Source organism: Berghia stephanieae, chromosome 5 (assembly GCF_034508935.2).
Source record: "Berghia stephanieae isolate SIO BIC M18660-M18661 chromosome 5, UCSD_Bste_1.3, whole genome shotgun sequence".
Taxonomy (NCBI): Eukaryota; Metazoa; Mollusca; class Gastropoda; order Nudibranchia; family Aeolidiidae; genus Berghia; species Berghia stephanieae.
This window is the reverse complement of record NC_088364.1, coordinates 48,825,617-48,958,116: the sequence shown is the minus strand read 5'-3', so window position 1 is coordinate 48,958,116 and position 132,500 is coordinate 48,825,617. Positions and strand designations below refer to the sequence as shown.

General features: G+C 35.7%; 5 protein-coding genes and 3 long non-coding RNA genes across 22 annotated transcripts in view; 4 read left to right on the top strand and 4 right to left on the bottom strand.

Moving 5' to 3' along the window:
* LOC144973096 (chitinase-3-like protein 1) overlaps positions 1 to 1,479 on the top strand; it is a 28,255-nt gene extending 26,776 nt beyond the window's left edge. The window contains exon 11 of the mRNA XM_078915126.1: positions 681 to 1,479. Coding sequence (XP_078771252.1) covers positions 681 to 847 — 167 coding nt within the window. The 3' untranslated portion in view covers positions 848 to 1,479. The remainder of the gene's footprint in view (positions 1 to 680) is intronic.
* Positions 1,480 to 8,944: 7,465 nt separating this feature from the next.
* On the top strand, positions 8,945 to 9,677 carry LOC144973095 (uncharacterized). Its single transcript, XR_013645488.1, has 2 exons — positions 8,945 to 8,975; positions 9,533 to 9,677. It is a non-coding gene; the product is annotated as an uncharacterized LOC144973095 (long non-coding RNA).
* Positions 9,678 to 17,541: 7,864 nt separating this feature from the next.
* Positions 17,542 to 42,806, bottom strand: LOC144973094 (cyclin-F-like). Of its 3 annotated transcripts, none has more exons than XM_078915123.1 (14): positions 42,692 to 42,806; positions 37,879 to 38,078; positions 37,002 to 37,111; positions 36,143 to 36,210; positions 35,441 to 35,619; positions 29,701 to 29,868; positions 28,856 to 29,076; positions 27,859 to 28,026; positions 26,437 to 26,560; positions 25,946 to 26,126; positions 25,346 to 25,433; positions 24,297 to 24,396; positions 22,153 to 22,429; positions 17,542 to 19,397 (listed from the first exon to the last, which is right to left on the bottom strand). In XM_078915123.1, exons 1-14 carry the CDS (start codon positions 42,696 to 42,698, stop codon positions 18,022 to 18,024), a joined length of 3,267 nt encoding a protein of 1,088 aa, XP_078771249.1. In that variant the 5' UTR covers positions 42,699 to 42,806; the 3' UTR covers positions 17,542 to 18,021. The 3 variants fall into 3 exon arrangements, with proteins under 3 accessions (XP_078771249.1, XP_078771248.1, XP_078771250.1); XM_078915122.1 differs by lacking the exon at positions 42,692 to 42,806 and adding an exon at positions 39,019 to 39,182; XM_078915124.1 differs by lacking the exon at positions 42,692 to 42,806 and adding an exon at positions 39,019 to 39,170 and having other exon boundaries at positions 19,291 to 19,416.
* Positions 42,807 to 49,392: 6,586 nt separating this feature from the next.
* Positions 49,393 to 76,112, top strand: LOC144973091 (L-threonine 3-dehydrogenase-like). The gene is given in 9 exon segments (XM_078915121.1): positions 49,393 to 49,528; positions 49,751 to 49,780; positions 64,359 to 64,584; positions 66,204 to 66,400; positions 66,403 to 66,471; positions 68,679 to 68,829; positions 69,486 to 69,582; positions 72,367 to 72,535; positions 75,485 to 76,112. Coding segments are annotated over 7 exon segments (1,062 nt in total). The 5' UTR covers positions 49,393 to 49,528; positions 49,751 to 49,780; positions 64,359 to 64,408; the 3' UTR covers positions 75,688 to 76,112.
* Positions 56,506 to 62,930, bottom strand: LOC144973092 (uncharacterized). Of its 4 annotated transcripts, none has more exons than XR_013645487.1 (4): positions 62,666 to 62,930; positions 59,852 to 59,964; positions 59,245 to 59,321; positions 56,506 to 57,924 (listed from the first exon to the last, which is right to left on the bottom strand). It is a non-coding gene; the product is annotated as an uncharacterized LOC144973092 (long non-coding RNA). The 4 variants fall into 4 exon arrangements; XR_013645485.1 differs by lacking the exon at positions 62,666 to 62,930 and adding an exon at positions 61,101 to 62,046; XR_013645486.1 differs by lacking the exon at positions 62,666 to 62,930 and adding an exon at positions 61,212 to 62,046.
* A 14,328-nt stretch (positions 76,113 to 90,440) lies between the features above and the next one.
* LOC144973089 (uncharacterized) lies at positions 90,441 to 94,169 on the bottom strand. Of its 4 annotated transcripts, none has more exons than XR_013645479.1 (3): positions 94,047 to 94,169; positions 91,414 to 91,520; positions 90,441 to 90,562 (listed from the first exon to the last, which is right to left on the bottom strand). It is a non-coding gene; the product is annotated as an uncharacterized LOC144973089 (long non-coding RNA). The 4 variants fall into 4 exon arrangements; XR_013645481.1 differs by lacking the exon at positions 94,047 to 94,169 and adding an exon at positions 93,765 to 93,995; XR_013645482.1 differs by lacking the exon at positions 94,047 to 94,169 and adding an exon at positions 93,186 to 93,327.
* A 1,450-nt stretch (positions 94,170 to 95,619) lies between these two features.
* Positions 95,620 to 108,009, top strand: LOC144973090 (L-threonine 3-dehydrogenase-like). Of its 3 annotated transcripts, none has more exons than XM_078915119.1 (7): positions 95,620 to 95,689; positions 98,372 to 98,617; positions 100,286 to 100,554; positions 104,671 to 104,821; positions 105,648 to 105,744; positions 106,347 to 106,515; positions 107,129 to 108,009. In XM_078915119.1, the coding sequence occupies exons 2-7, from the start codon at positions 98,442 to 98,444 to the stop codon at positions 107,329 to 107,331; spliced, it is 1,065 nt and encodes a 354-aa protein (XP_078771245.1). In that variant the 5' UTR covers positions 95,620 to 95,689; positions 98,372 to 98,441; the 3' UTR covers positions 107,332 to 108,009. The 3 variants fall into 3 exon arrangements, with proteins under 3 accessions (XP_078771245.1, XP_078771244.1, XP_078771246.1); XM_078915118.1 differs by lacking the exon at positions 95,620 to 95,689 and adding an exon at positions 95,797 to 95,970; XM_078915120.1 differs by lacking the exon at positions 95,620 to 95,689 and adding an exon at positions 99,297 to 99,480 and having other exon boundaries at positions 98,502 to 98,617.
* A 14,321-nt stretch (positions 108,010 to 122,330) lies between these two features.
* The window catches only part of LOC144973088 (uncharacterized), a 21,730-nt gene continuing 11,560 nt past the window's right edge, over positions 122,331 to 132,500 (bottom strand). The window contains exons 2-4 of one of the 5 annotated variants that reach the window (XM_078915115.1): positions 126,053 to 126,319; positions 125,201 to 125,658; positions 122,331 to 122,774 (exon numbers count right to left, since the gene is read on the bottom strand). In XM_078915115.1, coding sequence (XP_078771241.1) covers positions 122,601 to 122,774; positions 125,201 to 125,614 — 588 coding nt within the window. In that variant the 5' untranslated portion in view covers positions 125,615 to 125,658; positions 126,053 to 126,319 and the 3' untranslated portion in view covers positions 122,331 to 122,600. Of the gene's footprint in view, positions 122,775 to 125,200; positions 126,320 to 126,488; positions 126,648 to 129,538; positions 129,595 to 132,500 lie in introns of those variants that run through there. The other 4 variants (XM_078915116.1, XM_078915117.1, XM_078915113.1 and 1 more) reach the window with 4 other exon arrangements.

The following is a 132,500-nucleotide window of genomic DNA, read 5'->3' as shown; positions in this document are numbered from 1 at the left end:
ATGGAAAGTTCAGCTTTTTGAGCTTCTATATTGAGCTCTTTTATAGCATAATATCCACTAAACGTGCTCAAAGCGCTTTACAAGGGATCCATGACCAACAGCACCATTTAATATTTAGGACGGGACATGACGCCTGTTAGGAGACATTACAATTTTTGTTCAGACAGAGACAACGCTGTTAACGGCCAGGTACTCATTTTACACCTGAGTAGGTCCTGGGTTCGAGCCTCGCTCGGCGCATAGTTGAGTCCTTGGAGAAGGCTCTTGACTCACATTCTCTCACCGTAATCATGTGTAAAATTCTTATTCTTCTTCTTCTTCTTCTTCTTCTTCTTCTTCTTCTTCTTCTTCTTCTTCTTCTTATTATTATTATTATTATTATTATTATTATTATTATTATTATTATTATTATTATTATTATTATTTCATTATTATTATTATTATTATTATTATTATTATCATCATCATCAGTATTATTATTATCATCATCATCATCATCATCATTATTGTTATTGTTATTATTATTGTTGTTATTATTATTATCATCATCATCATCATCATCATCATCATCATCATCATCACTATTCTAATATTATAATTATCATTACTGGTTCATTTATTATTTTGTTCGTTGGGTTCTTTTTATTTATTTATGTATTTTTTTTCTGTCTCTTCAATAGAATGCCCTCCAGATGGCGGACGATTCCCCTACCCGGGATCATGTGTGAGGTACTACGTGTGTCTACGAGGTTTTCGTATATCTTCATCCTGCCGGGACGGTGTATTCAATCCCAATACGCACAGGTGTGAATCACGAGCCACCAGCACATATGTCTGTAATTCGTAGATGGTCCTCGTTTTCTCTCTAGTTGTTGTACGTTTGTCATTCACATATTATGTGACCCATCCACCAAACCGGTATTTTGACGCAGCGGTTCAGGTCGTCACCTTCGTAAACTTAAGGGGCAAAAGGGTTTTAATAGCAGAAAATGCGTTTCTATGTCAGGTCGGTAAACATCTTCCCACTCATATAATATGTAATACAATTGAAATTTGGCACGGGTTTTCGCAGTTTTATATTTTCAGTTGGGTGATTTCTTCATCTTATCTCTCAGGTATAAAATTTGTTATTGTACAATGATAAATATTGCAGAGCGTTACTCAGCCGTTATTTTTTTGCATCGGTTTGTGGTGTTTCACAACTGTATAACCAGACTTAAAGTTCTGTCACAGAGTTTCGTTAATTCGATGTGCAATGTTGTGAACAACCGCATTCTATCTATAGCGGTAGAAATGGTGTGTATTTATTGAAAACACATACTATCAATTCTCAAATGTCATGTTTGCCGACTTGACATTGAGCATCCACACACGGAAGGAGCCCCAACGTTTCATGTCTCGATATTTTCATTTTAGTATCCGATTTAGGCCTGATACATACCCCCCCCCCCCCCCCCCCCCCACAAAAAAAAAAAAAAATTACGTCACAAAAGAAGACGATAGTCACCTAACGAAAGTAAAAAGTGAATTGTTGTCGTAAGTGATCAAAGAAATGAATGATTCCATTGATTGAGTTATTGATTACAACTCACGATAGTTATTTTTTTTCTTTTCCTGTGGTCTTCGTCTTGTTTTCTGACGAATTGTTTTGTTTGGTATCAGGTCATGAGTTTATGAATGCTATGTTTTGATGCTAAAAAAATTATTTAAAAAAAAATGCGATGCACGTTGTTGGAAATTGAATTAAAAGCCTCATATATGAAATATGGGACACATTTCTCTTCTCTGTGGTCTTCGTCTTGTTTTATGACCATTTTTTTTTTGGTTCGTATCTCGCCGCGAGTTTTAGAAGGCTACGTTTAGATGCTAAAAAATGATTTTTTTATGTGATGCGCTGTCCCAACGCGTTGTTATGTAGGGATGGACTAAGTGTTTGAAATTGAATATAATATATCCTCATATATGAATCATGGGACAAATTGTTCTCCTCTATAGTGGATAATAAATACAATTTCTTACACATTGCAAAAACTGGAAGATCATACGTATTTATCATCAATTTCATTCGTTATTTAGTCTTTTGGGATCTCATCCATCCCGACTTAATACTGTTTTGAGACGTTGGGTTACAAATATGAGTTTGGGTCAAGTTTATTAGTCTTATTGAGGATGATGAATGTTGTTCATTAACCAGTTAACTGTCGTATTCCACGTATTTAATCATTTGGCCAGAAAACTCGTCCTTCAAATATCTATTGATTTAAATGACCCTCATCTTGGCAAAATCTTTCAAACCTGAGACTTCACGAAATCCCAGGTTTGTGAGTTTCTGGCAAGATGAGGGTCATTTAAATCGATGGATATTTAAAGGGCGAGTTTTCTGGCCAAAATTATTAACTCCACGGTTTTCCAGAGTACTGCAGTAATTTGGTTAAAGTGACAAAAACAAAGAAAACAAAAATATTTCTGGGCATTTTAATTTTAAAATGTACATTTTTGCTACAGTAGTAACATGTCGAAATAATACCATATTGAGACTATGGGTCACAAATGTGATAAATCGTCTCAAAACGGTATTATGTCGGGATGGACCTTATCCCATGATGTAATTTGTATTCTTATGTTAACTTGTAAAATTCTAGTTAAAATAAACGCGATCAATGTAACGAGTTGAGTTTTCATTCTTGAGCGTTAACACACTTACTCTTGCATTTTCTATTTCTCTTCATTTTCAACTTTAATTCAATTTTCTTTTATCGACCCATTTCAACAGTACCATATTGACACGATGGGTCATACCCCTATTATTATATATTATTATTATTATATTATTATTATTTATTATTATTATTATTATTATTATTATTATTATTATTATTATTTATTATTATTATTATTATTATTATTATTTTTATTATTATTATTATCATCATCATCACCATATTTTGAAATTTGCTGATATTTGTATGCACAATGAAACCATTTGAAAATTAAATTGAGCTTTTATGTAGCGCAATATCCACTAAATGTGCTCAATGCGCTTTACAAGGGGTCCCTGGTGAACAGCAACATTTAACATGTAGGACGAGACTTGACGCCTGTTAGGCGATATTACAATTTTTCGGACAAAGACAACGCTGTTAACGGCCAGGTACTCTTTTTACACCTGAGTATGGTGAGAGAATGTGAGCAAAGAGCCTTTTCCAAGTACTCAACTATGCGCCGAGCGAGGCTCGAACCCAGGACCTTTCGATCCGAAAGCGAGTTTCAAGACAAGATTGTACTTGAGAGTGAAATTAAAGAAAAGGGTGGATATCTATCTATCTGTAATGCATGGAAATGAATATTTTTATACGGAAATGAAGAGAGAAAAAATCACTATAACATCTAATGTTTTTCCTTTTTAGTTTCTCTTATGTTTGTTTTATACTTAATTAAGCCTTTGGGCTCCCCATGGAGTATAGGCTGACAACTGTCTTCCTTCATCTCACTGTGCTCTGAGATGTCTTCTCCATTTGACTCCAGCCCATTCCAACCTTCTTCGGCTCTTCTGTTGTTGACCTCCTCCATGTGTTTCTGGGCCTTCCCCGTCTTCTCTTTCCTTGCGGATTACATGTAAGGGCCTGCCAGTCGATGTTGTTCGGTGGCTTTCTTAGCGTGTGCCCAATCCATCCCGATTTCCTACACTGGATTACCACACTGACAGGCTCCTGCTTTGCTTTCTTATCATCATTGCTAATTTTTTTTTTCTGGTCATCTAATTCTGTATATTTGTCGCAGACAAGAATTCAGGAATGTCTGTATCTTCTGATGTAGTGCTGTGGTAATTCGCCATTTTTCTGAGCCGAATAAAAGTGTAGCCATCACATTCGAATTGAAGATGCGTAATTTTGTGGTGATGTTGATTTCTTTGGAATTCCAGACCTTCTTTAGAATGACAAAAGAAATTCTAGCCTTTTTAATGCCTATGTTTGTTTTATGCTAGTGGCAATTTGTGCTTGTTGTCGCTTAAAAAAAAATATCCTGCTAACACCAATTTCATTATCATAATATATAAAGCGCAAATAAAACGACTAGACAAAATTTAAAGAAAGAAAGAATAGTTCTTTTGGAGGTCTCAGACCATCCAAATTCCATATGACAGGGGCCGCAATCCTTGTTCCTTGGGAAAAAGAAAAGAGATATATTTTGATTATGTCCCTTAGACTTTCATCGACAGGCACACGAATTTGTAGACAATGTGTGTACATCCAATCACGAGATCAACAACGCCCGACTTTTCATGGGCTGATCAGCTGATTTCACTGTGTCACAGGAAGTAACAAATAATCGAAATTCTGTGTTACATTTTTATTTTCCCTCGTCTCGAATCAGTATTAAACGACATTTTTATCAAATATTTCGCAAAGAACTGGTAATACCAATAGTTGTAGTTTAGGCTTCATTTCAGGACAATTCAGCTTCTAGTCGTTGGATCTTTAAAATTATTTATTTGTTCAGATCCCAGACAATGCAACTGTACTAACTCTAAACTAGATCTCAACAGAGACAAGGCAATTGACTAAATCACAAATTCTGCTCACTATTGTATCAGAAAACAGCAAGAATAACACGCCATTTATCGATACAAACAATCCAGAAATGCCAGTCATTGTATTAACAAAATGAGGTATTTAAAAGCTGCGGACCTCCCCTCCCCCCCCCCCCCTACCCCTCAACGCCCCCCCCCCCTTACACACACACACACACACACACACACACACAAAACCACAAAACGTCCCTGGCAGTATCCCAACGCGACTACTTCAAGAAATTGCGCCATCCGTTACTAAATTTAAATTTACATTTTATTTCATTCTTCATTCTATCTCTTACGTGATTTTCTTTCTTCCTGAAATAACACTGCGTAGACCACACTGCATCGCTGTCAAGGGCGTAAGTAGGGATTAACTCTCTCCTTGACACACATTTTCAAGATTTTCCCCAAAACCTCACGCCCAACTAACACAAAAATAGATTTTTATCACTGAAACACAATTGCAGTAAAGTTCTTCCGATGCATAACTTCTTTAGCAAAATATGCTCTACAAGACACTGTTCATTTTCTTTAAATTTTATGATGTACAAAAGAAATTTGAATGAGAAAAATGTTGGTTGTATCGTAACGAATGTGACGATTTTCTTATAGTTGGTAAGGAGAGGGTTAAGTTTCTTGTCCAAGAAAAATAAAGAAGATATGCTGCTATCCGGGACCGAACCCTAGAATTTCTCTAGACAAAAAGTGCTTGTCGTCTCGGCCATTTCTCCGCATTATGGCCTTATAGATAGTATGCGCTTGGCTAAGAAGCTCATAACATTGCCATCCGGAAGTATAACGGACCAACACACAAAACTGTGTGTATCCAAGAACGTTTATAGTCAGGTTAATTCAGTTCAGTGAGCATTACTCATAAACGCGGATGGCAAAAAACAATAACAAAGACCTGAGTGACGTCATTCTAGTCAGGTTATGTGGTCTTGTGGTATGATACCTCAAGTCATCCGGAGACCCTCAGAGCTGTACGAAGCTTTCCAGAAGTCATGCGAAATGGAGGCCTTCCGAAAGCTCCTCGTGCTGGCATTTCTTTCAATTTGTATTTTCACCCTGGAGCTCAATTTAACAAGCTACAGAAAGATTTTTATCGATGGAAAAAAAAAGTTCTCTCTTTCAAAAAATAGTAAAAGCAGGTCGGGGGCAAAACCAAATGAAATGGTTTCATGGGAATCACGAATTGTCAGTTCGGGGGACAGCTAGGATCTTTTTGACCCACAAGCAATACCTAAAGGTTGAGAGATAATGAATGTAAAGAAGTTTTTGTCCATGGCGCTTGCGACACATTAAAGTCATTTCAGCACCAGAAAAAAGGAAGAAAATGGTAGAGTCAATTTTTTAAAAAGATTTACAACTAATTAAAAAAACACACAAGAAAAAGACAAGGGGCAAATGGTTCATATATGGAACAGGTGTAGAGTCCAAGAGCATACAGTCAATGCACTTCGACGATTAATATGGAAAAAAAATTCTTGCAAATCAAAACCAATGGTATACAGAGACGCCAATTTTAAATTTGGCTCACAGGAATTTCAGACACCACTCGTAGGAATTTCAATGTGAAAGAGGAATTTCCGCACACAAGAAAAGGGAATTGGAATGGTTTTTGGCATTGTGTTTACATATTGTATAGTTCTAAATAGATAACCGATTAGAATTATATTATGTTATTATATAAACACATTGCCAAATACAATCCCAAAGTTTCCTTTTTTCAAATGAAGTAAAGCTCCAAAAGCTAATGGTAGTGATTGTAGTCCTGGTGAAAGTGAGGATGGTGTGGTGTTGGCGGTTGTAGTAGTGATGATGATGATGATGATGATGATGATGATGATGATGATGTGATAGTGGTTGTTGTTGTAGTTGTAGTGGTAGTGATGATGTGGTGGGGGGGGGGGGGGGTTGTAGTAGTAGTGGTAGTGATGATGATATGGTGGTGGTTGTAGTAGTTGTGGTGGTGATGATGGCGATGTGGTGGTGGAGGTTGTAGTAGCAGTGGTAGTGATGATGATGTGGTGGTGGTGGTTGTATTGGTAGTAGTGGCAGTGATGATGATGAGGTGGTGGTGGTGCTTGTAGTAGTAGTAGTAGTAGTAGTAGTAGTAGTAGTAGTAGTAGTAGTAGTAGTAGTAGTAGTAGTAGTTTGTTAGTAGTAGTAGTAGTAGTAGTAGAAGTAGTAGTAGTAGTAGTAGTAGTAGTAGTAGTAGTAGTAGTAGTAGTAGTAGTAGTAGTAGTAGTAGTAGTTGTTTGTTTTTAAGAGTTTTACGGCGCTTGCAACACATTTAGATTATATCAGCGACAGTAAAAAGGAAGAAAATGGGATAGTAAAAAGTTCCAAAATTACAATTAAAGCACCCAAGAAAAGGTAAGTCAAAGGGGAACTGGGAACAAATAGTAATAGGGATCAAATGTAGATTCCAAGAGCATACCACCAATGTACTAGTTTGAGATCACCTATAACACAAGCACAAAATCCAACAGAGAGGAATACACTCAAATGCTTACATTATACTATACACTAAAAATAACAAATTAATATAATAATACATAACAGAGAGATGATTTACAAGGAAAAAAATATCATCTCCCAAAACAATAACTATGCATTTGACTGTTTCCCTCCCAGCCAAGACTCCAACTAGGGCCAGAACAAAACCAAGTTACCTCATTCCAAGACAAAGACAGAAAGCATGTTGGAAAACAGATATAAGGGGATAGAAGACACAGTATGGACCTCCCTGCCCGCTATGAGAGGTCAGGATCCCCACCCAGGCCTAGAAGTCTCATCCGGACACAAGCACAAAATCCAACAAAGAGGAATACACTCAAATGCGCACATTATACATTCAATATAACAAATATAATAATACATAACAGAGAGATGATTTACAAGGAAAAAAATATCATCTCCCAAAACAATAACTATGCATTTGACTGTTTCCCTCCCAGCCAGGACAAAACCGAGTAATCTCATTCCAAGAGAAAGTCAGAAAGCATGTTGGAAAACAGACATAAGGAGATAGAAGACACAGTATGTAACCTCTCTGCCCACTACGGGAGGTAGTAGTGGTAGATATGATGTGATGGTGGTGGTTGTAGTAGTAGTGGTAGTGATGATGATGTGATAGTGGCTGTTGTAATAATAGTGATGATGATGTGGTTGTGGTGCTGGTGGTTGTAGTAGTAGTGGTAGTTATGATGATATTGTGGTGGTGATCGTTGAAGTAGTATTGGTAGTGATGATGACGATGTGGTGGTGGTTGTAGTGTTTGTGGTCGTGATGATGATGATGATGAGGTATTGGGTGTAGTAGTGGTCGAGATGATGTGGTGGTGGTGGTTGTAGTAGTAGTAGTGGTGGTAGTGATGATGATGGTGGTGGTAGTGGTAGTGATGATAAAGTTGAGTTGGTGGTGGGTGTAGTGGTAGTGATGATGATGGTGGTGGTAGTGGTAGTAGTGTTAGTGATGATGATGTAGTGGTGGTGGCTGTGGTAGTGATGATGTGGCGGTGGTGGTTTTAGTAGTAGTAGTAGTGATGATGATGGTGGTTGTAGTAGTAGTGGTAGTGATGATGTGGTGGTGATGGCTGAAGTAGTAGTGGCAGTGATGATGATGTGGTGGTTGGGGGGGGGGGGGTATCCTTGGAACAAATTGACCTCACCGGAATTTGCCGGAAGTTGCCCGGAACCCAGAATTTTTTGCTCAGACCGGAGTTTTGGCATCACTGGGTATACTATACATTTAATTTGACTGTTTCTGTTTGCCCCTCAGGCAATGACTGTAACCAGGGCCAGGACAAAACAAAATGAAGTCTCATTCCAAGACAATGACAAAAAGCAACCTGAAAAATAAAACGTAAGCGATAGAAGACACAGCATATGACCTCCACGCATACCATGAGAGGTCAAAAAGACCTTACCTAGTGGCAGACCTAAGAGGAATTCCAACCACTTCACGACCAGCACGCGCGCGCACGCACACACACACACACACACACACACACACACACACACAAATATTAAGATGAAACGAAGTTTATGATTTTGAAATAAAATTTATTAATTTTGCACTGTTCACACAAACCAACATAATATGTAAAATAGTTCAACCAAAATCGCCATTTAAAAACTATACAACACAATAAACTCTTTCACAATCATAATCATATGACTGATATGTGACAAAGCTCATTATAAAATACAATTCACATGTTCATCAATACACATTAGTTTTTTTGCTGTACTATAATGGGGTTTGGGTTTTTTTAATGGCTTTAGGGCGCTTGCAACAACACATTTATGTCATTTCAGCGCCAGTAAAAAGGAAGAAAATGGGATAGTCAAAAAAATGTATAGATTTACAACTGAAAGCACACAAGAAAGAGGTTGTTTTGTTTTTATTTTTAAGGGTTTTACGGCGCTTGCAACACATTTAGGTTATATCAGCGCCAGTAAAAAGGAAGAAAATGGGATAGTAAAAAGTTCTAGAATTACAATTAAAGTACAAAAGTAAAGGTAAGACAAAGGGGAACTGGTTCAAATAGGGAATAGATGTAGATTCCAAGAGCACACCGCCAAAGTATTTAGTTTGAGATCACCTAAAAGTCTCATCCAGACACGACACAAGCACAGGTCCAACTAAGAGGAATACACTCAAATGTTTACAATCATATAATATAATATGTAAACTAAACATAATACAATGCATAACAGAGAGATGATTTACAAGGAAAAAAATATCATCTCCCAAAACTATAACTATACATTCGACTGTTTCCCTCCCAGCGAAGGAACTCCGGCAAGGATCAGGACAAAACTAAGTAATCTCATTCCAAGACAATGACAGGAAACAATTGGAAAACGGGTTGGGGGTATAGAAGACACAGTATGTACCTCCCTGCCCGCTATGGGAGGTCAGGATCCCCACCCAGACAAGAAAGAGGAATTGTTTAAATAGGGAACTGATGTAGATTTGATTCCAAGAGCACACTATCAGTGTACTTAGTCTGATAGCACCTAAAAGTCTAGTCCAGACAAGCACAGGATCCCACTAAAAGGAACACACTCAAATGTTTACAAAATAGATTTGTTTTTGTTTTTAAGGGTTTTACGGCGCTTGCAACACATTAAGGTCATATCAGCGCCAGTAAAAAGGAAGAAAATGGAATAGTAAAAAGTTCTAGAATTACAATTAAAGCACAAAAGAAAAGGTGAGACAAAGGGGAATTGGTTCAAATAGGGAACAGATGTAGATTCCAAGAGCACACCGCCAAAGTACTTAGTTTGAGATCACCTAAAAGTCTCATCCAGACACGACACAAGCACAGGTTCCAACTAAGAGGAATTCACTCAAATGTTTACCAATCATATAATATAATATGTAAACTAAACATAATACAATGCATAACAGAGAGATGATTTACAAGGAAAAAAATATCATCTCCCAAAACAATAACTATGCATTTGACTGTTTCCCTCCAAGCCAAGGAACTCCAGCAAGGTTCAGGACAAAACTAAGAAATCTCATTCCAAGACAATGACAGGAAACAATTGGAAAACGGGTATGGGGGGATAGAAGACACAGCATGTACCTCCCTGCCCACTATGGGAGGTCAGGATCCCCACCCAGACAAAATAGATTAAAAACCGATCAGTACATAACAGAGAAATGATTTACAAGGAAAAGAAATATCACCTCCCAAACTAAAACTATACATTTGACAGTTTCCCTCTCATCCAAGGACTCCTGCCATGACAAAACCATGTATTCTCACTCCAACACAAAGCAAGTTGGAAAATAGATATAGGGTGGGGTGTGTGGATATAAGACACAGTAAGTGCCGCCCTGCCCACTATGGGAGGACAAAAGACACCACCCAGCTGTACCCAAGATCCAATAATAACAACAACAACAACAACAACAACAACAACAACAACAACAACAACAATAATAATAATAATAATAATAATAATAATAATAACCTCCTTCAAATACACAAAATACCAAGGCTCCCCAGCTTAAGAAAGCACAATACACAAACACGCTCATGAAATGCCGATGGCGATGCTTAATACTGCCCAAATATCAGCAACTGTAATTATCATGAAATCGTCCCAAGACAAGTATAATTAAGAATTTTTCCATAATTATATGGTCTGTGACTGTGCTGTGCTACTGGATGGATTGGACAAACAAATGAGAAAACATGTTATTAATCCTGTCACATTGTTTGTATTTGGTTTAATATTTAAAAAATAATAAATTAAACAGCGATTGGAAAACACGAGTCTTTTAAATGCCAAGAAAAGAATGACGACAGGCTTAGTTAAAAGGGGAAATGTTTGTTTTGTTTTTAAGGGTTTTACGGCGCTTGCAACACATTAAGGTCATATCAGCGCCAGTAAAAAGGAAGAAAATGGGATAGTAAAAAGTTCTAGAATTACAATAAAAGCACCCAAGAAAAAGTAAGACATAGGGGAACTGGGAACAAATAGGGATCAGATGTAGATTCCAAGAGCATACCACCAATGCACTTAGTTTGAGATCACCTATAAGTCTCATCCAGACACAAGCACAAAATCCAACAAAGAGGAATACACTCAAATGCTTGCATTATACATTTAAAATAACAAATATAATAACACATAACAGAGAGATGATTTACAAGGAAAAAAATATCATCTCCCACAACAATAACTATGCATTTGACTGTTTCCCTCCCAGTCAAGGACTCCGGCCAGGGTTGGGACAAAACCGAGCAATCTCACACCAAGACAAAGACAGAAAGCATGTTGGAAAACAGATATAAGGGGATAGAAGACGCGGTAAGTACCTCCCTGCCCACTGTGGAGGTAGGGAACCCCACCCAGTAAAAGGGGAAAAGAAGTAGATGAAAAGAAATACATCACAGTATCTAATCTGAAACAAAAATCACTGCCTCATCTCGATCTTTGACAAAAAAGAAAATATGTGTACTATATTACTGGTGACATAATGCATCAAAAATGAAAATATATGTGCACTATATTACTGGTGACTTAATGCATATATAATATTCGCCGAAAATTCATGTTTGTACACATACTAGCAATATCTGATGCATAAATTATATTAACAAACACACACAATATATCTGATTTCATACATAATATGAATCAGCATTTTGACACACACAAATAATTGAGTGATGATTTACAAGGAAATTTTTTAAAAAACAAAAAACACACCTCTCATAAAAAAAAATAAAACATAAATATTGATAAAAACTTTAGTCCAATGACATGCTGTAATTTCCAAACCTAGGATTTACTGCCGCCCTTGGATGCAACATTACTCAGTCCAGATAGGAAAGGACACTGATAGTTTTGTACCACAGGAGATGGTCACTGTCATCTTGTTTCAATTTCGGCAGAAATAAATTCAAAGCAAAACTTAGTATTAAATCTAATTATAGATGGTTACAGAGTGTATAATGTTGCCTCAGCATAGGAACTCTGTTGATTTATAAAAGGGCAAAAAAAAGTTTGTGTCATTGCATCACCAGAGACGTATTATCACATAGTTGTAGCGATATGCAGTAAAGGAAATGGTAATACTAGCACTAATACTAATATAAATAATATAAATTTTTTAAAAAACATATTTTCTTACAATGTTCAAACCCTTATTAATCAAGTTCCTGAGTAATGTACAATAAACGTATGATAAAATTGAGCAGATGATGTAAATAAAGTTTATCATATGTAAGATGCTCTAAGGTCGTCTTCGTGTTGCATTTTATGGAAATGTATTTATTATTTTGGTGTAAAAAGAGTAGGTGGATAATTCTCTACATTTGTCGTTAATTTCATGAACAAATTTACGACTATTTGAATCTGACAATCTGTAGAAAACTGGTTTTGAGAAAAACAGCTCCAAAGTTTACTGAATGCGTAATGTTTCCCATTAAAACATATTAAAGTTACTTTAAAGGTTCTTTCAGCACTCAAGACAATATTAGGTCATTTCAACACCAGTAAAAAGGAAGGTGTTTTGTTTTGTTGGAAGGTGGAAGGGGAATGTTTTGCTTTGTTTTTGTTTTTGAGGCTTGCAACACATGTCATATCAGCGCCAGTAAAAAGGAAGAAAATGGGATAGTAAAAAGTTCTAGAATTACAATTAAAGCATCCAAGAAAAGGTAAGACAAAGGGGAATTTGTTCAAATAGGGAACAGATGTAGATTCCAAGAGCACACTATCAAAGTACTTAGTTTGAGATCACCTAAAGGTTTCGTCCAGAACACAAGCACAGGTCCCTACTAAGAGGAATACACCCAAATGTTTACAAATCATATATAATACATAGAACAAAACATAATACAGTGCATAACAGAGAGATGATTTACAAGGAAAAAAATATCATCTCTCATAACTAACTATACATTTGACTGTTTTCCTCCCAGCCAGGGTATCGGGCAAGGGCCAGGACAAAACCAAGTAATCTCATTCCAAGTCAGACAGAAAGCATGTTGGAAAACAGACATAGGGGATAGAAGACAGTATGTACCTCCCTGCCCACTAGAGGGAGGGGAATGTTGTGGATCAGAAAAAAGCACCAAAGAAAAAGGAATACAAAGGGGATTTGTTCTAAAAGTGAATAGAAGAGTCCATGAGCCATCTTCTGATGTGCCTAATTTGACATGAGCTAAAAGTCCCATTCGGGCACAAGCAAAGATCCCCACTATGAAGGATACACTCAAATGTTTACAAAGTACAAGAGAGATATTTAACAAGGAAAATAAATATCATCTCCTTAAAAAAAGATACTATTCATTTGACTGTCTCCCTCCTATCTAATCTGGCAGGACCAGGTGGAAAAAAAAATCCCAAGCAATTTCAATTTAGAACAAAGACAGAGCAACAATATGAGGGATAGAAGACAGAGCAAGTGACCTATTTCCCCACCATAGAAGGTCAGATGACCTTATCCATTTCAACGTATAAAATAAACTGAAAATGTTACTTTTTATTAGCCATAACTCAAAAGTATTTCCAACAACGTGGACCAGTTCTCTAAAACATATCACACAGTAAGCCTGAGGTATCATTGACCTTTTATATGCAGGCTTTGAAATTACTTGACACAAATTCTTAGCGCTTCCACCAGGAGAACAATAGCAGAGATGCAACTCAGATGCTTCAATTAATAATAATTGTAGTAGTACTGGGTGTTGGTTGTAGTAGTAGTAGTAGTAGTAGTAGTAGTAGTAGTAGTAGTAGTAGTAGTAGTAGTAGTAGTAGTAGTAGTAGTAGTAGTAGTAGTAGTAGTAGTAGTAGTAGTAGTAGTAGTGTATTAGTAGTAGTAGTCTTTTAGTAGCAGTAGTGTATTAGTAGCAGTAGTAAAAATAATAATAATAATAATAATAATAATAATAATAATAATAATAATAATAATAATAATAATAATAATAATAAAAACGGCAATAACAAAGATGACAACAAAAATTACCATTAATATACATTGAGGTGGTGGTGGAGGAGGGGGATTACAACCAGCGATAACATGACATTTCATACGTACCCAAACAAACACATCCAAAGTATAAAGTATACTAAATTTAATTGCACATAGTCAAATAAATTATGAATATCATAATCCTCAAAACATTACAATGAATAAACACAGGGCAATGCAATGCAAGGCTATTATTTCAGTGCCAGGGAAAGGAAGAAGATGGAAGATCTGCAGTTTAAAAAAAAACAAAAATAACACCCAAAAGAACGTAAGAAGACTAAATTAAGCTTTACCTTGGCACAGCACACTATTAGTCAGAAGAGCATTAAGAGATTAATCATCTCAAAACAGTTAAATTTTCCTAATCTGATTACTCTGATTTTACACTCAATTTTCATTCTGACCTCACACCAAAATGACACAGTGGGTCACATATTTCCATTCATCACATCATTTTCTTGGATTAGATATACTGTACTTGATATCCCTCTATCACTGCCGTCATAGAACAAAGGGGTCACATATTAGTAATTGGGTAAACCCTTAGTCATTGACACTTGTCACATTCTTGAATGTGCGTTTTTCTATCTGGGTTTTGTGACTTTAAGTCAATAAATAAATATTGCATTTAAAAAAAAAAAGATATATAAGACTGGATAGATGAAAAAAAGATAGTAACAAACAGGGTTTTATTTGGCTCTCCTGTAAAATTTGTTTTTGCGATATGCAACCCTTTGTCTTAAGACGGCAGATCAGAAAATGAAAAGGAAAACAAAATTATATTTTTCTTAAAAATTCACACCCACTTATTTGTTTTGTTTTTAAGGGTTTTACGGCGCTTGCAATAAATTTAGGTCATATCAGCGCCAGTAAACAGGAAGAAATGGGATAGTAAAAAGTTCTACAATTACAATTAAAGCACAAAAGAAAAGGTAAGACAAAGGGGAATTGGTTGTTTTTGTTTTTGTTTTTAAGGGTTTTACGGCGCTTGCAACACATTTAGGTTATATCAGCGCCAGTAAAAAGGAAGAAAATGGGACAGTAAAGAGTTATAGAATTACAATTAAAGCACCCAAGAAAAAGTAAGACATAGGGGAACTGAGAACAAATAGGGATCAGATGTAGATTCCAAGAGCATACCATCAATGTACTTAGTTTGAGATCACCTAAAAGTCTCATCCAGACACAAGCACAGGTCCCAACTAAGAGGAATACACTCAAATGTTTACCAATTATATAATATAATATGTAAACTAAACATTATACAATGTATAACAGAGAGATGATTTACAAGGAAAAAAATATCATCTCCCAAAACTATAACTATACATTCGACTGTTTCCCTCCCAGCCAAGGAGCTCCGGCAAGGATCAGGACAAAACTAAGTAATCTCATTCCAAGACAATGACAGGAAACAATTGGGAAACGGGTATGGGGGGATAGAAGACAGAGCATGTACCTCCCTGCCCACAATGGGAGGTCAGGATCCCCACCCAGGGGGAATTGGTTCAAATAGGGAACAGATGTAGATTACAAGAGCATTCTATCAAAGTACTTAGTTTGAGATCATCTAAAAGTCTCATCCAGATACAAGCACAGGTCCCAACTAAGAGGAATACACTCAAATGTTTACCAATCATAATATAATATGTAAACTAAACATAATACAATGCATAACAGAGAGATGATTTACAAGGGGAAAAAATATCTCCCAAAACTATAACTACACATTCGACTGTTTCCCTCCCAGTCAAGGAACTCCGGCAAGGATCAGGACAAAACTAAGTAATCTCATTCCAAGACAATGACAGGAAACAATTGGAAAACGGGTATGGGGGGGATAGAAGACACAGCATGTACCTCCCTGCCCACTATGGGAGGTTGGGATCCCCACCCAGACACCCACTTAGATAGTGTCCTTGTAAGCATTGAATAATAAAATATAAATTACATGAACATGTACTTGCTACTGTGGAAATGAATTTTAAAAAGTTTTTTAAACTTTACAGTTGTAGAACAAAACTATCTTCTACAAACATTTTCTTTTCTTCAATTAGCACCAAACTGAAAATAAAATCAAATAATAAAAAAAATGATTTGTATATATAGTTACTTTGGTAAGGTAGGGAAAAGTATTGGGTCATATTATTTGCAATTCATTTTGGTAAGAGATGAAAGATGAGATGGTACTAAGAACTTAACTAACACACTAAGAATTCAGTGCCTGCAACACTATTTTGAGTGACAAGGTGACGAAGATGACAACAAAATTTCAGCACCTTATGACTTAAATTGGAAGGAGGTATGTATGAAACATGCAAGACAAAAGAAAGAAAAATGCAAGAACCATTTTTTTTTTTTACTCAAATGGGGAAGCTCGTTTTTTTCTGTTTTGTCTGGAATGTTTTATACACACCTCTAATCTTAAACCAGCAGTTGCTCCCAAAATTTTTCAGCAATTCAAATCCTGCGCCATGAGAACAACAAAAAATTAACAGGTACCATGGTGGGATCCCTATTGAAATGGAGACACTCAGATTCTTATACAATCTCATTCATTCAGAGAGCTGATTAATGAGAAGAGAGAAAGAAAAAAAAGGGGAGGGAGGTAAAATGTCTCAATAACCCCTTGTCAAAATGGCATGAGTACATATCTCAATGTTCCATTTGCCAAAATAAAAAAAAAGGGAAAAAAATACAAGAAGCTGTGTTCCATTTTAAACATGTTTTATACTGAGAACAAGTAGTCACACATAGTAATAATAAATTATATATAAAAACAAATTCTCTAAAACAGTGTGGAAACTTCATTTAAAAAAGAAACCTAGAACAAATATTTTTTCGATAAATATAAAGAGAAAAGAGAAAAATGGTACATAACGTAAAAAAAAAAAAGAAAAAAAAATACTGGCAAATTTCAAATTGATCCAATTGTTAGAAATTTGAATGAATAAATATTCCAGGCAAATATAACAACAAAGTTTAAGAAATTGCAGCGCTTGCATCATGATGATGATGAAGGAAGAACGTGGTGATATTATTGGTACAGTGGAACTCAGATACAGCGGGGATAGTGGGACTGACAAAAAATCCCTGTTGAAGCTGAGTCCCGTTAAACCCATGCATACAGAATTTGAAAGGGAAGCAATACTAAGGGAAGTAAAAAATACAGACAAGGAACACATTTCAAGTTACCTCCCCAAGTAAATATCGAGTTTCCTGATGTGACTGTGACCTCCATTCCTGTACCCCCCACCCCAATTCGCCCACTCCCACCTCATTTCCACTCCCTATAAGTTATGTCTGTCATGTGTGCCTTCCTCTTTTCTTCTTGAGTACGTAGTTTTTCTCAACTGAGTGCTAAACATTCACTCACACCCCGTTGTAGCTGTGTCCCAAGAAATATTTCCCCATTATAACCATGCATGATTAATAATTTCTTTCCATTTTTCAAAATCTTTTTAGATTTATTATTTCAGTTAGGGAAAAGGAGGGAAGTGTTGGTTTAGATGTATGGAAGCTATTCCAGTTTGTTTTACTTTAAAGTTTTAAAAAGTAGTCCTTCAGAGCCATTCAGCCCATGGAGCTGGAGTTTATCCCAGTTTCTATAGTGTGAAACGAACTATATAGGCCGAAGAACGGGGATTTTAAAAATTCCTGTTGTAGCCGAGCTCCTGTTGCAACCAAGGCCATTGTATGCGAGCTGTACCGTATTGATTGTCACAACCATTGAACCGCTAATGAAGTGATCAAGGTTGACCAGTTGAAATGACACCTAAAGTTTACCACCCTTTAATTTTAACTCATTGTTTGCTGAAACATTACAAAAACATTCAAGCTATGACATCATAGTCAATCATTATTAATTCATCTCTCTTAAAATCAAAGCATTAAAAAAAAAAAAATTGAAGAAAGAAAGAAGACTGGGTCAAGTAGCATCACTGACAACTCGCCTTCTTTCTCTTTAGTCTAGATGGTAAATCAAAGTACTGGCCACAGTCCCCTGGTGACAAAGGAGATATGGTTTGTCCTAACAAATCAGTGAAAGTATTACAACACGTCCTCTTTTGTACAACTCTACAATGAGACAAAGGTGACAGTACAGATTGTGATAACGAAGAGTCGAGTCTGACTCTCTTTGCTGACATAAAATTATTACTAGGAGTTTCAGAGAATCCTTCAGAAGATGATGCGCTTGGCAGATCAGTATAAATCCTGAAACCAGGTGAATAAGCTGAATTGGTAAAATACTTTTGGACACTACATCTATCAAGACTAGAAGTAGGGGTTGGCGATATCTCATTCATGCAGTCAGCTTTGGAACAACATGGGATTTCATTGACATTGTAAAAGCATGAAGAGGACGATGGCTTAATACTACCATTATCAAAATGAAGTGAAAGGTTATTTTTTAGCAAGCTTGGGGTTACGCTCTTATTTGAAATAGCAAATGCTCCCCCAAGACTTGCATTCAGCTCACTTGGTGATGAAGAAGAACATGAAATTTCAATGAAAGTAGATGAATTTGAAGTGCAGTTTTTAAATATGTTTAGTTTCTGTAATGCACTATATTTTTGGGCACGAGCACAACTTTTCTGTAAACAAGACTTCACTGTGGCAGGTTCTGGAACTAGATTATCATTTACATTTAAACATGAGTATTTGCTTGAAGATACACCACTGGACACAAATGATTGAGGATAATTGCCATTTTCATCACAGTTCTTGAGGGTTTGAGTATCACACATTGATGATGATGATGACGATGAACGACGAGATCTTGTAATAATCTTATTGTTCTCCTGGTTGGGTAATTGATCAATCGTATTTTGTGAGGATGCTGCTGATTTCTCTTCATGTGATATATTTTTAGATACAGCAGATGAAGTTACAGGGGATGATAGTGACCATGATGATGATGACGATGGTGAACTTCTGGCACATTGGAAGGAATGAGATGACGGCACACCAGAAACCGGTCTCCTTTTGGAATTGAGGCCAGCAAATGTAAAGGTCTGCTGACAAGAACAGTTGGATATGCAGCATGAAGGGGAGGTAGTTGATGCTTGACAGTTAACATTATTTCCCGAGTGACACATACTAGACAGACACTCTAACTTGCCAGTGCCACTCACACTCCCAGATCTATTCCACAAGCTTGAATTATTCTCTGTATCTGATGGCTCATCATCCATTATGGAAACTTCACTATCCCAGTCATGACTTTCATCAAAATGTTCGAAAGTTGTGGAATGATCCAGTTCAGAATCACCGGTCAGTTCATACAGCATGTCAGACGTTTCACTCATGCATTCTGCAATAAGAATATAATACTTAAAGAATTAATAAGTTTTATAGTAAAAATCATTCAAGATCATTATGAAACCACTTCTCAGTTTTTGAGAAAGAGAAATGGGATGAGAAAAAAAGTTAACCCTTAAGACAAGAGCCATCAGATCTGTGGAGTCAATCTTATTCCTGTCTCTAGAGCTATAAACTGGCTGTTACTAACTGTAGCAACTCTTAAACCCCAAGTAGAATATTGGCCTACGAATGACAAAAATAAAAATTTTGGCCACATTTCCATTTATGAGCATATAAATATGTCTATCTGATCCACAAGTCAAATCTGATTTACACGGCAACTCAGTTAACTCTGAGCCCAGTCTCGAATCGTCTCACTTATATCACTAGTTTTTGTACTAGAAATGCAGCGTTTAAGGTGAGAAGCTGAGATCCGGAACATAATTTGTAAAGAACAAGTGAGGTGGAATAGGATTTATTTTCTATATGAATGTATATTTTAGTTTAAAAAGGACTAAGATAACAAATAGTATATACGTAATAAGCAGGCTGAATTATGGAAAATAAAAGGGGTGTTTCCAGAGCAAACTGTGGTATAAGAATATTTCTGAGTTCCATTATCTCAGTTACCTATACATTAGACACCAAGAGATTCCCAGGATGTTGTGATGGCTCATAAGCAAGAGAAATTATTAAATATTATGTAAAAGGACTCAGAATCTAAGATATAATTTGGAAATCAGAGGTGGAGTAACTGCCTTGGAATGAAATGATGGCACATATATTTGTTTTCAGGAATTTCATAGTATTTAGTATAGTGCTTGTGACACCCTTCAGGACATTTCACATGGAAAAGGAAGATTGTGGGTTGGTCAAAATATATATATAAAAGAGCCTAGTTCATGAAAAACACATACATTGATCCAAGTGTTCCTTGTAAACACTTCTTCAAACAGGCCTGTAAATGGTTGGTGAAAAAATTGTCGGAACATTTTGAACACGCGAAAATAGGCACAACAGGACAAAAATATGAATTACACAACACAGATAATTCACATCAATTGACTAGTCAAATCATGTCACTTTTCCCAAATTATTTATAATGAGGTCCTTATTTTATGGTACCAAAAAAAAAATCCCAATTATTTGAGGGCCCTGGTCTCAGTTAGTGAGAGAACAATTCCTACCCTTTTGAAGGATGTGTATCTCGTGCTTAACACGGGAAGCTGCGTATCTTCGCTCCTGTTTCTTTGTGTTAAATGTTTACGCTGATTCTTTCGTTTATTTGGATTAGTTCTTATAAAAGAAGAAGAAGAAGAAGAAGAAGAAGAAGAAGAAGAAGAAGAAGAAGAAGAAGAAGAAGAAGAAGAAGAAGAAGAAGAAGAAGAAGAAGAAGAAGAAGAAGAAGAAGAAGAAGAAGAAGAAGAAAAAAAAGAAGAAGAAGAAGGGGGAGGAGGTGGTGCTGTCGTGTGAGAGCTTTCAAAGAAGAATATATATTTCGAAGAAAAATAATTATTTCGCATTATTTTTTTTCCATCTCACATCCGGACTGAACCAATAAAATATAGAGAAAAAGATATGAGAACCGGAGAAATGCATGTGTGTCTGTAGCAAAATAGAGAGAAACCTTCCGGTCTGGTTCGACACACTTATGTGCGTGCGTTATTTACTGACTAGGTGTGTGTTCGACGACTCCCGCGAACTTCGCGACATAGATAATCTGTGCTTCGCGACCCTCTCTCTCGTTGGCTGTGGCACAGTAGCCAGGCAGTGAATACATCCACGTCTAGTGGAGTGTGTAGGTGGCTGATAATATTATATCTAACTGATAGACGTTTTGTTTTGTCTTCGATGCAACAAATAAAAAGTTGGTTTGTTTTTGTTTTTTTTAAGTTGGCATTTGAAACAAAATAAAATCTGATTTTTTCGAGGAATGAAATAAGTCTTTTATTTTCGTTTTTATTGGTTCTGTTCTTTGACGTTACGAATTTTATTTTTACTATTAATCTTTTTTTTTCAATATTAGCACTTATAAGAGCAAAATCGTACTGGCGGAAATCAGACAATAGACGGAAGATTTACAGGCCTGTTCAAAAGTCCCACCAAATCAGAAAGGAAGATTCTCAAAAGCTTACATAATACTAATGATCAACAAATTAATAGGTATTAAGATTTTTCATTGAGATTATTTTTAAAAAGTATATCCAACAAAAATGTGAACCAAACTACCTAACAATGGGAAGTCAAAGGTCCCAAACTATGAGAAGACGTTTAATACAATACAGTTGCAGCTATTCCGATACACAACATGTACAGGTCACTTGAGTTTTTGATAGCAGTAAAGTAAAACAAGGGGGTCCAGATAGCTCAGTTGGTAGAGTACTCACTTCACATGCAAAGGGACTGAGATCGATCCTGGGTGCAGTCGAGATTTTTTCTGTCCACCCAGCAGTGAATTGGTAGCCGAGTCTGTTAGATTTGTCAGAAAGTACTTTGCGATAGACTAGCGTCCTGTCCAAAGGTAGCAAGCAATTGCTATCATTCATTTCACGCTATAGAAACTGGGATAAACTCCAGCTCCATGGGCTGAATGGCTCTGAAGGACTACTTTTTAAAACTTTAAAGTAAAATAAACTGGAATAGCTTCCATACATCTAAACCAACACTTCCCTCCTTTTCCCTAACTGAAATAATAAATCTAAAAAGGTTTTGAAAAATGGAAAGAAATTATCAATCAGTGTTCTAGAAGGCAAATATTTTCTTACCATCTGAGTCCTCTTCAAAATCTCCATCATATCCACTAACACTATCTTCAAATACACTGGAAGGTTTGATAGGAGGAGTTGCTGCATTGGTGCGATCGACTGAATCCTCATCAAATGATTGGCTGAGGCTTCGAAGGAAGTCAGGACAATTTGCCCCCCTTCGAGGAGACACTATGAGTTCATCTGTGTTTCGAAAACGTATTGATTTGGTATCTTTACCGTGGCTGACCAAACGTGTCACACCAAGCCTACGACAGAGTTCTCTATGACCAATCACCTATCAGGGGAGAGAAAAAAAATATGTGCAAATTAGACCTGTAAATGAGCTCTATAAAAATTGACTGAAACTCTACGACAAACTGAAGATTCAATTATTTTTTAAAAAATAAGAGCATCATTGGAGAGGAGAGTGATAAATACAATACATTAAAATAGCGGGTGTTATTACTTACTGAAAGTATGACTGCCATAATTTGATGTAAAAGGAATGCTAAATAAGCATGTCATTCATATAGGTAAAGATGACTTCATCAAAATCATATTCCTGCCTCAGGAATTTTTTTGACATAGTCAGAAAAATAATCACCATTATCATCTTTAACTTCTAGCCATGACCTATTGAATTTATTCATCACATCTTTATCGATGCTCGACAAGTCTGAATTGCAATCCACGAACAGCTAAGCCATTGTGAGAACATTAGAATAATGTAGCAATGAGCAAACTTGATTTTCAATCAGTAAATGACCGAAAAAAAAAAATTAAATAAATATGACTTCTGGCCAATACACTGAATTATTAAGTAGAAGTGAATTATCAAGAAGATAACTTCGGCAGGCGTAGCGGAAAAATTCAAAGAATCGAAATGAAGGTAAATCGCCACAAAACAGCAAGCTCACTTGGGCTTGAGAAAAACAATGGCAGAAAAGTCCTGATTTGCACGGGAATTAATTAGGCTACTTACCATTGTTCCTTATAATCAGGTACTCAATCAGTGAAGAAACGGTCAACCAGTTTGTTTACAACGTGAGGCAATCGAAATGTGCTTGTAGCAATCTATCCTAACTTTCGATTTGAAGGTGTCTACATAACATTCGCAATTTACTTTATCATAGTTTTGAGACTCGCCAGGTAAATGTGGTCAATTTTGGCTTAGATGAAACAGTGAAATTTATCGCTTGGTGGCTCAGTTAAAATTGGCTACAGTTGGGATCACGACGGGTTTGGAAAGTGAAAAAATAATTTAACGAAAGATGTGTGAAAATACCCAGGGATGTGTTCAGACAAGCCTTTTATAAAAAGCGTCGCTTAGTCTTGGCAATATATACATCGTTAATATAAACAGTGCCCATGCGCTATGCGTAGCGCTGTGGAACACTCCTAATTACTTTACGGTCATTCGACTACGATTTGTGAATTCTTTCTTTTTTTTATTTATTTCTTTCTTTCTTTCCTTTTTTTAAATATTTGAATTTGACAAATTGACTGATTTCAGTTAATTGACTGAGAATTTACAGGTCTAGCAAATGAAGTGATTAAAAAACAAAATATTTTTGTTTATTGTCATCATTACGATTTTTTTTTTTTTTTGAAACATTTATCTTACATTGAGTTGGTGCACACTTGTAATGACACTGCATTTCTATCCTATCCAATTTTAGCAGACTTGTAAACCCAGCAGTTAAAAAACTAATTTTTAAAACGACGCCATATCGCACGACATCGGTAGATGCCATTGCCCAGGCATTCCATTAAGGTTAAGGAATATAGATAATCCATCAAACAAACAGGAATCACCCATGTTGTCCAAAATGAGAAAATTGGGGTTAGCAACCTTGCCCAAGGAAAAGAACAAAAGCAGGACACAAGCCCAAAGTGCAATGCCTTATCCCCCCCCCCCCCCCCCCCCCCCCCCCAAAAAAAAAAAAACGAAAGAAAAACAACTAAAAATAAAACTAATAGTTTTAATGTTTAAGTAAGAACGATAAAATAGGTAAGCAATATAATTTTTTTAAAAGAAATTTTTGCCTCTGGGGGGGAGGAGGCAGCAATTTGATGACAGATGTCTTGACAATAAATTCATAAACAAATTCCTACCAGAACTGGCATCAAATATCTAAAACCTTCCAACACATACAACTTACCTCAATATTACTGACAGAACATCGATTGCCATCTGCATACCGAAGTTTCACTGATCGCAATTTTGTATCTCTGTAATCCACTTCTGAACCTTCTTGTAAACTGAGGACATAGAAAAATAAGCATAACCAAGATGGTGATGACGAAATTCCAATAATAATACTAATTGTGTGTTCTAGAATTACAATTAAAGTAAACCCAAGAAAAGGTAAGACAAAGGGGAATTGGTTCAAATAGGGAACAGATGTAGATTCCAAGAGCACACTATCAATGTACTTAGATTGAGATCACTTAAATCATCCCGACGTTAAGCACAGGTCCCCACTAAGAGGAACACACTCAAATGTTTACAAATCATATATATGTAAACAAAACATAATACAGTGCGTAACAGAGAGATGATTTACAAAGAAAAAAATATCATCTCCCAAAACTAACAACACATTTGACTGTTTCCCTCTCAGCCAGGGTATCCCACCAGGAGACCATGACAAAATCCAAGTCATCCCCTTCCAAGACAAAGACAGAAAACAAGTTTGAAAACAGATAGAGGGGAATAGAAGACACAGCAAGTACTCCCTGCCCACTATGGGAGGTCAGGAACCCCCCACCCAGGTAGTCTGTTTAATGCATACCATACATGATAATCGTTTATTGCAATAAATATATAATGAAAAAATAATGCAACAACTTAAGAATATAACGTAACCATATTCCTCTCTTATTCAGACTGTGTGTTTTGCCTATCATCTTTGAAATCCTGTTACATTTTATAAAACCATTCCCTTCTTGCTTTTTGATCAAAGTTTTTAAAAAAATAAAGAATAAGAAAAAAAAAAGTTAATAAATAAAAAAGAAATTGAAAAAGATGTAACAATTCTGATAAAATATCATTTTTTAAACATTTAAATATTAGTACTTAAAATGATTCAACTTGCCATTTTGATTGTTAAAATAATGAAACATTAAGATTTGAAATTCTGAATATCCCTGGAAAAAGTACCGAGTTTAAAGCTCTGTAATAAATATCTGGATTATGATCAAAACTCACCACTTTTTATGAATGTGAAAGGTACAAAGATTAAGATAATCTTTTGTATATCCTGTCCACTCTTTAAGACAGTCTGGCCATGGATCTTCTGGTGAAAAAACGTAAGTGGGAACTGAACATGAATGGTTTCGATTGAAAAATAAAGTGAAAGGATATCTTCTAGATAGAGATGGTAGGGGAAAGGATGGATTTCTGGTTGATTAACTAAACATCGACTTCAAAGGGGAATAAAAATTGAAAGGGCATTATCTAGGTTAAAGATAGGAGGGGAAAGGACGGATTTCCGGTTGATTTAATTAAACATCAAAGTCAAAGGTTTCTACAGAGAACAAAAAGTGGAAGGGCAGTGCATCATCTAGGTTACAGATGAGAGGGGAAAGGACGGATTTGTAGTTGGATTATTTAAACATTGACAGTTTCAACAAATCTAAAAGTGAAAGGGTATTATCTAAGTACAGATGGGAGGGGAAAGAACATGTTTCTGGTTGGCATATTTTTAACATCTGATGCAAATACTTGTTATACATGCTGTAAATATAAGATATTAACATTGTCTAATCATAAAATCGATTCAATGTGAAAAGAAAGGTTTATTTCTACCTTTGTTGAGGAGCAGCCTTGATAATAAAACGCATGATGCTGCCACCTCAGCAGGACTATACTGTCCCATTTCAGACTGAAGAAGACATAACATTGCAATGTATTCCACTAGCATGGACATATAGCCACCCTCTCTTGTCACCACTAAAAGTATCTTGACAAAGTCTTGAATCGTAATCACCTGAAAATATATAAGGAAAATAAAAATCAAAGCACAGGAAACTTGTAAAAATTAAAATCTTAAATCATTTGATTCTCTAAAAAAGAACAACAACAAAAAAAAAAAAAGAAAGAAAAAACAAACCCCAACTTAACAGCACTTGCTGAGACTTTTGTCATGCCAGAATCTATAATTTGAAACTAATTTAATCACACTATAATTCAAATTAAATTAAGAGCTTTTTATCATTAAAAAAAAAAATGGTCCATGTTTTTTTGAAGCAGTCAAAGTAATTTTGTTATCATCAATGCACAGTAGTGTCATTCCTTACCCGAATGTTTCCTTTGAGTGTAGCTACCAACTCTCCCATCATCCTCACAACATCATGGTAGGTATAGCTGTTGTCAGTAAGCCATGCTGCCTCTCTGATTGTTAAAATGTCAAAGCCAAGGAATCTGTAAAAACAAAAGGAAAAAAAAATCCTTTACCATGAAAGATATAGAGGAACAATATCCTTTCACCATAGTAAATAGTATCAATAGCAAAGCATGAATATGTGATAATATATTTTTATTTATTTTAAATTATCAAATAGACATAACTGCATAAACATACATAAAGCAGCAATTGAATGTAACTAACACAAAGTCAATAAACCAGTAACAGCTATATTTTTTTTTTTTTTTTTTTGTGAAGGTGAGTGTTCATCTGATCTAATTTTCTATCAATTCAAAATGGATATAAAATGAGATGTCAACAAAATTGGGGAAAACATTTTTCCCAGGATATCTGAAATATTAATTTCATATCACAATGCAGAACTTGTTAAATAAACAATTGTGTGAAGTTAATAAATTTCACCAATACTTAGTTTTGAATTTCTCTTAAATTAATTAATCCTTTAAACCCATGAATCCAGGGGGTTATCTCAGTTTTTGTAGCTTTAAATGACAGTAGTAGCAGTAAACAGAGAGTAAAAAAAGTATCCTTTGAATTAGATGTTAAGCTATCGCAAAATGCTTTCCACCAGATCTAACAAAACCAACCACTCAAAGCTGGGTGGAAAGAGGTCAGAAAGAGTTGCCTGCACCTGGGAATGTCAGACCCTTCGCTTGTGAGGTCATTGGTCTACCAACTGAGCTGCCAGCACCCTATCTCTCTTAGAGAGAAAATATTAATTGAGACATTGACTTGGAAATGTTCAATGCTATAGAAACAATAAATTGATCATCGAATTATTTCTTTGTAAATTGGGAGAAATTATTCAACAGAGGCAGGCAATGATTTTCTTTTAAAAAAGGCTGGAAATGTTAAAAAAAAAAAAAAAAAACAATTACTGGTGGAAAAAATATATGAAATCTGGAATATTCCGGTCCGATCTCTGGCACCCATGAAAATGCCAAACCTCTGTCTAAAAGTGACTTTTAAAAAATCATGACTTAACAATTAAAAATCACTTTTGCTTTCTGCAGTACATCTATTCAAATGTTTTGATTTTCAAAACATGTCCCCTCAACGGTATCCTTCACTTAAAAATCAAACTTTGAGACTGATTCATTCTTACAAATTATTTCCTGTATCACTAGTATATTTCATGGTCACTCTTTACTGAGATTATATAATCATATTGAATAATCTAACTGTACTCTTTTCTCTCAAATATTTGATAATCATGTCCACTAGTTCATGTGAATATTGTTTTGCAACAGTAAAAAGGGGACTCACGATTCCCATATTTTTCTCTAACACATACCTGGAACTAACAACCATAGCTGCAACTCCTAAAAGTTGAACTTTGCTCCTTTGCACACTCCTAATCTTCAGGAAGCGATCAAACAAACTAACAGCCAGGTACAACGTATGGGCAGAGAAATCTTTCATACCAACAACCTCAACCAGCCAATCCACCAAGATATAGCGACTAGAATAGTGAAAGGTAAGAAACATGAATTAAGTTTTCTTAAAATGTGAGGTTGACGTTGGTTTCAAGTATAGATTCTATACTGAACCTAATAACTTCAGCAGTACAAAAAATGCAATATCTATGAGCATGTGTCACTCTGAATAAAACATTTATAATATATGCCTTCTTCATAATTCTAAAATGTGGCCCATCGTCTCAAAATGGTATTATGTGAGGATGAACAAGTTGCTTGAAATTCAATTTATAGTCACAAACATGAAACTTGGGGCTAGTTTTTCTTCATTGTAATAATAATAAGCACATTTCTATAGCGCCTTTCGTCTAAACCTCAAGGCACTTAAAAAAACAAGACATTGATTACCCAGAATACCATAACACTTCGAGACCAAATCAACCAATATCAAAACAATAAGAGCATGTGGTGAATTAATACTATTTCTTGCATTGCCTAACATCCAAAGCTAACATTTCGCATTATATTGTTTCTAATTCACTTTCCTGGGACTTATTCATCCTGACATAATACAGTTTTGAGACAACGGGTCAAAATTGAGAACAATAAAAATTTGATAATTTACATATCATAAGTATAGAGTATTATCCACATACCCTATAGAAATAATAGAAATCCTGAGATATATATATATATATATATATCAAAATAGATAAGAAAAATAAACATTTTTTCTTTAAATCTATCCCAGATTTAAAATTCTCCAAATTATTCTCAAAGTTTTGCAAGAGAAAGAAATGCAAAAAGTTAAATAAAATTTTTTCAAATTAAAATGATGATACCCAATGAACTAACATTAGACTATAAATATACCTAATATCAGATGTAGGGCCTTGTGAAAATATAAAGTGAATTCCTGATGGCTTTGAGGATCTGAAGAATTTCTGTGAATAATCCTTGGCCATGGCCTCTGTGACACCCCCATAACGACCCAAGATATAACTCCTGACAAGATTGATCTTGGCTTCCAGGATATTTGCTGATGACAACTGGCGGAGTATTCGAACACTCTCATAGTCATGGCTTTCCTCTTCCTAAAATTTGGATGAAGATTCTGGCATGAGTCAATAGTGTGCAAAAGTGAAAGGAAAATAAGAGGAAGGCATTATACATAAGTCACTGCTGTTCTTCACAAATCCAATGTGATACAGAATTGTGTGAAATGCAAACAAATAGTCCCAAAGCCTCAACCTGCATTGTTTTAACTCACTCAATCCTAGAGATATTTGCTACTTTTCAAAATTGGAAAAAAAAAAAAAAAGTATAAAAAATAAGCATGTGCACAGATGGCTTTTATTCAACTACCACTAACATGTAGTAGAAATTAAAAACATTAACTTTGATACTACGCCTATAATTTGTCTAATAAAAATGTAATGTAATAAACAGGCATGGGGTAAAAGTAACCTGGGTAAACTACGGATATAGCCGGTGTGAGGGTTGAGAGAGTTAATAGCACCCCCTTGGTATTCATTATTCTCTGTCAAGATTATCACAATTTTGCATTGATAAAATATTATTTTCTTTAAAAAAGACGGCAACAACAATGAAAAATGGAATGGGAGCTTCAATTTAATATATAAAAACAAATGTGGAAAAATTCTGTTTGTGTTTCCCATTTGTCATTAAATGCAATATAAATGAGTCTTTTGAATTACCTCGCCAGGGATGATATCCAAAAGAGTAAAGAAAATGGCAGCAGAAGAGCTTTGCTTAGCAGCCAGTTCAAAGTATTTTCGTTCTTCATCTTTAGATACCCCTTGTACACTAAGACGTTGAAGCTTCAGAGTTAACGCTATTCCAAATGCCAAGTCTCTATCTTTTTCCTGCGATGAAGGAAAAAATATGTTGAGTAAACAAAGAAATTAATAAAATAGTTTTCGGCAAACCAATTAAACGAAAAAATAAAAACATACAAAAAGTAAGTTTTTACATATTTCAAAATCCATGAAATATGCTCTAAGCAATTTACAAGGGGCCCCAGACACTACTTAGTATGAAGGAAAAGACAGGACACCTGTAAGGCACTATTACAATTTCATCTTCCCTGACAGAAACAATACGGTTACCAGTCAGGTACTCATTTTACATATGAGAATGGTGCAAGGATGTGAGAAAATAACCTTTTTCAAGGACTCAACTTTACACCATTTACAGCTGGACTCAAACCAAGAAACTATAAATTGGCTAGTGTTATACAACAAAACCTGCCTACTATTATAAATATTTCGTAATACTGCAAAATCTTAGGCTCCAACTGAAGAACAATACTATGAAGGTTTTTAACTCAATAAAATTTCTTGAAAATGAAGTTCTGGTGCTAGCAGAGCCATTATATGAAGGCTAGCACTATTCAGTATCTGATACTGAATAGTGGTTTTGCACTATTCAGTATCTGATACTGAATAGTGGTTTTGCACTATTCAGTATATGATACTGAATAGTGGTTTTGTACTATTCAATATCTGATACTGAATAGTGGTTTTGCAGTATTCAGTATCTGACACTGAATAGTGGTTTTGCACTATAATACGGTGTTATTTTTCCGAAACCCGACAAAGTTATGGGAAGAGGGCAGCTGTGGGAGTGAATCTCGGACTCAGGGAAGTGTACAACAGTGGGGAGTGAACCTGGGACTGGGTTTCAGCGGGTTTCGTAATAAAAAGCCGGACGACACAAGGCAATATCCGACAAAGTTATGGGACGTAGGCAGCAGCGTGTGTGCGTGTGTGTGTGTAGAGGCTGAGGGGGGGGGGGTGAACCTGAGATTCAGGGAAGTGTACACCAGTGGGGAGTGAACCTGGGACTCTGGGTTTTATAAAAAAGCAATAACAAATTGGGGGGGGGGGGGATTACTTTTGTACGAAACCCGACAATATGCGGCAAAGAAGTGGAAAGTAGGCAACGCGTGGGGAGTGAACCTGGGACTCAGTGAAGTGTACACCAGTGGGGAGTGAACCTGAGACTATGGTTTTCGGCGAGCTTCAGCTAGTTTCATATAAAATCAATTACTTTTTTACAAAACCCGACGAAACCTTGCAATATCCAAGAAAGTTATGGGTAGTAGGTTAACAGTGGGGAGTGAACCGGAGATTCAGGGAAGTGTACATCAGTGGGGAGTGAACCTGGGACTGGGTTTCGGCGGATTTTGTTATTTTAAAAAAGCAATTACTTTTTGTTTACGAAATGCGCCAAATGCCAACAAATTGGGGCAAAGTTATGTTATGGAAAGTAGGCAAATAATGGGGACTGAACCTGAGACTCAGGGAAGTGTACACCAGTAGGGAGTGAACCTGAGACTCTGGGTTTAGGCGAATTTCAGCGAGTTTCATATATAAGCAATTACTTTTTTATGAAACCCGACGAAACCTGGCAATATCCGACAAAGTTATTGAAGTAGGCAATAGTGGGGGGTGAACCTGAGATTTATGGAAGTATACACATGTGGGGAGTGAACCTGAGACTATGGTTTTCGGCGGGTTTCAGCGAGTTTCATATAAATGCAATTACTTTTATACAAAACCCGGCAATATCCGAAAGTTACTGAAAGTAGGAAAACAGTGGGGAGTGAACCTGAGACTCAGAGAAATGTACACCAGTGGGGAGTGAACCTGAGACTATGGTATTTGGCGGGTTTCAGCGAGTTTCACATAAAAGCAATTACTTTTTTACGAAACCCGACGAAACCTGGCAATATCCGACAAAGTTATTGAAGTAGGCAACAGTGGGGGGTGAACCTGAGATTCAGGGAAGTGTACACTTGTGGGGAGTGAACCTGGGACTCTGGATATTGTAAAAAGACAATACCAAGGGGAGGGGGAATTACTGTTTTACGAAACCCGCCAAAACCCGACAAAGTTATGGGAAGCAGGCAGCAGTGGGGAGTGAATCTGGGATTCGGACACAGATGAGGATTGAACCTGGGACTGCGAGAGGCTGATACCAGTGGACAGTGAGCTCAGAATGTACTTTTATTTCGAAACCTACCGAAATTATCAAAAGTTATGGGAAGTGGGCACCATTGGGCAATGAACCGGGACTCGGGAAGTGCACACTGGTTGAGAGTGAACCTGGGACTGTGAGAAGAGGATATCAGTGGAAATGAACCTGGGACTATGGGAGTTGGGTACCAGACGAGAATGAAGCAATTACTTTTTTACGAAACCCGCCAAAACCCACCGAAAAACCATAGACTTAGGTTTACTCCCCAATAGTGTACACTTCCCTGAGTCTCAGGTTCACTCCCCCACTATTGCCTACTTTCTTTCCATAACTTTGTTGGATATTGTTGGGTTTCGTAAAAAAGTAATTGCTTTTTTTTACGAAACCCAGTCCCAGGTTCATTCCCCAATGGTGTACACTTCCACTCCCCACGGTTGCCTGCTTCCCCTAACTTTGTCAGGTTTCGGCGTGTTTCGGCAGGTTTCAGGTTTCGTAAAAAAAGAAACACCCCTAAAAATACCACATGTATTCAGTAAATAGATGTCAATTGCAGTCTAATATTCAGTATCTGTTTAAATTATTATTATTATTATTATTATTATTATTATTATTATATTATTATTATTATTATTATTATTATTATATTATTAGACGTCTATTATTATTATTATTATTATTATTATTATTATTATTATTATTATTATTATTATTATTACTATTATTATTATTATTTTTATTATTATTATTATTATTATTATTATTATTATTATTATTATTAGACGTCTATTATTATTATTATTATTATTATTATTATTATTATTATTATTATTATTATTATTATCACGTAAATTTTAATATAATACTGCAATTAATTCACGGAAGTACATCATTCAATTAAAAATGGCAGAAAGTCTGGCCACATATTTATAATGAATCGGGATTGTCTTAGATGATTGTTTGTTTTGTTTTTAAGAGTTTTACGGCGCTTGCAACACATTAAGGTCATATCAGCGCCAGTAAAAAGGAAGAAAATGGGATAGTAAAAAGTTCTAGAATTACAATAAAGCATCCAAGAAAAGGGAAGACAAACGGGAATTGATTCAAATATGAAACAGGTGTAGATTCCAAAAGCACTCTATCAAAGTACTAGTTTGAGATCACTAAAAGTCTCATCCAGACACAAGCACAGATCCCTGCTAAGAGGAACACACTCGAATGTTTTACAAATCATATATAATATAAAGAAAGCATAATACAGTGCATAACAGAGAGATGATTTACAAGGAAAAAAATATCATCTCCTAAAACAATAACTATGCATTCGACTGTTTTCCCTCCCAGCCAGGACTCCGAGCAGGGCCAGGAAAAAACCAAGTAATCTCATTCCAAGACAAAGACAGAAAGCATGTTGGAAAACAGATGTAAGGGGATAGAAGACACAGTATGTACCTCCCTGCCCGCTATGGGAGGTCAGGATCCCCACCCAGTGTCTTAGATGACAAAACAAACAAACAAACAAAAACAACAAGAACAACAACAACAACAAATGTGACAAACAGAAAAAAAGCAAGATTTTAAAAAGTAATGAACAATAGAAGAGCACATCAATGAAAAACAACAACGAGATTATAACACATAAAAGATATTCGTAATAAATCGATAACTGATTAAATAACTCCTACTACTTGATTTAAAAATCATAATCATAATAATGATGATGATGACGATTACAACAACAACAATAATAATAATAGTAAGTAGAAATAATAATAATAATAATAATAATAATAATAATAATAATAATAATAATAATAATAATAGTATAATATAAACATTAAAATATATTACAAGTAAATAAAATGATTAAAACAAAAATATTGGGGAAAAATAAAAGTTAACCCTGCCGGGATTTGAACTCTCGAACCTTAAGTTCAGAGTCAAACAGCTTATCCACCAAGCCATGGTGTCACTGAACTTTTAGTGACATTTAATCATGTCTATTTAGACATTAAAAAATGTATTTGAATGCCACTCTTCTTTTGATATTTTGAACTATGTTAATTGCACAATAGCAGAAATTTAAAATTAACGATCAAAATATTTCTACAACTTTGAATCGGGCTGTCAGTTACTGCACGTGTTCAATCTGGTAGTAGGTCAGCAGTTTATTTACATTCAACTGAGATTGTCGCACTTTTCACTCTCTCTATAATAAAAGAGTTCCTTATGGATACTGAATAGTGGCAAAGCACTATTCAGTATCTGATACTGAATAACCACTCCCTTATATGAAGGAGTTTAAAGCATTATTTTAACTTATAAAGACAAATTGATCATTGTTAAAGGTAGACATTATGTCAATTATTTTTTTACCCCTGGAAATCAACAATTTATTCTAATCCCAAGTACATGTTTCGGCATGCTGAAAAACTTTTGGAAATCAAAGCAAATAATGAGAAAGACAAAGCTGAAAATATACAAGAGCAATGTTTTAAGTGTACTGCTTTATGGAAGTGAAAGCTGGAAAATGACATCCTCCTTAATACAGAAACTAGAAGCCTTTCAGAACAAGTGTTTAAAAAGAATTTTTAATTTATTTTGGCCTACAAAAATAAGAACAGTGGATCTATTAAAGAAAGCTGACTGCACTAGCATTGATAGCCAAATAAAAAGAAGAAGATGGCGTTGGCTGGGTCATGTGGCCAGAATGGAAAAAGGGTCACTTCCTAAGACAGCCTTGTACTGGACAGCAGATGGGAAGAGAAAGCGGGGAAGACCCAAAGAAACCTGGCGAAGGACGATGGAGAAAGAAATAAAGGAAGCAGGCCTGTCCTGGAATACAGCCACCGCAAAAGCAGCCGATCGCAAAAAATGGAGATGTCTGGTGGATGCCCTATGTGCCTCAAGGCCCGAAGAGGATTAAGTAAGTAGCAAGTACATGTTTGAAGACCCATAAAAGGTTTACAAATGGGACAAAGTTGTTTCAGAGTATGGGTTTTTTTTTAAAGTTATTCCTAAATGGGAATAAATAATCTATATTGTATAAGTTTACACAAAATATTGAAAGAAATTTTCTTCAGACCATGTCAAAAACAATAAACAGTATATTGCAGGCAAATGAGAAATTACATATCTAATGATCGCAAATTTTGTTAATAAGATGGATATATCTAGGATATATTTTTTCTTCTTGAGTTTAACCAGAAAAAAAGAAAATTTACAGGTATCACAAGGAGGAACAAAAGACTGGCTCTTGCTAACCAATGAGAAGAATACATAATATATACCACTCATACACATTTTTGCTACATTGCAAGTGATATTCATCTAGAGCCAAAAGAAATACTCAGCATTGGGTCTTAATGATTAGGCATCTCAATATATTATAGTAAAAAAAATTGACAGGAGTAAAAGAGAAGACTTCTGTTAAATGTAAAAATAATACAAATGTCTCACCTTATCTACAATACATTTTAGATGGTTGAAAGCCTGAACTTTACTACAAGAGCCATCAGGTGCCCAAGGTGGACGGATGAAGATCCAGTAAAAGGGAAAAGTTTCAGGTGTCAAGGATTCAGCTAACCTAAGGTACTTTGCAGCTTCACTAGCAATTTTAGAGATATCATCTCTTGTTACTGTCGATTATAAATAAGACAAAAATTACACAAATTAGCCACAACCAAAGCTAAATATACATCATCTAAAACTCAGTTCCTGTACCAGCATACTTTTCAAAATTGTATGGTATAACGATCAAAATGAAAGATTTGGGATGAGAGTGAAACGTATGTCTGTTGTTTTGGGGTTTTTTTGTACGTTTTAAAAAAATAGTTATAGAGAAATAAAAGAATAAAAATGTTGATTGAAGATGACGATGGTAGTAGTTATTATAATTATAATAGTAAAAATTACAACACAGTAATAATATGATAATAATAATAATAATAATAATAATAATAATAATAATAATAATAATAATAATAATAATAATAATAATAATAATAATAATAATAATAATAGTTAATTGTTATAGTAATAATAACTAACTTTCAAATATTGTCACCACATAAACATTCTAACCACAGGGGGCAATCACACAAATATGAATTGTATTAAAACAGCGAAGTACTGAACTGAACAGAAATATTGTATACTTACATCCTTCTTTATACAAGAAAGCAACAGCTAATTTGATTGTTGCTTCAATATTGCCAAAATCAGAAGCCCTGAAATTAGAAAAATTAAATTAGTTTGAACCTTTCTTGACAGCAACCCTCCTCTTAGATAAAAATAAGTAATTAAATTGCAGAATGCCCCTCACTCATATTTCAGCCCAGAGCATATTATTTATTTATTAATGAAAAAATAAATAAATATATTAATTAATCTAAAATAAACCATGTTCTCATATCAGAAGCATGATGTTGCATATTATTTAAAAATTAATTTTATTTTAGAACTTGATCAGGTTGACAAAGACAAAAAGGATAGAAACCATGATTGTTAAGAGCACACAAGCTGTCCTGCTACTCAAAATGCATCACTTTTCATCTTAAACGAGTCAACATAAAAATAACCAATATTCCAATATAACATACCATTATTTGCTCAATTTCACATATTCCTCTTCATTATCTCATTTTTTGTAATATGACCAGAACTGCGTTTCAAAAGAAACAAGTACATAATAAATATTAAACTAATTTAGTCACACAACAACCCAAAAAAAAATGCTTGGTTTTATCAATTAAACTTTCAGCAGAGAGAGAGAGAGAGAGAGAGAGAGAGAGAGAGAGAGAGAGAGAGAGAGAGAGAGGGGGGGGGGCAAGAGTAAGAAAGATTTACATTACATTGAAAAGGAGCCCTTTTTTAAACTAACTAAAATGATCAATCCTTTAATCTAATTTTTTTAAAAAAGAACAATGAAAGAAAGAAAGACGCAAAATAGAGAAAATGCAAGCAAGAGAAAAATAAAAAGAAGGTGACAATTTCCAAATAATCACTTATTGAGGTTTACTTGATGAAATGGTGAAGATTGGCCTCTTCAGGCCAACAGTCGTAGAAAGATACAGACTTCCACAATGAGTTCTGGTTGCTGTCTATGATATCACACAAACGGGAGTGTACCTATCCAAAAAAAAAAAATAAATAAATAAATAAAAATAATGAATAAACAAAGTAAAAAATCATGGGTGAGAATGGCTGATCCAAAAAAAAAGCATCATTTTTTCCCTCTTTTTCTTGAAACCAGGATGACAGATGAGAACCTAGAAAATTTAAGCGTTTAACATCATGACCCATTCCTGCCTGTAGTGAGGTGGGATTGATGATGACGTGGCTGTGGCATTCATGTGGTGGTTGTAGTTGTATAGAAGGGATGATGATGATGTTGATGATGATCAAGTAGTTGATGATCATGATGAGATGATGTAGCAGTGGACAAAGGGATGATGATGTGGTGGTGGTTGCAGTAGTGATGGTAGTGACTTGTAATAAATGAAAACTTTTAAAAAGGCAAAAACATGTTAAGTGATGGGAGAAGATGAGGCGGCAGACTCTCAGCCTTGAAAATTCACTAAATTACTTCATGCATTTGTAGAAAAAGAGGTGAATTGCGTGTGTGTGTGTGTGTGTCAAGGGAGGGAGGGAGGGAGGGGGTTTGCAGGTTATTTTACTATGAAATAGTCTTGTATTTCATGAATTTAATATAATGGCAACACTTACATTAACCCAACAGCACAACAGCAAAAAAAAAGCAGTAAAACAATTTAAGAAACAAACATAATAGACAAATATTCTTTTTTAATGAAAACGATTCTCTTGGAAAAGTACTAAAGGCAATGAATAAGTTGCATTAAGTGAGGATAATCATAAAATTCTTTCTGCACACCCACCGATCTAATGGACAATAAATCCTTGATGTGTACACATTTGAGAATGGAAACAATCACACAGTCAGGCAAATTCCAGATGGTAGTGCTACTCCTAGTGCGAGGCCTGCCACTCTTTGGAGAAGAATTGATATACAACTGCACAGTGCCACTCTGCTCATGTACATTACAACCTTTGCCATTCAAACCCAGATATCCTAAGGCTGAAAATAATGGTAGGAGAGAAAAAAAAAAAGTAATGATTAGAAGTTTCCATGAGTCATTACGTGAGAATTGAAAACCGTAAAGTCTCAGAGAAAATCGTGGAGAAGTTCTCGGGCGTTGGGGAAGGGCAGAGGGAGGCAAGTAAGCAAGAGAGAAATGGAGAGGAAAAACTCATTCCCCCCCCCCCCCGCCCAGTCATTTAAATGCATATCTTAAAATCCTTTTGACCTAATAAATACATTTTGCTAACACCTGACAAATATCTAAATATTGGGAGAATCTAAAGACACTTCAGCAGCATGGAGATTGACGAACATCAGTACTCATGCGTTTGCCTGAACGTATTGATTAAAAATTTGAGATTGTGCAGTCTACCATAATTTTTTTTATTTAGGATTAAAATTATTTACACAAAAGACAGCATCTGATGTTGAAATTCAGTCTGGCTTATCAATCTGCATTTCAGATCTGTCACTACTGTTACAATTCACCATGATAGTAACAACTTGAAGAGAAAGGTGAAAACCAAGCTTTTTAAAAGAGGATTGTAATTTGCTTATCTTTACTTTCGTTCACCCCCCCCCCCCCCCCCCCCCGCCCCCAATTTAAAGTACACTTCTTAGGATTATTTTTTTAAAAAGATGTCAAAAATCTGTAACTGTAACTGTAGCGCGCGCATGTTCATATAAGAAAATTTGCAAATCGGAACAATTCTCAAAACTTTATAGCAACACATTGATTTGTTACACTGCCAGAACTAATGGTAACATTTTGCATATAATATCGTAATAAAAATGACACTTAGAAACATCGCTGTGCTAACAAGGATTAAAATTTAAAATGAAGCAGTGTAGTTGTAGTGACGCTTCTTTCTTTCTTTTTTACGCAGCGCTTTTTTTTTTAACCAATAAACTAAAAAAATAAATGATAATTTCAAACCTGATAAATAACAAGATAACGTATTTAAATCCATTTGTCGTAGAATAGTTCACCAATCTAGAACTAATATGATGTAGGACAATAACATAATTGCATCTAAATTATTATAATATTCTTCTAATCTAGCTCGTCCTAGACGTATCCGACTCAACATGAAAAGAAACGATCCAGCACGTGAAATGCTATTTTTGTCGTAGCAAGCGTCCGTGTTACATGGCAACGGCCTCTGACCTTTCAGCGTACTTTTTTGGAACGGACCAATCAAAACGCACTGTCGACACCGGAACTCATGTCTGGTCTTGTTTACGTTTGTGAAAGTGGGCGGTACCTTGCAATGGCGCACAGGTGTGCTGTTGAAACATGCTCCGATCAGCTGTGTTATCGATCACATTTCTGTACTTGAAATGATCAGCAGGTACAGAGCGGGATAATAGGTCGTGATGTCATGCTCACTGATCACTTAAGCCAACATAGTTTTAACAAAGACTTGCTAAAATTGGGTCCATCCAATCCTCTCTCAAATTTGGTCTCCGCGTTTTACGGGACCGTTTTTCTTTCTTCTTTTGCATTTGGGCCTTTCAAAGAAAGATTTTTTTTCTCTTGTTTGTAAAATTTTTTTGTTTGTTTTTTTTATCTCTTCTTTTCTCTTTAAAAAAAAAAAAGAGGGAAAGGGGGATGGTGCCGATGTGCAATTATTTGCAGGTCTGATACTGATAACCCAATTCATTATGGGCTTTGATGTAATTTCAAAAAAATGATGCAAAAAAACTAGGCCCATAAGCGGGTTCGGATATTTTCGGATCTGCATATTATATGTACACGTCGGTTGGTGTCCCTGAACATTATGTAAAGCTAAAAATTAGCCACAACCCACAAGCAATTTATTTAAAACATTTTTATAAAAAAAAAGGGGGGGGGGGGGGGGGGGGGAGTGAAAGGATCGGCGTGGATTATCGGTGGGTTGAAGAAGAGATGAGTAAGTAGCAAAATGACAAAGGGACCAGTAATGCGTGTTTTAAAGAAAAGCGTATGTAAAGGAGAAAAAAGGAAAATCAAGGGGAGGGGATCAACCACGAGTGTAATCCAGGAATCCACCGAAAAAGAAATCCTGAGTCTTATTTCCATAAAAATAAATTAGGATAACCATCACACGAGGAGGGGATGGGAATGAAGCACTTAACAACTAAAACTATTATTGAAAAGTAAAAAAGAAATCAATTGATTATATTAAAATTATCATTGATTACAACAAGGGAATACTGACAAAGAAAAAAATTATTAAAAAAAAAAACATTTACCGGATGAAAATCTGAAATGTGTCAGAAACATTGTCAAAGGAGAAATATTTATTTTAATAATGAGAAGGGCTGATTACCCCCCCCCCCCCCCCCCCCCCCCATTATAACAGTGAATTTTACTCTTGTCACAAAGAACTATAGATTGTAATGAATTTTAAATAATTAAGACTAATCAATGAGTTGAGGATCAATAATGTTGGCAGTAAATAAGCGCCTAGATTGCCTAGTCTAGTGAGGTTTAACTATTTTTTGTTGTTGTCTAGTTGTTACATCAAAGACAAAGGCACAGAGGTCGTGGTCAATTGTAACAAGCTTGCAGCTTGCTCTTCTCTCTCTTTCTTTTTTTTTTATCACTATCACTCTTAACTTACACTTCTAAAACATTGCGTATTGTAATTTTGGACCGAACCTAGATGTCTCACTGGTTGTTGACTTCAACTTCAGTATTGGCATTATGACAGTGCCCAGTCCACACTGCCACAGCTTCATTACTAAAGATAAATGCAAGATTTAGTGTGGTAAGGTATGGTGTAGAGCTATGGTTCTATATATCAAAATGATCATGTCCTCTTTACTTCTGTGACAGAAATGTTCTCTACTAATAGGCAAGTAAAATTTTCATAACTGTCAGTGTCAAGGTGAGAATTCAATTTCCAATTTCCTACCACTACCATCTGTTTACTTTAAATGTACTACACTTTAGGTAGATTTTAGATTGATCCTTTTCAATTTTAAAATAGATGGAACTGGACTGTTTTTAAACAAACATGAACATTTAAACAGTTGCATTTCTACAGATTCACCATGATAAGGCTCAATGAATGCAGTTTTCTTTTTCTTAAGCAAGGCACTGAAACAAAATGTTCGTCATTACCAATTGCATGTCAATGGGTCCTTTATGTATTGGCAGTCTGACAACAATTCCCGTCATGGGAGGACTTCTGTAGTTTCACAGCACTATTATTATTATATAACTTAATCTTTTAGCCAGTATGGACTTTCAATTAGTTGCAATGTCCAATAAATATTAGTTTAATATAAGTTTCATTTTATAATTATGACTTTTCTAATTTCAAAAACGATTTGTCGGTCGATTGTCCATTATTGCTTAGGCCTACTGATTCCCATCAGTCATCAGATTCAATATTACAAGCGATGACAAGCACTATATTTCATGGGTTTCCCCATGATAAAAATGGGAACTCCCCCCAATAATAATAATAAAAAGAAAATCCCCTCTTTAGATTAGGCGTGCTGTGAAACCACGAATGAAGGCCCCTCCAGGTACACATTCTTAACTGAGTCATGAGTCAAATGTACTTTACTCATTGCCATTAACTTTAACCATGTTTACCTAAGTCCAAGGAGGAAACAACGCCAGGCCAGGGCCAAAGTCTAGCAATCATTAATTGTCACCCATCCTGTTACTGGACACACTCAGCATGACTGTACCTACCTGCCTGAAGTTAATAAAGCCAATGACTATGACTGTACTAAGACATACCTAACTCCCTATACTTTATACTAATACTACTATACCTAGAAGATCTATTAATTATTAATATAATAACAGCAGTGGCAGAAGTAAAACTACAACAAAGGCGAAAATAGCACATATTGATATACGGCAATGGTGGTAGTGGCAGTGGTAGGATGGTAGAGACAGCAGAGAGTAGAAAAATACCACCATTAATCATTAATATCTCCAGTTGTTGAAGTAAGAAGAGTAAGAAGTGAAGAAGACGGTCTACTCTAACTCAACTACGAGATACTAAGACTAAGACTCAAACTCAAACTCTAAGTCTACGAAGACGGTCTCTACTCTACTAAAGTCTACAGATCTATTTGGCTCCCGATCTATTTAGTTTTAATTGATGAGTGACTCACCCTCTACCATCTCAACTCTACTGACTTCTTTTGACAAAAATGACAAAATTGTTGACTTGTCTTGACTTTCACTGGCCTAGACTGGATGATGATAGATGCTGAGACTGAGACTGAGATAGAGTAGCGGCAGCGGATAAGGCTACGGCTAAGTGTGTAAGGCTAAAGAAATTTGAATTCGGTGTAAAGAAGAAATATCCTCGATCCCCATTCAAAATTGAAAGGGGAAAAGATACCAAGCTAAGAAGAAAACAAAGAAGACGACAATAATTAAAAGGTCAACACCGTATATTTTCCCTAAATGAAAATGATAAACACTGTAGATTTGAAAATTGAAAAATGACCATACTACCATACGCCCACTCTTCACGAAAATCAACAAAATATCCAAAAAAGCCGCACACATATGGTGCTATAATGCTTCGATAAAATCCCATTTTCAAATTATGAAAATTATTTAGATGTTTAAAAGAGAGAAAAAAATATCTTACCTCTCATATCCTACACAATTTCAAATTTGCGCCTATTATCCACAACTCATTCACACAAACACTCACAGAAACCTCCCCGGTGTCTGCTCGCCAGAAGATAAACAGACACAGCAACAGCAAGCAAATTCGAAAGTTGAACCAAATCCAAAACTTCCGATTGAGAGCCAAATAACTTACGTTCCTGCGATTGGCCAGACTTTGCGTGACGCTGAAAATATAAATATGAAGGCGGGATTTCCCCTAAAAGTAACCTTTCAACTCTGTATTGTTTGTAACGTTGCCAGGCACTTGAACATCCCGCTCCAGTTTTTAAAAAAATGCTAATGTCTAAAGAGATATATTTGAAGGATAAATTGACAAAGCAATAATAATGAAGGTTAGAAGAGATGTTTAGATAGAAAGATAGATAGATGGAAAAATTAAGAACGAATAAAACGAAGTATGAGAGAGAGAGAGAGAGAGAGAGAGAGAGAGAGAGTTGGGGGGGGGGGGGGGGGGGTTGATAGAAAGAGAAAGAGAAATTGTGAGAGAAATAGACAAATAGATAGTTATATGAATAGAAAGATGGAGGGAGCGGGGGGGGGGGGGGGGGAGAGAAATAAAGTACAAATGATGAAAGGAAGAGAGAGAGGGGATGGAGGTGTTGAGAGTAAGTGTATGTGTGAATGTATATTTGTGTGTGTGTGAGAGAGAGAGAGAGAGAGAGAGAGAGAGAGAGAGAGAGAGAGAGAGATCGAAATATGTAGGCAGAAAGTGCAATTCACACGTTGGAGATAATTGAAAACTAGGAGATTGCATGTGTGGAGAAAAAAGAATGTCCTCCTCCTCCTCCTCCTCCTCCTCCTCCTCCTCCTCCTCCTCCTCCTCCTCCTCCTTCTCCTCCTCACTTTTCTCCTCTTTCTTCTCCTCTTCCTCCTCCTCCTCCTCCTCCTCACTCTTCTCATCCTTCTCCTCCTCCTCCTCCTCCTCCTCCTCCTCCTCCTCCTCCTCCTCCTCCTCCTCCTCCTCCTTCTTCTTCTTCTTCTTCTTCCCCCTTATGATGTCTTTATGGCTGAAGGTCAACAAAATGCAGGTTTCGACTTTCGTGTAGTCTTCTCAAGCCAATCGGCCGGCCTTTGCTCATTGTACTTTATACTATACAGTCCTTCAAATCATGTGTGCCATCCTGCTTCCCCTCTCCACATTCACAAATGTCTGTTTCTCCAATCTTATATGCTTTGAGCATATATATATATATGTGTGTGTGTGTGTGTGTGTGTGTGTGTGTGTGTGTGTGTCTCTCCATCAACTGACATAGTCATTATATATTAATACTAATGGAGTTATAATAATATGTACATTGTCTACGCCTCATGGGCAGGTGCCAAACGTACAACGCTATCCAGTTGCCGTGATAATCGGGCCAAATCAACGTGCACGCATTGATTATGTTAATTTTAATTCTTAACCAAAATTTGAGATTAGCATTCTCTTTATGATATCATAAACGATCCAATTACATACAAATTTAGCACATAAAACAAACCCCCAACAAAATCCAACCTATTTGCTCCATTTATTTTTACATTGAAGATCAAGCTAAATTCAAAGGTATCTGTTGCTGTATGGAAATATTTTAAGTGGAATGGGTTAGTAGCAGAGTTTACCTGTCGTAGAATAGATTGAATATTGGCCAATTAAATAAATAATGATAATAATAAAAGCTTTTGATATTGCGCAATATCCACTCAATGTGCTCAAAGCGCTTTACAAGGTGTCTCTGACCAATAGCAACACGTAAGATGTAGAACGAAACATGACGCCATTTAGGCGATATTTCAAAAAAAATTTCGGACAGAGACAACGCTGTTAACGACCAGGTACTCATTTTACACCTATGTACAGTGAGAGAATGTGAGTGAAGAGAATGTTCTAAGGACTCAAATATGCGCCGAGCGAAGCTCGAACCCAGTGTATACATGTATTGTATATTATGTCTCTGTTGGAGTTTGATATTGAATTAAGTTTTGGTAAACTACGCATTATTTACTTTAACTTATTTTCCTCCTTGCGTGACCATGCTATAGATATTACATAATAACCCTACGCAAAAATTACAATTATAACATGCGAGTAAACAATGAAAGGAGAGAGCAAACAACAATATAAGAAATTAAGAATAAATGATGATTATGACGATGACGATGGTGGCGACGATAATTATGATGACGATGATGATGATAAAGATGACGATGACGATAATGATGACGATGATGATAATAATAATAATAATAATGATAATGATCATAATAATAATAATGATAATAATAATAATAATAATAATAATAATAATAATAATAATAATAATAATAATAATAATAATAATAGTAGTAGTAGTAGTAGTAGTAGTAGTAGTAGTAGTAGTAGTAGTAGTAGTAGTAGTAGTAGTAGTAGTAGTAGTGGTGGTGGTAGTAGTAGTAGTAGTAGTAGTAGTAGTAGTAGTAGTAGTAGTAGTAGTAGTAGTGGTGGTGGTGGTGGTAGCAGCAGCAGTAGTAGTAGTAGTAGTAGTAGTAGTAGTAGTAGTAGTAGTAGTAGTAGTAGTAGTAGTAGTAGTAGTAGTAGTAGTAGTAGTAGTAGTAGCAGAAGTAGCAGTTGCAGTAATATGAGTAGAGAGGTACAACCATGATGTAACTATATCTCTTTTAGTACGCCATGATTGGTACACCTCAAAAAGCAACGAGCTAATTTTCCCAGCCTACATCTGCGTCTTTTATTTATTTATTTTTTTTGGCGCACCACCAATAACAATGATATGGCTATTTTTCTAGATAGTTCGAAGACGACGTCACTCAGGTTTTTGTTATTGTTTTTTTGCCATCCGCGTTTATGAGTAATTCTCACTTAAATGTATTAACCAGACTGTAAACGTTCATGGTTACACACAGTTTTGTATGTTGGGCCGTTATACTTCCGGATGGCAATGTTGTGAGCTTCTAAGCCAAGCGCATACTATCTATAGATTTGCTTTTGGCTAAGAAACTCACAACATTGCTATCCGGAAATATAACAGACAAACAAAAAAAAAAAAAAAAAGAAAGAAAAAAACAACGAAGTGACTATTCTCACCCCCCTAGTCTAGGATGCTAGTCTTCATAATAGTAGTCCACAATTGTTGTATGTTTAATCCAACGGTTGTAATGCAGTAATTTGTTAAGTTTCTTGTCACAAGTTGCACAATTAAAAAAAAAATCAATCAAATCCAAATAGCAAAAAGCCGGCGACGTTTTTTTTCGGTAATCCAATCGGCCGGGGGGGGGGGGGGGGGGGTGAGAATAGAGGCAGCCAAAAAACAATAGCAAAGACCTGAGTGACGTCATCTTCATTCTATCTACAGAATCATTGTCTTTTCTTGGCTGAGTCTACGTAGGCTAATTTACGCGGCATTTTCAATATAATACGCACGCAATCACGACCAAGGCTGTCACGTGGCCACGTACGTAGCCAATTTGGCCAAAATTGGTCACATGGAGAATTGTGTTCTTATGATTAATTATTTTTTTTTAAATTGCAAACTTTTCCCAAGCTTATTCGATTTTTTTGATTATCAAATCTGAATCGTTTTTCAAGGGAGTCACAGGGTGTTCATTCACAGGAATTATTATTATTATTATTATTATTATTATTATTATTATTATTATTATTATTATTATTATTATTATTATTATTATTTTTGGTCACTTTTGAAGTCGAAATTGGTCGCGATGAACTTGGGCCATCTGGCAGCCGTGATCGCCTAAAGGTTGATTTTGACGATCAGTTTTTCGGCCCTCTATTAAACGCGATCATGAAGCCAAATTTTTCGCCTTGCACCACTCTCTTGACAAAAATCACAACAAATTTTGGTTTTGTTTCAAATGCTACACATAAAGGACCAAAACCTCATCACCCTCCGGCTACTAATACTATGTAATCGCCACCACGACCACATCATTCTTAATTAAGCTGCGTTTTTCAAGGGAGACAACAGTTTTAGAAGTGTTCAGCCACGTGAAGTGTTATTTTACCACTTTTGAAGTCGAAATTGGGCGCCATCTGGCATCGCGTAAAGGGTTTCGGCACTCTTGAAAACGCGATCATGAAGCCAAATACTTCGCCTTCCACTTCCATCACATTCTCGATTTTTTTAAAGTTTATTATTTTTTGTTGTTGTTTGTTTGTTTGTTTCAGTATAGATGCCGAACATAAAGGACCGCAACCTCATTGACCTTCCGGCCACCATCACCACCACGACCACATAATTCCTATCCTTCCTAATTCCTACCACCTTTGTTACGTGCGGCTATGTGGTCTAGTGGTGTGACACCACTACGGATCGGAAGGGCCCTGGTTAGAGTCCTGCTCTGAGCGACGCATTGTTGAGTTCTTCGTTACTCACATTCTCTCAACGTACTCAGGTGTGGAATGAGTACCTGACCGTTAATAGCGCTGTCTCTGTCAGAAAAATTGTGATTTCATTTCTCGTCCTACAAGTAAGTGTGCCAGGAAATCCTTGCAAAGGTGCCTTGAGTACGTTTAATGGATATCGCGCATGAAAGCTCGTTTTTTTTTTGTTTTTTTTTTTTTTTTAAAAACTACAACCACCGCCACGATGTCGCCATTCATCTCACAACTACAACAACCAGCACTACATCATCATCCCTCCCACCACCACTGTCACACCATCATCTCCATCACCACTACAACTACTACCACGACCAAATAACCATTCCGTCTACTACTACTACTACTACTACTACTACTACTACTACTACTACTACTACTACTACTACTGCTGCTGCTGCTGCTGCTGCTACCACTGCTACTGCTACTACTACTACTACTACTACTACTACTACTACTACTACTACTACTACTACTACTACTACTACTACTACTACTCAGCGGCGTAGCCTGGTCATTTAGGAGCATGGGGCTGGATTTGAGATTGGTTGTCGCATATATATATATATATATATATATATATATATATATATATATATATATATATATATATAGAGAGAGAGAGAGAGAGAGAGAGAGAGAGAGAGAGAGAGAGAGAGAGAGAGGAGAGAGAATATGATGCACTCAATTATTTTACCAAAATTTGTATGTTCTTTGTAACTTGTTCATCATGCCTGGCTAAGGATAAGCGATAGCCACTGTCAATCTGTGCACCTATGTGAAGAGTACCAACGGTTTTCAATCTAGTGGTGATATTTAAATGTAAGTTCTGATGGTTCAATGCTCTCTGTGTTAAATTTTTTCAAACAGGTAAATCCACTTCTTGTCCAAGACAATTCTGTATTGCTGTTATCGCCAAACAAAATACAATTAAAAGAAAATAAACTCTTATTTTCTATTCTCACCGATAGCCAAGGAAAACGACTATACCAATCTTTATCAAATTAAACGACCGATTCTGTTTCCCGTCTTTAATAGTGAGTACAAAATCGTTTGGTTGATGGGGACCGAGGCTTTTAATCAAAAGTTTATTTTCCCTATTCAAAGAACTGGTATTGATAGCCAACAGGTAATCAACGTGATTCATCACACTTAATAGCAATTAATTAAAATTTTAAAAACAAACACTGCACACATCCGATTAACACACTCAAGTTAAAAGGGACAATGGGGAATTCAATATCACCAGGAGTGAATATCACATGCCTGACACGCCTCAAAGAGGGATGGGTAACAGGTACAAAACGATTGTCATTAACGGAACAATTAGGTCATTGTGTGTGGCTGCGAGTAAGACAGCCACAATGACTCAGTTCAACGTCAAGATGCCTCTTGATGCCCACAGTCATAGCACAGCCTGGTTGTACCGTGGGAATATGGCTGAAAGCCTTCTCAACCTTTAAAGCCACACGCTGTACTGATTGGTCAGTGGCACGAGTACAACTCGAGCTGTAGTAAATTCAAAGCGGTGTGATTGGTTCAAGTTTTGAGGCTCTGTAAGGGGTTTTTAACACCAGGTCAACAATGAATTTCATTGTTTGTGAAACAGAAAATTAAAAGTGTTACTTTTTATTGTTAAATTCTTACATACTTTCAAGACAATGACGACCTGTGGCTTAGCCTTAATAGCCTTTAAGGCCCTACGCCACTGCTACTACTACTATTGCATCATCATTCTTACCAGCACTACTGCAACCATCACTACAACATCAAATCATCATACCTACCACAATTAAAACAAGCACCACCACCACAACCTCATCATCACCATTCCTACCACACTACTACAACCACCACCAAACAACTTTATGTTGAACGTGTATGCGATTTAAAAAAATATTTATTCATTTTTGATATTATTATTATTATTATTGGTTTTTTTTTTTTTTTTTTTTTTTTTTTTGTTTTTTGTTTTGTTTTTTGTTGTTGTTGTTTTGAAAATTATTTTTTTTAGAACTTAGGACGAGTAATTTACATATCTTTGCATAATTTTCTCTACATCGCATGAATATTTACGTAATCCTGATGCATTTTTTCCCCATTTTAAAAATGCACAAAACCGCGGGGACAGGTTATAACCATAGAAATCGTAAGGACAATAATATAACCATAACTCTCATCGCGATCTCGTTCGTATAGAATATTTAGTTTTGTGTGCACGTAATTGCGTGCGTATAGACACTCCCCATTTCTAAATTTATCGATCATATGATAAGTATCACGTGACTTATTTTGACATACTAATAATGATAAACACATATGGACCATGGATAATTTCGATTGTATTATTATGATACTATTAAATCAAGGTTAACACAGACTTTGGACTCAAACTAGATCCATTCAACAGATTAGCAAGTACTACCGCAAACTCGGGGACCCAAATAATTTGGGGGGTTTAGGAGGGGGAAACTTTTTTTTTTAAAAGTCTCTCCCCTCCCAAATCCCCTACTCATTACACTTTAAATTCTTTACTTTAAAAAAGAAAAAGTTTCCCCCCTCCCAAACCCCCAAAATTATTTGGGTCCCCGAGTTTGTGGTAGTACCGATTAGCAATCTTTTTTTTTTGATCATATCAAGAGTACACTGAGCCTTGTTGGTATATAAAAAGTAAGTCGTTTTATTTTTAGTAACACTAACACATATGATTATTATATGATGATAAATATGAAACATGTTCACACTTTTCACTTCCATCGTTAGACTTTATATTTACTTAATTGGTTTAGATTTTGAATAATTTGTTGGTACCAGTATTTTGCTATATTTAATATAATCATTACATTTTTTCCGTCATATTTAAATATGTTGAGAATTTCATTTTTGGAATATTTAGCACAGTACAGACTTAGATTTAGATTACATTTTAAAAATCGAAATACAATATGATTACATTTTTTTGAGCATTAGAAAGTTGATTCATAAAGTTTGGTCCTAATGATTTTGGATGTGGAAATTCCTAATTCTGTCTAGAAATTCCTGTGAGTGATGTCTGATTTTCCTGTGAGCCAAATTCTTCGTTGCCATCTCTCAGAATCTTTGCATCAACATAATATTACTGTAGTAATATTCAATTGTCCTCCTGGGATAAATAAAGTTATCTGAATCTGAAAAGGTAACTCAAAGTGCAAAAAAAAAATTGACATTTTTACAGAAAACGTGGCAAAATTTTAAGTTTTTTGTTTTTGTTTTTTTTTTTTTGGGGTGTGGCCAAGGCTAAATATGAGGTTTCAAACAGTGTGGTGAAACTCGATTAGGCTAGAAAGGCCAAATTCGTATTGAAAAAAGACCAAATTCCAGCCAAAAATGATCAGATTAATTTTACCACTTAACGAAACAAAAACTAAAAAATGGAAGATGGGCTTTGCTAATATTTCGCATGCTTCAACCACTGAGGCGGTTGTATGAGGAAGCTAGAAAATCAGTGCTGAATGAATTTAACTTACCAGTTTTAAACATATTTATATGAAAAAAGTCAAAGTATAAAGACCACAGTAATTTACATAGGAGATAGGCAACAGAAATGATGAACAGAATCACTGACTAGTTATGAGGTCTTTCCAGCCTTGTTCTTTTGTTTGGGGTTCCCAATAGCTTTGTCGGTAGAGCACTCACTTTACACACAAACGGACCAAGATCAATCCAGGTAATGTTGAGGATTTTTTTTACTCTGTCCTCCCAGCAGTGATTAGGTAGTTGGTCTGTTAGATCTGATGGAAAGTACTTTGTGATAGACTAACGTCCTATATAGAGGGTAACAAGCAATTGCTATTGTCTGTTTCACACTATAAAAACCGGGAGTCCTAATGGCTCTGAGTCTGAAGGACCATTTTCTTGGGGGTAGATTATAGATCTTATATCATATCTGGGGCAATCTTTTGTAAATTTTCAAGGCAACTGAGTCCAATTTCACCCTAAGTAGTTCTTTGTTTTTAGAATGCCAGTAGTCAGTGGCCTTCATCTAAATGGTTTTCTGTGTTTCGTGAAGTATGTCACCGCAGATTTAATAAGTGAGAGTTCTGTTTCTTCTCAAAATATGTTCGAAGGCACTATGTGATGAATAGCGTTTATTCCGCGCATAATTTGGTTTACAGTGGTTTACAGATAGATATTTGTAATGGCTACGCTTATTTGTACTACCACTGCAAATAACGCCAGAGCTTATTTGTACTCTTACTAAAAATAGAATTTGCGTAATTACTAAAAATATAACATTTTATACGGATAGAACTGCAATATACAATGAATTATCTGGAAGTCAAAAAGTGAACACTTCATCTCATCACAATCACATTCTATTATTACAAGTTGATTTTGACGGACTTTGGTAATTCTTCACTCTTTTCAAGTCACAGAATACTCAGTTTACAAGGTAAGCATACGAAATGCACATTTTAATTCATTTCTTATTTTTATAACTAAACATGCTTTGGGGTTGTGTGTTTGTTGATTGTGCATCAGCTGACGACACATTTGTCGCTACCGCGAATTACTTAACTTTATTACTTTATTTTGTGAAAAATAACAATAACAGGGCTTTTAAAAAATTAAAATACTAATTCCCCCCCCCCCCCCCCAAATAATTTAAATCAGCCTTCCATGTCAGGCGATTATAACCAGGTGTTTCAATGTTCGATCCCCAGTCAAAAGGTTGCTAATTTTATCAAGATCAAGAGGTTTCGAGTACTCAGGACATTCCAGGCTCAGGGTCCTTTAAAAAAATTCTTTTCATTCAGTTATTGTTATTATCTTTATTATGGCCGACACAGCATGCATCGTCCATACTTTTTCAAAACTTTTTTTTTTTGGGGGGGGGGGGGGGCTGTTTTTTTATATCGGAAAATTGGGTTTTGTATGTTATGTTCATGGAGAGAGAGAGTGAGAGAGAGAGAGAGAGAGAGAGAGAGAGGGAGAGAGAGAGTAATATTTTATAATGATAAGATATCTGTAGTGGTAGTATTATTAGTAGTTTTGAAATGCCTATGATGATGACAATGTGAGATAATTATATTAGTGTGATTATTTTTATCATATTTTTAAAAATTACGTACGGCTATGTCGTAGTGGTATGACACTCGCTTTTGGACCGGAAGGTCCTGGGCTCGAGCCTCGCTCGGCGCATAGTTGAGCCCTTGGAAAAGGCACTTTGCTCACTTTCTCTCACCGGACTCAGTTGTAAAATGTGTACTTGGCCGTTAACTGCGTTGTCTCTGTCCGAAGAAATTGTAATATCGCCTAACAGACGTTATGTCCCGTTCAACATGCGAAGCGTTGCTGTCATAAACTTTAGCATTGGCATGTATGTGCCTATTTCGCTGTAGTGAATTTAATTTAATTTTTTGTTTTCATCGACAGCTAACATGAAAGAACACTGTTGACGTTACTGGTGTCCTGACAATCCATAAAGATGCTGGCTCAAGGGCTATTCTGGCAAGGTGTGTTGAGGCAAACCTTTGCCTGTGGCAAAACTCATCAATCAGCAAACCATCATCTAGGCCAGCAGACCAGAGTGTCTGCATGCACTTTTTGACAATGGTTAGTAATGTTTTCAAATCTCCATAGCGCCTTTACATTTTTTATTGGTGATCAATAAAATAAATGCTCATTTTTCTAAATGAAAATGGCAAAGCATCATTTGAATTGAATTACTACTGAATGTATTAACTTAACGACAGACTATAGTTTGTTGCCAAGAGTTTTGTTCTATGGATGTAAAACCAATGAAATTTCAAGTGTGTTGGTGTGAATAATGATCATTTTTAAAAAATTGCTATGTCTTTGACAAATGCATTTTATGACAATAATGCCATTTCCAAAAATTGCTAATGAAATGTGTCTCTTTTTTATTTCAATTTTTCCATCCAGAGCAGGATCAACCCTCTTTGTGGAACTACAAAAAAAGTGGTGGCAAACAAGTAGTGTTGACTTTTTCTGTATTGAGGCGAAAGAGAATTTTTATTCCAAGGGTTTGGGAAAGCAAATTTCTTTTTATTCAGAGCTAGTGCACTATTTAACTGTTTTATTGTCTAGAATAGAATTGATTTTGCAGTTCAACTTGACTAGATATCTAATTTTATACGACTTGTCTCTCAAGTAGAATAAAAAAATGAAAAATGAGGACAGCGTGCCATATTATATTTTGAAAAATCATTTAATATATCTAGAAACCATCTGTATAACCTATTGTATACAGTAAATAATTAGGTTTTGTGATTATAATGATGAATTCATAAGGTATGACATCATATTTGACCACAAAATTATTTTATCTCTGGGCGTAAAAAAATCAATTTTACAGCATTTTTTTTTTATCTAAGGGGTATGGGTTAGTGAACCGATTATAATTTTTTTTAGACTTAGATCAATCTACAAAATTTTCGTTTTCTTGTCCTATTACGGTCATATTTTGAAAGTTTGATGGATCATTTCTTTTAGTTGTCTGCAAAATCAGCCTTTTAACTTTATGTCAAATTATAGAAAAAGCTTGCGCTTTCTCAAATGTCTGTTTTATGTCATTTGTCTGATTTTCTAGCAATCCTACCTTAGTCATTTTCCTTTAAATTATCTTCAAATTTATTCAGAATCTTTTCTATGATGTGTTTTACATCATGATGTAAGTGTTTGGGGGTAAATTAAAATTTAGCAATTTTATAAATTTTAAAATTCATTTGTTCCTGTCGATCCGCGCTAAATTTTCAGTTGAAATCAAATAAAAATTCTAAAAAAATTATTCCAAGAGTTTTCATGATATAGCTATTTATGAAAGAAACATTGTGTTTAAATTTGAAAGAAATTTATATGCTAGTTTTTGGTGCATCTATGTTAGAAATTTTAGGGTTTTACGTCTAATTTTAGCTTATGTTGCCCCTTTAAAAAGTTTTTTTTTTTTTTAATTCAGTTATTTTTGGTGTTTAGCATCAAATTATACATTACATTATTAGTTCATGAGATATAATTAAAGAATTTTAGAACTATAAAGCATATTGGACCACTAAAGTAATTTTTTGGTGAATAACAGCAGATATTAAAATATTTCGCAATGTTTTTTCTTAGAGGTATGGGTTAGCAGAATTTGATCTTCTTCATTCCTCTGATGGACATCTATGGCTGCAGTCCGATATCTGCTGTGAAGTCTGTGGTCCGCTTTAGGTCCTCAGCCTCACCATAGAGAATTTGATCAATTTATAAAATATTACTGTTTTCTTGTTCCATATTGGTTATACTTGATGAATGTTGGCCTTTGCATAATTAGCTTTATTAGCAAATTAAAGACAAATTTTTCATTTTCTCAAAATTTCATTGTGCGTCATTCTCTGATTTTCTAACATTCACATCGGGATTGTTTCCCATCAGATTGTCTTCAAATTTGGTCAGAATTTTTCTTATGTGTTTTGCATCATGATGGTTGGGTTTTGGGCTAAACAAAAATTTAGCAGTTTTATGAATTTTTAAATCAATTTTTTTTCCTGTCATGTCACACCAAATTTTCACTAAGAAATCGAAAAAAAATTCTGAAATTTATTTTCAAGACTATTGCTTAACCTATCCATCTTGTTGTAAGAAAAATTTTGTGTAAATTTGAAAGGGGTCTGTTCGTTGTTTTTATCTGCATCACTAAGAATTTTTGGGGTCTAATTTTAGCTTATATTGTCCCCCCTGGTGGTAGGGATTTGGTGGCTAATAGTATAAGCCCTGGTGTTAGGGACTCAGTAATAGCCATGTGGTAGGGACTCGGCGAGTAAAAGTGCTGGTGGTAGGGACTCAACGAGTAAAAGCGCTGGAGGTAGGGACTCAGTGAGTAAAAGCTCTATGACTCGCTGAGTAATAGCGCTGGTGGTAGGGACTCGGTGAGTAATAACGCTGGTCATAGGTGCTCAGTGAGTAAAAGCTCTATGACTCTGTAATAGCGCTGGTGGTAAGGACTAGGTGAGTAAAAGCGCTGGTGGTAGGGGCTCAGTGAGTAATAGCGCTGGTCGTAGGGACTCAGTGAGTAAAAGGCTCTGAGTAATGGTGAGGCTATGGAAAAGCTCTATGACTCGCTGAGTAATAGCGCTGGTGGTAGGGACTCGGTGAGTAATAACGCTGGTCGTAGGGACTCAGTGAGTAATAGCGCTGGTGGTAGGGACTTGGTGAGTAATAACGCTGGTCGTAGGTGCTCAGTGAGTAAAAGCTCTATGACTCTGTAATAGCGCTGGTGGTAGGGACTCGGTGAGTAAAAGTGCTGGTGGTAGGGGCTCAGTGAGTAATAGCGCTGGTCGTAGGGGTGATACAGTGAGTAAATAGCTTTATGACTCGGTAATAAATAGCAACTGGTGGTATGGACTCGAAGAGTAAAAGCACTGGTGGTAGGGACTCAGTGAGTAAAAGCCTATAACTCGGTAAAGCATGGTGAGGGCTCATGTAGTGAGTAAAAGCGCTGGTGGTAGGGACTCCGTGAGTTATAGCGCTGGTGGTAGGGACTCGGTGAGTAAAAGCTCTATGACTCGTGAGTAATAGCACTGGTGGTAGGGACTCGAGAGTTATAGCGCTGGTGGTAGGGACTCGGTGAGTAAAAGCCTATGACTCGGTAAACCTGGTGGTAGGGACTCAGTGAGTAAAAGCGCTGGTGGTAGGGATCGTGAGTTATAGCTGGTGGTAGGGACTCGGTGAGTAAAAGCTCTATGACTCAGTGAGTAAAAGCGCTGGTGGTAGGGACTCGGTGAGTATAGCACTGGTGGTAGGGACTCGGTGAGTAAAAGCTCTTTGGGGGTAGGGACTGGGTGGAGTAATGCCTGGTGGTACGGACTCAGTGGGTAAAAGCGCTGGTAGGGATTCAGTGGTGTCACTGATTTTATGACATTAGAATATAAAGAAATTTACAACTACAATCGGACTAATGATTTTACAAAAGGTCCCCACAAAAGTATATCTTTAAATAAATTATAATTTTATTTTAAAAGATCACGAAAATGTCAAAATAAAAATGAAAGTTTTGACAACGAAAATGTACCTATTCCGTAACATATAAAGACACAAACAAATCTTGTCTTCTTGCTCCTCTGTAATCTTGACACAGCATTGCTCTGATTTTTCGCGAAGATGTGTAGCATGAACACTACTTCACTCTATACCGATCACGACCCAACAAGTATTGAGAACAACCATGCTTCTCAAATTTGTTTTACATACAGGACTTTGCACTATCCTTTTGAATCTGGATAGAGACTTGACCGACTCAATTGTTAACGGGCACCTTTTTACTATCACACTCTTTTATTGAGATGTGATATTACGACTTATAATGTCCCTTTTTATTTCGTCATTGACCGACCAGCTTTTGAAATTTTGATATCTACAACACAGTGTTTGGTCTCCTGTGTTATATTTGTTTTATTCTGTACCGGCCTGTATAACACAGTTTCGGCCTTCTCTGTGTTATATTTTTATTGGGACATATAGTAACAGATTTGCCTTCTCTGTACTATGAATTGGTCACCCGTTCACGGACTGACACATACAGTAGCCTGCACTATACCTTGCTATCTTCCGGCCCCAAACATACTTCACACAATCAACCCTGCATTATGTGAAGGATAGCTAGTGACGTTTGGCGACTGAGAGACGTTGTCATCACAAGATAGCATAGCAACGGTTTGAAAAATACCACTCGTGGTTGCCTAAAGCTAATATCCCATTGAGACTTAAGCTCATTCTACAGTAACGTGACAGCCCCCACCCACGTTAAAAATTTACTTTTTTGGTGGTTTATTACATGAAAATAAATTTTACAAATGGACAATGATAAAGGTATTAAGGGAATTCTGTATGAAATTTCCTGTGTAGAGTCACATTTGAAAAATTTCGCAGTCTAACTGTCTCTGTCGTGTCAAGGGCATCTTTATGGTCGCATGTCTCTGTTATCTGGAGTCCCTGTCTGGTCAGTCTGTGTGTCCATAACGTCTGTGGTCTCTGTCTGGTCAGTCTGTGTGTCCATAACTTCTGTGGTCTCTGTCAGGGCAGAGTGTGTATTTATGTCTGTGGACTCTGGCCAGTATGTGCATTTACAATGTCTGGTATCTCTGAAAAGTCAGAAAGAGGGTTAGAATGGGGATTTGTCTGTATCAAGTCAGTCATGTCAACAATGTCAAAGTCTTTACCTTCAGAGACAAGAGTCAAAAACTGTTCCAACTGGGAGATTCTTTGCAGAAACTGATGTTCTCCCATAACTTGAAACAAGCTATTGATCCTGTTTGTCACTGAAGATACAATTCGATACCGTCCTTCCTGTGTATTTGTCACACGTCATACTGGTACAATGTCAGTTTCAGGTTGGTCATGGATTTCCAGTCTTTCGCCCGCCATGACCCTCATCATCTATGCACATAACATTCACAAGTGGATACAAATATCGATTTACTTTGTATGTTGCATCCATAACAAACACATCACAAAAAACACTCAAATCACGCCTCATTCTTCCCGTTACTTAAAACAAATACTCAAAACCACCATCCTCATTCACACTGAACTTTGTTACACCTCCTTCCTCCTCTATCTCTCTCAGTAATTCCTGTTACCGTCTCACCGTCCGTCCTGTCAATATCAGCCTTGAACAATCTCCGCTGCAAATCTTCGACATCTTTAGGCAATACATTTTATCCTTGGCTTGATTGAATGTATTGCCTAAGTTGGGTTGTGGACACCTTTGTTTTAGCCATAGCCTTCACTGTCTCATTCACAAGGGGCAGGCGATTCTCCGGATAAAGTGAGGATGGCTAAATGTAAAAAGAAAAGAGATTAAAAGTACAAAATTGTATGCAATAGCATTCAATTCAGACCTGCCAGCTAACAAAACAAAAAAAAAGCATTTTATTTTTGATTGACAATTTAAAGACAAAAATCTGCATATAAACCCATAATGCACGAGTTGTGTTTGTCACTCTAAAATATTGAATGAACTAAACTGCAACAGGCGCTCATCAAATTCAAGGTTAATGAATGACTGCAGAATTCCCAAAAAACGTCGCTTCATTGTCTTTGTAACATTTTCATGGCATACAAAAACGCAATAGAGTGGTCACCATTTATAATTATTCCTCAGAAATCAAGCACTTATAACTGCACGTACTCATAGTCAAAGTCAAATTTTATTTTGAAAAGTCTATGGACAACCATCAAATCTTAAAATTCCTTATCTGGAACAAAAAAAAAACAAAGACAAAAAAAAAAAAGACCCAAAAATACCACTCCTAGATCTGCTTATATTGTCTTACAGGACTTAATAGCGCTTGCAACACTATAAAAAGGATGATGATATGGTGACTGATTCAATAAATAGGGAACAGTAGATTTCACGAGCACCTCAAAGATGTACCAATTTTGACATTACCTCAAAGTCTCACCGAGACACAAGCAAAGGATCCTGCTAAAACATTTACATAATGCAATAATATTCAAAACCTATAACGATAACAGTACATAACAGAGAGATGATTTACAGTATAAAAAAATCATCTCAAGAAGAAAGGTACTGTATTTGACTGTCTGCCTCCCAACTAAAGACCCCCGCAAGGACCAGGAAAAAAATGAGCAATCTTAATCCATAACAAAGACAGGGAGCAACATGGAAAGGGAAACCAAATATAAGGGATAGAAAAATGTGAACTCTCTGCCCAGAACCCTTCCAAGAAATTTTTTTTTTAATAAAAAAAAATACAAATTCTGGAACAGTCAATTTTGTCACAAGCTGGTCATCATCTCTCCATCTCAGTGCGCCACCTTGAATGTATCGTAATAAAATATGAGTTGGAATGGCTGTTGTCCTTTAAACATTTGGTCCTGGTGTCAACAGTGCATTTACCTAACTAATCTATTACTATATATTACACTCAATAGTGGGAGGGGGAGGGACAATTAAGTACTGAAAATATAAGTAACAAGAAAAGAAAAAATAATACATATTTATAAAAAATTGAGTCTAATTGCAACTAAAATAGAATTTGCGATTAATTGCTGTCAAGTGTAAATTTTCGGCAGCGAAAAACTGCAGGGACAAAATATCGATGGAAAATAAGTATAAAATGAATGAGTCTTACCAATTTATCACATGGGTGATTTTCATGGTGGTGATTAGCCCCTGTAACCCTCAGAAGCCAGTATTAATTTCAGAGTCCTGCATGGTAAGAAAAACTTTTTATTACAAAATAATAAAATTATCCACAACATAGTATGATAAAATATTAATAGCGTTGTCACTTGCATAACTCAATTGTGAAGGACTTCAACATGCAGATTATAGAGCAATTGAAAATAAATCTTAATAAGACATTCAATAATAATACTAATCCAGCGCAATCAGATACAATTAATGAACAAATCAAGTCTTTCACTTTTTAAAACTGTTCTGGTAATAGTTGAACTATTGTCTTGCTGCATTACATCGTGCAGCCCGCCCACTGAAGACTGTAAATGAGCTGCAGATAGGCACACATTGCCTCTTCCTCTGGATGTTTTAAAATTCAGAATCAGTTTGATTGCTTTATTAAAATTGTCTTGGCAATCAAGATAGAAAAGCTGATGGTGATAATTTACTTCCGAGTTATTCTGAAATATTATAACCTTGTGCATATAATATTTTCATTTTTTTTAAATATGTAAAAGTAAAAAAACACCTCCTGCCCCCGTCCAAAAACAACCTCCTACCTCTGGTTAGGGCGAACTCCTTTGCTTGAAGTCAATTGCTTTTTGCCCTGCTTGCATTCATAGACACAAAAGTCATAAATTAGCCAACTTTCCTCAGGGTGATATGATGGAAGCTGAAAAACACGGAATAATATAAAAGATCTTAACATAAATACCTAAATATTAAGTTTAAAAATTGCAATATTTTCTCCAACTGAGACAAAGGTGTTACAGTTCAGTACGTTAGAAGAATAAGAAAGTAAGTCGAGAGTTTTCTCGAAGAACTTAAATTTGTGACGTGGTACTCAAATCAGGGACTAGGTCAAAAGCTGAATGGCACAAATGGAAAGCCAAAGGCATGTTGTTTTCAATATTTAAAGTCAATAAAAATTCAAATTCTGTGCATTCTAATATTAGTATTAGGCAAACTACAGACTACACTAAATTGAATTGTATTAAGTAAAAGGATCTTGTCACATTCAATCAAGCTGTCATTTGAGAAAAATTACTTCATTATAAATTGAAGTTCAGATCGCATGTTTGAAGCCGTATTAGGAAAATTCATGTATCTGTGTATAAGCCAAGTTTCATCAAAATCACAGTGGCAACGAGTGTCTAATATTTGCCACCAGATACACTCGTAAAATTTGAGTGTAGGCCTATTTAGCAAAATCATATATTAATATTAGGAATGGTTTATACTACATCATAAAGTAGCGCATGCCCGTCATCATCCTGCATCTTTTTTAAATATTAAAAAAAGAATTGAGCTTTCATAAGCCGCAATATCCACCAAACATGCTCAAAGCACTTTACAAAGGATCCATGACTAGCAGCAACACGTAACAAGTAGAACGTTAGGCAATGTTTTTCTTCTGACAGACAACGCTCTTAGGGGATAGGAAATCATACACATGAGTACAGTGAGAGAATGTGAGTCCTTGGCGAGGCTCGACCCCAGGACCTTCCAATCCGGAAGAGAGTGCCACACAGCCGCATATATCTTGGCTGTTCTTGAGAATTTGCCAAACACCTACAAACTAATTAGTAAAAAGAGGGGAGATGGGCAGAAACAGACAGACAGATACACACTCAGAGAGAGAGAGAGAGAGAGAGAATAATATCAGTTGCCTGTGGTGTCAGTCCGTTTAGGAGTGAGGTGGCGGAAGAAGTCGTCTAGCACTAGTACTTGGGAAGTAGTATTAAGTAGTAATATATGGGAGGTCTTCTGCACGTTCCTTGAGCTAAGGAAAGTATTCCTTCAACTAACCTTAAAATAAAAAATAAAACCTTGTACATTTCCAACACTTGGACCTGCACTATGACCTATAACTAAAACTAACAGACAAAAAAAAACCCCGCTAAGACTCCTCTCCAGTACCTTTCAATATTTCAAATTGAATTATAATGGCTGCGGAAAACTAAAACAATGGTCATATAAGGAAATTTACAAATCAATCAAGTTGTTCTACAGGTTTTAAAATGAAAATATGAAGTAACAAGATATCACTCTAATATAGTGACACCTAACTAACACTAGACATCACACCAGCAGCAATGCTGAGCGGAGTAATTTTACTTTTTTCTACATTTAAAATAAAAAGTGGCATCTTTCATTTCTTCTAATTCTTAACAGACACGATTATGTCCACTTCACATCTCAACAACAGGGACAATTTTTTCACTTCTTGAGGCAGTCTTTTCTTACTTCTTTTAAATTTCATTTTTTAAAGCTTCTTTATTGATTTGTTTATAAGTTCTATTGTTCTTCTCATAATTTCATTGTCAATATCATTTTCATCAGCATACTTTTACGGTACTTTTACCATGTTATTCTTACGCTCTTACAGTTACAGTACAGCAGAGCGATACCTAACGCAGGCCTTTATAGTGCTACTAAATTTGAAAAATTAAAATAAAACGTTTGACAAAAGATCCACAGTTCAAAAGCTAAAACTAAAACAATTATAAAGTGAAACTACCTCGAGGCTCGAGGAACATCGGGCTTAAGGTCTCCCGCCCATACTGGGCACTGTGGGACTGGAAGTCTAGAGAGCTGCGCCGGTGGAACCCGTAATTTAGCTTCTTAAACGGTTCCGATCATTCAGGAGAGGAGTAGTACCTATCTAGTTGTAGTTATTAGTAGAAGAAGAAGAAGGAGCATGTTCAGGTTCAAGTTCAACCCTCTTAGTAGGCACTTGCAAGAATTTTTCAAAATAGTGGCTATGGAATTAATTTAGCGTAGAAAAATAAAGGGGAGTGAAACATTAACTAGAGTGAAAAATTATCGCTCTGTCTCAACTGGTTAAAAAGTTATGACCGTTTATGTGGTGGAAAATCTCTATATAGGAAAAAATGTGACCAACAGCATCCCAATGGATAATCACGTATAATTCAGAAACAGCTTCAGATACAACTTTGAAATTTTTACATGTGGTAAATCAACATCTCTGTAATACATTGCAAACAGAAAATGAATTATTTATTGAGAAAGAAAAGTATAGTTTAGGGCTGAGACAGCTGAAATCAAGGAAAAATAGATCACGACATACAAATTACAAATGAATGACCTATTGGAATTTTGGAAAAGTCAATAATAAAATATTTATTCACATGAAGATAAACCAAATACACCACTGAATCGGCGTCATTTAGTTGTTCACTTTGAACTTTTCAAAATGAAAATAGACCTCATAAAAGCAAAGATATGAACTGACAAATGTTTGAGGTGGTGTACTCTTCTTAGTTGATAGAGTTTAGAGTTAAGAGTGAGAATGACGAGAAATGAGTTGCCACTTAATTAAGGAAAAAAATTGTCGTATCCAGTTTACTTACCTTCTTTGTTGACTTTTTAATAAAAAGTACATTATTCTCATTTTCGAATGTTTTCAAATTGGAGAAAAGATGAGAATGTCTCGTTTACCGAGAGGGCCATTATTTTTTTTTTTTTTTTTGCTTCACACTTCTCAAAGAAAGACCGCGAAAAGTGGAGGCTGGTCGGCTGGTCCTTGAAAGCTCACAAATGCAACTTTAAACGCATAAGAGTGCTGGGAGTAGCTACAAATAGGTAAAGGAGCGGTGGTTTGCAACTTTAAACACATAAGAGTTCTGGGAGTACAAATACAGGGTTGCCAGTTTGGCATTTTAAATGCCAGATTCCAAAAATCTGGCATTTTTGAAAACCGTTTGGCATTAGAAAAAATCATTTGGCATTTGGCATTTTCATTTGGCATTTTCTTTTCTTGTATATTATACTTCAAATGACACCTTTTCTTAATTATTTCTAAACGCGTAAAAACAAATCTCTTCACATCGCAAAACTTTGCTATTAAAACTGTGATGGATATTGTTTCTAATTTTTTTCTCTATAACTTCTTTGGACTCTGCACTTGAACCAGATTCAACAAAAAACATCATAAGAAACACGAAACAGTAAGTTTTCTTAATTGTCAATAATTATTTAACTGTTTACGTATTTACCTTTCATGTTAATGTTTTTCTTTTTCATTCTTAAAATCCAACCGTGGTGTAGTGGTTTAGCACTTCACTTAGTAGTCAGTAGGTAAAAAATTACCCCAACAGGAAATTTAGTATAATTAAAAAAAAAAAAAGAAAAAGAAAAGAAAACACGCAAGCCACCAGGATATGATAGTAAATTGTCTATCAAAAGTGAGTAGTTTTCTTAGTGGGGGTGGGAGTCAACAGACTTTGGCATTTTTTGGAGTGTTTTGGCATTTTTTGAGTCTTCCCCTGGCATTTTGTTGAAAAATAATCTGGCAACCCTGTACAAATAGTGAAAAGCGGTAGTTTTCGCTATTTGTAGTGGTAGTACAAATAACCACTTCGATTTGGAATATGGTAATTTCTCTTCCGCCTTTGTCCTTAATTTATTTTTTAAACGTATGACAGCTCCAAATCTTCAGTTTCAATGTTGCTGCTGCTGGGCTGCTGGGCACTAGTACAATAAAGCTATGTATATTGTACCCTGAATCCCATGTACATGTAAGAGGTCTATTATTAATAGAGTCCAATAAACTGTGGGCCAAATAGTTTCTGTTTTGTATTTCTTCATGCTTAGTCGATTTTAATGGATTTAAATTGCCATCAGTCATTTGGTGACTTGGAGAAAATCTACCAACTCCAAAAAAGCCAAAGCCCAAACCAAAAATCTTCAGGCCAAAGGCTTTCAAAAAAGGTAAAATCTCTTGAGTTTGGCTGAAAAGGTCCAATCTTTCAACCCTGGTTTCAAATGGCAATTTTCTGAGATGCCAGATAATTAATCATCAATCCAACTTGGTAAGAGAGTTTGGCTGAAAAGGTCCAATCTTTCAACCCTGGTTTCAAATGGCAATTTTCTGAGATGCCAGATAATTAATCATCAATCCAACTTGGTAAGAGAGTTTGGCTGAAAAGGTCCAATCTTTCAACCCTGGTTTCAAATGGCAATTTTCTGAGATGCCAGATAATTAATCATCAATCCAACTTGGTAAGAAGTCAATTACTCCCTACATATTTCGTGTATTTTCAGAGACCCAAGGAAACCCTCTTTTTCTACGTTGAAAAATAAGATTAACAACAATGTCTGAAATTCCAATCAAAATGAAAGCTCTCATGAAAAAAGAGGAAGGAGCATCATATTCTTATTGTGAGATTGAAACACCAGAACCTGGAGATGGTGAGGTGCTGATTAAAGTGGATGCTGTAGCAATCTGTGGTTCTGATATTGCCTTGTACAAATGGGATCATGTAGCAAAGTGAGAATGTAATTTTAAAGACATATATTGTTATTTGTAAGTTTTCACAAAAATAAAATCAAAATCAACATTAAACTTCATTTATTTCGCTATGATTGTAATGTTAAGTAATTGAGAGTAATAACCTGCCATATATAAGTATTGTTTTTAAATTTATTAAAGTGAGGTAATTTTAAATGCAATAGGATGTTTTCGTGACATATTGTTTATATTTTTCCATTATTTAAAATGACATCATCTTAACATTGTTTTGTTTGTGTGTCAACAATAAAACATTTTGAGTTAGTTTGCACATTTGAGGAAATAGCAGAAGAGTGGTTTTTAGTCTAAAATTGTCTCATAAAGTGCAGTATTTTATCATAAATTTGAAACTTCTGTTGTCAACTCATGTCATACCAATTTAAAGGGATTACAAGTGGACCAATTAATCCTTAAATGCACATAAAGTAGAATTCGACAGTCTTATTTTTTTATAATACATATCAGTGCACATAAAAAGATATCATATTCTGATTGAAATCATCAGGTTCTTACAGAAACATTTTTTAAAAAAATATATAATTTTTTTTAGTTTGAAGTTTTAGACTCACGTTTTAATTTTTCTTAAGTTAAAAGAATTATTATTAGATTATTGGAAAATTATATATATGTATAACAGCTTAGTGTGAAATAGGGTTCAGTTGTGAATAAGGAATAGTTGCCCATTCATAACTTATTCAAATAAACTCCCATTCCATGGGCACACGGCTTTGGGTTTTGTCAGAATATTTTAAACAGCCTTCCAGTAACCGTAACAAGGAATGTAGTTTAACCAAGTCTTATAACCGATGTGATGAGAGAACTGTGAAATAGATTCATATCTTTTTGAGAGGCCAACAAGCAAAGTTTATTCTCAGTTTTATGCTGTAGAAACTAGGACTAGAATTGATATTAGTACTCCAAGTGCCTGTTGCTGAAAACTGAAATAGTATTTTCTCCTCCAGCATTAGATATTCATACGTATTTTTTTTCTTCTGTTGTTGACTGAACCAGATGCAACAACTGAATTCAATGTCAAATGAAGTATGAAATAAATTTATTAATATTTTTTAAATCATTTAATTCTTAGGAAATTCACCATAATTAAAAAGAAAAAGAAATGTTAAACTAACTAATTTTCCATTATTTAGATGTTAATTCAAATTTTGGGTCCAGGTCAACCCTTGCATAAAACCACAATGAAAGGATGTGTCACAGATTTATTAGAACACATCTCATCATCTTCATTTATTCATAGATTTTAAGTAGTTTTCCGTTGCTATTTGATATTGTTTTTGTTTGTCAGCTAAGGATGGAAATATTTTTTTATTTTAAAGGAAGTTTGTATTAATTTTTATACTACGGATTTTGCTCTCTCAATTCAAATTTTCCATCTGATCTAAATATATGCAAGACATACAACAGTACCCCCACCACCTTTCGTCAGAGATTTAAAAGAAGGTAATAAAAGAAAGTTTATTGAAACTACATGAGTATCATTGATGGTAATTGTAAACCTTTCATTTAATTATATTCACTATTATGTATTATGATGACATGTGAATTATAGATATCATTGATTATTTTGTATTTCATTGTAGATTGATTGCGACAGTGCCTTTCATTCCTGGCCATGAATGTGCTGGGACAGTTGTAAAATGTGGAGCCAACACTTCAATTGCAATTGGGACGAAAGTGGGAGTGGAGAACCATTTTTACTGTGGGCATTGTTATCAGTGTCAACATGAGAATGGTGCCATTTGTCTCAACATGGGCCAATATGGTCATGGGAAGCAGACACAGCAGGGGGTTGCTCGGAGTATTCTGTTGTTCCTGAAAAATATCTGTATGCTCTCACAAGGGATTTAGGTAGACTTTTCTATGATGCTTTATGGGATTTATGTATCATTACTGGCTTAATTTGTCTTTAAATTCAGTAAGCAACACATTTTTAAGACCACCTCGTTTTTATTCCGTTCTTGACAAAATAGGAATTAATTAATAGGTGGAAATGACTGTATTTTATTGATAGTAATAAACAGAGAATATCCATTATTTAACTGCACTTTTGAGTGGTTTTAATATTTTGTAGGCACTTATTTACTTTTGATAACTGCCAGAAAGCGATACAGCATGCTAAGGATTAAGGTTTTGCATATTTCATGTCTCCAAACCTCTATTATTATAATGACCTGTTGTCTGTCTGTAGCTTAATTCTTTATTAATTTCTAAAAAAAATATTAAATTGGACTAAAGTCAGGATTGTTTTCAGGCCAATACAACGATGAAATGTTTTTTGCCAGCAAACCCTTCACAACTTTGGACCTATGGCAGAGTACTCCACCTGACATAAAAATTGAACACTACCTTGAACTTGAAGTGATTGTTCCTGCAAAAGTTGGCCATATTTCGGTTCATCATAGTGGCGATTTTAGGTCGGAAATGGATTCATGCAGTTCCATCTTTTTTTGACATGGCATCCCAAACCACATTGTTTCACAGTTTGAATAGTCTAGCATCCAAGGGATTTGTTTTCCAGGGGTTATCTTATGTCTCTTTCACATCATGACATGTGACAATGTGTGGCAGTGTATTTCCATAGGAAAACAATTCAATACACATTTTCAGTTCTAAGGTGTTCTTGTTTTATACTTATGTTAAAGTGCGGAGTGTTTGGATTCCGTGGCTGATTCTAAACATGATTTCTGAACTTGTTTGTATGGGATTAGTCATTCTTCAAATCTCAAGCAATGGAAACTCACAGAATTATCAACTGACGTCTTTGGAATTAAATTAGATTAGCCAGTATCTCATTAAAAAAAAAAAAACTTCTTGAAAATCAAATTGTGATGAGCAGAACTAAATTGTCATTTCAAGGGCTGACTTGTCTCGACTGCCCACATCTGTTGTTTTTGTCAGAAAAATCCAATCATTTAAAAAATTTATTGCAACTGTAGAGCTTCATTTAACTTTCATACAAATTTAACATTCTGAATATATCCTTCGTTGTCAAATATAATGATGTTATCTCCTTGTATCTCCGAAAGTTATGCTTTTTTGGTCTATTTTTTCAAAGATAAATATTACTCTATACAGATGCTATAGCGAGTGTTAAAGTAGCAATGGAAGCTTTATTCCAGTGGTCATTAATAGGCTAGATAAGGCTGATGCTATAACAAAAAAGAGTATGGCATGAGATTTTCTCATCTAAATTACTGATAAGCAGGAATCTAAACAAAACCCAAACTAATCATGATACAACTGAGCAGTCTTAAACTTTTGTTAACAACCATAGGGTAATTTTAAACATTTGCCGTTTCCATCTTGTTTGATTACATTGAGGACATTTCTCAGGTTATTGGCTTTTTCTCAATGTCAACTATGCTTTTGATGGAACTCTCTCAGCTGCTGAAAACCGCGATATGCTCTCTTCAAGGGCCTAGGCTTAGTATAATTTATAAGAAATGGAGCTTGTTGTGAAACCTTGCTATACATACCAACAACTCTGCAAAGAGATTCGAATCCTTTTATTTCCACTTTTTGATCAAGTGAAAAGTAAACTGGAAACAACTGTTTTCAGCTAAGCAGTAGTTTGCAGATTAGCGCGTTTGATTTCAAGTGATAATTGAAAGTTAAGATTTAAAAAATGACAATATCTTGTATAATATATTTTTGAATTACAGATTGTTTTGTTTATATATACTTTTGGTTGACCCAGCTTTTAAAAAAATACTCCTCTCAACTCCTGTGTTAATGAATACCTGTCTATAGTATTAGCGGACTCATTTTTACTATAATTTATTTTTGGATTACAGCTTTGCTGAACCAGCTTTCATATACTGCTCCTCTCAACTCCTTTGTTAATAAGTACCTGTCTTTAGCAGTAGTGGATATATACAAAATGCTAGAACAAAATGATAACTCGTACTGAATGAAATCAAAATTCCGTCCCCTGTGAGGAATAGGAATGAATTGGACATTGTGAAGGCATATTGACTCCACATAAGCGGACTTTAAGAATTTGCATATTCATATAAAAATCTATTCATCTAATCCTTCTATTTTTTTCTTCTCAGATCCAGAGGAAATAGCAATGCTGGAACCTCTTGGTGTTGCCCATAATGCAATTGAGAGGCTTGATGTTAAAGGTCAGGATGTTCTGGTGACTGGATGTGGACCTGTAGGGCTCATGGCCCAGGCTGCAGCCAAAGCTCTTGGAGCTAAAAGGTTACCCTAGCTACTAAATTACAATTTACATTTTTTTTTTTGTTTACATTACAAATTTCATACAAACATGCATTCATTGTCATGAGTTTAAGATCCCCCTGGGAAAAAAAGCAAAAATAAAATAGAACATTTGTTCAAAACTCAACTAATCAGTCAACAACAGATGTAAAGCTGTGACCTGATAAATTTAAATAGTTTTTGAAAATCCAGTGATTTTTGAACATGTATTTAGTATGCACGTCTTGGTTCTAGATGGCCATTTTTATTTTCCGCGGCATGCTCTGAATGAACTTGCAGCAAAGATCTGGGGTGATTTTTTTGGTCCACACTGATGTCATGTCCTTTTCAAATTCTAACCTGCTTGATGGTTGATAATCAACCACTTCCCCATTCATGATTTGCCACAGCTTTTCAATTAAATTCAAATCTGGGCTGTTTCCAGGCCAGTCCATCATCTGATTTGGAACAATATACCCTTAATCCAGTATATCTTGATTACTCATAAATTCCTTGTTTTTTCTTCTGTTTTCTTCATCTTTACGGGTCAGAATGAATTTAGACCAGTACTCCCTTGTAAATATTATTTTAATGAAGATCCATCATCAATGATTGATTGTTATTTTTGAAATATTTAATTTTTGTTACCGTTCTTGCAGAATTGTTGCTGTAGATGTGGATGATGAAAAATTAAAGCTTGCGAAGGCAATAGGTGCTGATATTACTGTCAATTCGAAGGATAAGGATTTGAAAGAGGTAATACAATCTGTTTTCTGTTTATTATTTTTTTTAACTGACATGACATCTTTCAAATCGTAGTAGTCTTGTCTTACTGCCCGTTTTGTCTGTGGCCATTATCTTTAGGGAGCTCCTCCCACTCCCCCCCCCCCCCTCCCCCTCCCACTCTCTCATCTCTCCCTCCACTGTTCTCCTCCAGGTTGCCCGGGGCTTTCCTCTTCTTCTCTTTCCTCCTGGTGTCCAGTGTTGACAAAAATAATTGCTCTTGTACACAAAATACTAAATTTAATGTTAAATTGAAATAATTGTATGCAGCAAATTATATGTGTAATAATAATTTGTGAACAAAGCTATTTAAAAAGGAACTGTGTTTTCAGTCCACCGGAAATAAAAATATTTAAAACGGACCAATTATCGATAATGACGATGTTGATACTGAGCCTATTGTAAGGTAGTCATCATCAAAAGTGGATAGGCATAACATTTATGGTAATTTGACGGCTTAATAATATCATTTACAGCGTTTTATTTACTCTCGGAAAGTCTGGAGTGAGAGTTGTTCAAAATCGAGAGCCTGAAATAGATCTCAATTCTCGATACCATGGTTGCCAGATAGCCATTGGCCTGGCCAATTTGGCCAAAATTGACCACACAGAGAATAATGTTTCTATAAGTAATCTAAAATTGACATTTATATCTGTTTTTAATGTTTCCTAGTCCATTATAATTTTTATGATTACCAAAACCGATGAGTTTTCCAAGGAGATCATAGTTTTAGTATTATTGTTTGCCCAAGTAAAGTTCTATTTGTTCACTTTTCACATCAATCACTGGCCTCGGGCACGCCTGTGTACTCCCTTGGCAAAAAAATTGTTAATTTTCAAGTTCAACATGTTGACGCCATTCCTGGTGACTCCAAAAGTTTGATCAACTTTTAATTTTGTAAAAAAATGATTTACTTTTACTCACTTTTAAGATTATTATTTTAATTTAGAACACAGTGAGGCGTCAAAATGCATTGCCTTGTGTATTTCTTGTACGTGACAATACAGAGTTATAGTTGCTCACCGAACGGACACCGAACGAACGACTTACCGATCACGTGATCAGTTTTTCTCGCGTCCTCTCGTCTAATCTCGTCACTCCGGAATAGAAAGAGGAGGCGGAGCTAATATGATATAACGCAATGAAAGTTCTGTCCGATGACGGGTGGGGGGATATCACCTCTCCAAAACTTACCTTATTATATGAGATCTTGAGATTCTTATCCAATCATCGATTGCTCGTTTGACAGTTCGCTTGTGAACAGTTAGGAGACCATCTCTTGATTTATGGGCAGGCGGCTTTGCGTAAAGGCGGTGAGTGTTGTATACATCAAAGAGTACCGCTGACCGATGGGTAAATTGTGATTGTGTAACCCAAAAGCCCTGCCGACTTGACTGCAAGGTCTTGTATGTAATAACTACGTCACCATACCAACGCTCAGGAATTAATTAGTGAGGACTCTCAGTATATATATATTAAAAAAACAAACAACGCTTTTGAATCACACGAGATACATCAGTGTGCTCGTCGCATTGAGAATTGAAAAATGAGATATAAATCAAGAAAACCGACCGGAAGATAAAGAAACTATCATTAAATTAAAAAAATTGAGCAATATTTTTTTCAAACAAAACAAAAACCAAAAAAAAAAAAAAAAAAAAAAAAGGAAAATAGAGAACATCTTTATAGTGATAGGGTCCACTGGTGGACTGAAAACACAGTTCCATTTTAAAAACCCAGAAAAAAAAACAACAGAGATAAATAAACAAAAAAAATTAAGAAAACAAAATAAATAGAAAATCAAACAGAGCAAAACAAAATTTACCCCTCGCCTTGAAAAAATAAATAAAGCATGCAGTTGCACAATTAAATGTTAATTTTTTCTTTTTCAACATTAATTGCATTCATTCTTGTCTATCGTTCTTGGTCGGTCGTGGAAAGCTCATAAAATGTCATATTCATATTATTATTTTTCTTATTATTATTATTAGGATTATGCTGCTTCTTCTTCTTCTTCTTCTTCTTCTTCTTCTTCTTCTTCCTCTTCTTCTTCTTCTTCCTCTTCTTCTTCTTCTTCTTCTTCTTCTTCTTCTTCTTCTTCTTCTTCTTCTTCTTCTTCTTCTTCTTCTTCTTCTTCTTCTTGTTATTGTTATTGTTATTGTTATTGTTATTATTATTATTATTCTTCTTCTTGTTGTTGTTGTTGTTAATTATTATTTTATTTTTTATTTATTTATTATTATTTTAAAACATTGTTTTACTAATATTATTTTTTTGTCAAATATATTTTTTGCGGGAATCACCAAAATTTAAGTAGGTCTATAATGAATTGTGTTTTGAAAGCAAAAGGAATTTTTCTTTATAGTGGGTAGTTGTGGTAAGGGAGGGGGGAGGGGAGGGGGTGTGTGGATGAAAATTATGTCTCACTCTCTCAAATGTTATATGAGGAATGAGGAATATTGCCCAATGTGGCCATAAATGCTATCAAAAGAAAAAAATGGAACAACAAGAGACCAGAATACCACCCCCCCCCCCCCCCCCAAAAAAAAAAAAGAATTCTACCAACAAATCTGATTTTTTTCTATTATTACCACATTACAATTATGTCAAAACATTTTTTAAGATGTGCTTAAACTGAAAGTGTAATTGGTGCTATGTGGCTTAAGAGTGTAGCAAGCATAATTAAAACAACGCATAGACATACATATTTGTATTATTCATTAATTTTGTTTCATTAAATTTTTTTATTGATTACAGTTTGTCATGGAATTGACTAGGGGAGTGGGCATGGACAGAGTTTGTGAGTGTTCAGGTGCATCGCCAGTTGTTAATGCAAGCTTTTCTCTTCTGCGTAAAGGAGGTCATATTGGTCTTGTGGGTCTCCCCAAGCAACCTTTGCATGTCGAAAACGTCTTACAGGACATTGGTATGTGTGAACTTATCTCGTATGTGTGTTTTAAAAATTAATTTTCCATAGTTTACAGTGCAACCTCTGGATAATGACACCTCCTGGATAGCAATATTGACTTCTGGTGCCAATTTTATTTGCTATATATTATTAGTAATAAAACCCCCAAAGCAACAAGATACATTTTAGTAAAACCCTTGTTTAGTGACGTCTTGTCCTCTTTAAAAAAAAAGCAGTCCTTCAGAGCCATGAGGCCCATGGAGACAAAGTATATCCCAGTTTCTATAGTGTGAAACAGACAATAGCAATTGCTTGCTATCCTTTGAATAGGATGCTAGTCTATCGTAAAGTACTTCCCACCAGCTCTTCTAGACCCAGCTACCCAAATCGCTGCTGGGTGGACACGGAAGGTCAGAAAAATTCTCCCGGGATCGATCTCAGTCCCTTTATGAGTGAAGTGAGTAATCCACTAAATGAGCTATCGGGACCCACATTTGGCCTCTTAGCCAATAAAAACTCTTTTCCGACCAGTGAGATGTCCTACTAGTTAAAACGAGTTTTGTCATTAGTGTTTCAAAATGATTTAGTGTTGGATATTTTTTGTGGTGAATGTTACGAAAACCACCTTTTGGCACAGCTACAAATGCTTTGACTTTTGGCCCTATCGTTGCAAGCAGGTAAAAATTATTGCAGACAAACTTTAAGTGGCGGATTTTTAATGAGCCATTTTTGGCTCATTAGATTTAAACAGCGATATGGATTGTCTTTAAAATAAAGCTAAAAAAAAATAGTATAAAACAGATCTGATACTAGTGTCTACTATCCAATTTATTACTTTCTTATTGTCTTTAAATAGCCTGTGATGGGTCTGGTGAGCACTGTGATCAAAACCTTGACAATACATATCGTAGAGTGAAAGTGTAACTGGTAAACCCTTTGTCAAAAGAAAAAATACACATTCTGGCATTGTTGGGGCATGTCTTATCATAGGCACAGTCTGTGCATCGATATATATATTCACAGGTCTCACCATGCTCCCCTTTTTCCTCCATCTTGAAAACCTCTGAATAACGACATCCCTGGATAATTAAATAATTTCCTGTCTTGGATAATGTTGTTATTCAGAGGTGGCACTGTAATATAATTTGAAGCAGTTTGAAATACGGTACAGATTATTTCAGACAAACTTGTAAGTTTTCTAGGCTGTTTACTGGAAATTGCAAATTTTATCAGAGACAGAACTGTCTGGTGGACTCATTCTTGTTTTTGTTGTCAGAATACCATCATTTAATATGTCCTTGAGGTCTTAAATTTATAGTTATAATTTATTTTCTCTATATTCAATCTCAAATTAACATTTAAGCTAAGCTTGGCAATAGTTTTCTTCACGTATAGATTTCACTTATTTTCTTATCCTCTGGTGCTTATGAAGTACAAAAGGTCAATACTTTTGATCTTTATCTGTTGCAATCAGATGCCATCTTTGATATTTGACCCTATGTCTGACCCTGTTATATCACTTCTTTTTCGGTGCTTCTCTCGGTATTTCTATCAGTCGCCCTACATCCACATATTAAGTGCAAATCTTTTAGATAACAATTCTATTAGTTTATGGTTAAGTTCTTGGAAGTAATATGAATAATAGTTATAATGGGTGAACCAAGGTTTAAGGAGCTGCTAACCTATAATAATATAATTTATAGTATAGGTTGCAGATTTGTTTACCTCTATTAAAAATTCATAGAAATACTAATGTTTGGCTCCAATTAAAAAGTAGTCCTTCAAAGCCATTTGGCCCATGGAGCCTGAGTTTATCCCGATTTCCATAGTGTGAAACAGACAATAGCAATTGCTTGCTGCCCTGGGATAGTACACTAATTTATTGCGAAATTCTTTCCTACAGATTTAACACAACCAGCAACCCAAGCACTGGTTCCAATTACAGCACTATAAAAGCATCTTTATAGCACTAAGACTTGTATAAAAGGAAAGTGGCAAAGCACATACGATTAAGCCTTTGAAATTCTATTTAATCCTGTTTAGGCAAATTTAATCATTCAAGTAGGCAGGTCTAATTTGCTTCTTTCAATTAAGATTTTCTATTTTTCATGGTTTCCACTCCTTAATTTTCCACATAATAATATCATTTACAACTGGCATCTTTTCTAGTGTCTTTCTTGTTTGGAATCATATTGCGGTTTAACAACCTTATTGATTGTAGCAATTTGGTTTATTTATTTTTATAACACAACAGACATCACTTAGGTACAATTATAATCTCACTCTCACCATTATCTGATGTGATTGGTAATGTACTTCATTTGCTCTAACCCTGACCTTATGATGAGCGCTCTTACATTTCAAACCACTATCTTATCTTTCCATGGATCTACTCTTATGAAAGACATTTTACATGCACAAGAATGTGATTTAAGCCCGTGTTTTCATGTGGAATGAAAATAATGAAGCACGTAATAAGCTTTGGATAATTTGTATTTGTTTTACTCTTATAAGATAAAATAAAATTTTGCTTTACCCCCCCCCCCCTCCCCCCGCCCTCCCTTCCAACCCCCTTTTCCCTCCTCTGCTATTCAGCCAACCTCATCTGTAATGAGAAGCATGGATAATTGACCATCTATTAATCAAATAACTATATGTTATACATCAAATATGTTGTAGTCCTAAATGTGGCAGTATAAGTGAAATCTATTACTTAATAAATAAATTTATTTATTTATTTTAAAAAAAAATTATTATTATAATTTGGTTTATTTAAACTAAAATTTTTAACTTTATTGGTCTCTGTCGTATTATATATTGCTGAAGTTTTTCACGTGAATTTGGGTAACCACTGAATAGGGAAACCTCTTTCTTTTGATGCCAATCTTACTTAAATGAAATTCTGCTATTTCCGTTTATTATTACTATTTTTTTTTTAAATTAAATTTTTTTTTTTTTACTTTCCAGTGTTCAAGGCTTTGACAATGAAGACGGTTCATGGACGATTGATTTTCCACACTTGGAAGGAAACTGAAAAACTTGTGGCCGATAAGAAGATTGACGTCAAGTCTGTTATTTCCCATCGTTTCCCAATGTCTAATTTTGAGGAAGCATTTAAAACTCTTTTCTCTGGAAAGGCTTGTAAGATTGTCATGGACCCTTCAAAATAATTAGTACTATATTTGGCCTCATTTGTTTGTGTCAAATTTGTTATCTTGTTGAACTGTTCACTTCCAAAGGCCGTAGGTGATATTATTTTTTTTTTAACTTTGTTTTTGTTGTTTGAGATATTTTTAACCTGTCCTATGCAGACCTGATACAACATTATTTTGAAGAAAATATATTTATAGCAAATTATTCCTGATGCCTTTATTGACCTCCTCCATATGGCTTTAATAGTCAAATTCTCATTCATGCTTTTGTTAACAAATTATACTAGCAATGACGCTTTATTGTTTTAAGTTTGTAACGATTTGTTTTTGTCGTTATAACTTATGCTTTTCAATTATTTGGACAATTATTATAATTTAGAAAATATTGTTTTATATGACACACTGACATGAAGTACATAATAAATACATTTTACAACACAGTATATTCATGCATATGATCTTGGCCTTACCTTGCTGTGTATATGACCTAAAAAAATAATTTAAAACATAAACTCTCAATGAAAATGGAAATCGAGGTCGTTGGAATAGATGCTACATTTTGTTGAAGAGTATTACACCTTTGATTCGATATGGTCTTTTCAACTGTAATAGAACTTTTTGTAAAAATAAGGGATTGAAAAAGAAATTTTCCTTGCTGATGTTGAATTCTTGTGCCCTATTCGTCCATAAAGACGAATATCATCAGCCGTTGTTGCCGTGGGTAAAGACAAATAGTGTTATTTCCAATATTCGTGCTTCAAACTAAAGCTGGGCACTATTCCAGAGTGTTTTCACTGCAAGATTCTATTCTGCATAGGTTCATTGATATATATATATATCCATAATGCAGGTTTTATGCCTCCACCCCCCCCCCCCCCCCCCCCCCATAACCTTCTGTCTGTGCTTGAAATAATGGATCGCGCGAGTGTGTGTGTGTGTGTGTGTGGGTGTGTGTGTGTGTGTGGCAGGTATTTAAGTTGACAATAACAAGAATTGAAGTGAGTAGGAAAGTACCAGAAGACAATAGAGAATAAAAATTTTCAAGGCGGCGATGGGGGCTCAGACCCAGAAAATAAAAATATCGGCCGGCGATGAGGGCTCGAATCCGCAACCTAACTGGTACGACAACTCTGCCTGGCCAGGGAGAGTAAGCTTTCCACCACTCCAAAAAAGGTTTTTTCTAACTCTACGTCTATCTTGAGCCCCAAATACCGGAGCATACTCAGACTTTATTTTCCATTGCCTGTTATTGGCTGAGTGTGAGCGACTTGGGTTGATTAATATTTTTTTTTTTAATCTAGATGTGAAGTTACATCCTTGCTTGGGAGGTAATTGCGTCTCTACCCAATTAACACATGGCTGCTGTCGTCGTAAAGATGCCATGCCGAATTCGCTTGTGCCACCATTCGTCACTTTCTCACCAAAATTCTCTAATAGTCCCTAATAATAGGTACAGAAAACTGATTTTTCAAACCCAACAATGCTCAATTTAGTCACTTTTGCTTAAAAGAGTTTGCAATTCTGAGCATTTTGATACCAATATCATACATGTATCTCAATTTTTAAGGAAGATATTGTCATTTGAAAATTTGACAATTTCGTCGTCGCGACACCCTGCTTCAGCACCCAACTTCGGGACTTCGTATAAAAAAAAGTATCGGGCTCACAATGACAAAATTTCAACTGCTTAGAGTCTCATAGAAATTAAACAACTCCATTTTTTTTTCAGAACTCTAGCTCTTTATTTAATTACATTTTAAGCGCCACGAAAACGCAAAAAATGCATATTTCCCATAAATCGCCAAGGGAGACAAAAAATGTGTCCGTCGAGGCAGCCTCTGGTCGGCACGCTATTTTACTCTCACTGACTGGGCTGTGCAACTCGTGTTTATTTACCAAAGTTAAATGCTGGGCGAATGCGGGCGATACTTATAATCGGTACGGCATTTCCATATTTTAAGAGAAAAATGGATGAGCTTTCCAGTAATGTAAAAATAGTCTGCTGAAATTTTGTGGAAATGAGTTTAATCTTCCTTTTTTTGAGAAATTTTAAAAATAAAATCGCTTCCCCTAAATAAACCAACAGTTATTTGGTATCGATCGAAACGTCAAGATCTTGTGCACATTTTAAACCAATTACTGATCCGATACCACCCATGGCCCGAATTCGCCAAGCTCTTCAAGATGACCGATCGCGAAAAGTTCGTTTTTTCCATCAGCGGGCGAGCCGATTAGTGACTTGTTTCATGACTTGTTTCAAAACCCACTTAAATTATCTTCAAAAAAAGCAGATAAATCATTTAGACTCCATTTTAAAGGGATTTGAATAAGCTTTCGATTGATATAAATTTTATCCTTGTCATTTTGATATTTAATGGAATACAACGAAGTAAAATTTATGTAAAACACATCGAAAATTGTCCGCCAGAGCGCATTAGCGGCAGTTTGCCGTACCTATTAATAATAGTATCCCGATGTCCGATCCTGTAGGTTAAAATACTAACAAAAGGTAGAAAATGGAAAGGCATCGGGTGTTCACCTTTTTGTTAGTATTTTTATGATTCCAAGGTTCAGGCAGCTCCCACCATAGAGAATACAGTCTGTGGCTCCCACCACTCCCTACTTCTCCTGTGGGTTCTGAAGGCTGAGAACCTCTCTACAGATTGAACGTATTACCTCATCCAGGTTTATGTCAACAGGGGTGGTAGGTTGGTTGGGGGGGGGGGGGGGGAAAGAGATAAAGTAGATTACACCTCGGAGAAAAAGAAGACTGGTTGAAGGAAGAGGGGATTAAGAAGAAGAAGAAGGAGGGGGAGAAATAGAGGACGAAGAAGAAGAGGAGAAATAGAGGAAGATGGTAGAGAACAATATGAAGAAGGAAGATAAAGATGTAAGGAGGAGCAACAGCAGCAGCAGGAGGAGGAGGAAAATGAGTAGCTTAGGAAGTGGAAGGTGGAGAGAGAGAGAGAGAGATGTGGAAAAAGTAGAAAGAAAGGGAGAACAAAGTATGAGTGTGTGTATGTGTTTGTGTGTTGAGAGAGAGAGAGAGAGAGTCTTGTGTGTGTGTGTGTGAGAGAGAGAGTGAGAGATAATTTCCCTCCTAAAGCACAAACGATTCAAAAGTCACGAGCACAGTGAGGAATGTATGAAGGATAATGTAGGAAGCAATGTACACTCCGATGAAGCAGGCATGTAGGTTATGCTGTCAAGGGCGAAAATGTTGCCAACATTAACAGCTCCTTCTCTTTCTTTTTCCTTCTTTTTCTTTTTCTTTTTTTTTTTTTTTTTTTTTTTTGGGGGGGGGGGGGCGCTAACTCGTGCCTACTTCATTACCATAGGCCTACACAGTAAATATTGCTATACCGTCACCCTTTTGAGGAGCTGGAAAAGTTGGCATAGAGCAATTTCAATTAACTTCATTATATTAAATTATATACAGTTGGTAAGTTGACTTAAGATGAGGTTGGAGATAATGATGGGTTCGGTTTAATAAACTGTTACTGTAAGTACGAGTAGACACTCCGATCTTGTTTTTTTTTTTATCCGACACTAATTCAGCTGTACTCTGAAAAGGCACGTTTTAAAAATGTTGACCAGAAAATCTTGGTTCAAATATTGATCGATTAAAATTATTCTCGACCCATGTAGGATGAGATTCTTTAGCCATAGTGGGGTTTTCCCCCCGAGAACTGCATAATTATCATTAACCTGCTGTCTCACTCTGGATATTATATCTGAGCAAGTCAAACTTAGAACTTAAGGTCAAATTGCTCAAAAATGCGATATTTTTTTTCTCTTTTGTATGCTTAATAATACTTGCAATCCATTTTATCAGCGTCAGGTTTTCCCGAGTATAATACCAGTCTTAGATTTATTTATTTTCACCATCTACGGAGCCGGAGTTTATCCCAGATTCTATAGCATGAAACGGGCAATAGCAAATGCTTGCTACTCTTTCGATAGGACGCTAGTCTATTGCAAAGTACTTTCTGCCAGATATAATGGACCCAGCTACCCAATCACTGCTGGATGGACAGGGGGTCCGACTGCATCCGGGATTTAGATGATGGATCACAAATTTTGAATCATTACTTTTTTATAATAATTTTAGTCACCATAAATATTCATAATAGAATAAAACTTAATTTTAGTATTGATCTGTTCATTTAGCATAACAAAATTGAAATAAAAATAGTTTAAAAAATAGGAGGGGGGTGTTACTGATGGAATTTCTTCCAGCCAGTAAAGTTACACAACATAAACATGTGAAGTTGATGCTGATTATTCCATAAACCTAAAAAAAAAAATAATATTTAAAAATATTGAGCTTTTATAGCGCAATATCCATCAAATGTGATCAAAGCGCTTTACAAGGGGTCCATGACCAACAGCAACACGTAAAATGTAGAACGAAACATGACGCAAAAGCACTCAAATGCCTTCTGGATAAGAAACGAAAAGAAAAGAAAATCCCAAAAATATTGAGCTTTTATATAGCGTAATATCCACTAAACATGCTCAAAGCACTGTACATAGAGACCTTGACCAACAGCTACAAGTAACATGTAGAACGAGACTTGACGCCTGTCTGTTAGGCGATATTACAATATTTTTTTCCAACAGAGACAATGTTGAATCAGGTATTCATTTTATACCCGAGTACGGGTGAGTTAAAGAGCCTTTTCCAGGGACTCAACAATGCGCCGAGCGAGGTTCGAACCCAGGCCCATTCGATCCGAAAGCGAGTGTCATACCACAAGATCACATAGCTACACCAAAAAAATAAATAAATAAATAAATAAATAAAATAAAATAAAACACCTTTTCATACGAAGAGGTCACACAAAGAGAATACATATATGTAGTTTCCAACCGTGAGAGGTCTCTTTGCTCGGCTAGCCTCTGGTGTATGCTACTCAATTATGAAAATTGGAGATTATTTTCCAAATATTAAAAACAAAAAAAATTAACGTGCTTGAGGAGGGACTCAAACCCAGAATCCATTGGTTACAATCAGAAATGATTGTGCGGCTATGCGGTCTTGTGGTATGATGAATATGATGATGACGATGATGATGATGATGATGATGATGATGATGATGATGATGATGATAATAAGTCAATGGGGAAAGATGCCGGAAGGACCGACTCGTAAGCTTTGGGCCTGCACCTCTCTCGTGCTCAGGTGGGCTAGATTGAGGCGGCAATGCTCATGGACTCGTGACAAAGAGATCCATTATCACGAACGCCTACAACAGCACCCAACGACATAATATGATGACGAAAAGGAATCCCCCATAGGCGATCTGCATGAAATGTAATAAATGGTATTTATGTATTATAAGGCCGTTCGTTGGTCTTTAAAAGTCTAGCTACCCAATTACTGCTGGGCGGACAGAGGGTCGGGCAAACATTTCAACATTACCCGGGATCGATATCGGTCCCTTTGCATGTGAAGCGAGTGCTTTACCAACTGAGCTATTGGGACCCCCATTATTTCATATTGGATCTAAGAAAGAGATAGAACTGGGTATGATGATGAGTACATTTTTTTCTCCTTTTCCTATCCTTTCTCCTGTTCTTCTTCCTCTTCATGTCCCTTCTTCTTTTCCTGTTCCATTTCTTCCTATGCCGTAGTGGTGTTTTATGCACATAAAATAAACACCCACAATTGCTTCACCACATTGGAAACGGACACATAATTCGGAGATCGCCTTGTGTACAGTACCGTTTAATTTGACTGAAAATTGTTTTGTCCTGTGTGCTAAGTGCTAAATGTAGGTACAGTGGTACCTCGGTATAGAGCAGTATAATTAGGTGCCCCAAACGTAAACAATAACAAGTTGCTAGTGATTTTCGTTAGGGACCGGAAAAATTTACGTACAATATAGGTCTCCCAATTTTGTAGTTTGAGTTGTAGGCAATACACTTTCAGTATTGAAAATATGTTTACATAAAATCTAACAGTTGCAGAAATAATAATATAAGACTTAATTATTATGAAAATCAGGCTCCGAATAATTCTCGTCTTGTTCACACCAGCGCAATAATTTGCTCTGGTCTAAAAATAGATAGACGTAACTTTTGATAAATTTTGCCTTTTATAGAGCAGTAAAGTTAGGTGCCCCAAACGTAAACAATAACAAGTTGCTAGTGATTTCCGTTAGGGACCGGAATAATTTACGCACAATATAGGTCTCCCAATTTTGTAGTTTGAGTTGTAGGCAATACACTTTCAGTATTGAAAATATGTTTACATAAAATCTAACAGTTGCAGAAATAATAATATAAGGCTAAATTATTATGAAAATCAGGCTCCGAATAATTCTCGTTTTGTTCACACCAGCGCAATAATTTGCTCTGGTCTAAAAATAGATAGACTGTAACTTTTGATAAATTTTAGGAAATTTTACCTTTTGTTCCATAAAATATCCATATCTAGACATTATTTGATGCATGATCGAGTATTTATGAATATGTGTTTCTTTTGCCACCTAACAGCCAAATTTTAAAGGTTATTTTTTTCTATTATTTACATTGGAACGTGAGCTGTCAAGACAGGAACATGTGGTTTGCCACGTGCTTCTCGACCTTTGTTTACGTTTGGGGCACCTAACTTTACTGCTCTATAGAACAGTAAAGTTGGCTGCCCCATACGTAAACAATAACATTTGACGTCAAACGTGACCCAGATTTTTTTATAAATGACCCGAACTATGCTGCAGTTGACCTTTAGTAATGTCATGCGCATCCAACCAACTTTTTGTTTACATGTTGCTAAGGCAGCAAACTGAAGCTGGTCGTGAATAAATTCCAGCTGTTTACTCCGAGCCTGAGATAGCTAGGGAGGCCACGATCATATTATTTATAGCCAAAATGCTCCTTCTTTTATTTTGTAGGAAAACCATAATCATGGTTCCCCCTCCTCCCGTAAACAAAACCATATCTATGTTCAGGGAAACTAAGATTGTTGCTTGTTTTTGGTTAAGGTGGACCGTACTTTTTTTTTTTTTTTTACAGCGTATCAAATGATCAAAGTCAAAGCATACGGTCAATGCAATGAAGAGAGTAAATTCGAATCTATCTCCTATCTCTTCGCTCAGATGACCATTTTGAACAGAAGACTACTACTACGTACTTCTACTATAACTGCACTACCACTACTGTATTATAACCACTGATACCACAAAACTAGACTGAACTAACGGACCGTATGGCTCAGCGGTACGGTTTTCGTCTTGTCACAAAAGTCGAGCAATGCCAATGCTAAGTGTGATCAGTAATAGGATGGATGACTAATCGTGAAAAATTGTGGTTCCCGCGTTGTTTCCCTGGCTAAGGCACTTTACCGCTTACCCCACTCGATTGAATGAGTATCTGGCTACAGAAATGACGGGTAGTGACAGGTTTAGTATACAAGGGTCGCTTAACAGGCTGTATGACAAAGATATATGGTTCCATACGGCTTGTTGAAGTGGGGGGGGGGGGATAAATATGAAACATTGTGAAGCGCATTGCTCACGGCTATCTGAATCTGTAGAAATGCGCTGTATAAATATTCATATTTATGTACTTGGTCCAACTGTTACTATTTCTACTACTAGACCTCTACTACTAATATTATTATTAATAACAATAATAATAATAATAATAATAATATTATAATAATAATAGTTATTATTATTGTTGTTGTCAATATCACCGTTTAATGGTAAAAGTGTTAAAGATACTTGCAAAATGTTGGTGTTGTGTGTGTTGTAGCAATCGGCCTCCAGCGACGCAACTCTGTCTACAAGAGACGCACAAGACCGTGGCACTAAACATCCCTGGCATGCATTTAGTCATACAACATGAAAGCAACATTCACGGTAGCGTTAACTACGTCAAAGTCAAAGACAAATCAATAGTGACATACAACCAGGACATGACAGTAAGTGAGGTGGAAATTCTCAGAATTGAAGGAGACACTTCAATGTGATATCTGTCAACAAACCTCCACCAACGCCATTCAAGTGGCCAGTTACATCCACCACTAGTGAGAAACCAATGATTGTGATAGGTGACTTTAACAGCCACAGCACCAAATGGGGATACAATGAGAACAACGAAGATGTAGATACTGTTGAGGAATGGGCTGACCAATATAATCTGACACTCTTCTATGACGCATGAATCATCCTTTTCAAGCGCTCGCTGGAGAACAGGTTACAACCCAGACCCTGCATTTGTGTCTTCCAGACATGTCAAAAACTGTCGGCAACCCCATACCAAAATCACAATCCGGACCAATCGCCATTGAGGTAGGATCAGTCATCTCTACGAGAACAAATTACATGAACTGTGTTCGTGGACCTGGCAGCTGCCTATGACACAGTAAATCACAGGAAACTGCTCCTAAAGGTTGCAAGGGTAACTCGTAACACAAAAATAGTTGCAATAATAAAATCCCTTATGTCAAACCATCACTTTTTTGTGGAAATGGATGGGAAGAAAAGCAGATCACAAAAGAACGGACTCCCTCAAGGATCGGTGATTGCACCTATCCTTTTCAACGTTTATACCAATGACCAACCTCAGTTCGAGAACATCCAGGGGTTTCTATATGCTGATGATCTGTGTCTCGCGTCCCAGGCCTCTGATTTCAAGACCATTGAGGAGAGACTAACGGATGTCCTGGAGCCACTTAGACTAAGGGCTACCGGGACCCCCACTCCCCCCCCCCCCCCCCCCCTGAGGATTATATGAGACCAATTTTTCTAGTTAGTATAACATCTAAGCTATCCGTTTATGGCCGGCTGCCAAAAAAATAGTGTCATCTTTACAGAGTTATTGCCCCTGAAAGGTCATTCGGTGCAAAAATTTCTAAAAATTCATAAAATGCATTTTTGTATTTTAAAACATGTCTAATTTAATATAACTAAATATTATGTTTGAAACTGATTATTTGAGGGTCATTTTGAAATACATACAAACTATCTTTACTAATGACAAATAGAAAATTAATAAACAAAAACATCATTTTCTCGAAATACATATTATAGCATTTTAGGATGAGAATGTGAACTGCTGAGAATAGGTGTCCTTGAAATACATTTATATTATAATTGTGACACACACACTCACCAAATTCACACATAATATATATATATATATATATATATATATATATATATATATATATATATATATATATATATATATATATATATATATATAAATATATATATATATATATATATATATATATATATATATATATATATATTCTGTTATGGTTTGAGAGGTATGGAACATACTCATTTTTCTTAACAGTTCATCATCCACCCATTGGTCACAGTCTGAAAATTCATCCTCTGATTCAGAAGACCATTCCTCTTCCTCAATGTCATCTTCTTTAGGTTGCTGTTCATCAACAATAATGTTAACTAGTTCTTTTGGTATAATGTCATCATCTCCAAACCAGTCGATCACCAGACTACCAGAAGCTGTCCTTTTCCAACCGTTTTTCCTCGGGTTTTGGAATTTCAGGGAAGTTTGATGCTCCTTGCTTCCAAACCATTGCTTGAAAGTTTGCTCTCTTGCTATGCATCTGTAGACCTTTCTTACAGGGAGGGAGCTGGGACAAATCAATGCCTTTACAGTGGGAGAGGGGTCTGTCATCTCCAGGGGTGAATCTTTTTCTCACCGTATCAGCTCTTAGTTTGTTGACGTCATTTGCTCTGCTGTCTCCATCCATTTGACACACAAACTTTTCAAGCTTTGATAAAACATCTTGATGTAGCACTTCTTGATTTCCCAATTCAGAAAATAAGTGTGTGAAATCTTTATGTTTTGTCAATAGGGCAAATGGACGTACTTTTCCTTTTCCAGCAAAGCAGCTGGTAGTGTCACAACCTGTGAAACTGTGAAATCCCAACATAGCGTCACATATTTCTGGTGATAATTTGCTAGAAAGGTTTGTGATGTTGAGAAACCTTCTGTTTTCCCCTGAACCCGTGTCAAAAAGTAAAGGGACTTCAATTTTCTTTGCAAATGCCAAAAGCAACAACAAGACATCAGTATCTGGTGATCTTACTACAATTTCTTCCTTGAATGTTGAGCTGTATATGTACAGTGAACAATAATTTTCGTATCAGCTTCTTCGTGACTGCAATCCAGCTCAGGCATTGGTCTATAGTCTGTGGTTATTCCATTCTCACTGCTCAGCTGTACGCATGTGTTTTCGATCGCAAAGAAAATGTTTCTGCCTTGGAGTTTTGATGCGTATTTGTCTGACTCCCATTCTTGTAAAATTAGCTTCCAGTCGCTTGGCACTTTTGTTAACGGTCCTCCAATAAGAAAAGTGTTATTTGAAGAATCACCCCTTCGAGATCTTTCTGTTGCTTTTATTGAATCCTCGAGGTATCTGTCTGTAATGAAATGAAGGTCTGTAGACTTTGGGAGTGTGCTGAACAGTTTCAGAGCCAGTTCACCAAATGTTTCTGGTAATGAAACCAATGCTTGGAGAACTGCATTGCCATCAACAATGTAGATGCTTTTCAGGAAATTCATTCTTGAGTCAGCAATTTCATATTTCTCCATTCTATTCATAAGTGTAGCTTTGTTAGTCTTCAAGAAAGATCCATCACTTGTTGCTAAAGCCCACGGAACTGGGCTTAGTGGATAGCATATCACTTTACAAAGATTAATGTTATGACACTGGCTTAACATGAGCAACTGGCCAAACATATCTCTTTGGGCTGTAATTTTCAATGTTTTCGTTTTGTTGGAACTTATTTTACTATGACGAGCATCTTTTTGAGTCAATTTCTTCCTGCAGCTTTCATGGTACTTTGCTTCACGTGATATCAGACAATAATTTTCTGTCAACCCTATCAAGCGGCTATCTCCTCTGAAATGGGCAGCTTCACATATGGAAGATTTTGAAGACTCTGTTTGACACTTTACAAGCTTATCTTTTCTTCTGTTTACATATTTCTCTTTTCGCTGACAAATGATACATTCATCTGGAAAACAAGGTCCTGTCAGTGATTCAACACATCTTCTTTTAAGACTATTATCTTCATTACTGTTGGATTCCAGTTTTCTTTTCTTTTCAAGCCGTACATATTTCAGGCTTGTGAAACTTTTCAAACAAGGACGATGGAAGCCATGTTCTTGACCTGGGTGATCTGGAAGATTGTCACAGATGTGTGCACATCTTTCATTGATGTCATCACTCTCAAGTCGAATTATCTTAACTTTTTGAACATTTTCCCATGCCTCCTCTGTAAAAGTTTTTAGGAAACTGTGATTTGCTAAATTGCGATAATGAATAACACAGGTTTTCTTCACTGTCTTTGGTCGCTTATGTCTATCTTTTTTCAAAGAAACAGGCTCTTCGGAAGCCATTACACAATCAAGTTGATGAGTTAATATATTGATGTGAGCTTATAATGTCAATTTATTTTGTCATATTATTTCATTCTGAAATTTATAAAAAAAGAAAGAAAAGGGTTAGGAACAATCGACACTCTAACAATGGGGAGGATTACTGTACTCGCTAGCCATTTTGAAATCAAATTTTATAAAAAGAGCTGGCTAGTCTAGTAAGACAACTAATCAATGATGAATTATTTAATTTTGTGTGAGGCATACAGAAAGAGTTCTTATCTTAGGTCATGTCTAAGGGCAGGCATACGGAAAAGGAAACATATGGAAAGGGACATATGAATGTAAACAGTGAAACACAAAGTAGAATTTTCATGTCAACACAACTTTGTTGTCATAGAAAGACAAATCGAATGATAGGGTATACTATAGATATCAGCATCTTTCATATTTTCCCATCTATTAAGCATTCTATCATTTAAAGAAAACCAACAATATGATGCTTTTCATCTTAGTTGGTGTTATCTTAATACATGAAGCAGGCTTTATGGACTTACTTATGGACGTACTTATATGATGTCAGCTTTCATCAGTTATAATATGAAAACAGGCAATAGGCAAGCACAAAGACTAAGCCTCATTAGTCATAGGTTTAAAGAAAATAATTGAAGCATGTTGTTTTCTTTTGGGTGTTGAAGAGGATATACTATTTTGGTCTCTCTGACTAAACGTACATTTGGACGCTGATATTGATATAACCTAATTGAAGTGCTAGCGCCCTAAAAGGCCAATAAACAAACAAAGACTAACCTGAAACCGAAACTATAGAAAAATATGGGAAGGGACACATGAATGAAAACAGTGGAACACAAAGCAGAATTTTCATATTTCATGTCAACACAACTTTGTTCTCACAGAAAGACAAATTGAATGATAGGGTACATTATAGACATCACCAGTTTAGTGTTACTTTTTTCCTTTCATAAGTACCAATGGTGAATCTAATAATCCGCATTATAATATTTTTCTATGACAAGAACTGCCAACCCTTATTTTTAAATAGTTATTTCAGCAAAGCTGACACTGAAAAGCTGATTTCAGTGTTTACCTGGACCCTACCCTAAAAGAGTGAGCATCATGCTTACCGGACCACCCCCCCCCCCCCCCCCCCCCCAAACCAGAGTCAGACTAGATGTGACCCCCCCCCCCCCCCTCCCCATCTCTCCTTGGGCTGATGTAATTAAAAAATGATCCCTAAGTACCAAATTTCTCCTGTCATATTACAATAAACTGCTTTCATTTTGCTATAAACCTTTCTCTAATCCACCAAGGGGAATAACTGCTCTGTCAACAGTACAATCACAAAATATCCAATATCTTCAAAACTAGTGAATAAAAATTTACGAAATTTTAGATTTAGGTCTAACTATACACAGGCTATAACACTTTCTCTTTGATGTATATAGAAATATGTAATGCTCTAAAGTTATATAACAGTGTCTGTGAAACTTTTTTGAAAATTTGAATATTTTAAAATTCATCCTTGAAGTTCACACATACTAAATACTCTGAACCTTGAATTTAGTTATTATTTATCTAATATAGTCTATATACATCAGTGCAATCCAAATTTGTGACATGTGTGATGAAAACTAAGGAAGCTATGGCAGTTCAAAGTTTGGCAGTGGCAAGCTCATTTTAACGCACTTGATGACCTTTCAAGGGCAATAACTCTGTGAAGATGACACTTTTTTTTTGGCAGCCGGCCAGAAATGGAAAGCCCACACATTATATTTACTTAAAAAATTGGTCTCATAAAATCCCCAGGGGGAGGGAGTGTTTCGCCCATTGGCCCTGGGTCTAACTCTCTGAGCCCACATTTAAAGAACTCACAAAATGCTAACCCAGGAAAAACTCGAGAGTGTGCTTTCCATATAAAGAGCCGCCAAGTCTAAAGAAAACAGGAAACTGAACATCTCCTGGAATGGGGACATATTGGAGAACAACACATTCCCCGTGTACCTCGGTGTTACCGTAAACCGCACAATGTCCTTTTCTCAGAACGCAAAGAAAACAAAAGCAAAGGTGGCCAAAAGAAACAACTTCCTAAGAAAAGAGAAGAAAAACTTACACGGGGAGCAGATCAGAAAACAGTCAGGACAACCATACTAGCCCTCTGCTATTCAACAGCCGAAAAGGTCTCACCAGTCTGAGTAAGATCCTGCCATGTCAAAATAACACCTGCCGGATCATTAGAGTAACTTGAAACCGACTGCAGTTCCAGTCCTCCATCGGTTGGCTGGCATTGCACCTCCCCACATTCGAAGAGCCACTGCTTCCAAAGCCCAGAAATATAAACAGAAAATGGACCCAAGGCACCCCCAACATGACCACAGCCCAATAAAAAGTAGACTGAAGTCGAGAAAGAGCTTCATGACGGAAGAAAGCATCAACCCTGACCATGCAGCTGTATACAGGATTTCCACACAGAGTGGGACAATCATGCAAATGAAGCTGTTGGAGATCCGAGAGAAGAACTGCCCTACGGAACCGAGCTCCCCAGGAATGAATTGGTAAGTAACACTGAACACAGCACGGGCAAAACTTGTGAGAACAACTGGTGGCATGAAAAAGTGGGGGCTGGCTGAGACTAGCTTGTGTACATGTGAATGCCCAGAGCAGACATCCTTAGAGAATGCCAGGATGGGCTCAGCTGCACTGACCATGACCTAAGAGTCTGCTCCCCAATGCTGTGGAGTGAGTTTGGTGTTGGTGCGACAAGCTATGATGATGATGACTTGCAAAATTAATAAGTCTTACACCTGGCAACATAAAAAAAAAAGTAAGATGACAAAGATTAAGATTAGAATGTTAGGATGATGATCTTTTTAATATCAAAGTACTTTTGTAACCCGGCATTGCTAACTTTCATGTGTAACCCAGAATGAAAAGTTATTACAAAAGACGAATGCAAGATATTTAGATAAATTGCTAGTCTATCATTGTGGTAGACGTAAATGTATTAAACTTACATATCCAATAACCTGTAGGTTAACAGAGAAGGAAGGGCGCACAAGTTCATTGTAATTTGAAATTGAGGAGTTGGAGTTGGAACAAAGTTGATTTGCATTAGTCAGAATTCAATCGTCTTAGATTGAAGAAAAAAGCCCAAAGAATCTTTCTTTAAAACAAGAAACAAAAAAAAAAAAAAACCAAAAAACCTACAGCGTGCACCAGAATGAATAAAAACAGGACAGTCTTTAAACTGCATCAATGGAAATCACATCTTGCATATACAAGACCTCTAGTGCTATTGTGAGGACTGGTTCTCAGTCTCACCCGTCCTGCCGTATCTGAGGGCCATAACACAACTTGTGAAATCGAAATAAATTAAAAGCAGATTATAAATTTATATCACTTTTATTGTCATTTCATTCATATTCATGTTATTCAAACTGAAAATCATTTTTAAAAATATAGATAAGATGTTTCTCCATTATAAAGGTATGCTTGTATTCTCATCCTGTGAAAGAGAAAGAAAAAAATAAAGAAAATTGATAATTATTACTGAAACTGTGTAGTTCCATTTTTTTAAATCTGTGATTTAACAGCCTTAGCAAAAGCTTTGATTAAGAAAGGTTCTGATATGCAACATCACATGGTCCCATCTATCAAATTCTACTACCATTACAAATCAGCTACATAAATAGATTCATCAGTACTCTTATCTTGTTGATAAATTAAATTATAAATATAGAAAAGGATATAATAAACTTTTAAAAATAATTAGAAAGTTAAATGGTAGACAAGATAAAGAGATATTTGCCTATTTCTTTTTAAATTTCTTATTCATAACCAAGGAAGCAGGTTTCTTTTGCTATATTCTTCTTGACTTCCCTATGTAAATGTTTCTTTCGAGTGTATAACAAGCTCACAGGGCATTTGTATAATGAAACAGGAGCCAATACTATTAAAATGGAGATACCACTGCCAAAAATTACAAAGGGATAGAAATGCATTGGTTTTAACGTGTATTAGACGCTGTCATTAGAAAAAAGTTTTTTAAAATCTTTACAAACTACAGTAAGCTGCTTTTAAAATTAAGAAACGCTCGAAAGCAAAATATGGTCCTGTTCTCTCAATCACCGCTCTCTAGTCTCTGGATTATACTTGGTAGGTCAATAAAGCTGAGAGGTTTTATGAAGAATATAGAATAAAAACATTAATTCCATTAAAAAAAACATAGAAGGGTCCATAATGATATATGAGGAACTCTATAAGATACAGTAACAAATGAAAGCCATTTTGATAATCTTGAAGGATATGACTCAATGATGATGATGATGATAATAATAATAATAATAATAATGATACTTCTTCCTGAATATAAATTGTTTAATTCCCATGGTATAGGCAGGCCAATGCTTCCAGAACAATTAAAGGAATGCAGAGACTCATTCTTGTTGTAATGTTATTTAGATCTGAAAAAAAAAGATAAGCATGGCGTCCTAAACCATTTCCATGGTCCCATAAAAAGCAATATCATCTCACACAAAATCATAAAGTAAAATTCATATGGACCAACCAATGAATAAAAGTTATAATTATCTTATTTTATCAATTATTATCATTGGATTTATTTAACTTTATATTTATTACTATTAATTAAATGCCAATTTGAAATTAAGATAGCAATGTTTGAATGAATAACTGGATCTAACTCTACAAGTAAAATGTAAATGTGCAACTTATTCAGAGTTCATCAAGCACTTGTTACAGTCTGTTGCTTCATGTTACAGGAAAAACTCCAGTTCCATGAGCCTTATGACTCTAAAGGACCAATTATTTCAAAGTAAGATGAAATACCATTTATTGTTTAAAGAAAGTTATCAAGCACTATTTAAGGTCTGTTGCTTCATGTTACAGAAACAGGAATAACTCCAGTTCCACGAGCCTTATTACTCTAAAGAACCACTTATTTCAATGTAAGAAGAAATACCATTCAATGTTGAATATATAGACATGACCTATTTCTTAATGGTTTGCTTACATTCAATAAAAACATTAGAAAACATAATGGACCTGGAACTCAGATACCACTAGGTTGTTAAAACCGTTGGGTCAGGTCTAATTTTATCAGAGATTTATGATCATGAAGGCAAGATTACATAACCAATGTTGATTAGCTTGTAAAAAATGGGCTTTTATTTACCTTCTGGTGAACTCATTTGATCAGTATTTCCTGTATTTAACTTTTTGATCACATAAGAAAAGTCTAATAAACATTGAATATTTTTTAATGCCTCTAGATTTCACTTTAAAGTCAAATAAAATATCTGATCACAAATAAAATTTTTGATAATTCGATCAATAGAGAGAGCTTTTCAAAATTGTTGGCTTATCATTCCTCAGGCAAAATTTAGATAAGACATCATTTCACATATCATGGTGTTTCCTATGAATTACAAAATCCTAAAAAGCTTCTTCTTCATAAAAAAAAAGTATGAAATAAAATTAGGTAATCTAAAGTAATCAGAGAGGTTTAGTTTTCATTTCAATCCAAGGTAAATCCGTAAAGAGTTGTGGGACCAGGCCCCTCTTGATCATTACCCCCAAAATAGATTGAACTAACAGGGATGTGTATAAGTATAAAACTGTAACAAAACCCACGACCCCCCCCCCCCCCCCCCCCCCCCCACAACACTCATACAAAAACTTAAACACAGTTTTTTTCATTTTCATTTCTCTTGAGCCAAGGGAAACTCGTTGCCCATTTTAGCTGCACAGATTCATTCAATCGCTCCCCCCCCCCCCCCCCCCTTTTTTTTTTTTTTAAATCTTTTTTTTTTTTTTTTGAGCGAGTCTATTCTTTTCTCCTTTTTTGTTTGGCCTTGTTCCGTTTCTGAGCATGAATTTCTTAAAATTGTTTTTCTTTTTTTTTTTTAATAAAAAAATATTGTTTTTTTTTTTCCTCTATCGGTCTGGGAATAACCAATTTTCGTTATTGGCAGACCCTGTCTGGGAATAATCATAGCGACGACGAAAATATCAGACCGCACTCCCTGCATTTTACAATTGTATGTTTTCTTTCACACAGCTACCGACCAAATAAGGCGAAACGGCTTGGAAGATCCAAAACGTCATACATGTAGTTTGACACCTGCCAAATATCAAAGATGCGAGAAGGGGTTGAGTGGGACATTTTCTTTTCCCAGACATTCTCATTTTTTCACCCCTTCCTCCCTCTCTGCCATTCCTTATCCCATCGACTCTCAGCAAAAACAATAACAAAAAGTCTTATGTGGCAAAAAAGGCTACCAACTTAAATCCCTCAAACAACACAAGATATTGAAAATCGGTGGCAGAGACCCTTTGTCTTGTTCCTTTTCCAGATCCAGTCATGAATAGATAATGAGAGAATGAAGACTGTTTCGAAATCTATTATCAGGTCAGGAAAGAGCGAGAGTCAATAAAATATGACAAGCGGTGAAAGCTACGCGCCACGAAAGATGAGGATTTAAAAAAACAACTTTTGTTGAGATTTCAACTACTGAGGAGGGGGGTGTCTGCTTTTTTTTTTTGTTACTTTCTGTTTTGTTTTTCGGTCAAGTTATGACTGACGCTGACACTGACACTGACACACGTTCTAGACTGTAAACAGTTACCCATAAAATGTCATAAATTACGAAAAGTGTGTTCTCTCACAGAGTATTCGAATCACTCACTGAATGAGCATGAAGCAGACATGAGTGAAGGAAACGTAAACTCTGTAAGTGAGAATCGGCGAGTGAAGCTGTACTGTAACTGTAACTGTAATGACTGACAGCAGTCAAATTGCGAAGTGAAATGAAAACAAATAAACAAAGCATTCTAAAATTATGCCGGTGAGACATCCAAAGTTAAATACCCGAACGCTATTATGGATTAACATTGAACTAAATCGTTTCCTGCTCTCAAAACCAATCGATACAAATTACAAACTCAAAAAACTGAAATTGGCATCTTACCTTTGCATGAGTTGGACTGCCATTCTTTTCTGGTGATTAGGAACTTTAGCAGCCGGACAACGTTGCGCACAAAACAGGTCTCCCGTTTTTGTCGTTCAAATTGTAGATAATACACAGTCAGTTAAAAACAAATACGTAAAAATAAAATAGTTATTTATTTAAATTCTTTGTATATGGCTAAATTATTCCAAAAACCAGATTTCAAATAGTTCTTGTTTTGTTCACACAAGCGCATTGATTTTGGAGAATGAGATTGACCGTGGTCTAAAAATAGACCGACAGTAATTTTTGATAAATTTTACGATTTGTTTAATAAAAAATCAATATTTAGATATTATTTGACGCGTGATCGAGTATTTATGAATATGTGTTTCTTTTGCCACATAACAGCCAAATTTTAAAGGTTATTTTTTTCTATAATTTACATTGGAACGTGAGCTGTCAAGACAGGAACATGTGGTTTGCCATGTGCTTCTAGACCTTTGTTTACGTTTGGGGCACCTAATTATACTGCTCTATAATAGTGATGGTGGAACCATCCTAAAACTAAAATCCACTCATATCCGAGTCTTGTTATAGCCGAATTTCAAGAGAAACAACCCAAATGGGCCGAATCACCATTTTGTCTTTTGTGCAACGCACTGTGTTTCTACATCAAAGCTCGTGTTAAACTGAAAATTGTGTCGTATAGTAACCTACACACACACACACCACATACACACACACACAGAGAGAGAGAGAGAGAGAGAGAGAGAGAGAGAGAGAGAGAGAGAGAGAGAGAGAGAGAGAGAGAGAGAGAGAGAGAGAGAGAGTCACGAACTAGGCCTAGTCTAGCACTTTGTTGCCTTTAGCTGTAGGCTTCTCCGGGCGTAATGTTGGCTAATACACTGTATTTGGATATATTGAATGGGTTTTGGCGCCAATGTTATAACGAATTAGGCTGTTAAAAGTCCCTGCCATAGCCGGTAAATTTTACATGAGAGAGAGCTTGAAATACATAGAGAGAGAGAGAGAGAGAGAGAGAGAGAGAGAGAGAGAGAGAGAGAGAGAGAGAGAGAGAGAGAGAGAGAGAGAGAGAGAAATCCCGGGGGTTTAAATAACTCTGTTATAACCGGGTCCCTATTATATTCCTGTTACTGTTTGTCATACAAGGGTTCCACTGTAGATACATTGTGCGCATTTTCCACTAAACGTGCTGTTCAAAGCTCAATTGTTTCCTTTAATGAGGTAACTTCAGAGCTAGACGATTAAATAACAATAAAATCACAATCGTCTACACAGCTATTACATATAAACTGAACATAAAATTAACACGCGCCGTGGGGTGAAAAAGCATGAACTATTCGAAATTTGGAGAAAGTTCTTCCCAACCTGGCGTATTAATATTTCATTTTTCTTGCCAATTAGTTTCAATTAAGTCGCATTCAAAAAAATTCTTTACTCATTTCTTAAAACACAATATTACAGTATTTGTATGGTCTTTTGAGTGGAAGTGACGGATACAAACAAAATAGATTTCTGCAGACAATTTGATATTTCCTCGAACTTATTTACACCGCATCACACTCACATAGTTTGAAGAAGTCTACTCTGGAGTCAGAAAACACTCTTTCAGCACGTGCTAGAACCTTGATGTGTGACATGTAAGTGACAAAGTTAGCGGGTTGAAGGATTCAAATTAATTATGAATTTAATACGTCCACTTCTCGGTCACATGAACGGTCATCAAATCCAAATTTATCGATCACGTGACTTATCAGTATCAGGTGACTTTGCAGCGGCTTCTACGATTGTAAACAGCGGGTTGGTGTAGAGTTTATTACAACGTTTTATGAATAAAAATCAATGACATCAATTTATTGTTGAACAAATTAACCGAATCCCCATTTGATGATGTCGAAAGTGCATTTTATTAGTATATTAGGTAAATTAAAAACATTTTTAATCAATCACTCTTAACTGTCCAGCATTAAAGATAGAAGGCAAAGGGCGTCAGCGTTAGCCGTTAGCACTCCTCGGTTGTAGTTGTAGATATCTAGTCTCGTCTACATGTCCTCGACCTGAGTCTCGTTCACCTCTCTTATGATTACTCCCTGCAGACTTCCTCTTCATGTCTGTGGGAACGTTTGTTGCTTTTGGGGTTGCTGCACTGTCAGTCATTCATGCAGTATGGGTTAACTTACTTTATAATTAAAAATTCTCAACTTGTTGATGTTGACGAAGCGGTCAAGCATATTATGTGAATCATGGCTGTGTAATAATGTTGATATTGAACACATGGTGAAATGTAGACTCATTTAAAGAACTTTATCTGTCAACTGTTGATGGTGTGCACATGTACATGTATGCTGTTCTGTCAAGAATTTTTTTATATGATGTTCGTAAAACAATGGATGCAGTGACACTGACTGAAACTGAAATTGAATAGAATGACTGATTATGAAACCAAAGTACTCTTATATGGAACCCTGTACAAAATCAACAATACTGTATGACTCTTTTGTTTTTATCGTTGATCGCCATATACCTCTTTCTAAACGTAGAAAGTCTTTTTCAAAAATTGAGCTTTTTATATAGCGCAATATCCACTAAATGTGCTCAAAGCACTTTACAGGGGGTCCCTGGTCAACAGCAACATTTACATGTAGGACGGGACATGCCGCCTGTTAGGCGATATTACAATTTTTTTGACAAAGACACCGCTGTTAACGACCAGGTACTCATTTTACACCCGAGTACGATGAGAGAATGTGAGTAAAGAGCCTTTACCAAGGACTCAACTATGCGCGAGGCTCGAACCCAGAACCTTCTGATCACATCTAGGAGTGTGATTTTTACAAAAATGAAAAAACCTAATTTTAATTCTACAAAACTGTTATCCCTTTGCTAGTACTGTCTCATTTGAATTTCTTTGACTTGCTTCTTATCGACCTTATCCGACTACGGGCTGTGTAGTCTAGTGGTATGGCACTTGCCTTCAGATTGAAAGGTCCAGGGTTGGAGTCCCGCTCTGAGCGATGCATAGTTGAGTCCTCGGAAAAGGCTCTTTATTCACATTCTCTTACCACACTCGGGTGAAAATGAGTACCTGGCCATTAACAGCGTTGTCTCTGTAATATTGCGAACTGGCATCAAGTTTTGTCCTACATGTTAAGTGTTCCTGTTGGCTAGTGACCCCTTGTAAAGCGCTTTGAACACATGTAGTGAATATTGCACTATATAAATGTTCAGTTTAATATTTTTTATTTTTACCCAGAACTGGGCAAATTATGGTGCTGCACAGTATTGACCAGTTTGATTGAACAAACATTAAAACATGCTGAGACATTATGCTGGCTTACTAAGAGTAGACTACACAATTGGTTTGTAATTTTTCAAGTCACAATCTCCAGACTGTATTCATGAAATGATCACCCAATATAACCGAGTCCAGCAGCTTAGGTTTTAAGAAAGAGGTTCCAATGATAAACATAAACAATTTTTAGGCGATAGATCTTTTTATAAAGCTGGATCCATGTTTGGACAAACCTCAGACATTCAGGCAAGTGGGCAGCATTAAGGCTTTTGAGAAAAGGCTTAAAACTCGTCTTTTCAACAAAGTTTTGTTTTACATGGATTTCTTTGTAAATATGTGATCCAGCATCTCATAGTGGTATGATGTGTGGATGGAACATGTGCAGCAAATTGAGTTTATAGTCTCAAATATGAAACTCGAGGGTTTGGGGGGTTCATTTGTATTAGTAAAGGTGGGGAAAAAGTACAATTTCTTATAATGTAAAAACATATTCTTAGTTCACAATCTTATCATTTTTATTCTTAATCCGCCTTTCTGGGTCCCATTCATCCTGACATAATACCGATTTGTGACGGTGGGTCGCATGTTTATCTGTTTTTCACCTATTATTTATCTAGAAGGGTTTAGTTTGAATGGATTATTGAGAGCATGTGATTATTGATATAATTGAGTGACAATCCAACTGTATGCGATATGTAAGGATTTTGAGGTTTTAATATAAAAAGAGTCATGAGGTTCAAGGTATCCAGAGCTTATCTTGGTTTCTGTAACTTTATACAGACAGTAGCCATTAATTACTTCCTACCCTCTGGCTAGTAGTTTAGTTTTTAGATTAGTAATTTCTACTAGATCTAGCAAACCCAACCAACCCAATCACTGTATGATGGACAGGCGAATTAGAAAAAAAAAATTGACTGCCCTTGACATTGATACAAGTCCATTTGATTGTAAGGAAATCGCTTTCCCTGTGAGGTAAAGGGAACCTTAATATAAGCACCATATAAATATGATATGATCCTTTTTTCCCCAGAGTTCTTACTGATTTTAGAACTACTCACCTTGCCTTTTTGAGTGTTATATGAAGGAAGCCAACAACAAAGATGTCTGAAATTCCACCCAAAATGAAAGCTCTTATGAAGAAAGCAGAGGGAATCTCATATTCTTATTGTGAGATTGAAACACCAGAACCTGGAGACGGTGAAGTGCTGATTAAAGTGCATGCTGTAGGAATTTGTGGTTCTGATATTGCTTTTTACAAATGGGATCATATAGCACCGTGAGTGTTAACAATTATTTATACCATTTTTTTTATATACTAGATAACAAAACCCAATCACTTTGTTGTCATATCTACCATCCAACACACTTGTTCCTTCTATGTTTAAAAAAAAAATTTTTTCTTCAGTTAGGTTTAGTGTGTGTATTCAAGTTCAAGACCATAAGATACAAGAGGCACACTATGCCCATCACCGCAGATCTTATACACATAAATGTTACCTATCACACCACACTAATCCTGTCACTCAAATCATTCAATCCTCCCGGTGTTTTTGTATATGTGGAAAACATGTTGAAATGATGTTGGGTCTGTGATATCTGTTATGTCACGTGGTAGTTTGTTCCATTCACATACTGTTCGAGGGAAAAAGCTGTATTTTTATTTGTTTGTTTTTGCAAATGGAAGGTTGAATTTGTCAGTGTGATGAAGCTTGGTCGAGTATATGTTTTTAAAATTGTTAATGTAGATTGGAATGTTTATGACTGAGTGTTTGCTTGTGACTGTTTTGTGAAATAGATGTATGTGCGCATTCTCTCTATGAGACTGGAGTGTTGGCCATCTTAGAACGTCTAGAGTTACTGTCACATAACCCGGTTCCATCTTGTGACAATTTGTGGCAAATCTTGCAGCTGATCTCTGAATGTTTTCAATGGCTTTTATGTCCTTAATTTTGTAGGGATCCCATGCAGTACAAGCATACTCCAAATGGGTCTCACAAGTTGAATATATGCCTGTGCCTTTGTCTTTTCGGGTCATTGATGGAGATTTCTCTTGATAAAATGTAATGTTTTGAAGGCCTTTGTCACAATATGGTGGATGTGATGTTCCCACTGCAGAGTGTTATTTAAGTGGACTACAAGGTACGTTATACTATTACTATTTATGTGTTTAAGTTTTGGCCTAACATTTTGTATCAATATGTTTTTCTTGGTGGAAATTGACATCACAGAGCATTTTTCAGGGTGGATATTGATTATGATTACATAGTGGTTTCCACTTAAAGGCTCTCCATCTAAATAGACTTTTTCCTATTTTCATGGAATTGTGTTATAGAAAGTTTACTATATAAATTAGACCATAGGTCCTTACTTACTTATTTACTTACTTACTTATCCAAACCAGCGACCAGCTGAGCTCTAGCCCTTCGGTCTTGTGCCATGATGTAGAACTTAGACGTCTTTGTAGTTGTTCCAAGTGACTATACAGTGTGTTGCTGATGCTTGGATTTGGTGGGAGGAATGTGCATCTCAGAAGAAAATAATGTAAACCAAAACTGTGTCATTAAAAATAATGTCGTTTGGAGAAAAAAATTTAATGAAAATGATGCTAATAATGTACTTAAAACTGACAAGGAATAAAAGATGTTAGCATTACAAAGGTCTAATCAGTATTTACATAATTCTACACATGATGGGATATACAATCTAATTGGATCTGCCAGGCTACTTCTTCGTCTTCCTGCATATTTGCAAACCACCTGGGGTGCATTGTCGCAGACTTTGGTGTGCATGTTCTAACTAGAGCATTTATAAAGAGCAATATCAACTAAGTGGTCGTTGCTCCTAATAACATATCTTGACCACCCCTTCTTACTCTTTTAAAATTTTTATATTAAAAATTGGACATGACTTATAATATTTAAAAATTTTATGTTTTTTTTTTTAGACAGATGGCATCAGTGCCTTTCATTCCTGGTCATGAATGTGCAGGGACAGTTGTCAAATGCGGAGCCAACACTTCAATTGCCCTTGGGACCAAAGTAGGAGTGGAGAACCATTTTTTCTGTGGTCAATGTTACCAGTGCCAACACGAAAATGGTGCTATTTGTTTAAACATGGGACAATTTGGCATTGGAAAACAAACACAGCATGGAGGTTGCTCAGAGTATTCTATCGTTCCAGAAAAATACCTGTATGCCTTGACAAGAGATTTAGGTAGGATATGGACTGATGTAACACCAGTGTTATTGCTAGATATGCCATATTAAATTTATTTAATAGGAATTTGTCGTACATTAATCTCATATAAACATATACATGTGTATATTATGATGAAATATAGACTGATGTAACTGCAGTGTTATAGCTAGATTAAGCCATATTACATTTATTTAATAGGAATTTGTCGTACATTAATCTCATGTAAAAGAATACATGTGTATGTGAATGAGCTTGGTTCTTGAAAATCATCAATGTTTTAGCTTGATTGTAGAATATCTTTATTTTACATTTATTTTGTGTACCAGAATATATATGATTTGTAAGTGATGCAATGAGTTTTCATCATACCTACTGTCTCTGTATCTATGAAGCCCTCTCAAACTTATCTGGAAATGAACAAAACTTTGGAGGGGAAGAAGTTGTCTTCCACTCGCCATACTTTATCAATAGAAACGAAGTGTACAAAAAGAAAACGACGAATTACATTTTATGTGCCTAGGTGGTTTAACAGTGATCCTTCTGTGATCTGTTTTCTGAACGCTTGCAGGACAGTTGCCCTCTTTATTTTTCTTCTTCTTCTTCTTCTTCTTCTTCTTCTTCTTCTTCTTCTTCTTCTTCTTCTTCTTCTTCTTCTTCTTCTTCTTCTTCTTCTTCTTCTTCTTCTTCTTCTTCTTCTTCTTCTTTTATTATTATTATTATTATTATTATTATTATTATTATTATTATTATTATTATTATATACCTTTCTCTATACATTGTTGTTATTATTTTATATCATCTAAACTAAATATCCCTTACTATTATTCTCCTTACTAAGACATATCATAGGTATTTGCACATCAATTGTCAATACCATTTTTTGGTTATTTGATGAAGGATTTGCATTTAACCTAATGGTTGTCATGTGCAGTAAGACATTGTGCATTTAGACAAGCAATGCAGGTCTATATGCTCGCTGCCTTGGTACCTATTTCACCTAAATGCTCACTTTGAAATAGGAACTTTTCTGTCACTGTCTCTAGTTCCAGTCGTCACAAGTATTTTTTAAACCCTTGTTTTTCAGGCATCTATGCAGAGAAATCACTGCCATGTCTAACAGCTTTGACCTCCCAGGTCTTTTGCTTAGAGAAAGATAGATGAATGTTACCCTTGTAGGATGTTTTCTTTTTGGTGTTTTGTTTTAGATACATCATCTCTCTCTTTTTATGTTGTTATCTAATAATAATCTCTATCGAGTTTATCCCCTCTCTTTAGTAATGGGGTGTTTAGTCTGGGTGGGACTTTTGAAAGGGCAAAGACCATATGCCCAGATAGATTGTTTTTGGGATTCATGGGATTTTTTTTCTTCCCTTTTTGAACAAATCTTTTGTTTTACTTTTTTTTAGGCACTCATACATGTAGATTAGTTACATCCAAGTGCTGATTCTCTGAAAAACAAACTTAATGAGACCCGTTCCTTAGACTTACTAAATAGCCACTTAATGATTATTTATCATTGCATTTGATTTATTCGTTTATGGAAGTGTGAATATTTCTAAAGTTTCAGTGGTAAGAAATTGACTTAATGAAGTTTTATCCATATCAGGTTCTCAGGCTGCAAGACAAGGAAATAATTTGGCATTGCGAAGTATCATTGTCACCATTCCCATTCATATTTGAAATAACAGAAACCTTTTTTAGTGACCAAATCTAGTGGAGGTTTGGTAAAAGTTTTGGGGAGGAGGACAAAGAGGTGGGATTAGTTTAGGGATTGGGGATGGGAAGGGGGGGGGGGGGGGGCCTGAGTATATATCTAAATTAATTCAAGGTTAAGTTGAACACGCTTGAAAATATTAAGGGGCACAAAATGAAGTTTGGGTTTGGATGCAAATCTGTGATTAGCAATTTGCCAAATAAATAAAAAAAAATTATGAATAACGGATCAAAATAGTGAATAAAGTGCTTTGAGGTGCATTCAGTATGGTGTAACTGTGGGAAAAGCCAGTTGTAAATAAGCATTTTGTTATTTTATTGTTTAGAAGAATTTATAGAATTTAGAAATCAAAATTTTAATTGTTCCCCTGCTTGTGTTATCTGGTAATACGCTATGAGCTCATTTAGTGAATTTTACAGTATATTTAAAAAGCTCATGTTTAATCGCCTTAAGACGAAATTTGTTTGAATGAGAGGTTAATTTTGCTTAAATGACTGGTTTTACTTTTCAGCATCTTGAATATCGGGCATTCCAAACATCATCACTGTATGCAGAAAAAAGGAAATGATTGAGTGAATGTTAACCTCTTTATTCATAACATTCCATATCCACATTCGATCCTCATGATAAAGAGGCTGTTACATCTTGAGCCTCTTTAAATCCGATTTTTAATTAATTTATGCTATTCTTTTCCAGGTTTGATCTTCCATTTTGGATTATCAATCACAATCATGAAGTGAGTATTTTGGAAAGGGCAGAGTTGAGTAATATTGCCGTTGAAAACATTTTTCACTTTCACCAATCGTATGGTTGTAAAAAAAAACACACAAAAAACAAGAAAACATTATTTTGAAAGTCTATCTGTGCCAGGACTATTTGGGATAGAATTCAAAATATTTAAGTGAGCGAAAATCTTTGGGTAAGACTTAAACTTTTAATTCAAAGTCAAACGGCTTAAATACTAAATCAGTTCATCTTCCCTCGGTTTTCCTGACACTCCAGTATTATTCATGACGTTAGTCCAATTGCTAAATTGCGACTCAAATAGCTACATTACTGTTCCAGTCCAATTGCTAAATTGCGACTCAAATAGCTACATTACTATTCCAGTCCAATTGCTAAATTGCGACTCAAATAGCTACATTACTATTCCAGTCCAATTGCTAAATTGCGACTCAAATAGCTACATTACTATTCCAGTCCAATTGCTAAACTGCGACTCAAATAGCTACATTACTATTCCTGTCCAATTGCTAAATTGCGACTCAAATAGCTACATTACTATTCCAGTCCAATTGCTAAATTGCGACTCAAATAGCTACATTACTATTCCAATTCAAAGAAAAAAAAAAAAAAAAAAAAGAAAGACCCAACAAAGACAATTTCTGAAATTAACCAAAAATTTAACTCAAAATATATATTAAAATGTCAAGCAAATTTTTGGCCATATAATGAGGGTTAAATGACCTGTAAAGTGCTTTGAGCACATATTAGTTCGTTGCTTGTTTTTTGTTGGGTCATTATTTTTAATTTTTGTTTGTTTTGTTTTGTTTGTTTCTTTGTTTGTTTTTTGGGTTTTTTTTTGGTTTATTACAATATGGAAATAAGACAGGTGACTGACGGGAAAGGAAAACAAAAGGAAAAGATGTATGGAGTGATAAGCTATTTGCTCTATGTTTATGTATTAATGCAATCTCTTCTTGTAGCGAAGTCAAGCAACATTCAGAGGTCAGATGGTTAACAATAATTTGAAAATCTTTATTAAGTAAGGCTTTTTACAAGCTCTTCCCTACTTTAATCAATCCTGTCTGTAGGCAGTTAGAGACACTGTAAGATTAGTAGTTTGAAAATAATGTCAAACGGTTGTCTTGTCAGGTCTGCAATTTGTTAATGACTTTTGGAGGGAATAAAGGAATCAATGTGAAGCGCAATGAACATGGTTTATTCAGTGTAATGACTTACGGTACTCGACTTCTTGTTTTGCACTTTGGCTGTTTTCACCAATTCAGTTATGAAGTCTTTCCAATGTAGATTATTTTGTTCCACAATTCTTAAGTATTCCATGCCATGGATAGTTTTCAGTTTTAATATCCATGATCTTTAACCTAAAGCATTACATGTCTTTGTTGTAACCGGCAGTATTGTGAGGGATATTCCTCAAAAAGGCGTGACAGACAAAATATATGTCCTGGATCATCACCATCGATTTTCTTAGAAGAGAGCAAAACAGATTCCAATATAAGTGTACACATCTATTTGCATAGTTATTTATATTTGTAGAAAATCCACTCGATTAAAAGGTTGGAAATTGGTTTGGCAAAAGAGGCAAAATTTTCCCAACTCTGTCCATATAGCCATTTCTTTTGTTTGAAAGATCTATTTAATTGTTGAAAAGTTAAAGCTTTTGTTTGTTTCAGATCCAGAAGAAATAACAATGCTGGAACCTCTTGGTGTTGCCCATAATGCCATTGAGAGGCTTGATGTTAAAGGTCAGGATGTTCTGGTGACTGGATGTGGACCTGTAGGGCTCATGGCCCAGGCTGTAGCCAAAAATCTTGGAGCCAAAAGGTTACCTACTTAATTCTGGCCCATGCTTCTTTAATTTTAATATATACCTTTAATTTAAAGGCGACAGTGACTATACTAGTGGTGAGGGTAATGATGATAAAGACGAAGATGCTACTAATATCGTTAAATGGAATAAATAAGTATGCACTCTGTGCATACTCTATGCAGAAATTATAACTACTCTTTGCAGAAATTATAACTTTAAAGAAATTAACACGCTGAAATGTCTTTAAAAATTAGAAATTGTCCTTTAGAGCCATGAAGCCCGTGAGGCATAATTTACCCCCCTCCCCCCCCCCCCCCCCTCCCCCCCCCCCCCCCCCCCCCCCGCTCCCTAACTCCCCACTTTTTTTTCTCTTTAAAATGGCAATAAAATTAGCTGTTATCCCTGGAATATAATGCTATTTTATTCAAAGTACTTTCCACCAAGTATTACAAATCAAGTTACCCAATCATTCCTGTGTGGACAGATAAGTCCGAAAATGTGGGCGAGGAGAGATTATATTTTAAATACTCTACTCTCTTCGGAGCCAAATCCAGTACTTTGGTATGTTCAGTTCTTTATCGGTTGAGCCATTGGAACCTTTTAAACCATATTTATGTATGCATAAACTCAATAACTTTAACTTTCTATTTACTCTACCAATCAAACTTTAGATTTCTTGTTTGATTATGATCACTATCACCCAAGTTATTTCAACATAATGTTGTTGATTTCAACATTCATGTCAAAACATCCAGCTTTCTCAATTTTTAATCTTTGAATATGGAATAGGATTTTGTTTTTCAAATTTTATCTTTGAATATTTTACATCCATTAATGTAGAGTTGTCGCTGTCGATGTTGATGGTAAAAAATTAAAGCTGGCCAAGTTGGTGGGTGCTGACATCACTGTCAATTCAAAAGAAAATGATTTGAAAGAGGTAATTCAATTGTTCTTACTATTTAGAGTAGTAGAGGCAATTTTTGTCACCATTTTTCAATTTTTAGTATCAGTCATCATTGATACCTATAGAATACGAAATTAAGGCAAGGGTGGGACAAAGTAAAAGTAACATCTATTATGAATATCTTATTATTATTATTATATCAGAATGTAGAAAATTTTGGTTAAACTCAAAATGATAAGAAAAAGGAAATTAGATCAAAAGGTTTTTGAAGTTTAAGAAACAAACTTCAATCTCCTGAAAAAATGGCGTTTATAAAAACTCAAATTTGAAATGAAATTCTAGGCAGTAAGTTCATCTCAATAAAATACAGTTTTGAAACGATTGGCCACTGACACATTTAAGCACAATCTAAAAACCCTCCTTTAATACATGACTGCTGTTGTTTCTTGACACCAAAATGATGGACCTGTACTTATAAAATCGTTAAAAAAAATTATTTTTTTACTGCAGCTGGACATAAGCAACTGTAAATGACTGTACTGTACAGTACTCTTGATAGCACTTTCCATTTTGTAAAATATATGCACTTGATATTCCATATAATCAGGTAATCATGTCAAGTTTCTTGATTTCAGTTTGTTATGGAGCTGAGTGGTGGAGTTGGTATGGACAGATTGTGCGAGTGTTCTGGTGCTTCATCTGCTGCTAATGCAAGCTTCTCCCTTATACGCAAAGGAGGTCATATTTGCATCGTGGGTGTGTCAAAACAGCCTTTACACATTGAAAATGTCTTAGAGGATATTGGTATGTGTGAACTTAATGCTATGGGTCTTTTTATTATTATTTTTTTGTTTATTTCTATTTAATTAATTAATTTCTGCAATGACTGAAAATGGAGTAGGTTGAGTATTAAATTGCGACTGATGGTATAAAGGTATGTCCTTATACTGGAATAACGAAAAAAAAAATAAAGACAATCAATGGTAAAAATTGATAAGCTACAAGGCAGTGACAATCATGTTTACTTTCACTCGCCATTGGACACAGTGGGGGGGGGGGGGGGGGGGGGGGGGGGGGGGGGAGGTTGGGATTTTATTTTCTTCTAGCCTTGGGTCTCAATGGCTCGGTCTTATAAAATCTTGTCACAGAATTAAGAACTATCCAATAACAAAAATGTGTTGGAAGTTTGTTTAATAACAAGGTTTTACCTTCTTACTTACTTAAAAAACAAATTAAGTGTTTGAATTGCCCCTTGATTACTTATATATTTTGTCAGTGAGTGCGGTTTGATATTAAAATCAGAATTTGTTAGATATATACTTTTTGCAAGACATTGGTACTGAGGTGGAGGGGGGGGGGGGGGGAACTTCTCATATGTCATTTTAAATTCTTTTTCATTTTGTCATACATTGTCCAGTGCTCAAGGCCCTGACGATGAAGTCAGTTCATGGTCGGTTGATATTTCACACTTGGAAGGAAACTGAAAAACTCGTGGCTGATAAGAAGATAGATGTGAAAGCTGTAATAACTCATCGTTTCCCCATGTCTAAATTTGAGGAGGCTTTTGAAACTCTTTTCTCTGGAAAGGCTTGCAAGATAATCATGGATCCTTCAAAATAGGGATTTGATTTCAGTTAGGTCTGCATGCTGAATTGATATTTTCCTTAATTGTATTGTCCTATTTTTTTTCTTCTATAATTCGTTTTAATCCATTTTTTGTTCCTTATCAGTGATAACAAAGGAATACTTTCGATGTCATTATGCACATCAGTTTAACAATTGAAAAAGCGCAATACGTGATGCCAGAAAACAAAAGTAACAATATTCAATGATATCCTATTAGTATTGTTTTCTTTCTAGGAGATTATTAGAATTACTAATCAATGATATTGTTTGTAAATTATAGACGAATAATGGAAGTTAGGACTCTAACAATCCTGAAGAATTGTGCAACATTTTTGCAACAATCATTTTAAAGACAAACATTTATAATGGTCAGACATTTACTAAGCAATATTGTATTAATTGGCAATTAAAAAATAAACTACCATGGAGATGTGTCTTAATGTTTAACTAGTTTCTTTTGGTACTTTATACCGCTTTTCATAGCATTTCTTTGTATTTACTGTATGTTCATTAAATACTAATATATAATATATTTACACAAAAAAATTATATATACATGCAACAAAGTATTGTAAAGTTTTACATGCTTTTGGAAATTAAACTTTTACCATATTATTGAGTCATATTATACATAATTTATTGGATCTTATTAAACAGTTTATTTGGATTTCATATTTATCCCTTGTGTCTTTTACTTCTTGGCAACTTTTGTATCAGTTTTCTTATGAATATAATATTGTATTTGATGCTGTTCTTGATGTTTAAGCCAAGTTTACGATTACAATATCGGGTTTGGAGCCCTCGACAACCCCTTTTGAGCCTGGGAACTCCACTTTTTCTGTCTATATCTTTTGATCCCCTCCTTAAAGAGTTGTGTGCTCGATCTAAAATAAAACTATTTGGTTTTACCAGTCTTGGTCCTTTTCCTGAGAGGGAGACAACCAGATGTGTGATTTCGTTTTTCCAACTTGAGGCAACTGTATGCAACGCTGGGTGGGCAGAGATGTCACTTTTGCTGTGTCTTCTATTCCCCCTATATGTCATGGTCTCAAGTGAGTAAAGAGCTACTCGACTATGCATAAAGATATATGTAGAATGAGGCCCCAGAATTTACTAGTTACTATAAATGAAAAACAATTAACGATTTGTTTACAATGAAATAAAAATAATGATGAAATTTAATTAAAAGAGATAAACAGTGATCGTGGCAGTTACAAATAGAGATATGAATATTTTACGTAACTTATGATAATATGTCAGGTTCGTAAGTTTACGTTTCCAGGCAGTTGATGGGCTTGGATGATCTATTCCTCTGATAACAGGATCGGACTCGTAAAATTCCACTTCCAGGCAATTGGTAAGAGGTTATTGTGTAGTCCTTTGACAGCGGGCTTGGGTTTGATCCTTGAAGATTATACAATCAAAGTTAAAAGCTCCGGCGTCTTAATAGTGTAGATATAATATCTACAAAGTCCCAAAAGATAAAAATCTTCCAGTATATATATAGGAATAGAGCGACTGGCCGTCCGGCATAGATTGTGGAGAGAAAGTGAGTGTCAAATGTTAGACCTATCAGCTTTTATAATAAGTGGCTACGTGACAGAATGTAGAACGAAAAGTATTCACTAATTAGAAATTAATTCGAGGGAAGGCTATAAAAGGAAAGACGATCTAATATTAGAAGGTAAAGTTTATCTAAGCCTACCGAAATATAACTGGAGTGAGATGAATTCAGTTCTTAATAAAATAAAATTTAATAAGATAATTGTGAACAACCTTTACTGTGACACCCCCCACCCACGTTTAAAATATACTCTTTAACCATTATGGGAAAGATAGATTTTACAAACGGAAGTAAATTTACTATCATGATACTCTAGCATTAATCCATTGTTATGATTTGTGCTACAATTAAATTATTTATTAACTAGACATGGAAATGTTTATATTAACGTAGGTATATGAATGGGTGACAATAACAATGAAAGATTGTTATTACAAATCATTGTGATGAACAACATGATGGCAATGTGATTACAAATCATTGTGATAAACAATAGTGATGGCAATGAAGCATGATTTAAGTCGATGATATGAAGGAATATATCAAAGTCCTGGATTGCTATGTACTGTCTGTGCTGCTATATGGTTGTGAGAGCTGGACCATAAACAAGACCATGGTTAAAAGACTGGAGGCAGTGGAAATGTGGTTTTACAGAAGAATAATGAGGGTGTCATGGATGGAAAGGAAAAGAAATGAAGAAATTTTAGAAATGGCAAACAGAAAAAGATCACTGATAACAAAAATCATCAAACGCCAAATGGAATTTTTAGGACACATTATCCGCCACCCTGGTTTGGAAATACTCGCCTTGACTGGAAAGATGAATGGAAAAAGAATAAGAGGAAGACAAAGAATAACGTATTTGAAAGGGATAAGAACTTGGACAGATGAAGCTGAGAAAGGTGGCGCTGCTTTAATAGAATTGGCAAGAGATAGATCAGCTTGGCGGAAGATGACCTCCGACGTCTGCTTCAGATATGGAACTACATGAGATGAGATGAGATATGAAGGTAATTTACTGAATGAAATGAATGAAAATGTAAATGGAATATTGACATTTCAATTATTAATCATAAATGAGTGAAAATTCATAACAATAATAGATAAAGAGAAGATTTCCCAAATCATGAATGGGTATGGTATATATATCCAAACAATACTCAATGTTACATTAAGTTGGGTCATCATGTTTACAAATAAAATTATCGAATTTGTGCGTTCTGATTTGGCATAGTTTGCGAGGTAACTAACAGTATGCATGGGAGGTTAAGTTATACCCTTCTCACGTGTTTATACTAATCGAGAAAGTAGGTCGGCGTGAATATTTTCACAGCCTGGTATGTGAGAGATACTGAAAGTGTAATTTTGCAAAAATAGACTCCACCTTAGTACTCTACTATTATTCATTTTGTTATTTCTTATGTACGTGAGTGGTTTATGGTCCGTTTGGACCACAAACTCTTTTAGCAGTAGATATCTGCTGAATGTCTTTAAAGCAAAGACGATGGCCAGTCCTTCACACTCTATTACAGAGTATCGTGATTCTCTGTCCAATAATTTTCTGCTTGCATATAAGCAAGGCATTAGAGTTCCCTCATGTTCCTGTAATAGTACACCTGCGATGCCCTTATCAGACGCGTCAGTTCTTACAACAAATTCTTTTGACATGTCGGGTAATTTAAGAATTGGTTCTGAACAGAGTAATGCCTTTAATTGGTTAAAGCTATTCTGACACGCTTCTGTCCAAACAATTTTGTTCGGTGACCCATTCTTTGTCAGATTTGTTAGCGGTTGTCGCGATGTGCGCGAAGTTGTAAATGTATTTCCTGTAAAAATTTAGGAGCCCAAGTACTTTGCGTACTTCTTTTTTTGTCTTAGGTGGTTGCAATTGTGCGATTTTTGTTTGTTTTTCTGTCTCGGGTGTCTGTGTCCATGACCAACGGTATGATTGATCCTGCATTTGAAGCTTCGATATTAGTAAACATAGGTTGCGACACTGTGTCTCTATCAAAATATTTTTTTAGCATATTTGCATGGAATGTCTTTGTTGTGTTGTTAATTTTAATCTCGTAATTAACATTAGATTTTACTGCTGTTATTTTGAATGGTCCTTTCCATGTAGCTAAAAGTTTACTCGAGTCATCGGGTAAGAGTATTAGTACTTTGTCACCAATCTCAAATTTTCTTGATTTGCTTTTGCGATCAGAGTATTCCTTGTATTTCTCTGCTTTTTTAGTGACGGATTCCTGTGCTAGCTTACATGTGTCCTCTATTTTGTCTTTCAGGTTTCTTACATATTCGTAAGCAAACATAATTTCGTTATTGTCCTCCTCATTCCCTTTACAAATGTCGGCTACTATATTGATCGGGCCGCGAGGTGATCGTCCATACATCAACTCAAATGGGGAGTAGCCTGTAGATTCTTGGGGTATTTCTCTATATGCAAATAGGATTGCTGGTAAGTATCTGTCCCAATCATCTGGTTTTTCTGCTGACACTTTTCTTAACATATTCTTTAGAGTGCCATTAAATCTTTCACAAAGACCATTTGCTTGGGGGTGGTAGGGAGTTGTGAATGAGTGTTGGATTCCCATGAGTTTCATGGTTTCATGCATCATATGTGATGTAAATTGGGGTCCATTGTCCGACATTATCTCATTTGGTATGCCTATTCTAGTAAAAATTGTCATCAATGCTTCAGCTATGTGATCCGATGTAGTTGATTTCAATGCTATCGCTTCTGGCCACCTGGTTGCGTAATCGACTAGTGTTAGTATGTGTGTATGGTTTCTATCTGATTTTGTTAAAGGGCCTATAATGTCAATTGCAACTTTTTGAAAAACTTTTTCAATAACTGGGGTTGTCTCTAATGGCAATCTCGGTATTCTGCCTTTTGCGACTCTTCTTTGGCATGTGTCACACGATTTCACATATTCTCGGACGTCTTTAGTAATTCCAGGCCATGTGAAATTCTCGGATATTCTCTTCAATGTGGAAGAGCTCCCAAGATGTCCAGAAGTTATTGAATCGTGCGCTATTCCAAGGATTTTGTTTCTGTAAATACTTGGCGTGACCAGTTGTTTAGCTATTTTATTTCTTTTCCTATGTAACCTGAACAGAATATCTTTTTCAATGATGTATTCAACTTTTGGTTTCGTCCCTTTGCGATATTGAAATATGAAGTTAAAGTTGGGTCCTTTTTCTGTTCTTCAATGAACGTGTTCCTGTCAAATTGTTGTGGTTCAAGAGAAATAGTCATTGGCTTCTCTGTTGTCTTAGTCATCTTTCTTGTTTCTGCTAGACAAGCTGTTTCTTGGGTTAATGACCATTCTTTTACATCTGTTGGGTTGTCTTTAAGACCTTTTATATTGCCAACAATAACATCAGCGACGGGGTTGGTAAGTATACAGCATTCCACTATTCCTGTATAGTATGGGGTTTCTATGTACACGTTAGCTGTTTCAAAGGTTTCGACTGTGCCACTGAATGTGATGCATTGTACCGTTTTTCCAGTTTTGTCTTCGTCATTGATCAAAAATGCTTTTATTCCTACTGTACTGCATCCTATGTCTCTCAATATTTTGCAATCAGTTCCATTAGCTTTGCCTTTACAAAAAATAGCGATCCTGATTTGTGAGTTTGTGTTAAAAGTGACATACCTTTCACGCAATACACATTTATATTTTCTCCTGACATTACTCGTGTCTGATTGTTTACACTTGTTTGGAGTGATGCATTTGCAGTTTCTTTTGGATATCCCACGATTTTGTAACATTTGTCTGCTGTGTGGCCTTTCATTCCACAATATTGACATTTAATTATAGGTTTGTTGGTTTTCTTATACTCAGTATTATTGTCAGTGCTATTTCTTGTTTTGTTTTGATAGGGTCGGCTATGGTCTCTATTGAACTGTTTGTTCCATGGTTTGTTACTATGATCATATTGTTTCACTTGCGTGTTCCGAGTGATTGATCGGCTCGTTCTATTTGAGTACTGAACTTTAGGTGTACCTGGACTCTGAGCAGCGGCAGCGTAGTATGGTTCCTTCAATGTTCTGCTAAGGGGTGTCAATGGATGTGCGCTGTTAAAGTTTTCTGCGTAGATTTTTAATTTGTCCAAGTTTTCTGGCTTTCTCTCTTTAAAGAATGCGACTAAATCTGGGTTGCAAGCTTGATAGATTCGATTCTTCAGCGTGAGATAGTAAAGGCCTGCAAAGTCGTCTTGTTTTACGTTTGCCAACTCAAGCCACCGATTTAGAAATTGAGTAATTCGGTTCACGAATGTATTAAAGTCTTCTCCACTTTCCGGTTTTGCAGTGTGAAACCTTTCCTGGTAACCATCTTCCGTTAATCTAAATCTTTTTAGTAGAGCGTCTTTAATTTTTCCATAGTCATCTGCATCTTCAGTTGTTAAGGTATAGAAAACTTTTAGCGGTTCTCCAGATAAGCAGTTAATCAAGGCTGTGGCCCATTTGCTTTCTGGCCAACGATAACCTTTAGCCTGAACTTCGAATCGGTGTAAGAAGGATTCTAGACAGTCTGAGCGTTCATCGTATGTTGGCATGCGTGGAAGTTTCACGAAAAATTCATCACTATTATTATGTTTTCTTTCATGACCGGTTTTTGTTTTTTCAATTTCCAGCATCATTTGGGTCCTTTTGGTTTCTTCTTCTGCTAAAGCTATTTGTCTTTTTAGTTCCCTTTCTTGGACTCTTTCTTCTCGTTCTTCTCTACGTATTCTTTCTTCATGTTCTTTTTCTTCTCTACGAATTCTTTCTTCATTTTCTTCTCTACGAGTTCTTTCTTCATTTTCTTCTCTACGAATTCTTTCTTCATTTTCTTCTCTACGAATTCTTTCTTCTTTTTCTTCTTTTATTTTCTCTTCGCACCATGAAAATATCCTTTCCTGGGGTATTTCTAAGTCCTTTGCGAGACTTAAGTATCTTTTATATGCTTCCATTTTTGCAATAAATTAGTTACGATGTTTTATATATATTATATTGACAGGATACTGTTACTGACTGTTTTATTTATTTACACTTACTGGAATGAACTGTTCTATTTTTAGAAATCTCTCTCTCTTATTTCAACTTATTATGTATGTTGAATTTGATGCCTTTTATCGTTATATCTTATAAAGCAATGTGTCAATACAATGCGTAGTTATTATGACTTGTGTCAATAACAATGTGTCAATCGCGTGTACTCTAAACTATGTTACTACGAAAAATGTATCACCAATGTGTGTGACTCGTCGTTAGTTTGTGTACAATTATTCGCAATGACGCTAATATACTAGAGTGTGATAACAATAATAGGATGCCAAAATAATCCCAAGTTATCTATCACTAAATATAACACGACGGCTAGTAGACTCCTTTTATTATTATTTAGTTTTTAAAGACTCACTTTTCAGAACATAATATATAAGTGGTTTTCGGTAACAGTAATATGCCAAAAATGTATTTAAAACAAATCACTATGCAAAACAAATCACGATGTCTATAGTTACTATGTGATGCCCAACTCATGTAAAAGAGAATAATGAAGGATATATTTACCAACTCAGTTCGTGGCTGGGACCTCTCTCTTGTTCAATGGTTGTTCAACAATTGTAATTAGGCATTGAAGAGTGTTTAACAGTGATGTCTGAAATACAAAACAATAAAATATCGTAAGATTTACAATAGTTCCAAAATGTGTTCACAACACTGAGTGATTGGATGATAGGTGAATGAATCGTTATGGAATGTAAACATATTGAAAACAATTCATGAATGAGGCAAACAACAAAATGAAATGAGTGATATAATAACAAAGTGGACAAGGAATGAATGAATGAATGAAAAACTGAGTGAATAGATGAATGAATGAATGGATAATGTATGAATGAAAGAATGAAGGGAGGAATAAATGTATGAATGATTGGATAAATGAGTGAATAAACGAATGAATGGATGAATGAATGAATGAATAAATAAATGAAAGAACAATGAATGAATGAATAATTTATAAATGAATAAATGAATGAAGGAATGAATCAATAAAATGCTATTCAATTTGAATGAAAGAATGAATGGATAAATTGCTATTCCATTTAAATGAAGAAATGAAAAAGAAAAAAAAAATAATCCTGTAAATAGGGAGTTCAATTAAAATATGATCAAGTGGGGCAATTAAGAGTTTTACAATTTAAACTTTAAAGTTAGATGAAATAGATATATGTAACTAAATAAATTCAATTCTTTATATGTGTCCCCTCCAAAATGTCATGGTCTCAAGTGAGTAAAGAGCTACTCGACTATGCATAAAGATATATGTAGAATGAGGCCCCAGAATTTACTAGTTACTATAAATGAAAAACAATTAACGATTTGTTTACAATGAAATAAAAATAATGATGAAATTTAATTAAAAGAGATAAACAGTGATCTTGGCAGTTACAAATAGAGATATGAATATTTTACGTAACTTATGATAATATGTCAGGTTCGTAAGTTTACGTTTCCAGGCAGTTGATGGGCTTGGATGATCTATTCCTCTGATAACAGGATCGGACTCGTAAAATTCCACTTCCAGGCAATTGGTAAGAGGTTATTGTGTAGTCCTTTGACAGCGGGCTTGGGTTTGATCCTTGAAGATTATACAATCAAAGTTAAAAGCTCCGGCGTCTTAATAGTGTAGATATAATATCTACAAAGTCCCAAAAGATAAAAATCTTCCAGTATATATATAGGAATAGAGCGACTGGCCGTCCGGCATAGATTGTGGAGAGAAAGTGAGTGTCAAATGTTAGACCTATCAGCTTTTATAATAAGTGGCTACGTGACAGAATGTAGAACGAAAAGTATTCACTAATTAGAAATTAATTCGAGGGAAGGCTATAAAAGGAAAGACGATCTAATATTAGAAGGTAAAGTTTATCTAAGCCTACCGAAATATAACTGGAGTGAGATGAATTCAGTTCTTAATAAAATAAAATTTAATAAGATAATTGTGAACAACCTTTACTGTGACACTATATTTGTTTTAACCTCTCCTCATTGCTTTCGTCTTTGTTCCAAGTGATATTTCTCGGGGGGTTTTTTCTGGTCATAGCAAGGATTCCTAGCTGAGATAGAAACAATTGAATGTATAGTTCCTTTTTTTTTGAGAATTGATATTTTTTTAACTTGTAAATCATATCTCTATTATAGTTATAGTTTTGAACATATTATCCTTTGTAAACATTTGTGTGTATCTTCCATTTTTTGCTTGTCCCAAAATGCCAAAATAAGCTTGTTTGAATGGTTTCTCCTGGGTGCTTTATACAGTTTTTCGTATCTTTTCTTTGTATTTTCTGTATATTCATATTCTGTCTTTGTCTTGGAATGAGATTACTAAGTTTTGTCCGGAGTCCTTGGCTGGGAGGGAAACAGTTGAATGTATAGGTCTAGTTTTTAGGAGTTTTTTTTTCTTGTGAATCATCTCTCTGTTACGTAGTTATTTTTTTATTGTTTTAAAATATGATTTGTTAACATTTGAGTGTATTCCTCTTAGTGGGATCTTGTGCTGGTGTCTGGGTGAAACATTTAGGTGATCTCAAACTAAGTACACTGATAGTGATAGTTTGCTCTTGGAATCTACATCTCTTCCCTATTTGTATCATTCCCATTTGTCTTACTTTTTCCTCAAGTCCTTTTAATTGTACATCTAGAATGTATTTACTATCCAATTTTCATCCTTTTTACTGGCGCTGATATGACATAAATGTGTTGCAAGCGCCGTAAAACCATTAACAGCAGATCTGTTGCATAACAAATAATCAACGCATTAAGCCATATGAATAATGAAGCCATTTATGAAGAAAATTATGTTTAAAAAATCAGTCATCATTTTAAAAACAATAACAAGGGAATCTAAATATAGTAAAACATTGAATATATCGCAATACATATCAAACGTCATACTGTCAAATGGGGTGGCTTTGCCTTTACCGATTTGGAGCATTTTGAGTATTCTTGGGCTTGTTGCAGTTACTTCTCTTGTTACTTTGATTTTTTTTTTTTTTTTGTTTTGTTTTTTTTTTGTTTTGTTTTTTTTTTTTTTTTTTGTTTATCAAAAGAATTAACAGCCACAAAACTAAATAAAATGTAGTCTGTCCAAATCTGTAGAGGCAAAGTAACTCCCATTGACGCTATCAATTACATATTTCACTAATCTGATAGTTCTATTCCCGCATTTTATGAAATCTCAGAATGTGTTCCATAGTGAGTTATAAAAAAAAATTTAAAAAAAAAAAAATCCTTTTATTCATCCTCAATGGGAAATTTGTCTTTAGGGTATATTCCAAGGGAAGACTGGAATAACCCAGGCGTCAGCCGCGGTGCAGCGTCGCAAAGTGAACTAGGGTGAGGTGACTTGCTCAAGGCCACATAGTGCAGCTGCGGGTGATCGAACTCGTTACCTTTCGGGTACGAAGCAAAGACCGTACCGCTGAGCCATGCTGCCCCCTTTGAAACTTTAACTTTAATCATGCTTAACAATATTGCTCTAAAATTTCAGCATTTATATTGCGCAACATCCTTTAAACATGCCCAGAGCGCTTTACAAGAGGTCCTTTGCCAACCGCAACACTTATCATGAAGGATGAAACATTACGCTTGTTAGGCAATTACAATTACATTTTTATCCACAACAGAAACAACGCTGTTAACAGTGAGGTACTCATTTTACACCCGAGTACAGTGAGACAATTTAAGTAAAGAGCCTTTTCCAAGGACTCAACAATGCGCTCCCCAGAATCAGACTCAAACCCTGGAACCTCTGGTCCGAAAGTGAGAGTCATACCACAAGACCACATAGCCTCACATATACCAACCACTTTTGCAAAAGATGCAGTTTTTGCACACTGTCACGGGCAAATACTGTTGTTGATATCATTTCCTAATGAGTAATTTCTGTTCGTTGTTGGCAAAATATTATAAATCTTAATACCTCCACATAGGAAGGATTCATTAGTTTTTTTAATGCACAGGTTTACTTTACATTACATAACCGCCCACTTACTTTGTCTCCCTCCAACAGAAACAAAAAAAATGAACAAATAATATTAAAATAAAGGAAAGAAGTAATACATTTTGGCAACATACCCCATATGATAAATCTAGATGGTTATTGTCACATGATTAAAATATACGCATAAAGAATTAGAGTCATATCCCTGTGAAATATAGGCACCTATATGTATAGGTACAAAGAAAGAGGAAGAACGAAAAAAAACCCAAAAAAAACAATAAACAAAAGACTCCACTTAGGTGACGCGTTAAAAAAAATGATAATGTCGACATAAGCCGTGTAGAATGATTCTCATTAAATATGATATGATCAGAATAATAGAGTAGAAAAGTCGTGACGTCACATCTTCACTTTTCTGGTTCCAAAATCCTTGGAAATGTGTATGTAACCAGCCCTTCCCGTCGGAAAACTAATAATGAATACGTTGCACATTGAATTATAAGGTGGCGTAACTATTTTAGTAGCAACAAGATATGAAGTGAGTAGAAAAGTGCCAGAAGACAATAGAGAATAAAAAATTTTTTTTCGCGGCGGAGGTGGGGTTTGAACCTGCGACCTTATTGGTACGACAACTCCGCCTGGCAGGTGAGAGCGTGGCTCTACCGTGTGAGCTATCCACGAACACAAAAATATTCGTTTCAAACCCAAAGTCATTTTTAGATCCCTCTCTCACCCACTTCTTGAGATCGCCGATTCGTTCACCACCTTCGCGAAATAATTTTGACCAGCAGTTAAGCTTAATAGCCAATATTCTCATCACAAACATATAACATAGAAACGATTGAGACATTGAGTATGCTCCGGTGTATGGGGTGAATTTTTAATTCAGAAAAGTGAGTGGAGCAGGCACTTATGTTGGTAACAACAAGATATGAAGTGAGTAGAAAAGTGCCAGAAGACAATAGAGAATAAAAAATTTTTTTTCGCGGCGGAGGTGGGGTTTGAACCTGCGACCTTATTGGTACGACAACTCCGCCTGGCAGGTGAGAGCGTGGCTCTACCGTGTGAGCTATCCACGAACACAAAAATATTCGTTTCAAACCCAAAGTCATTTTTAGATCCCTCTCTCACCCACTTCTTGAGATCGCCGATTCGTTCACCACCTTCGCGAAATAATTTTGACCAGCAGTTAAGCTTAATAGCCAATATTCTCATCACAAACATATAACATAGAAACGATTGAGACATTGAGTATGCTCCGGTGTATGGGGTGAATTTTTAATTCAGAAAAGTGAGTGGAGCAGGCACTTATGTTGGTAACAACAAGATATGAAGTGAGTAGAAAAGTGCCAGAAGACAATAGAGAATAAAAAAATTTTTTTAATTAAGCTTAACTGCTGGTCAAAATTATTTCGCGAAGGTGGTGAACGAATCGGCGATCTCAAGAAGTGGGTGAGAGAGGGATCTAAAAATGACTTTGGGTTTGAAACGAATATTTTTGTGTTCGTGGATAGCTCACACGGTAGAGCCACGCTCTCACCTGCCAGGCGGAGTTGTCGTACCAATAAGGTCGCAGGTTCAAACCCCACCTCCGCCGCGAAAAAAAATTTTTTATTCTCTATTGTCTTCTGGCACTTTTCTACTCACTTCATATCTTGTTGTTACCAACATAAGTGCCTGCTCCACTCATTTTTCTGAATTAAAAATTCACCCCATACACCGGAGCATACTCAATGTCTCAATCGTTTCTATGTTATATGTTTGTGATGAGAATATTGGCTATTAAGCTTAACTGCTGGTCAAAATTATTTCGCGAAGGTGGTGAACGAATCGGCGATCTCAAGAAGTGGGTGAGAGAGGGATCTAAAAATGACTTTGGGTTTGAAACGAATATTTTTGTGTTCGTGGATAGCTCACACGGTAGAGCCACGCTCTCACCTGCCAGGCGGAGTTGTCGTACCAATAAGGTCGCAGGTTCAAACCCCACCTCCGCCGCGAAAAAAAATTTTTTATTCTCTATTGTCTTCTGGCACTTTTCTACTCACTTCATATCTTGTTGTTACCAACATAAGTGCCTGCTCCACTCACTTTTCTGAATTAAAAATTCACCCCATACACCGGAGCATACTCAATGTCTCAATCGTTTCTATGTTATATGTTTGTGATGAGAATATTGGCTATTAAGCTTAACTGCTGGTCAAAATTATTTCGCGAAGGTGGTGAACGAATCGGCGATCTCAAGAAGTGGGTGAGAGAGGGATCTAAAAATGACTTTGGGTTTGAAACGAATATTTTTGTGTTCGTGGATAGCTCACACGGTAGAGCCACGCTCTCACCTGCCAGGCGGAGTTGTCGTACCAATAAGGTCGCAGGTTCAAACCCCACCTCCGCCGCGAAAAAAAATTTTTTATTCTCTATTGTCTTCTGGCACTTTTCTACTCACTTCATATCTTGTTGTTACCAACATAAGTGCCTGCTCCACTCACTTTTCTATTTTAGTAGCAGGATGTACAGATTATTAGGATAACGGGACGAGGATGGATTATCTTTCTTGAACACCAGCATATATTTAGACGGAAGAACAAGATGCCATCACTCTGGAACAAGAAGTGAAGAAGAATTTCACAAGGTATGCATTCGAATCTTCCGGAAGAGTGGCTTTACACTTCCAATGAGATTGGAACCCGTTATTTTACTTTTGTTCCCTATTGGAATATGGAGGAATTCCTTGTAATAGAAGTAGCAAATGTATGTAGCGCCTTTCGCCTAAGCCTCGAGGCCTTTTTACAAGTATATAGTTATAGGACATTAAAACTATGTGACATCCACATATATTATGATTCGACATAAGAAATAATACTTAGATGATAATCACATGCTCAAGAAAACCACCCATTTGCACACGCGCACACACATACACACATTCATTTAATTTACGTGTCAAAATCAAACAAGCAAGACAGCGTATTGCATTCTAAATCTGCAGATTATGTTAAAACAGCGTCATCTGCATGTAGAACTATCTAATGCCAAAAGGAATGTCCATCATAATATAAGCTGTTAGCATGAAACATGGATTTAATTGATGAGATACGGCGCATGAAATATGCTGGTAATAATTGTAAGTTTTATTTTTTCCAATTTATTATAACGCTATTATGAAATCTGCCATACTCTGGAAAAACACATATTTAAAAAATTTGCTCAGAAAACTCGTCCTACAAATATCGATCGATTTAAATGACTCTCATCTTGGCAAAAACTCTCAAACCCGAGACTTCAGTGAAGTCCCAGGTTTGAGAGTTTTTACAAAGATGAGAGTTATTTAAATCGATCGATATTTGAAGGACGAGTTTTCTGGTAATTTTTTTAAATATGTGTTTTTCCCGAGTACGGCAGAAATGGGCTCGATAATCGTGGGAGACGTTGCAATGAAATAGCTGCATCGTCTACTAATACTAATAGTAATATAGAGGTCGCTGAATAGCTGTCATCACACTTCTCCGTTTCTTGCAACCCCCCCCCCCCCCCCCCCCCCCCACCCCAAATCGGGCCCATGCTCTTCATGTAACATTTTATTGTAGTTTTTTAAAACTAAAAAAGTACATATAATGACACAACAGAAAAATCAAATCCCCTTCTTACGTCAGTAATTCTGAGTTGGGTTGTCTGACCTCCCATCGAAGTGGATATTGAGTGTTGAGGTCATTTGCTGTGTATTGTCTTCTATCCCTATGTCTGTTTCCCTTTCCAAGTTGCTCTCTGTCTTTGTTTTTGATTGTGATTGCTCGCCACCCCTCCTCCCCCCTCTCCCAGATCCTGATTCTGGTGGGGATCCTTAGTTGTGAGGGAGAGAGTCAAATATACAGTTTTTTTTTTTCTTTGAGAGATAATATTTTTTTTCCATGTATCTAAATCTAATTCATCTCTCTGTTATGCACTTTTATAATGATTATTTCTTAGTTTTAAATATCAATGTAGTTTGTAAACATTTGAGTTTATCCTTCATAGCGGAATCCTTTGCTTGTGCTTGGATGGGACTTTTAGATAATGTCAAAATAACACACAGTTGGGTGAATTGAATTATCTTTTCCCTGTTTGATCTAGTCCCATTTGTCTTTCTTTTTTCCTTGGTGCTTTTAACTTCAGATCTACAACTGTTCCTATGATCATACACCTTTTTACTGCTGTTGAAATGACACAATAGTGTCACAATAGCCGTAAAACCCATAAAAAACAAACAATGTAAACAAACTATACATCAGTAATATCATGGTCACACTTCACTATGGTACACGAGCACTGACCGGAAGTGAAGAACGGGCGGTTTAACATATAAACAACTTAAACGAGTACCATAATGGTCACTTATGCGATAATTATCTTTTCAGACTGGGTGCAGTCGAGATTTTTACTTCTGCCTCTCCTACCCCCCCCCCCTCCACTCCCCCTCCCCTGGCAATCCAGCGGTAATTTGGTCCGTTAGATCTGGCGGAAAGTACATTGCGATAGATAAGCGTCCTATCCAAAGGGTAGCAAGCAACCACTACTGTCCGTTTAACGCTACAGAAACCGGGATAAGTTCTGGGCCTAGTAACACCGAGGATTACTTATTTTTTATACCGATAGTTCTTTTATAATAATAATAAATTAAAATAAGATTGAGCATACAAACAGAAAATAAATGTAGCTGTGACAAGCCTTCATTTTGAAATTGTTGATATGTCATGTCGATGTTTCCTTTTTTCTGGATGGATTTGGTTCGTGTGATGAAGATACAGTTTGTTTTGGGCATTGGGTTGATCTGGGTTGAAGTTGGACGCTGTGTTATCCTGTTGTGTGATGTGACTGTCTCTCTTTAGGAAGTCAGAATACATCTGGATGGAGTAAAAATATGCAGTATGTCCTTTTTTTTAAAAAATGAGCTTTTATATAGAGCAATATCCACTAAACGTGCTCAAAACGCTTTACAAGGGGTCCCTGGCCAACAGCAAAACTTAACAGTAGAGAGACTGAGCCTGTAGGCGATATTATAATTTGGACAGAGACAACGTGCTAGCGGAGGTATCATTTACACCTGAGTACGTGAGAGAATGTGAGTAAATTCCTTTTCAGATCAACTATGCGCGAGCGAGGTCGAATCCATTCTTTCCGACAAAGTTCATACCACAAGACACATAGCGACAAATATCTAAATAGTAAATTAAATGCTTAAAATCCTCCTTATCAATCACGGAAAAATTTGCTCAAACTAGCGGCTACTAACTAAAAACAAGACCGTGAAACAGGTGAAGAAGCTGAGAGCACTACGCACGAAATAGTCAATTAAGGGTAATGTCTTGTAAAAATACAAACAAACAGAGAATACCCCCATCCCCTCGCCCGATAGAGAGAAGAGAGAAGGAGACCTGGCAACAGCAACGATACATTAAGATAGAGAGAGAAAGAATAGCAGTTAGAGCGATGAGTACGAGTATTCGGAAGAGACAGACGGTTAACGAGCAGGTATAAGACAGTACTCTAAGCAGCTGGAGGCTGATGAAGAGTCAGAGATGAACTTTTTTTTCATTTCGGGAAATTTTTTTTCTACAAAGTCAACCAAGAAAAAATATGTCCAAATGTCCGGTGAACGAAATGCCAAACTGCCCTCTTTGTCAACTAATAGCCTAGAACTGATCAAAAAATTACAAGGCGACAACTACCGAAAAAAAAAGCAATCTCATGAGATGTATTCAATGGTTCAACTAATGGGAATAATTTGTTTCCTTGCTCAATACAAACAACTCACTAGGCGGCGCACTAACCTAAAAACAACGTCACAATGTAATTCATAGAAGAAGGCTAGGCCTCGGCACAATGCCATTTTGAAGCGGTAGGTTTAAATTTAAATCGAGGTTTTATATAGCGCAATATCCACTACGTGTGATAAAAGCGCTTTTCAAGGAGTCCCTGGCCAACAGCAACATTTATCATTAAATTAGGATGGGATATTACGCCTGTTAGGCGATATTACCAGTTTTTCGGACAGAGACAACGCTGTTAACGGTCAGGTACTCATTTTACACCAGAGTACGTGAGAGAATGTGAGAAAAGAGCCTTCTCCAAGGATTCAACTATACGCCGAGCGAGGCTCGAACCCAGGACCTTCCGACCCGAAAACGAGTGTCATACCACAAGACCACATAGCGGTCTTCTGGGAAGAATCCTTTGCTTGTGCTTGGATGGGAATTTTAGGTAATGTCAAAATAAGCACATCAGTGGATGGCTCATGCAATCTTCTGTTCCCTATTTGAACCAGTTCTCTTTGTCTTACTTTTTTTTCTGAGTTTTTAACTTCGTAACTACAACTTTTCTCCCTTTTTGCCGGCGCTGAGATGATCTAAACGTGTTGCACGCGCCGTAAAACCCCTAAAAACAAACAGTATCTCTCTATATGCAGGCCTGGGGCTGTATAAAATCTCAAGTTACTTTTCTTTTCTTTCCTTTTTTTTTTTTTTTTTTGGTCACTTCCGTTTGACGCGACCAAAATATTTTTAAAAAAAAAAAACAACAAAAAAAAAAAAACAAAAAAAAAAAACAGACAAACAAACCCGACACCCCCCCCCCCACCCCCTACAAATCCACAACAAAACAAACAAAACAAAAAAAAAAAAAAACAACAAAAATTAAAAACAACAAAAACAAAAGAATGGGATAAATTCCAGGTGCATGAGCTTATGGCTCTAACCATTTTAGGGTTGATGATGTACGTTTAGGCTGAAGGTCTGAAAAGGTTTTAAGGGAAGTGGTTTAGACCGAATAGTCTAAACAGTCTTTTAATTAGGGTAGACCACCGACTTCTTTATTTTTCGATAAGAAGACGTCGGGCTAGACAGCCGATTCTTGTTGCAGACCGCTGACTTCTTTATTTTTCTATCAGAAGACATTGGGGCAGACCAATCTCGTCAGCTCTTTGGTCAAGGCAGACCACCGACTTCTTTATTTATCTATTAGAAAAGATTGAAGCAGACCAATCTGGTCTGTCATTTGGTTAGGGCAGACCAACGTGTACTTACTTGCAGGTCCGATAAGCTAAATTGCTATTAGATCATTGTTGTAATGGAAATACTTTTAAACCAACGCAAAATCAAGCCTATGATTGCGTTCGGCTATGAGACCTGCATGCACACAGGGGCAGACCAATCGGGTCAGTTCTTTGGTTTGGGCAAACTGAATCTTCGCATGCCTTTTATTAGGGCAGAACAACCTCGAATCTAAAGAAAAGCATGTAATGATTACAGTCGTTCTCAACGCCAATTCTTACCTTGAATTCCGGTGTGGAAAACCCAGACGTTGTCGGCAATCCTGTTCCAGTCCCAGCCACGCTTTTACTCCTTTCAAGATTCCCTCGTCTTCTTTTGCTTTTATCTCTATCGTAATCATTCAGTTCTAAAAAGTCAGCATCGCAGATACAATTGCAACAGAATCGTCTGCAGCAAGGAAACATCGGTCGCTTTTCCCTCGTTTGCCGATGGAAGTACCATGAAGCGAGAGTTGCAATAACGCCCAGGATGATAAGGAAGATGCCAAAGATCTTAAGTAGTTCCGGATGTGATGTCACGTCCTTCAAAGCGAAGACAGTCAATACGATACCCGTATGAACACATATAATTCCTATTAAGGCACAGAATCCCCATAGTTCTCTTCGAATTTTTTCGGAAACACGTTGGCTCACCATTGTCTTTCAATGAATTCTACTCAGAGATTATTACCATATTGTCCCTATTATTGAAATGATATAATACAAGTGGCATACATAATAGAACTTGAAGTGAAATCATTTTGGGCATATTTAGACGTTAGAATTTTAGAGTTTATTAATAATCAAGATTAACAGTTTAATGTAGTGGAACGGATCGGAATTGGACTCAAACAAGAAATCTTAAACTTTCTTTTTTGCAACTTCCAATACTCGTTACTCTACCTCTACTACAATAGATTATCTGATACTATCTAAAGAAACACATAAAAACTTATGGAAAGTTCCAAAAATCTGTACGTGGAATCTTTCTTATTCTACATGATTAATTTGTTAATTGAGAATTATGAAATTCCAGTATCAAGAGAATACAATAAAGAGAATTTTCCCCCTCAATGTAAAAAACAAAATTCACACCACTCTCATAAATTTAATCCAAAGCAGGGAACAAAATAATAAATTCAATCCTTTTTTTCAGAAACAAAAATAACTGTGTTGTCTGAGTCCCACACCAAACAGTATTATTTTGTTTTAGTAGAGATTCCAAAGTTCCTTATCACGCATTCGTAATCTCTTTTTATTCGATTTCAATCGAATAATAATGTTTCTCACCAGACAGTATTCTCGTACGTTACGCCAATCCAATCAAACCTTCAAATGTTCGAGCCTATCGCGGCGTTCGATCTGTGAATAAAAAAAATAATTATCTTACATTTCATTCATGGCGATCGATAAATGTATATGGCATTCATAAGGATTTATAAAGACACATTTCTAAATCAGGAAAGAAAATAGGTAAAACCAATCAGTTTAGTATTTACGAGAATAACAATTCATTAAATAGGACACACACTAAAGAATCCAAGTCTTTGCGCCGGTGGTTTTTTTTTCGCAACGAACAAAACAAACTCCTTGATATGTTCCAAAGTTGAAGAAGTCCGTATTATAATGATATGAGAACCGACCGTGAATAGATAACCCAGTTAACTGCCGTACTCTGGAAAAAAAAGTATTTAAAATGTGGCCAGAAAACTCGTTCTTTAAATATCGATCGATTAAAATGACCCTCATCTTGGCAAAAACTCTCAAACCTGGGACAAAGAATGACTTTGCGATGTCCCAGGTTTGAGAGGGTTTTTTTCCAGGCTGAGGGTAATTTAAATCGATTGATATTTGAAGGACGAGTTTTCTTGCCAACTTTTTAAATACGTGTTTATCTAGAATACGGCGGTTAATTATCTTAAGGTATAATTTCATGTTTCAATGCGAATCCTTTTACATGAGCTTGGTTAAAAAATTAAAAAAAAAAACAACACACACACACACACACATAAACACACACACATACAAACTAACAAAAAATAACGCACACACTAAAAATACAATTTAAAATACAGACCAAACATTCCGAAACAGACTGATGTCAGCTATAGTGTCCTACTGTAATTAAACAACATGAAAAACAATTTGGGGGATGAAATAAAACAGATTAAATAGTTCCTCTGAGCCTTAACGCTCATGGATCCGGAGTTTATCCCGAGTTGTGTAGCTTTTAAAGGACAGTGACAATTGCTTGCTACCCTTTGGATATGTTGCTAGTAGTCTATGGTAAACGAATTTCCTCCACATCTAACATAGCTACCCAATCAGTGTTGGGTCGAAAAGGGTCCCTTTATTCTAACGCGAGTGCTCTATCCACGTAGCTATCGGGACCCCTCACTCTGTAAGCTTCACACCTTTATCTCAATACTTCCGCACGTCTATGAAACGTTTTCGCGTTTGGGAAGATTCATGTTATTTAATGATCAATTTAACTGACCCCGAACCTGTCAATAACTCTTCAATCCAAGGCGTCTTTCATGAAGTCCGTGGTTTTGGAATGTTTTTAAAACTTAAGGATCATTTGAATAGACTGATTTAGGAAGTGAAAGTTTTCAGGTCAAATGTAAACAGGCGTGCTGTCGTGTATTAGAAACTGCTCAACCATACTGCAGTACTCTGGTTGGGGGGGGGGGGGGTATTTATAAACAAAACAAAAAATAAATAAGCACAAACACGTTTGTAACATTTTGGCCAAAAAACGTTCCCATCAAATGTCGATTGATTAAAATGACCCGAAGCTTGTCTTTAAAAAAAAAACAAACAGAAAAAAACAACAACAAATCATTCAAACTTGGGATTTCCTCTTCTGGTTTGAGAATTTTTGACAAGATGAGGGTCATTTTAATCCATCGATAATTGATGGACGAGTTTTCTGGCCAAACTTTTAATGATGTATGTGTGTGTGTGTGTGTGTGTGTGTGTGTGTGTGTGTGTGTGTGTGTGTGTTTTCTTTTTCAGGTATACGGCAGTGTAGTGGCCAATGAAAAGGTAAAGGCTAAGCTAATATTGGCCTTATACCCAATATTATTATTGCATTCCCAGCACGTGCAATTAGTTGTGACGTCAGTTGTGTTGGTTGGGAATGCAATGTTGAAACCTTAGCCAAATTGGTAATGGACCTAGTATAATAAACTATTAACACAGGGTTTGTGTGCTGAGTAATGATCCATGAATGATAAGTGACATTGAGTATAATGTAATGTAATCACCGAGGACCTATTTAAAAACAGCTGCCTCTGATAAATATAGAGATGATGATGATGTGATGATGGTGATGATGATGATGATGATGATGATGATGATGTTGATGATGATACAGAAGAGATGAATTGTGAGATTTTTCAAGTGTTTGGGACTAAAGAGTGTTGGACCCGTGAATTTGTAGATCAATGTTATGTGAAGGCTAAATATGATAACAATAAGGATGATGACATTAAGATGAATGAGCATGATGACCAAGACAAAGACGTCGAACACGATAAGAATGATAATGATCACAATGATGTTAATAGGTAGGTAACAATTATGATTGTGGCTATAAAATTGATAAAGTAATGTAAAAGAAAAAGAAAATAACTGAAAGCAATATTCGTCTTATTGTTGCTAACACCATAGTGTGTGTTATGTATAAACAATCAAAATACACCATTCTCATAATATCAGACTATTCATTGCTCATCAAAACTTATTTTAGCACATGTGTTCGACACATTAGTGTGTGTGTCTTTAATGTTTGATCGACACAGTTTCAATGTACATATGAAACATATTATTTACCGTGTCTCTGATTGCGACATCTATTTAACATACTATTGTGTGTAAATTTCATAATTTCAAGCACGAATCCTTATCGACCTGAACAAAATGAATTAGAAAGATCAAATATACATATTTTTGTTGCGCTTTGTAAAGCACTTTGAGCACATTTACTGGATATTGCGCTATATAAAAGCTCAAGTTTTTAAGTGTTTTTTAAAAGAGGGAATGCGAAAAAAAAAAAGACAATCGGTTTTCTCTCTTGATATTGTTAACGGAAAAGAATAAAAGTTGATGACAACAAGTGCCAACAATTTTGAATTATTATCATTATCATTATTATTATTATTATTATTATTATTATTATTATTATTATTATTATTATTATTATTATTATTATTATTATTATTATTATTATTATTATTATTATTATTATTTTTATTAGTATCATAATAATAATAATAATAATAATAATAATAATAATAATAATAATAATAATAATAATAATAATGACAAACAAACAAAACAACAAACTTTATCATGACTACAGAACAGCATTAATTCATCTATACTTTGAGCTATAATCAACACATCAATGTTCTAGTGTTAACTGCTTCTACTCTTTTAGATATTATGGTAAAAGAAAAACAAATCAAAAGGAACATGAGATCCAATAAACAAACACCGAACACAATAACAAAAGCACGGAAGAAAAGAAAATAGCTAAGAGTGGTGTGACGTCAAACACAACACAATTCCTCCCACCAAGAAACAATAGCACAAAATGATTCGTGGACAATCTGGTGAAACTCCATGCCAAAAAAGCCTTATAAATGGAATTAACAGAGACCGACTATCACGCGTCAACAACCCCATTCGTTATCACCAACCGAAACCTTGTCAGATTATCATAACAATGAATTGGAATCACGAGCAATTTTCATTGATCATTATTGGATTTTCCACATCAAAGGGTGTCGCCATTATCTCGCTATTGATGCTATGCAATTAGAAAAAATACTCACAACATCTGCCAACCGGATGTAATGTACCAACATACAAAACAATGTGTCGTCTTGAATGTCTATAGTCTGATTGGGATAATTTCGTAAGAAATAATCATTAACAGGATGTCTTAAAATAATAACAAAGAGCTGAGTGACGTCAAATTCGTTCTTCCTATATTTTTATTCTACTGTACTTCAACAAAAACATTTTGACATGAGAAAGTGGAATACGAATAATGTGTCGACATAGAAATATGGCGTAATGAATCGAACTCGAGTTGATGACAATGAAACGATCAAGTAATTATGCTTGAAATACATGGATAGAGAGAGAGAGAGAGAGAGAGAGAGAGAGAGAGAGAGAGAGAGGCATAGAGAGAAAAAAATATATATATAGATAGATAGATAGATAGATAGATAGATAGATAGATAGATAGATAGATAGATAGATAGAGAGATAGGGATTTAATCGTGTTATAATAATTATACAAATTATATCATACTCACACTAAGAGTGCTTGAAATGTTGATTACAACATTGGAGCAGATAGATAGATAGAGATATAGATAGCTAAATAGATAGATGGATGACAGATAGATATATGAATAGATAGATAGACATATAGATAAATATCTAGGTAAATATATATATATATATATATATATATATATATATATATATATATATATATAGAGAGAGAGAGAGAGAGAGAGAGAGAGAGAGAGAGATGAATAGATAGATAGATAAATAATAGATAAATAGATAGAAATATAGATAGATAGATAAATAGATAGATGGAAGGATTGGATGGATGGATGAATGGATGCATGGATAGGTAGGTAGATAAATATATATATATATATATATAGACAGATAGATAGATATATGAATAGATAGATAAATAGATAGATAGACTGATAGATAGACAGACAGACAGACAGACAGGCAGACAGACAGATAGATAGATAGATAGATAGATAGATAGATGGATAGATAGATAGATAGATAGATAGATAGATAGATAGATAGATAGATAGATAGATAGATAGATAGATAGATAGATAGATGGATAGATAGAGAGATAGATAGATAGGTATAAACCAACTTTTAATTAAAAGACATTTTACCTCGTGTACAAAAATGCATACTTTAAAAAAAAAAAAGAACAAAATACTAAACACGAAACATTTCGAACTCAAAACCCCTCTTCCGCCAATAATGAAAACACAAAAAATAGTAATAACATAGAGTGTAATGCGGACAACATGGCTGACACCTGTTGACATTGAGCTTCGGCTCAGTGGATAGTCTTATGTTTCTATTTATTCACTGTGTGGAATCTTTAATTTTTACCTGATGTGGACTAATCTTAATATTGGAACTTTTAACTTAAGATCTATTAAAAGTAACATTCGAAAGGAACAACTGTGTCAAGATTTAGAAAGTTATAAAATCGATGTGTTGTGTTTACAAGAGACGAAGATCCAAGATGGCGTCGACCAAACAATAAATGGTCACAGACTGCTGTGCTTTGCTTCCAGTTCACCTCACTATGGATGTGGATTTCTCATAAATAAAAACTGCAGGGATTTGACTAGTGACGAATGGAATGTTTCGGACAGAATATGTGTTCTTGAGCTTAAGTGTAAGATCAATTCAAGGAACCAGAATAACGATAATAAAGACGATCACGGTAAGAAGACGTTCACTATCTCAATCGTAAATGTTTACGCACCAACAAGTCATCGCGCAAAACAATACCCAGAGGAAACTGATAAATTTTACAAAGACCTAGACGATACACTGAACAAAATAGGAAACAAATCAATATTAATAATTGCTGGAGATTTTAATGCCAAAGTAGGAAAACGTCTCGACAGTGACACACTATGTTTAGGATCATACTCAAAAGGAAAACGTAACGATAACGGAGAAAAATTAGTCCAGTTCTGTGAACAGAGAAAACTTTTCATAACAAACAGTGCTTTCAACCACCCATCAAGACACCAGACAACATGGGTAGGACAAAGGAAAGACCAAACCCAAGACAAAATGATAACAATACACAACCAAATAGACTATATCATATGTCGACACCGCCATAAACACTACTCAACCAACTCGCGATCATACGGTGGTACACTGCTAACATCCGATCACAAACTTGTAAAAACGAATTTCAACATAAATGTGTACAGACAACGAAGACAGAAAGGTAAAACCGCAGTCAAAATAAACACGGCAAAAATAGTAAATGAGCGAGAATGTCGCATTCATTACCAATATGAACTTAACTCAAGTCTATTTAAAATAAAGCAAAACAGCAATCCAAACAATGAATGGAAAGAGACGCAAGCGGCAATGAAATATGCGGGGGAAGAAAGTGCAGGCTCTATTAATACAACTAAGAACAAACCAAATCGAACGCCTAACATCGCTATTAACGATCTATCGCGGCAACAAAAAGAACTTAGGATCAGGATACAAAACACGAAAGACTCGGAAGAAATAATAAACCTGAAAACGGAACGAAACAAAATACTGCATTCAATTCGATCACTTACAATAAAACACAGAAACGAGGAATTAGACAAAAAAGTGGAAGACATAGAAAAGTCCAAAAATAACGCATCGTCTATGTTCAAAGCGACGAAATCTCTGAACCGAAAACCATTCGAGAACCCAAAACTACAGGATAAATTTGGCAAACAGACAACAA

What these genes read in the sequence shown, in the direction of transcription:
- LOC144973094 (XM_078915122.1), bottom strand. Translation starts at nt 39,052, where the DNA reads ATGGATTTAAATACGTTATCTTGTTATTTATCAG. An exon ending in GGCCCTACATCTGATATTAG is followed by an intron (nt 28,027 to 28,855) that starts GTATATTTATAG and finishes TCACTATTCTAG; the next exon opens with TCGCTATATCTTGGTGGATT. An exon ending in CACTCAAAGGAAACATTCGG is followed by an intron (nt 26,127 to 26,436) that starts GTAAGGAATGAC and finishes ATATATTTTCAG; the next exon opens with GTGATTACGATTCAAGACTT.
- LOC144973090 (XM_078915119.1), top strand. Translation starts at nt 98,442, where the DNA reads ATGTCTGAAATTCCACCCAAAATGAAAGCTCTTATGAAGAAAGCAGAG. An exon ending in AAAAATCTTGGAGCCAAAAG is followed by an intron (nt 104,822 to 105,647) that starts GTTACCTACTTA and finishes CCATTAATGTAG; the next exon opens with AGTTGTCGCTGTCGATGTTG. An exon ending in AAGAAAATGATTTGAAAGAG is followed by an intron (nt 105,745 to 106,346) that starts GTAATTCAATTG and finishes TCTTGATTTCAG; the next exon opens with TTTGTTATGGAGCTGAGTGG.